This window comes from Polyodon spathula, chromosome 22 (assembly GCF_017654505.1).
Source record: "Polyodon spathula isolate WHYD16114869_AA chromosome 22, ASM1765450v1, whole genome shotgun sequence".
In the NCBI taxonomy this organism is placed as follows: domain Eukaryota; kingdom Metazoa; phylum Chordata; class Actinopteri; order Acipenseriformes; family Polyodontidae; genus Polyodon; species Polyodon spathula.
The window spans coordinates 11,029,955-11,172,651 of NC_054555.1; the positions used below are offsets into that span (position 1 = coordinate 11,029,955).

The 142,697-nt window shown below is 39.8% G+C and overlaps 4 protein-coding genes and 1 long non-coding RNA gene across 6 annotated transcripts; 1 reads left to right on the plus strand and 4 right to left on the minus strand.

Moving 5' to 3' along the window:
* Positions 1 to 14,091: 14,091 nt before the first annotated feature.
* On the minus strand, positions 14,092 to 33,253 carry LOC121297448 (amiloride-sensitive sodium channel subunit delta-like). Of its 2 annotated transcripts, none has more exons than XM_041223776.1 (8): positions 33,112 to 33,253; positions 31,783 to 31,887; positions 31,393 to 31,513; positions 30,971 to 31,043; positions 30,357 to 30,414; positions 29,633 to 29,697; positions 28,911 to 28,986; positions 14,092 to 14,358 (listed from the first exon to the last, which is right to left on the minus strand). In XM_041223776.1, exons 1-8 carry the CDS (start codon positions 33,178 to 33,180, stop codon positions 14,185 to 14,187), a joined length of 741 nt encoding a protein of 246 aa, XP_041079710.1. In that variant the 5' UTR covers positions 33,181 to 33,253; the 3' UTR covers positions 14,092 to 14,184. The 2 variants fall into 2 exon arrangements, with proteins under 2 accessions (XP_041079710.1, XP_041079709.1); XM_041223775.1 differs by lacking the exon at positions 14,092 to 14,358 and adding an exon at positions 24,592 to 25,269.
* A 7,515-nt stretch (positions 33,254 to 40,768) lies between these two features.
* LOC121297529 (sodium-dependent phosphate transport protein 2A-like) lies at positions 40,769 to 55,149 on the minus strand. The gene is made up of 13 exons (XM_041223881.1): positions 55,053 to 55,149; positions 54,434 to 54,595; positions 54,110 to 54,244; positions 53,610 to 53,753; positions 53,142 to 53,253; positions 52,501 to 52,696; positions 52,040 to 52,135; positions 51,352 to 51,472; positions 49,045 to 49,212; positions 48,276 to 48,392; positions 47,112 to 47,236; positions 46,210 to 46,352; positions 40,769 to 41,212 (listed from the first exon to the last, which is right to left on the minus strand). The coding sequence occupies exons 1-13, from the start codon at positions 55,147 to 55,149 to the stop codon at positions 40,843 to 40,845; spliced, it is 1,986 nt and encodes a 661-aa protein (XP_041079815.1). The 3' UTR covers positions 40,769 to 40,842.
* Positions 55,150 to 76,914: 21,765 nt separating this feature from the next.
* Positions 76,915 to 101,584, minus strand: LOC121297361. The gene is made up of 5 exons (XR_005947157.1): positions 101,467 to 101,584; positions 85,826 to 85,913; positions 80,939 to 81,010; positions 79,017 to 79,073; positions 76,915 to 78,826 (listed from the first exon to the last, which is right to left on the minus strand). It is a non-coding gene; the product is annotated as an uncharacterized LOC121297361 (long non-coding RNA).
* A 10,917-nt stretch (positions 101,585 to 112,501) lies between these two features.
* On the minus strand, positions 112,502 to 129,898 carry LOC121296852 (regulator of G-protein signaling 14-like). Its single transcript, XM_041222718.1, has 15 exons — positions 129,776 to 129,898; positions 125,931 to 125,952; positions 122,120 to 122,295; positions 121,268 to 121,360; positions 120,841 to 120,984; positions 120,280 to 120,462; positions 118,857 to 119,001; positions 118,187 to 118,299; positions 117,614 to 117,817; positions 117,298 to 117,371; positions 116,652 to 116,778; positions 115,823 to 115,904; positions 115,540 to 115,586; positions 114,825 to 114,948; positions 112,502 to 113,634 (listed from the first exon to the last, which is right to left on the minus strand). The coding sequence occupies exons 1-15, from the start codon at positions 129,818 to 129,820 to the stop codon at positions 113,465 to 113,467; spliced, it is 1,749 nt and encodes a 582-aa protein (XP_041078652.1). The 5' UTR covers positions 129,821 to 129,898; the 3' UTR covers positions 112,502 to 113,464.
* A 1,044-nt stretch (positions 129,899 to 130,942) lies between these two features.
* Positions 130,943 to 131,224, plus strand: LOC121297605 (histone H4 type VIII-like). Its single transcript, XM_041224042.1, has one exon. It carries the CDS (start codon positions 130,943 to 130,945, stop codon positions 131,222 to 131,224), a length of 282 nt encoding a protein of 93 aa, XP_041079976.1.
* Positions 131,225 to 142,697: the final 11,473 nt, after the last annotated feature.

A 142,697-nucleotide genomic window follows, 5' to 3' on the forward strand; every position in this document is an offset into this window, starting at 1 on the left:
ATGCTATTGGTTTAGGTTGCTTGAGTGAGTTGTTTGCATTGCATCTATGCGGCCATCCAATCGCGTTAACTGCAGTGATATGATGCGGTAAGCGTCATTTGTTTTTCTCAGTGCGTGCGCCTGTGCGTCCGGTTTTACTGGTGAATTGTCATGATGGCTGGTGTTGTTGACGAGCCTGTCACTAAAAAGGATAAAAGACAGTGCAAGTGTCGAATGCAGTGTGAAAAAAATGGGTTCAATCATATGCCCATGGTCAAGTCATCCAATTAGGATTAGGATTATAATTAAGATTTCACTGACATTTCGAGGATTTATTTAAACATTAAATGAACCAAATCATTCTGAGCACTATAACAGCCTAAAATAGTTGTACTTGCTTTCTTACTAAAACAGAGTGCTGTCATTTGTTAAAAGGCAAGCATGCAAAATCTCCCAACAGTTGCTGCTGACATTCTGTGCCTGGTGTGGATTTGCCCATATATTGAGACTGTATGTCTGCTTCAACTAAATTGTTTGAAAGTGTAAGGCAAAGCTTTGCCCAGTTATACAGTTGTGGACACCAATTAGAAACAGTCCCAAAACTCAGTAACCCAAAGGTATCTGGCATTCTGTAATAAAGTCCATATATGCAGCACGTTCATTGTCAAGTTATTTGTCCCATCTAAGAATTTATTTTATCAGTATCGAGTCAAAACAAAGAAAACGTGCCTGTTCGGGTCTAAAATTCTAACTGCATTTAAACAGTAAGCAGGTTGTTTTAACCAAGACAGCTGTGCTTTATTGAAAATGCAGTACTGACTTAACTTGGCTAAATCCGACACAGGAATACTTTTTTGTCTGTGTTGACTTTCCAGTTTGGTTTCTGAAAGCTATTGTTTGGTTTACATTCTGTTCAGCAACCTCTGTAGTAACATTTTGTTTAGTGTGTGATTCTGAAGTTCTAGAGGACAAATTACAAGATGTGAAAAACAATTACTTCCGTTCAAATGTACAGTTTCTTTGGGAAATGTCTTGACATGATCCTCAGCCAAAATACTTTGCTTGTTTTGTTGTCGATTTTTAGAATTTTACATCTAATGCTGATTTAAATCAAAACAATGCAGCACTGACTTTGTCCCACCTGCTACGTACAGTACAGCAGGTCACAGAAAAGCCAGTACAGACGCACAGATAGGCTGATTAAAACAACATTGTCATCGAACAGTAAACAAAAAAGTTAACCGCTTTGGATGGCGAAGGAATAAAAAAAGCCTATCTACAGAAGAAAGGTACGTAATTTGCATTGCTTGCATTGTGCAGTAGTGTCACAAAGACGGCTGGAGTGGGTGGCGTCAGACCAGAGCCAGGAAATGAACAACAAGAGAGATGGAGTTTGGTGGAACTGAGCGAATGGCTTCGCTCAGCATTTAATGAGTGAACAGAACAGACAGAAAATAAACGGTTGTAACATACAAAAATACAGGACACAGCACTCGTCGCCAAAACAAAAAGACAAACAAAACGGACCATACAGACAAAACACGGTGAGCAGATATTTTAACTAATGATTATTATTACAATTATTACCTCCGTCTCTAATCCCGTTCTCCACTCACCGAACACACAACCCCGAGTGGGTGAAAACATGTTGCTTTTATGCAGCTGTACCGAGACTTGACTGCTAATCAATCATTCAATTGGAGTCGCGGTACAACTGCATGTGAATTAGTAAAGTGCAATTCCCCATGCTCACATATTACATTTTACTTGCACGTGAAGTGCTGTGCAAACCTCGTGCCTAAATACAAATATACATTTTAAACACTCATGTATCATGTACCGACTTTATATTCTGTGTACCGATGACTATACACCAACAATAAAACACAACACATAACACAAACTATACACACGGGCGGGCACTTTGCCACAAGTAGTTTATGAGATTTCTTTCCTCCCCTCACCAATTGAAAGTGTCCCGATTTTTCACTCTTGCTATCTGGCCACCCTAATTCTATATTACATTTTGTCCAATGGACAAAATATTCAACAACAAGCTAATAGTGTGCCACAACTTGCGACAGGATGTGTTCTTTCCACATACTGTATGTTATAAAGCTCTTTTCAGTCTCTGGGCTTGTTGAATGTTTAATTATACTACTTTATATAAATGGGATGTTAGAAATAACATTGTGTTTGGTGTACGTTGCATAGCTCAACTATGAAATATTATCTGGACTGAGAGCTGCTTGGCTTCTGTATGTGGTGTGGTGCTGCTGGAGCTGGGGAATGCTGGATAGTGCTGGCTAAGGAGCATGTGCTTATTGAGTGATGTTTGGAGGAGAAACTTGAGAACAATGAAGTCAGGGGAGTGCAGGTCTTTTCTGGTCTTTTCAGACCTTACTAGCCAGGTGAGCTCAAAGTTGAAACCTGCAAGGCTAGACCGGTTACTTTACGACACCCATTCTAGAGCATCTGATTGTACAGAGGGTTCAGAGTACACCTGACCTTCTCCTGAGCTGTTGCGCGGAGTTGCTGCTGTGAGGGAACATAATATGACATTCTAAATTGGGGAGAAAAACAGGGGTAAAATAATTGAGATAAAAATCTACTACACCTCAAGCACAAAACTTAAAACATGCACCTATAAAATATTACTGAAGAAAAATCACTATACTATATAGAATACAACAGTATAACTTAGGCATATTGTGTAGGTTTTATTTAAAGCACAACCCATATATAACACACAGGAATTCTTATAATTTAAATTCCATATGGGAAATTCACCAGATATTCTGCCTGAGTGGAATATTGTCCTAAACCGAGCAAATGCATTCTATTGAAGGAAAATATCCTGAAAAGAAAAGTTGGATTAAACCTTTGAAAACAAAGAAGGCTAATTAATTTAGCTGCAAACCCTCCAACCCCTGCTCTCTGAACAATTGTGAAAGCTAGAAGATGATTCCCCCCTCCATTTTCCACCTTCAATAACTTGGCTGACTCTTACTTACTTAGCTTAACAGCCTTTACACTACTTGATTCCTACACAACACTGCATCTGAGGCTTTCCTTCATGTTTATTACAGCTTTATCTCAGAAACTGATTGCAGTTAAATCTTTGGTTTCTGTAATTTAATACCAACACACCTCGGCTGAGGTATCGATTTGTATGCAAATGAAATTCTCAGAAGCTCATGCCAACTTGAATTTCACATTCATCACTTCAGTTTGGGAAGCTGGCATGTGTAGGGATTCAATTGACTTTTTAAAGCTTATAAAATGAGATTCAAAATAAGAGTTACACCAGAAGAACATTAAATATGAAGACATGATTAATTTATGAATGTCGTGAAGCTAAAAACTTCTTCTCTTGATGTGACTTGAATACAACTTCAACAAGGATACCTTCTGACAGCTATGTGACATCTTCTACATAACTGCATAGATAAATAATGGGCTGATGCATATTTTATTAAATTAGAATGCTGATACAATCAGAAAGAAACTGGAAGCAGCTGCTTCTGTTATAGATAATAAACTACAGGCACTGCAAATGAGTTGAAGTCCACAAAATGAGGGAACAGCTCTGATAATGAATTTAGATAAGTAAAGTGGGAGCCACTCCTCACAGGTTTATGGGATCAAGCTAATAAAATAACCGATGAGGGAGCTATATACATAATGTGTCCCAGTGTATGTAATAAAAAAAGAAAATAAATCTTTAGAAGTTTTCAAAAATAAATTGTAAATGCTTTCAAACTAGAAACAAAGTGTTGATCCTTGATGGGTCAGACACCAATATGTTAGGCACTTCCTTCTGGTTAGTGCATCTGTAGTCATATTATTGGTTTAGAATCATCCAAAAGCAGAAGCACCAATACATCTATAGTTCTGGAGTCGCCTTGCAGATTTGTGCTGGACATCTTAAAGAGGAACTTGAATTCTGAGAGACAATTGTATCTGACAAGAATATGGCAGTAAGGCATGTTCTGACGTTCTGTTCAAGAGGTTACAGGAAGAAATACAGTCGGCTTTGAAAACGTGCGATTCAGAGGAAAAGCAACCACTGGTCAATGGGTACAAGTCTCCTGAGGAGTTCCAGTTCTTGTAAGAGGATGAAATGGCATAAATGCAAAATGTTTTTTGGTGAGATTTACGATCATACATTTTAAGTAGGATTTACTGGAACTATTTAGTGGCTCTGTGTCCTTTAATGCTTTTAAATCTATATTAGTACTAAACCTGATGAAAAGACGGATCTATAGCATATTAAGGCTGTGAGTACAAATAGCCAATCTATTGTTCAGTTGATAAGGTTTAGACAACATTGAGCCACTGATCAATAACACAATAATCACGTGTACCCTTGCTGCAAATCTAGTTCCGGCCAGTTCAGAACAAAATCCAATAGAAACAGTCAACAGCTCCACTTACTGCACAACAATTACACTACCATACTCAAGATTTTAAAACTAGACCTATTCATCAACAGTCTGTTTAAATAGGGATGGAAATATGTTTCTGTCTAATAAAAAGCTGTATTAATCTGCATAAATAACACAAAATGTTTCAATAAATAAAACATATTTTTAAAATATATAGTCCATATTAAAAACCCATAGTGGTACTCAAATTTAATAATGTTAATCTCATCTCAGGCTGAATGCTGATGTTCAATAACTGTTACTTTCCTACTGCGTGAGAGCACCGAGTCCACAATGAAACTGTTATTATTGTTCTAAGAAAAGAAAGAACCCAGTCTGTAATATTTATGGTGGAGGAGACGTGAAGAATTAACTTGTCACATTGGCCTTTCTAATAATTGTTCTTACTGAGTCAGTGTGAAATAACTCAGTTTGATTGATCTGAAACTTCTGAGTAATTACCACACTTTATCATGATGGGCAAATTGGGTTTAGTTTAGTTGGAAATGCATTTGAGTCATGGTTATGTTTTAACAGTTAATATATTTATAAAGGAGAAACAAATGGATTTAGACTTTCAGCTGGAATTTCTTCAACTGTGAATTGTCATGAGGCAGCAAAGTTTGAAATAGCTGTCCATTTGAGTGTTGGCGATTCCGGTAGAAAAGGAGTTCACCGGATCAAAACTAGGGAGCAACTTTTTAAAAGTGTGTTGCATGCAGTCCCCAGCAGGCAATATGCATTCTTAGCAATATATTACTGCAAGAGTAAGGTAAGAAATCAGATAAAACCTGCACATCCATACCTTCAAAATGGTCAAAAAGACTTCTAAGGTTTGTCAAGTAGACCAACATTTAACCTGTTAATCTGTTATGTTATGCAATTTCAAACTAATTTAAACAGCCTTAAGTTGATTAAATGTTTTTATTTTCAAAAGTCTTACTCTTTTATACTCTTTTAGTACAGGAGCTGTGATAAAACTTCTTTGACTGCCAACCTGGGAGCTCCTCATTTTGGAATGTCTTTACCAGTGAGATGCTGTTGCAATACTGACAGAGAAAATTAGGCTCTGTCTTGTAGATATATATTGTTTGCTTTTTGTTTAAAAATATCTCCAGAGAGGTGCAGCCATTTCCAGAGATAATAATACAAATATAATAATAATAAAATAACAAATTAAAGAAGTTTGTTTTTTATTCCTTCTACGTAGATAAATGCCATGGGTCACAGTGACCTGAAACATCTTATTTGTATACATGACCTGTTCTAAAAAAAATAAACACCCCAAAGTTTCTGTTTTCTGTGTATAAGTTCGTGACCCCAACTTAGGATAAGTCATAGAATATTATACAGAAAATGAAAAGAAAAATAGCATTTAAGCTAATTGGAAACTAGAGTCGGGTCAAATAGACCTGAAACCTAATAGGAGGTTAGCTCCTTTTAGTTATTAAAAGAAATCAACCAATCACTTAAGGATTTGTATAAAATCTAGCCCATCTTGTGTAAATATTTCATCCCATGCATTGAAAAAACTACAGTGTTTTTCCAGAGTACAGTGTTTGTTTTTGTGATTTATTATAATATGTTAATACATCTTGTGAAGGATAGACCCTATAGCTCTAGCCAAATGACCATGTGCATTTAACACCATGGGGCAGTGGGTTTCAGCTCTGCTGCTCAAGTACCCCCAATTGTCCAGGTATTTGTTTCAACTAGTTATTAAAAAAAATGTATTGCATTGCAGTGGTGCAATTGGCACCCTAATTTTGTATTCAATTATCATATAGACATTTTATTTTTCAAAATACTTCCGATATGGCTTGTCCAACGCGAATGTAGAGGCCTAAAGTGTGTATCCTAGCAATGCGCTAATCTACCATACTAGCACTAAAATAAGTGCACTCTCACGCACTCAATGTTTTGATGCAAACCAACAACAGGAGACTTCAAGCTGTGCTTTAGTTTGATGCATCGATTTACCAATATGTAATCGAAGCTCTGGACATTTAAGGACAGATGATCAATAATCAATGCACCCCTATTGCATTGTGGTGATGAAAAAAACAATCACTATACAGCTACACAGAGACTGTCTGTAAGTGCTGATTTTATGCAGTGAAAAACAATGTATATTTAAAATGTTTAGTTCCTGGTTAAAACAAAGACCTAGACCATTTTGCATTACAAACATAGCCATAACTAGATATGAGGACACCAAGGTCGTGTCCTCAGTTGTTTTTTTGCATCAATCCTGATGGATATGTAAAAATTCTGGTAAAGTACAAAACTGCTAATTTTCTCTGTTGGTTTGCCATGTAACATAGATTTGGAGGTTGAATAGTAAATACCAGACAGTCCTAAAAATACTGCCAGCTAGAGCTAACCTAAGTTTGACTTCAGTAGAATGTCAGCTCTGGTTACAACGCTCATTACAAATATTTGAATATAAATATGCACTAAAGACAGTTTGGAGGGTTTAAACAACAACAAAAAAAATAAATAAATAAATAAAAAACAGAATTACAAGACATGAAATACACAACATTAGTATGGAAAAACATTTAGTCTTTAGCCAATCAGGAGAGAGACTCATGAGTCATCAATCATGTGACTATGCAAGATGGTAACTTCTACAGAAGATGGCATGGTTTGGAATCCTGCTACAATCAATTGTTGTATTGATATGTACTCTGATGCATTGTAGTGCCATTTCAGGTTATTCATGGTAGTACATGCCTCAGCCTCAAAAGTGTTTGGATCCACGCAAACTAAATTGCGATAACTTAAGAGTAGCTCATTTAAAAGATTATAGCATGCCCTTCTCTCCTCATGACTTACGATCCACTCCCCTATCCATACGGCTCTGTTCCTATGTGTTCCCTCCAAAGTTTAAGTGCAATTATAACTGCAGCACCATTCAGTGCAATAAGGCTTTCCTCCACTTTTGGAGCGTGCAGCAGGAATGATCATGTGCTGTTTAAAAAAAAAATGTCCTGCAATGTTTCCTGACAATTTTTGAAGAAACATGTTTTCTTTTGTATGCAGGACTTAAGACTCGAAAAGTCATCAACATATAGAGTGCATATGTCATGATTTCTTCTCATTCTTTTGGAACAAAATCGACAACATCTATTCTATGTTTGCCCATTACAAACCTCGTGTACTACTTGACCACCTTGATGCTCCTCTAGTTGCTCCTCCTGACCTCTCCTCCTTTTACCCTCTCTGCATTGCTGATGTTTACGGCTTACTGACCTTGACCATCTCGGTGCTTCTGATCTTTCTCCCTCCATTATGCACACTGTCAACCTGTCCCTGGACTTTGGCTCGGTTCGTGCTGCCCTCAAGCTTGCCAGAGTCATGTCGGTACTCAAAAAACCCTCTCTTGACCCGGCTGACTTATCTAATATCCGTCTGTGGCAAAGTGGTTGGTAAGGGGAACAGGTGTAGCGGTGATGCGGTGCAGGAGTGATGAACAGACAACGGTAATTCAGTGAACAAGTGTTTATTTGTGCTGTTTCCAGATAATAATAATAAATAATAAATAATAATAATAAATCCCCGGCAGTACACAACAATGTGTAAAGTGCAGGGATGGTGAAGAACACAGTTCAGTCTCAAACGGAAACAAAGGCACAGTCACCAGTCCTGGGTGATATTCAAACGTGCAGGTGATCTGTGCAGTGGTGCTCCGGATAGTGCTTTACGTGGTGACAGCTCTGGAGGTGTGCTTTAACTGTCTAGTGGTGCAAAAAAGACATACAATTATAAACAAACAAACAAAAAGCAACACACAACACGTAACACACAACCTCTCCTCACGTTACCCAAACGAAGGAAAAGATCAGCGTTACCCTGGCCCCTATATGTAATCCCGCATGATATCTAGGTAAATGGTTGCAGCTGCCTTATTTGCAGCTGCCTCTCGTTTAACTTTCAAATCAATACGATCTTACAACAAAGTCTCGCTTCCTTCCAGGCTGACCCACTTTCCTGACCCGGAAACGAACTGTCAGGCCAGCCCTTCCAGATACTTCTCCTCTCGTTCTTTAGCGCCCTCACAGGTCGGGAGGAAGATTCATCACCAGAACTCATATCTCTATCACACCGTCCCACCTCCAATCTCTCTTTTCTCTCAACAACTCTCAAAAGTGCTGTAGCCAGTCAGCTGATGAAACATCTCACAGAAAACAATCTGCTACAGTCTGGTTTCCAGCGGCATCACAGACCTGAAACTGCTCTACTCTGGATTATGCATGATCCCCTGTTCAATGCTGATGCTGGTACTCCCTCTGTGTTTGTTCTTCTTGACCTAACAGCTACTTGTGACACCATAGATCATGGCATTCTTCTTGACCGCCTTCAGGAGTATGCTGGGATCTGGAACCTGTCTCTCCTGGAGGTCGGCTTACCTATCTGGACGCATGCAGTCTGTCTTTTATGCTGGATGCAGTGGTGTTGCAAACCTAGTCACCTGTGATGTCCTCCAAGGATCTGTTCTTGGGCCCCTTCTCTTCAATATCTAAATGCTTCCCCTGGGTCACCTCATCCGCCAACACAACCTCATGTTTCACTCCTAAGCTGATGACACCCTACTTAGCTCTACTTAAAACTGGACCCTGGTAGCCCCTCTGCCATGGTCCAGCTCTCTGCCTGCATTCAAGACATCAAGGCCTGGATGTCTCCACTCCATCTAGTAGGATCTAAAACTCAACTTAAGAATCTCAATATAGCTGCCCTGAACCTCTGAAACTGTCTGCTGCTGCCTTCCCCCACAGTACGAAGCCTTGGTGTACTTCTTGACAACAACCTCTCCTTTGATGCCCACATATTCTCCGTGGTCAAATCTTTCTTCTACCATCTTCAAAACATCTCCAAAGTCCATCCCTACCTTTCCCTCCCAGATGCAGAGATACTTTGTCAAGTATTTGTCTCCTCTCGACTACTGCAACTCTCTATATGGTGGTCTCCTGCCACGCACCATAAATTGACTCCACACTTGGACAATGCTCATTTAGCTTTATGGTTCCGACTCTTTGGAACTCTCTCCACGCTTTGGTGCCTGAAGCTCCCATCGTCGCTTGCTTTAAATCAACTTTCAAGACCCACCTATTCTCTTTTGCTTTCCATGCTCCTGAAGCCTGATATCTGTTATCAGCTGCTGCTATTATTTCACTTATTATCATGTATTATGCACTTTCCACTGTATTTTGTGTACTACTTCATGTATTTTGTACTTTCCACTGTAATTAATGTACTATTTCATGTATTTTGTACTTTCCACTGTATATCATGTATTATGCATTTCTCTGTATTATTGACTTTCTTGTATTTACTGGATCTTGTAAAGTGCTTTGTGATGGTGTTCCACTATGAAAGACACTAGATTGATTGATTGACTTTTTAAATACAATCGACTCCTCTTATTTGCATACTGGATAATTTAATATATCGTTTAATTGCATATAATGCAACTAGTCCCATTTTTGAATGCATTATTTTCTGTTATTGTATGATACAGTTAAATACATATCATCTAAATGCATAATTCGTTTAACTGCATGAAATCGTGTGGTCCAGAAGTTGGTTGTACAATGCATTTTGTTTCGGCTAAATGCATAATGCTGTCCATGTGTCAACATGCTGTTGATGTGCTTGTATGTATTTGCAACGGTTTGGCAGTGGGGAGAAAATAGGAAAATGGCAAAGCGAACCTGTAACACTCAGGCCAGATACTGTGCAGACTTCTATCACAGACTTTTTTCTTACTTTGTAGTCACAATATCTACAGTAAGGTACTGTACACATCTTTTTTTTTCATTTCCTGCATTGTCAGAGAATACAGTAGTGTGTGCACTGAGCTTACAGTAGCACTGTAACATACCTGTATTTCATTGGTGTGTTTTGTTTTATTTTTCTGAAGGTGTACACAGTAGGCTACTTTAAGTTATTTTAAATAAAACAATACTGTACTGTATACAAGCCTTCATAAAAGCAAATGGTTTTCAGTCTGGTGATAGTCCCCCCCCCCCCAGTATACTGTATATGGGCTAGCCAAGTCTAGTTGGCAACCAGTTAATGTCAGCTTAATCAATTGAGTTTTTCCCCTCAGTTGTAGGGGCTGTACAGTTGTTTAAATTTAATGCTTAACATGAACTTTATGCCATCTATTAGTACATTATTATTATTATTATTTACATACAGTGGCTCTCAAAAGTATTCACCCCTTTTAGACATTTTCACATTTTATTGTGTTACAACATGGAATCAAAATGGATTTAATTAGCAGTTTTTGCCACTGATCAACACAAAAAAAGTCAGCAATGTCAAAATGAAAAATAAAATCTACAAATTGTTCTAAATTAATTACAAATATAAAACAGAAAATAATTGATTGCATAAGTATTCACCCCCTTTGCTATGACACACCTAAATCAGCTCTGGTGCAATCAGTTGTCTTTAGAAGTCACATAATTAGTTGAATGGAGCCAACCTGTGTGCAATTAAGGTGTTTCACATCATTTCAGGTTAAATACACCCGTCTCTGGGAGGTCCCACAGTTGGTTAGTACATTTCCAACAAAAACTACATCATGAAAACTAGGGATTTCTGAGCAAAGCCGGAATAAGGTTCTTCAAAAGCACAAATCAGGGGTAGGATATAAGAACATTTCCAAGGCATTGAATATCCACCGGAGCACAGTAAAGTCCATTAAGAAATGGACAGAATATGGCACAATTGTGAATCTGTCTAGAACAGGCTGTCCTCAAAAACTAAGTATCCAGACAAGAAGGGCACTAGTCAGTCAGTCCACCAAGAGGCCTATGGCAATTCAATAGGCGTTATAGTCTTCCATGGCTGAGCTGGGAGACACTGCATATGGCAACAATAACCCAGGTGCTTCACAAAACTGGCCTTTATGGGAGAGTGGCAAAAAGAAAGCCATTGTTGAAAAAGAAACTCACATCAAATCTCGGCTAGAGTTTGCAAGAAGGCAGATGGGAGACTGACAAAGTGGAAGAAGATTCTATGGTCTGATGAAACCAAAATAGAGTCTTTTGGCCTCAACACTAAGTGCTATGTTTGGCGCAAGCCTAACACCGCACATCATCCTGAGAACACCATCCCTACCATGATGCATGGTGGTGGTAGCATCATGCTGTGGGGATGCTTCTCTGCATCAGGGCCTGGAAAGCTCATGAAGATAGAAGGCAAAATGGATGCAGGAAAGTATAGAGAAGTCCTGGAGAAAAACCTGCTGAAGTCTGCAAGAGACCTGAGACTTGGAAGAAGCTTCATCTTCCAGCAGGACATTGTCCCCAAACATACAGCCAAAGCCACACTGGAGTGTCTTAAAAACAAAAAGGTAAATGTCCTGGAGTGGCCCAGTCAAAGCCTGGACCTCAATCCAATTGAGAATATGTGGAAAGAGTTGAAAATTGCTGTTCCCCAAAGGTCCCCATACAACTTGACAGAGATTGAGCAATTTTGCAAAGAAGAATGGGCAAATATTGCAGTGTCCAGATGTACAAAGCTGGTAGAGACTTATCCAACTATTCTCATGGCTGTAATTGCTGCCAAAGGTGCCTCTACCAAATATTGTCTCAAGGGGGTGAATACTTATGCAATCAATTATTTTCTGTTTTGTATTTGTAACTAATTTAGAACAATTTGTAGATTTTATTTTTCACTTTGACATTAAAATGGGTATAGAGATTATCTTTAGCGAGTTATTTATAAGCCCCTGCATATATATATATATATATATATATATAATATATATCTATATATATATATATATATATATAATATATATATATATATAATATATATCCCATGCAGACTAATACATCACCTGACTGGGCCCATATAAACGACATTATATGATCCAATCACCGTGAGCTGCATCTCAGTAAGATTCACAGAATAGGAGATGAAGCTTTGAATATGAAAGGAACCCAATATAAATTTTATTGGTAAACTGTTTATTACCAAAAGTGCATCAGACTCAATATAACATTCACAATTAATGTGTTAGATTATCGCTCAATTGTCAACTATTTATGGCAGATCAACAAGTTAGTCTTAGTAAATGTTCGTTTTGATTAGAAGCATTTCTACTTAAACAAAGCTTCTTCGCTATTTAATGCTTACATTTTCTATCATTACAAGACAATATCAGCAGATCCACTTCTTTCATGGCAGGTGCGATGCGAAATCTTTACCATTTAATACAATTCATATAGACAATCTTCTGTATTGATCTAAGGTCCACATTTAAATGCATGGTGGATTACTATGTTTAAGGAAAAAACAGGATAACATGTACAGTTGCTGTTACACAAATTAGGCTAACTTAAACTGAATGTCAGTCATTTAAGAGCTCAAGTCAATAGAAATGTCTCCCAGACATATAGATTACATTAGCTATTCAGTTTTTTGTTTTAGTCAACTATGACTCCAGACGAATAGCAGAAGTCTTTGTAGATGACTGAACAATTTTATTTTGTCCTTGTTGAGTAAATTAATGTATGCTGTCTATATAGCAGCAACAACAAAAGCTTCTTGCTAAGTATATTGTCTGATTACTGATGAAATAATGGAATGTTTCTGAAGCAGATTCAGCAGGGGGTTTTTTAACACAGTGGTGTAGAGGTTTAAAGACTACACAGTAACAATGAAGGCTCCCATTTTTAAATAAAGGAACACAATTAATGTTCTGCTTTATTAAATAAAGTCACTATGCCAACCTGCAAGAAAGACAGAGGCAAGCTGTCCAGTCTGTACATTAGTACCGTTGTATTTAGGAAGCAAAGTGACTATGCTAGATACCCTTTCTGCATTACTCTAGAACTTGAACATTAAATTGAATAAATATAGAAAACAGATACTAGTAACAGATACATCTGAAATAAATACCCCCATATGGGGTCGGATGTCACCGGTCTTGCGACGCTGCATCATACACCACCATAACCATTGGATATATATATATATATATATATATATATATATATATATATACACACACACACACATACACACACACACACACACACACACACACACACACACACAACACACACACTCTAATTAAATTAACGTAATATATATAGTAACCATCAAACACCATATATATATATATATATATATATATATATATATATATATATATATATATATATATATATATATATATATTGTGATGCAGAGCCTCGCTCGAGTTCCTTTCCCTTCCAAATCAAGTCCCAACACACAGAATTTGAAAGAATAAGCGGTGACGCGCACTTTTAATTATACAAAATAGAGAAAAACAAAACAAACACCTAGCTCCTTCGGAGCACTGGTTAAACATTCATCAGGAATCTACTCTAATAAAACCGGACAGCTAAGCTGTCTACCGGCTGAAACAAAAACGGGTGTTTTTGTGTTTTTGTTTTTTAAAGTTGAACACAAAAAGGCTTTTACACAGTACCTTTTTCATAACGGTTGAAGACACCATCAACTGGGCCCTCCACTCAGCTGCAGCCCTGAAGGGACTAGCTGCTCTCTTTAAATACCTGCACCTGGCTCTAATTTACAATAGCCAGATGCAGGTTATAATTAACTAATAAAACAAATAAACAATTATGTTTTTGGCAGGGAGGATATTAACCCCCTCCCTGCCATGTTACACATCCTCCCCCTCAAGTGTGCAACACTGATTGGCCGTTCCAGGCCATCTCCCCCCAGTAAAACATAACCACCCACCGTCAGGTCAATATTTCTTCATATTGACCTAGGAAATCCTGGACTGGATCCTAAGGTACATCAAAAGACTAAGAAGATGCCCTCCTAGAAGACGGCAGGATGAAATAAAGTTTGTTGGCATAAAGTGGAAGCGGATAGCTGAGGATCGTGGTTTGTGGAAGACTCTTGGGGAGGCCTTCATCCAGCAGTGGATCAACAACAGCTAATGAAAATGAAGAATATATATATAAGAAGATCTATATACATTCTGCAAGATTACATTATTTGAAATGTAAGGGCAAGGAGAGAAAAATGGAATCAAAAATAACTACAGCGTCTGTGTTGAATAATTTTAGTAAATGATACACATCTGTATCAAAGAATAAATAAATAAATCAATGGCACAGTGATTAACAGATACTGACCAATTGAAATTAGTAAAATGCTGCACTTGGACAAGACAAGTTTAAAATCATTAATCTCAACCAATATTTTCTCAATACCTCTCTAGTTGTCTGTATTTGAGATCATTTCAGTAATTCAGTAACCTCGAACTATGAGTCACAGTCCTACATATCACAGCCCATCAGCTATCACAGACTATAATAATGGCACTCTATTTAAATTGGTCCAAACAGGCAAGTTTATATGCGCCTCAGGGTTGTTCAAAAAATACATTATAGGCAAGTTGCATATTGTCAGCCTGTGCTTTAGAAGTGCTAATTATCATAACATGATTTTACTCTACTAAGCACTGGCTTGTTGAAATGTTTTGTTTGTTGGTGCTATTGCTACTTACTGTAGCCTAGAGTGGAGCTGATAACTTGATAAGTGCTCAAATAATTGGCCTTTGAAATAGGTACATGTTTTTCGGGAGCTCTTTTCCCATTTTGCATAAGGGATAAATAAATAAATAAATAAATGTTGCTGACTTGTTGTAAAAAAAAGGCCCATTATTTTTGATAAATATAATGCAGATAAAGTGGCCTGTATCCTCCCTTAGGTTGTTGCTGAAGAAAGGGAAATGCATATAATGTTATATTGTATTGGCGTTAAGCAGGGGTTTGGGAACTAGGGGTGCTTAAGGTGCTGCAGCAGCCCCTTGCTTGGAAGTACAGGGGTGCTGTGCATCTGCCAGTGCAATAAATAATCCTGCTAGTTGTATGCATATTATGATATGTGTGTACATCTTTTTACATTGCTTTTGAACACAAACGATAATAAACCAGGGGCGGGATATTTTCTAAATCGCACGGTTGGACTCGGGAGTTGTTAGTAGTTGGAACACATTACACGTGAGTGTATATAGTAAAACAGAAACCAAAAAAAGAATATCAGATTTTTGGAAAATTGTGGAATTAAAAAAGTGGATTATAACATAATATAGGTTCCATTTCTAAACATTTTCTGGTAAGCATGTTGTAAAGTAGCAAGGACTTTGGTTAAAGCATGTTTTATTTAAAAAGATAAGCATGTGTTGATGCTGGCTTCATTTTGTTAACAATGTTTTACATAATAGCAACCGAATGCAAATATAAGGGTTAGAGTTTTGTTCAATGCCTGTCAACATCCCCCCTACAAAAACTGTATTAGCGCCACTGGCCTTAAGTTTAGAAAAAAACAAGAAATAGTCTTTAAACTAGCAAGATATTTCAGTTTTGTATTTTTCTTAAAAATATTTCCCAACATAAAACCAATGTCACCTTACAATAACTGATTTTGAGTTTAAGTGTTTTTAAAAAAAAAATATCGAACAGAACGAAATTTCAATGTACCATCTGTAATTCAGTAATATGAGAGAATTGGTCAGGGGTCTGAATACTTTTGCAAGGTACTGTGTGTATATATATATATATATATATATATATATATATATATATATATATATATATATATATATATATATATATACACACACACACACACACACACACACACACACACACACACACACACACACACACACACCAACGTTTCATAAGAAAGCTCTGTGTACTATCCATGTATTAACATTTTAGGTTGTGCTTATTTATTATATATTTTTTGATGGCCAAATGAGGCAGGCTGCACTTGCTGTTCAACACAACCTAAAATGTTTGTGAGCCTGTAAAGTAAAAAATGCAAACATATAAAACCTCATAACATCTTGCACTATGAACTCTTTCATGTTTTTAATGTTTGTATAATGGGTTAGATAAATATACTGTAAAATATAGCAAAGAATGGATTGTGATTGCTGCTATAAAAGCTCACCATAGCAGAAGCATAGCACAGTATAATAAAGCATAGTGAAAGCAGGGCTAAACACAGGTTAGCACTGTAAAGAACAATGAGGTATCATGAAGGGTAACCTGGCAAACAAGGGTACACTATGGTAAATGCATTGTATAACCGTCGGGAAAGCATGGTAAAACTGCAAAAATACAGTGGTAAACCTTTATAAGGGAAGTGCAAACAACAATGTATTTAAAACAAAGAAAATGAGGACCCTAAAAAAGGAGAGCTGGAAATTTCAATATAAACCATTTAATAAATTGCATTCAATTGCATTAGTTTACTTGCAGTTCTGCTAACGGCACACCATAGGTTACAGTTGAGATTCTAGCACTCTTCCTGCAAAATGTAAATGACAGAAATGAAATTGTTTGGCATGTCAGACAAGCACGGTAGAGTTTCGAATGACACTCATTATAATTAGTATCCATTGCCTGTTCATTTTCTTTTCAGATTTGTTAATCTACACAGCACTTATCCACTGAGATGCAAAATCGAATTTCCAAACATGTCAGGTCTCCTGTGATTGTAACTTGGTGAAGGGGAGAATGCCAGCATTAGCTAAGCCAGCAACAGGTTTAACTTGTACTTGGTTGGAAGTCTACAGTACAAGGTAACTACCCTTTCTTATCTTCACCATAGTACTAGAAAGCACCTAGGATTACTAATTCATTCAAACTAACCCATCACACACAAACACAGCTCTGCAAAGTCAGCCTATTAAACCCTGGACTAAGCAAAGAAAAGCATATTGAAAATCTCGGTCAACTACATATAAGTAGCAGACTGGTCTTATCTACAATTGTGCTGCCTACACCTTGCAAATTTAATTCTCCAAACAAAACCACAGGTGCTACCACGTTGATGCAGCTCCCTAAACTATGGGTTAAAATAAAACAAACACAAAAAATGGGATTTACTCCTATGCAATTTTCAAGACTCAGTTGGTTGGGTGCACAGTTGGCAATTGCAGGTAAAAGGTTTCCTTCAATACTGAGCTGTAATTCTACCAATAACTTATCCACTATAATGGCTCCTTTGCTGTTGCTGTCATTAGTACAGAACCATTGCATTGCGAACAGACAATATTCACTAGGGTTACCTAAAGCACAGATCCCTCATGCTCTTATCTTCAACTATGCATTCTTCTTCTTTAGATTCCAAATAACAAAAGTAATACATTAGTTTACTGATATGCCATACTCCTACCACGTTCTCCTTTAGGAACCATTATTAAAACAAAAATAAAAATTCTAAAACAGAGCCAACCAAAAGCCTTGAGCAGCTGTTTACATTACTTTTCACTGTATTCATATTATATATATATATATAATATATATATATATATATATATATATATATATATATATATATATATATATGATTGTGATGGGGTGCCAGCCCACAGTTTTTTACTGTTTTCATTTTGATTTTCATGATAATTCTTATGTGTTTTTAAGATCACAAAATCTAGGTTAATTCCTCCCTGCAAATACATGTGACGAATGTGGCTAGAGCCTTAATACACCGATCTGTTAATTATTGATTAATTGGGCTCCACCACAGACTATAAAAGTCAGAAGGAATCCTTTGTTGGTGTTAGGAAACGCGGTCCGGCCGCCGCGCCCGGCCGGCGCCGCCGGCCCCCCGGCCGGCCGGGGCCCCCGGCCCCCGGCCCCCAGCCCCCAGCCCCCAGCCCCCAGCCCCCAGCCCCCCCCCCAGCCCCCAGCCAAAGTGTGTATATAGAAATATAACTACTTGTTTAATTTGATTTGCTTTGTTCCATTGTTTTGTTTGAAACCTTTTTATTTGGCCCTCATGCCTTTTTATTTTTGTGTTTTGGTTAATTAAATTCACTGCATTACCTGTTTCTAAGTCTCCTCACTTTGGCTACCCTGTCACAATGATTTTGGACCATATTTGAACAACCTGGAATGTGTCATTGTGCTTATTGAATGCCACCTCTATCTGCCCTCCCCCTTACCAGAAGGAATTGGTTGTCAAAGGACAATGAGGTACAACAGTTTTAAAAGTTCCAAGCTACTCCATGCAGTGAATAAGAAAATAACGATTTGATGGATGCCTGCTTGACATTTATGTATTTTTTTTTATATAGTTTTTTACCATATTATTTAGTGCCAAGTAACTGTACCACCTGCTACTTTAGAAAAATACAATATTTACAAAACATCGGTATGCAAGTAGTCTGTTATGCTTATGTAGCTGTTACTATTAAGGAGAAATTCAGTGTTCTTAAATATTCAACCACTGTTTGAGACATCTTGCATTCTTTTGTATCTTTAATTAGAGTGAGTTATTCTGAACCCGACGCACAAGAGATCTGTAACTCTAAAGAGATCTAAACTTACTACAACGTGACCACACATACCATTTTATATGTAATTTTTATTCATTTAGAAAATGTGAACTTTTAAAAAAACATATATGCATTATAAATGATGGGATAGACAGGAAACATACATGGTACTGCATGCAGTGACCAATGGAGATACACAACTATTGTATTATTTTCTATCAATAACTAAACTGTTTTGAAATACAAACCTTGACAAAAACAGTAAATACTGTACATAAAACACCTCCATACAAAATCTTAATAAACACAGCTATGTTCTTGTGGCTGGAGGTTTTTTAAAGAGCAAAGGCATTAGATTCAGCAAATTCTGGGAACTGGGTTGTAGCAGGGAGAGATCTGTGCTGGCTCTGCTGGCTTGTTCACAGTACTGCAGGAAGAGAGCGGCAGTCTTCCAACAACCGCCTGTGAGTCATGGCAGTGACACGGGGAGGTGGGAAGGTAGGTGTGTGGACTTTCCCCCTCTCTGAATGGCTGAGAGGCGAGTCTTAGCAGATTGCTAGCCCTATAAAAAAATGCTCTGCTGTTTCCTCAGCTCTGCCCACTTAGACGCGCCGAGAGTGCGGAAGCTCTGATCCAGGAACGGGAATCAGCCGAAACAAAGAGAGATTCACAGCGTGACAGAGAGAGTGAGGAACCCTTGGGCAGACCCCGGCGTATTGTAAAAAGAGCAGGCTAGTTAGCTTACAGAGTAAGCCTCGGGACCTCTGCTGTGGGTCCAGCAGCAGGCGCCAGCCATGCTGGACCGGGCGGTCGAACTTGCCGAGCAGTACCAGGCAGCGGAGCTAACTCCTGTGAAACTGCCTGGAAGGAGTGCGGCTACTGGATCGTCCCCTCAACTGGCCCCGGAAAGGGCAAAGGAACTGGGGGGAAGGGGTAGTCCAGGATTTGGTCGGGGGGTGTCGGCAGGAGCTCCTGGCTCGGGAACTGGGGCAGGGTGGGGATACCCACGAGCTGCTGCAGTGTCGGACCTGGGTCTCGCGCGGACGCCTTATCGGCAAGCCCCTTTTATGGCTTTAGTGTTTCCCCCTTTTGCAAAGACTTCGGAGAGAGAAACCAGCCCACCGAGGTGTTGGACGTACAGGGAGGTGGGCCACCTCATCTGGGACTGCCCCGTGATGGAGTGTGACCTCAGCCAACCAGGTAGGCGCGTTCAATTACCTCAGTCACTTCAGCACAAGGGTTTTGTTATTCCTGTGACAGTGGATGGTACAAAAACCCAGGATCTCCTGGACTCAGGTTGTGGTCAGTCTCTAGTACAGGAGAGCCTAATCTCTCCGGGGCATAAACGAATATAGGGACGGGTGCATATTAAATGTATTCATGGGGATGTCCGCTCCTATCCCAAGATCAGTGTATGTATGACTATTGGCCAGCAGGTGACGCAGGTGCAGGTAGGATTATGTCCTCAATTGCCGGTACCAGTAGTTCTGGGACGGGACTGTGAGCAGTTTAAAGATTGGTTGGCTGCCCTGACAGCCACGTCTTCTTTATTGGCTAAGAAAGAGGAAGTAATTGGAGAGGTTTTTCCCTTTCGCGATCCAGAATGGTTTTGCCATAAATTTAAACCCCGTAAAACTAAACGGGAGCGGCGGATCGCTAAGAATGAGGGCTGGCAATGGAGGGAGTCGGAGAAGTTTCAGGTGGGGGCGGTTGGTGAAGAGTCCGGGGGGGAGGTCGCGGAGCCAGCGCAGGGGTCTGGCTCGGTTGCCTCTGGTCGGGATTGACCTGACCCCGAGTTGGAAGCCATGGGAGCTGGTTTCTTAGCTCACTCCCATGACTTCCGACTTGAGCAAGGGTGTGACAACAGGCTGGGCAGGCTCTTTGACCAAGCAGCGGTGGTTAATGGTCGGGTGGTCGAGCCCAGACGCGCTGCCACGTACCCCCACTTTGAAATTGATCAAGACCTGCTGTACCGTGTTGATAAATTACCCCAGACCGGTGAAGTGCGTCATCAGTTGTTCATTCCTCAGCCCTTTAAGGAGGATTTGTTGAAGCTGGCTCATGCTATTCCCCTGTCTGGTCATTTGGGAAGGGATAAAACTAAAGCCAGGCTTGTGTCATGGTTCTTCTGGTTGGGGCTGGATGGCGATGTCAAAAGGTTTTGTGAGCACTGTGGGGAATGTCAAAAGGCCAGCCCTAGAGCCGTTACATGAGCCCCACTGGTGCCTTTGCCCCTAGCGGAAGCTCCGTTTGAGCGTATTGGGATGGACATAGTTGGGCCATTAGAGAGGAACGCGGCAGGATACACCCACCTACTTGTCATTCTGGATTACGCTACGCGTTATCCAGAGGCAATTCCCCTCCGATCTATGTCCGCTAAGTCTGTTGCCAACGAGCTGGTAAAGGTTTTCTCCCTGGTGGGGATTCCCAAGGAGATACTAACCGATCAAGGCACCAATTTTATGTCCCGGCTAATCCGCGGAACATGTAAGCTTTTGGGAATTAAGACCATTAGGACCTCGGTGTTTCATCCTCAGACCGACGGTTTGGTGGAAAGCTTTAATAAGACCCTTAAGAACATGTTGCGCAGGTTTATTCGTAGTGATGTGCGTTACCAGCTGATTCCCCCCCTTCTCTTTGCGATCAGAGAGGTTCCCCAGGCTTCCACGGGGTTTTCACCATTCAAGCTGTTGTATGGGCAGAGACCCCGGGGTGTGCTCGACCTGGTCAGAGAGATGTGGGAGGAGCAGCAGGACAATTCGACCAATACCGTCCGGTATGTGTTGGACCTGCGCAAACGTCTTGAGTCTGTTGGGAAATGGGCGCATGACAATTTGCAGCAGGCGCAGCACAGACAGGAGATACAGTATAACCGAAGAGCCTGGTTGCGCACATTTCAGCCGGGGGATAAGGTACTTCTGTTATTACTCAGTTCTGAGTCGAAACTCTTGGCTAAGTGGCAAGGACCCTTTGAGGTTACACGCCAGGTTGGGAAGGTGGACTAAGAGATCTGCCAGCCGGAGCAACGGACAGAGAAACACATTTATCATATCAATCTCTTAAAGCCTTGGTTACAACCAGAGGCGTTGTTAGTGGCGCATGGAGATGACGTCACGGACCTGGGACCTGATCTTTCTGTGTTGGTGATCGGTACAGATTGCTAAGAATCTGACACCAAAGCAGAAATGTCAGGCTCGTGGTCTGGTGGCGGAGTTCCCTGACGTGTTCTCTTCCGTCCTGGGACAGACTCGAGTAGCCCATCATCACATTGATATTGAGCCGGGGGCGCTAGTTCGCCAGAGGCCGTACCGTATACCTGAGCGTAAAAGACAGGTAATAAAAGCGGAAATTGACGAGATGCTGAGACTGGGGGTAATAGAAGAGTCCCAAAGTGACTGGAACAGTCCAATCGTTTTAGTCGATAAGCCAGACGGGTCAACTCGATTTTGCATTGATTTCAGACGAATCAATGAGAAATCGAAATTTGACGCTTATCCGATGCCCCAAGTAGATGAGTTGCTGGAGCGTCTAGGCACGGCTCATTTTATGACGACACTGGATTTAACGAAGGGGTACTGGCAGATACCCCTGACTCCGGAATCTAGAGAGAGGACGGCGTTTTCGACTCCCTTCGGGTTATACCAATTCAAGACCATGCCCTTTGGGTTGCACGGAGCCCCCGCCACTTTCCAGCGGATGATGGATTGCATCTTGCGGCCCCATCAGCAGTACGCCGCTGCTTACATAGATGACGTGGTTATCCACAGTGAGGATTGGCCGAGTCATCTGTGTAAGGTAGCGGCGGTGCTGCAATCCTTGCGGGAGGCGGGGCTCACTGCTAACCCAAAGAAGTGTGCCATTGGGAAGAGTGAGTTGGAGTATTTGGGGTATCGAGTAGGGGGCGGCCAGATCAGACCGCTAGTTGCTAAGGTGAAAGCCTTGGCTGACTGGCCGGTTCCTACAACCAAAACCCAGGTGCGCTCTTTCTTGGGACTAGCAGGCTATTATAGAAAATTCATCCCAAGCTTCGCTACGCTCGCTGCTCCCTTGACAGACCTCACCCGGAAGGCTGCCCCAAATACGGTTCAGTGGACGGAGTTGTGCCAGAAGGCCTTTCTCGCCTTGAAGCGGAGGCTGTGTAGTAAGCCAGTGCTATGCAGCCCGGATTTTGGTAAGAGGTTCACCCTGCAGACGGATGCGTCAGAGACAGGTCTCGGGGCAGTGTTGTCGCAGGAGGTTCGGGGAAGCGAGCACCCAGTCCTGTATATCAGCAGGAAGCTCCTTCCCCGCGAGAAAAATTATAGCACCATCAAGAAGGAGTGTCTCGCAGTAAAATGGGCAGTCGAGGCACTCCGGTACTACCTCCTGGGGCAACACTTCACCCTGGTTACAGATCATGCCTCTTTAGCATGGCTTTACCGGATGAAAGATAGCAACGCCAGAATCACACGGTGGTACTTGGCCTTACAGCCCTATGCCTTCAGGGTAGTCCACCGAGCAGGAAAGCTGCATCAAAACGCAGACTTTTTCTCTCGGGAAGGCATAGGGGTGTAGGAGTTTCGAATGAACCGGTGGTGTCATTCTGAGGGGAAGGATATGTAGCAGGGAGAGATCTGTGCTGACTCTGCTGGTGTGTTCACAGTACTGCAGGAAGAGAGCGGCAGTCTTCCAACAACCGCCTGTGAGTCATGGCAGTGACACGGGGAGGTGGGAAGGTAGGTGTGTGGACTTTCCCCCTCTCTGAATGGCTGAGAGGCGAGTCTTGGCAGATTGCTAGCCCTATAAAAAAATGCTCTGCTGTTTCCTCAGCTCTGCCCACTTAGACGCGCCGAGAGTGCGGAAGCTCTGATCCAGGACCGGGAATCAGCCGAAACAAAGAGAGTTTCACAACGAGACAGAGAGAGCGGGGAACCCTTGGGCAGACCCTGGCGTATTGTAAAAGAGCAGGCTAGTTAGCCTACAGAGTAGGACGGTGATCCGGGTCGTGCGGGTAGCAGCGACCGGGATAACGCTGCTGAGTGCAGCACCTTTTATTTGTAGTTTTATTACTGTTTTATTTTCCCTTGTTCTTTTCGCCTTCTGTTTTCATTATTATTTCTTTGAGCACCTGCGAGTGCACTTGCTGTTCGAGTACCAGCTGTGGTATTTCCGTGGTGCTGTCTGTCATCGTTGATAGGCAGCCCACGGTCAACAGTGCCCTCTGCCGGAAAAAGCAAGAACTGTTCTCAAATAAAACTGGGCACCTGGGTGGTGTTTTCAATTACACCTGTCTGTCTCCTAGTCAGTGAATTACCCACACCCTTTTCACATAGGTCAATTCATGACAAGTGGAATACCAGAAAATGCTGCCAAACTGGACACTAGTAATTATGCTAGAAGCCTACATTGGATAGGATTTGGGTGGTGGAAATTAGAGACTGTATTCTGAAGCTTTGTTAGGGTTCAGATTACCTTACATTACTGTATCTTATTACTTTGCCTTGTTTTACATTCACTAGTCACTGTCAATAATAACCATAAGAAGGGTGGTAAATTGTTAAAGTAAAAGTATAAAATCTAGGATACAAGCATAGCGTATAATTGACAGGGTAGTAATAAAGCAATTGTTTTGAAAGGGCTCTCTGAGTTCAGTCCTTCTAAAATGTTCCTCAAATAAAAATTAAAATAAATGACTTAAAATGTTTACCCCTTTAATGCTTGGCGACCTCGTATGGAAATGGATACAAAAATCTCTTTTCTATTCTTGATATGTGAACATAAGGAAGATGCAAATGCATGATGACCTCATGAGGATGCAATTTTTCCCATATATAAAGCAATGGTGAAAAAAAGTTCAAAAAAAGATATTTATTGTGTGTCCAAAACTTTCAGCTATTTTCAATATTTCATGCATGAAAGAGTTACGTTTTTTAAACTTCTACAGGGACCGGATACACAATAGAACTGGTACTATGGATTCCATTATTAAGCAGTTTTGAAAATGACCACAGGTATATGATGGGATGCGCATACAGCCTGTTAGATGCTATTCCACTTAGATAATACTTTCCATACACATAATCCTGCTGCTTGCTTGATTAAAACATATTTTTTGTATTGTTCTGCCATCATGTGGTGATAATTTAATTGGGCTTAATACTTAGGCTTCACTGCATTTTTAATAGACAAATACAAACTATAATAATATTATAGTAACTATGAAAAATACTAATTGACTTACTTTAGTTACTTTTAAGTTTTACCTTTGTTATAATCTATAACCAAGTCTACTATAAGTTATAAGTAAATGATTAGCAAGAATGAACTTGAGGCAGTTTTGGGTGAAACAATTTAGCAGCAATATCTTCATACAGTTGGCTTGAAAGTTTGATGAGCAATCATGTACGGATTCAATGGAGCATTCTTGTTTTTCCGAATCAGTCTCTTCTTCACTGTGAAAATAATGACGTTTAGTAAGAGCTCCAGAAACTCAGCCACTGTGCAGATTGACACTCCGATCCACAGACCAACCAGGCCGCCGATACTGGACACGAGATCGATCGCCTGAGAGGAGTTCAAGAAACATGCAAGAGGTAATGAGTACAGAAACCAGACACCAATCACAGTTGCTGTATACTTGCATAGATGGGAAAAGTCAAGATGCTTTCTGTAAAATATTCTTTTGGAAATGTAATGCAGGGAATTAAAGAATAACGATTCAATGGTTGCCTGCTTGATATATATTTATGAGAATGAATAATGTTTCCAGCATGTATTTGCAGTGGAAACAGATGTGTGTTGTCCAGTGTTGAAGGTTTATGTAATGTGGACATTGTAGCACCTCTATTGCTTCAGCAAACATTGCCATTCCAGGAACATCTGAGAGGACATGTTGGTCAATGCAAGCCACTTCACTGAGATGAGCCAATTCCATGGGCAACAACTATCAAGCCCCTTGTGAAGTATCTGATTTCTCATGATTGTTGCTGAATAGTTGCGCAGAACTGTCATATAGTTTTTCTAGGGCAATTAGATCACAGGACACATCACATAATATTTCACGTGACCACACAACTTTGCATACATTTCAGGACACTTAACATTCTTCCATTGTTGCCAGACACTGCATAGTAAATTTACAGTACATTACATTTGTTTACTATTACTTTCTTTTGTATTTAGTGTAGTGTTCAGTAGTTCAACATGCTTTATCATTCTTCATTGCTCTTAACCATGCTTGTCCATGTTAGCTTTTACAATGCTTTACAAAACGGTGTTATGGTTTAACTTAGTAAACATTTATACGAGTGGTCAAATTATGACAAATCTTGAATTGGTTGTTAGGCCAATACCCCCAGAAGCATTTTTAGGCTTTATTTTCAGAAATCGAGGTTATGCAATTATTAGCTTGCAGTTCAAATATGTGAAACATATACACAAGCCCACTGTGAAATATAAATTACATAATACAATAACACAGTACTGTATCTGCCACTAAAAAATCTGAACACTTACCAGTACTACAACAGTAAATAAATTAATTCCAGACTGTCCAGGCATGGATGGGCTCAATCATAGAACAGAAATTAACATCCGGTCAATGCGAAATTAAACTGATTAAGGTAAACTGGTGTCCTGCAAATGAAGTTCCAACCATTGACCCTCCAGTTACCAATCAAGCTTCATTATAAGGGTGCTAAAATAACAGTTACACATATCCTGTATCGTGGTAGGGTTGTCTCTATTCCAAACTAATTAAGTGGCTTCACAATGCATTTGAATGCTTCCATATGATTTACTTGGTTAGTAATGATTGAAATGTTGCATCAGTAAAACTGCATACTCTACTTTGTAGACATTTTGTTCTATGCTCAAATTATCTCCAAAATGTTGAAAAAACAAATACATTTTGCCAGAGGGACTTGCAAGGGTGCAATAGCGAACATACAATACAAAAATAAAAAGGGTAGCCTGGATCATTTAAAATATTATAGAGAAATATGAAAAATATATTCTGACACAGGGTCCTTTAACAACTCTTCAAATATGTTTTAAAACAATAAGCAGTGATTGTCAACACTGGTTTGTGGCTAATTTGATGTGTCAGGCTGGCAGACTGTGGCAGCTGTTGCTAACAAACTGTAAGGGTATACTGTATACTATACCAGTATATTTTTAGTTTGGTTTTATGACAGCTTGAGTAAAAGCAGACACTTATCCAAATTCTGGAATGTTCAATGACTTTGCTGGTTCAACTGGCTATTTTGGAGCATGCATACCCTTACATGTCCAGCAGAGGATAATGGGTACACACATAGAATATCAGAAGTTTTGAATTTGCAGATGGCTGTGTTACACAAATTGCAACTGTTTTAATTAAAGGTGTTGGTTCTGTGGACAACGCATTTTAAATAACTTACTTTTTTTTTCTATTTTTGATAAACTGGTAAAATCGGTCCTGTGATGCTCCTCCTCATTTTGCATCCTCAACTTTTAAATTTGAAGAATTTCTTAGTTACTTTCAATATAAGGTTATTAATATTGGGAATCAAATTTCCACAGATGGCTGTCCTTTGAATATGCAGTGTAATCAGATTAGTTTTGCTATGGAATCTTTCTATCAGATTACAGTATAAAATCTCAATAAATTTGTAATGTAAATTAATTCTTCCACTCGCTTGTTGGATCCAATTCCAACCAACATTCTAAAAGCAGTTTTCAATGATCTGAGTGAAATTATCTTGACTATAATAAACAGTTCACTGACATCAGGAGTAGTTCCCTCTGCCTTAAAAATGACTGTGGTTAAAATTCTGCTTAAGAAACCAAACCTAGACCCTACTGCTTCAAACAATTAGAGACCTATTTAAAATCTGCCATTTCTAGCTAAGGTTCTAAAATAAGTGATAGCAATCCAGCTGAATTCATTTTATTGAAGGTAACAACATGCTTGAAAAGTTTCAGTCGGGTTTCTGTTCTGCGCACAGTACAGAGACTGCGCTTATCAGAGTGGTGAATGATCTACTGTTAAGTGCAGACTCTAGCTGTATCTTTATTCTTGTTCTTTTAGATTTAAGTGCTGCGTATTTCACTAACAGACAATTTGTTTCATTAGGAGACTGTATCTAGATTTTCATTTGTTGTCTGTGGCATTCTCCAAGGCTCTATACTAGGAGCCATTATTTTCTCTTTGTACATGTTACCGCTGGGTGAGACAATCTATAAACATGGTGTTAACTTTCACTGCTATGCCAATGACAGACAGCTCTAATACCTGATGATACCCTGGCTGGATCAGCCTTAGCTGAATGCTTTACTGATGTTAATAGGTGGATGTTCCAACACTTTAAAGTTAAACTGAAAAGATAGGGCTCTATTATTAGGTTCTCAGCAGCAACTAGAAGCAATAAAATCTCTAAAAATAGATCTGGGCAATTTGACCACAAACATAAAAACAGAAGTGAAAAATATAGGGGTCTTATTTGACTCTGATTTATCTTCTGAGTCGAATATCTGCAATGTCACCAATGTGTCCTTTTACCATGTGTGCAACATTGTTAAAATGAGGTCATTTTTTTCTTCTTCTGATGCTGAGAAACTAATTTATGCTTTTATGTCTTCCCGACTACTGCAATTATCGCTGGGCTTTCAGATCACATCATAAATCACCTGCAGCTGATACAGAATGCAGCTGCTGGGCTTCACTGCAGCAGATACAGAGTGCATCTGCTAGGCTTCTCAATAGAATGAAACAAAGAGACCATATAACACCTGTGCTGGCTTCACTGCACTGGCTCCAACTTTACTGACTTATAAAGCACTTAAAGGAATTTAGCAAACCAGATTATAGAAAGGAGCTTCTAGTCACATACCTCATGATTTGAGATCAGCCGATCATCATCAGTATCTGCATCAGTTGATGACTTTAAGTCAAAATTGAAAACTTACTTTTTTTAGATTAGCTTTTATAAACAGAATTTTAAAGTGTTTCTCTTTAATTTCTATACAAATGTGTTATATTTAAATGTTCTTGTTTTTTTTATATTAGCTTTTTTTAAAATAATTCTAAACTCTGTTTTTATTTAATTTCTATACACTTGAATTGTATTTATGTTTTTCTGCTGTTTTGTCCTGTACAACGCTTTCATATACTTTTTGTATGACAGGTGCTATATAAATAAAGTACTGATTTACTGATTAATTACCCGGATGGCTGGAGCTTCCTCAATCAGCTCATAGTTAAGTTGCTGGTAGTTGATAACAACTTTAACAAGATTATCTCTGAAAAACAAAAGAAAAAGATACTGTTTATCATTTCCTTATCCATTTACTGTAAATGTATTTTGGTATTATAATTAATATACTTTTTTTTTGTGCCGGGACCTAGAACATGCGTTCTTGATTCCAAATAATCCTACAGTATTGGATTTATAAATGACCAACGTCCTTACATTATGGGACTGAGGAGGATATACCCAGCTGATATGATTTTCATATTGTGGAGGTTACCTCACTCTTTCACTTTATGAACAGAGTTATAAACTGTTTTTGAGCAACATTTGGCAATGCTTAAGAAATATTAAAACCATAATAAAGAGGGAGTCTATTTAATTGCTCTTCAAACTCTTGCAGATCGAAATACCGCAATTGCTTCAGTCTTGTGATGTTTACATTTTAATAATGACAGAAACACAGTAACTCACATACACTGTTAGACATTTGATTTTCAAAACTTACACAAATGAAATAAACAGTGGTGGTATTTAGATCCTTATAAATTAATTTATTGGACCTCAACATTTCTGAAAAAATACCAAATTACCAAAACAATAAACAGGTCTAATAAATCAAGCACTTTCTCAGTTAAATGTCTGTTAATATTTGTCTAGTAACAGCAGCAAAAGGAAATCAAATCATCATGGCTTACCTGATTCTGTTTGTTACTTGTGCTAGCTTCCCACCGGAGCTCTTGAGTTGTCTTGCAAATTTATCCTGCAAGAGGGAACACACAGGGTCACTGCAAAGACTGAAGATTCACCCTGCAAGAGGGAACACACAGGGTCTCTGCAAAGACTGAAGGTCTGAATTACCCTTTCTAGAATACCAGCTGACATTACTTAGCCCCTCCAGTGCTTCAGCTTGATTAATAAGTCTCTAATAAGATTGATTAATAAGATTAATATGTCTGCCTAGTTATAATACATGGACATTTTCTTTTTCCTATTGGCTCTGAGACATTGCTTTTAAAATCAAGTGATAATGCTGCAGTTGCATGCATATACAGTCCTTTCATGAGAGAAAAAAACACTAGCATGTTAGAGACAGAAAAATAAATAGGTGATTTGTTTCAGTACACAAATTTCAAGTTACAAATTTAGGTATATATTATAAACAGTAAATACAAATATAGTATTTACAGGCTATTTTTCTGTGTGTTCTTAAGTGACAGGCCACTCTCTGTGAGACCTAACAGAAGATATATGTCACAAATTGCTTTTTACAATAACTTTCAAAATAATTTGATGTACTGGTTCTCTCAGGCCAAGTCGCTGGCAGTCAAAATATCATTTAAAACACACAGTAATACACAATGCCAAAAATAATAATGCAAGTACATGACAGTGTTTACTAAGGGTATCAGTTATTCTTACCATGTAGACAACACTGGGCCACTGGGATGAAGACAGAGTCAGTTCAAATATCTCCTCCCTGTTAAAATAACATGACTGATTTCATGGTGAATTTACAGACACTTTACCATTATTATTTATCAAACCGTTCTTATCTGTGATTCAACACTTCACCTTGCTTTCAATATGCTTTGCTGCACTTAGCAGAGTTTAGCTTTTACCATGATATTCCACGGTGCACATGTATAAAGAGATGTGATGAACATGTTCTAAAGATCCTAAAGATGTTAAATACAATAACGATTAACTTAAAAAGGAGGCAGTACACACAACATTAAATCCTAAACAGCATACAGTAAATTAGTTATCCCGAGTCACAACTAGAAGCAGAGTAAAATGAAATGGCATAGTTTACCAGGTAAAGTAATTACATCCTTAAGAACATTAAGAAACCTTTAGATAAGGAATTACATTCCATTAGAGTCAAAACAGGTGCTAGCTTCTTGTTGTTCACAACATTTTCTGATGCCATCACGTTTTAAAATAGGCAATGTATTTTATTCGGAAAACTACAGCACAAATAAAAGTGGAATTATAATTGAATTGACGAGAGCTGGAAAACGTTGTTCACTCACTCGCATTGCAGTGGGCAGCTACAGTCCAACTCATTGTGAGCAAACTTGTCTTCGAAGAGCTGCACACAGTGATCTAGAGAATAGCACAGCATTACTAGCCGTTCAATGGTTAAGGCAGAAATTCAGTGTGGTTTAAGTGTAGGCAAGGCATAGAATTAGAAGATCAGGGGCAATATTCACAAAGCTTTTACTTGTAGTCTACACCTGTTCTTTCTGAATAGAAATCAAGACATTTCAGAGCTTCAAATATATCATTTTAGAATCCCTTCATGCATGTTTGCCTTTAGCAGCTTGTTTTTTGTGTAACTGTGCTAAATGTGAATAAAAGCTCTTCAAGTCTGTTCAGCATGAAGAGGGCAGTCATACAATAAAAGGCTATTTCACTTGAACTCAAATGATGCATTCATGGATTATCTACTTACTAATATCCTTGTTAGTAATGTTGCAGAAAGGCACATTCATCCCTTTGGGAACAGGGAACTCCCACATCCCACAGCCACAGCTGTTAATGATGTGCATCTGCCCACACGTCTTCTTACAGGCCTGGGTTAAAAAAGTTTGTTTACAGCAATATCATGTATGTCAAAGGCAGGAAAATTGCTAGCTTGAAGAAAGGAAAAATGAACTACTTATCCCAGCTGGAACAATCAAATACAAAAATAAAGCAGAAATAAAAATACAGATTCCTTATCTTCACTGACAAATAATCACAAAAAAAAAACCACGTACCCACCTCCTGTTACCTCGCGGGCACACTATAGCACTTGCTAATACCGCACATTAGGTATTATTTAATACTGCTTGTTACTGACCTCCCGGGTGTACTCAACTTTGTATGCATCTCGGTAGTAGTTGTGGATCCCGTCTCCATTACTGCATTTGCTAGCATAGGGGGCCTTCAGTCGATGCACATGAACCTGTCAATAATAGGACCTACCTTATATTATTGTCTATTAACATAATTTGACAAATGCATTATTTATTTTTATTGCTGTATATAATCATTTCCTGTAAACAGAGTGTAATAGTGTTATTGTTCAGTAGGTTTGCAACAACTTGGATAACAATAGATATTAAGGCTTCAGCTGTTTAATGTCAGTTTTTTTTTAAAATTTTTATTATTAACATTGCCATCAAACCTGCGACAAGAGTTTGGGATGAACTTGAATTTAATCAAATATAGGAATACTTTCTTTGCAAAAATAATCTTATGATGTAATCATGTATTTTCAGTATATATATATATATATATATATATATATATATATATATATATATATATATATATATATATATATATATATTCTTATAGATACTAACAGTTTGTTAAGTGAGCGTGTGAATGTACACCTGGGACCTCATGGTTTTCACACCTGAAGAGCATTCCCAGCACAGAGAATTTTAATACAATTAGTCTGGCCAGCAGCAGAACTCCAATAGAATGGTGACAGGCTAATACATTAGCTGTTCTTGCAGAGTACTTTTAAACCTTTGTCTGTTTGCTCGGCCAGGCGTTTGAGAACATTACATTCTTTATCAAGTTTAACCTGTGAATTATCAATAAGTTAAATCAATAGCTATTTTGTTCCTCAGACGTCAATTTTTTTTATCCTCGACGGCACCTCTGGGTAAGGCTGGATTTCTTTTACAGTTATCACAGATTTCATGATTTCTGTAAAATGTACCTTTTGCTGTGTAATGAAAGAATAGTGTAAATATACACATTTTTATGCCACTTAAATAGGAAACGTTTGTCTTATTGACGCACTACCTGTTACACTGCATTTAGGAACCTGGCAGCCGGTTTTGTTTACTTCCAGTAAATGATTGAACACACTGCACAGAGCTCATCAACTTCTTTCAAATGACTTCAACGAAAAAGACACCAGTTGCATCAAACATCAAACATATTACTGCTAAAGATCACTCTGTCCAGTACAAAAAGTACTGTGAAAACAATAAAGCCCAGACAGTGGTATTTAAAACGTTAGTGTTTACATTTTCAAATTGACCAGCCTTACACCCTGGAGACAGGCTTCAAGCAGAAGCATATTTCACTGATTAGGGGCTTTCCATGAATCGGATTAGGAGGCAAGAAATTATGTGAATCATTTTATTAGAAACATATTTCTCTACTTTACCTTCACAATGGCGAGGTCAGACTCCTGCCCAGGAGGGATGTTCACTCCATCGTCTTCAGGGAACGGCATGTCCTTCTGGTCATGGATGATAAAACGCAGTCCTGCCGCATGACTCAGCAGCTCCAAATACTCATCCTGTTCTATGAACAGCTCCATGATTAGACCTGGTAGAACCAAAACAAAGTCCCTGCCCTTAGCTGAAGGCAATTGAATTTCCAAACACCAGCACTAGTTTTTGCTTCTTTGCAATGCAACTGACACTTAATGGTATTCGCTACATCATTTTTTCCCCCTCTTTCCAATGAAACTGACAATGGACTAATGGTTGGGAATGATTAAAAAACACTGCTATATTTGTATTAAAAATAAATAAGTATATAATAGTTATAGGACGGTGAAGTCTGTTATTTTGACATTCATATTGCTTAAATGGACCTCAGCTTTCAGCCTCAGTTCATTCACTTCTTCTTGTGCTGATGTTCCACGACACACAGACGTTTGCCGTCCAATAACCCTACTGAATGAAGCCTCTGCCTTTGCTATTAACCGGTTGCACAATTACCAGGTTTTAACACTGTTTCAATTAAGAAACCAAGTTGGCTGAAAATAAATGTTACTCAAAAAGGTGTTAAAATACAAAAACACAAAACTAAGAATCCTAACAATAGATGGTGAGTCTATGCAGGTAACACATAAACAATCAATAAGTGAAGGAAGCTGGAGAGCCTTCAACAAGGTCTGGTAGCACACAAAAGAGTAGACTAAAGATTTCTGGGCGAGGACATTTTGAAGTATATGGCATTAAAAAAAGAAAAATAAAAAACCTTACAAAGTGAAACAAGATAATGGGAGTGGTTATTTAAAAAAAAAGGGGACGAAATTGTTAACAATGACACAGCACTCACCATAACTGAATCCTGCCTTGGTGGCATTTAGAACTTCTCGTCTCATCAGCTGCCCACGGCTTCCCTTTTTCGTCAAGCTATTGAACGTGTAACAGTTTCCAAACTTGTGATGCAAGAAGGTACTGAAGAAACTGTAAGCATTTAACTAAAATTATTAGACAACACACACAGGGATTTTAAACATCTAAGCATTTCACTATTCTGAAAACATGATATATAAAGCAGGGGTGTACAAATCCAGTCCTAAAGATCCTCCAGGTTTTAAAGGTATCATTAAATAATGAATTGATGAGTACCTGGAAGGAGGTTAAGTTGGTTGTATTAAATAATTCAGGGTACAAAGACCAGGAGTGCTCTGGACCTCTAGGATTGTGTGCCTCTGGTATGAAGTCTCAATGGGTGTTGTTAGAGTTAATATCCCTACCTCTTGTCACACCTGCTTCCATGGAATTTGCAAGACAGGAGCATGTCTTCCAGCTGATGCCCAGCCTCTGTCTGCTTCTCAATGCTTAGTTTGGATAGTGCATAATCCAAGCTATAGGAATACTCATGATCGTTCTCCAAGCTCCTCGTCAAGTTAGCGCCAAAGTCATTGTCCAGAAATGGCAGCTCCTTCTTCAAGAAGCTATACTTAGAGTTCAGAAGGGACTTGCGAACCCGGTTGAGGTTGCAGAAGGTCACAGCGGGAAACTTCAGCTTGGCATTGTTGACCAAGGTGATCCTCTCTTGCGAGGGATACTGGAAGAAAGCAATAATGAGCTCACTGCATTGCCACAACATGCATGTTATAACAAAGATGACAAAGATGATCCAGCAGTTCTTCTGAAATGTGGACTTGGAACGCAAAATACTGGAGATGCCATGTGCTGTTGTGTGACCCAAGGTCTCTCTACAAATCCTTTGCAAAGACGCTTTCTGGGAATAAGACATATTGGCAAAACTTTCTTGGATACAGCTGTGGTACCACGTTACTAAACAGCTGGTCTTATTGATGGAAAATATAAGGACAATTTTTTTATTTTCTCTTAAATCACACACCTGCAAGTCCACTAGATCACAGTTTACTACAGGGAGAACAACATGTAATGCTCCCTGATTAAGTCGGTGCTAATGAGCGACGTATGCTCATTGCATTTATATACCCTGTATGGTTGTATAAATTACTATCAATTGATTTCCTGTTTTTTTTTTGTTTTGTTTTGTTTTGTTTTTTAAATCAGGAAATGAGCTACACTCATTACTTGAGTTAATTATGCCTCAAGAGAGGTTTAACATGTTATCCGACTAAGATTATGTAGTCCTAAAAGTATTGAAAAACGGATTATTTGAATAATACTTTTTTAAGTATTAAAATCCTCAACACGGAATATACTTCATTCCAGTTAGAAAATCCTTTGTCATAATGATGGCAATGGCATGCATGTTTATTCCTGACAGAACTGTTAAAAAAAAAAAAAAACAGAAACAGTTGCCCACATTCATTAAGTCTTATATTTACATAAAGTTGATTTTATTAATTGATCTAAACAAGGGGTTCTCAAACGTTTTTTGCTGGGCCCCCCCTTTGGAAATGTTTCAGGCTGCGACAACCCCCCACCATATCCCAGTGGTGCAATATCATATGACATGACTGTACATCAGTGGTCCCCAACCTTTTCTGGCCCACGTATAGTGAACAAGTAACGCACCGCTGAGAACATCATACTTTGCTCTCCCTGTCAGTGTGAAAAAACATGTATTTGTGGCAAGCATAATACAGGAGACAGCATTACTCTCCCTCAGCCCAATCTCCATTTAAACAGGCCCAATTACATGGCTTTCTTATTCATGATGCTATTTGGGACAGAGAATGCTCAATGCTGACACAACTTTGCCCCCCAGTTTTTTTGAAATTCCACCCCCGATACTTGTTATTGCACTATTATATCCAGTTGTGGTTTTTAAATGTTCAGCAAATTTTGAATGCCTCTAATTAACTCTTATTTCTTGAAAGAAGAACATTCCCCTGTAACAACTTGAGTGCTTAAAATGTCACACAACACCCTGCAAAGATGACATGAACTGCATTACGCTACCTTTGCTGTGTCCTATGTTGTTTGTATTGTAATGTTATTTTTTTTTTACATATTGCCGACTCTCTTGAAATTTGTAATCACACATCATGTCTGTAATCAATAAGACAATACATTTACTCTGTAGTGTTCACCAGAAGAAAAGGATTCTAAGGAACGAGCACTAGCAATGCAGTTAGAGAGAGCATGAACTGGATACAATGTGAGGTACATAAGAAGAAATCTCTCCAGGTGAAATATGCACAGCACAGTATATAGCAAAGATAAAGTCATGTGTTTCTTGTAAACACTGTACGGGGTTATGTAACACTTTAAAAGATATTTTAATTATACTGCATAGTTATTTAGTTTCAATTCTGTAAAACAACAGATGTTTCTCTTCTTCAATAAATAGAAGTCAAGTAGACAAAGTGTTTGTTTCAGTGTACATATACCTTAGAATTTGAAGATATAGATAATAAACATAAGTTATTGATGTCTTAATAGTGCTGAATTTAGAAACACTAAGACACACTGTTTTGTATTTCTAAATAAATATATGTAAAGACTTGAGTAAACTCTTTTAAATACCTCCCTGTCTTTTATAAAGTAGTTCAGCAGAGTCTGAATTCAACCTTGATTTTGCTTCCTTAAAAAAATAATAAATTGCATTTGCTAAAAAGAAAAAAAAAGAAACTATGAGTCTCAATAGCAAAAACACATACACTGTTGCATTACAGTGTGTATTACAAACTAAGGAATGCAAAAGTTAATGTACTTATAAATATAGATTGGGGTGTTTTGGCAGAGCAGTTTTTTGGTTTTTGTTGTTATGTAAAGAGTCATCCAAAATTATTATCCGCTGGATCTGTGATTCATAACTGATGTCAGCTCTTCAAAGAGTTTGAATGCTGCTAATAACACTTATTTGGTATAATTGTTTGAAAGAACTAATGCTCATAATTCTCCACAGGAAAACATATGAAATGATACCTCTGAAGTGTGAGTAAAAGAACATTTAAATAAATTGCTATGCACGGACACAACAACAAAAAAAAAAAAATCACACAGCTTCCTTTATACCAGTATTGCATCTGCACCAAGCCTTGCGAAAAAGCAGACATGATGGCATTTGTAGGATTGTGTCGATGTGGGGTACAACGCTTTTGCTATGTACTACCATCCCCATAGACAGTATGCTGGCCGGGTCATTTCTCTTTGAGATCTTGGTTAGGGGGGGGTACGACAATGTGCCAATGCAAAGCAAAGGAATCAGTTAATAACTCTTGGGGTTTACCGCAGAAAATAAGTTCTTGATGCAGTACAGGCAATGCAACTAATCTAGCCGTAGAAGTTTCAGCTACGCTTCAAAACTTCAGATGGCATAGACTTAACTGGTACCAACAAAGAAAAGAAAAACGCTCATCTTTAAATAGAGATTATTAAAATCAATCTAGATTTGTTTAAGGAACCTTTTAATATAATTACAAGTAAACTGTAATCATAACTTTTTTTTTGTTTGTTTTTTTTTTGCTTCAAATAAGTTTAATTTACACAAGTGAGACCTCTGCTGGACATTCTGATAACAGTATAAAATAAATTAAAAAATGAAGCTGCTGTTCTAGTTAGCCAGACATGAAATAAACTGAATTAGCATTAGTAAGTAATACAAGAGTTTACATCAATGTATAGATGATTGTTTTAAGTGATGTGTCTTAATATACTGCAGACTGACCCTTGTGGTGTAAATGAGTAATAATTCATTAAGTGCAAACATATGCTTTTCAGTTAAAAATTTAAAAATCACAATCGTGAGGGGAGTAATGAAATTGGTACTTAAGCTGTCATCCTTCGACCAGCAGGATATTGGCATTTAACTATTTGCAGAGAATATATTTGGCCTCGATTAGTATAGAATCAAAGTGGTCAGCTGACAGCTATAAACCAGATTTCATCCCTGTCCAATCTGACCATTAGCCCATCCTATTGCTTTCAGGGTCGCACTCTTTACTTCAGTGACATGCCAATTCATGACAAGCGTCTGCCTTTTGACTTCTAAAATAGGCAGAACTTGATGGGTCATATAATTACAAACTCGGCAGGAAAAAAAAAAAAAAAAACATGTATATTATACACCATACCAACGAGACTGTCAGAAACTATTTATTACAAGGTCTTTAAAAAGGTCAGGTACCAGTACAATACCACAAATGTGGAAAGTCTTGAATGAAATACTGTAATTTTCTTACCAAATGTGTGTTGTGATTGAAGAAAAGTCCTATTTCATGTTAAATCGTGACATTACTTTTACTTTGTCAAAACAAACAAACAAACAAACAAAAAAGATCTTTGCATGCCTGTTGTTACATACAGTAGAGGATACTAGAAGAGTACTGCATTTATTCATCATAGGTTTTCTCTGACAAAAAATTAATCTCTGAAGAAACCTGCACCTATACCTGGCTTGCCAAGCTATTATACGCTACATCTTAAGAACTGCTCGCCCTGAATTTCAGCTGCTATAAACAATCTGTGCAAACTCTAAGCCTGTTGCTAATTATGGATTGAGGATTAAGTTAGGAAGTGAATGAGACACTCAAGCAGTTAGTTATTAGTATGTTTAAGGCATTGGGGGAGCTTCTAATTTCCACATTTGGGAATTTAAAAAAAGAGAGTGGCTTAAAAATGTATGAACTGTGGATTAGCCATTTATTTCATAGTCCAACCTCCCACCAGACTCATTTATGACTCATAATCCTTATTGATTAGCAGGTGTAACTGAACACTGGGAACTTCTGCATCCCTACCTCATTAGCCATACAAAAGGACATGAGAATCCAGGGTCAGGATTAGACTGTTCAGGGAGGAAAATGTAGAAATGTTATGCTCATGCCAAACCACTATCTTTAATATTGATGTGTATGATCCAAAAGAGTGCACACAAAAGTAGCAAAAATGAACAGACTCTCCACAGGGGGTGCTCACAACACTGATGCCTGAACCCCATTCAGAATTTCCCCATTTTCCCCATTTCCCCATTCAGATGCATGTGGGAAGTGAGATAGCATTCACACATCATGCATTGTCATTGCAAAACGCATTTCTCAATAAATACAATCATCAATGAGCACATTATTTGCTATCACTGGTTTCTTTTAAAATGGAAAACCCCCGTTACCTGTAGGCAAGGAGGACGCTGATTTAAATAAGACACACGCACAGTGGGGCCGTATTGGTAGGTCAAGAATAAATTGTAGAATTGAGATTTTCATTTAAGAAATACAACCAGTGACTGTAAAGTCTACAGTATTTCAAGACTCATCAAAAAAAAAAAAAGAAAAAAGGAGACCAAAGTAAAATATGCAACAGTGTTTTTATTGTTGACTTTTGTCAGATACATTGAGTTTTACAACCATGTATACAATGTAATGCGATTAAGAGAACACAGTCACTGATACAAAGTACAGTCTAACCCTTATTCAATCACATGGTCAGAAAAGAACAAATCAGGTTTAGTTACGACTGACACTCATTACAGGAAGAAGCAATGATATTGCTAGCCATACTTGTACTTGATAACCAAAATCGAAAGTCGAAATGTTACTTTTCTAAAAAAAAATATTGTAGCACCGTACAAAAAATAAGAAGACGTAACAAGACTGCTCTTGACTTGTGTGGCTGCAATGCTTGACAATATTATAAATACTATGTTATTAACACCCCAAAGAAACACCCATCGTGTTGTATTTGTATTGCTAAGATGATTTATCTTTGAATATCTTAGCTCTGAAGTTGATAGAAAAATGGTTACTGTAGACAACTTCAATGTGTTCAATTCAGCCCAATGAACATTTTAAAAATGCTGTATCATTGAGAATTATCATTGATGAATTGCCATGGAGGTACTTGCTATTAGGTACAGTATATCATAAAGTCAGTCAGCACAAATCAGATCTGAACTGTATAGCTGCCTATATTGACCTTTCACTTATTCTATTGCTATGAGGGACTCATCAGTTAGCCTGTTGACTGACACACTATAGACCTTGATGGCTCATATGAATACAAAAACGCACAGCACTGATGAAGCTGTCAAAGATAATATGTAAGCATTAAACTCAATTTCGATTCCCTGGGGATCATTTGTCTAAATTATGAACTGGGAGATTTTCAAAGCATAATAGCTAATCTGTAGCAGTGTTGTTGCGTTTCTGAAAAACAAAACAAAAAAACAGTTGATGAATACTTTGTGTTAATTTATGCTGCCACCCACTTATCGATCAGCAGGACTGAAGATCAGTGGACAACTTCAGTTTTGGTAGTCAAGTAAATTGCCTTCTTTCACCAACAGATTCTAAGGCAAGGGAGTTTCTGATTGACCAATAGAGGTTGATAGAGCAAACCTGCCCTAAATAACATCTTTCCCCTTAACCTTGCAGGAGAACAAAGGCAATTGCAGCATTCTGTAGTTGCCAGCCAAGAATACTGGCAGCGTGGTACCATTTTTCAGTTCCTGCTTTTTATTTCTATTAATGTTATAGCACAATACAAGCAATAATTAAAAACAACAAAAAAAACACTTTCCTATTTAACAATTCTAAAAAAAATAAAAAAAATAAAAATCTACCTGCCATTCACAACCACAGCAGAATCAATTGGTTCTTTTTTTATACAAACAAGCCTTTGGCTGGGATTCTTTTAAAATAGTGTGCAGACAAACTAGTAAAGATTTATCAAATAACATTGAAAAACAAATCTACTCTGTAACCCATCACCTAAAGCTGTGTGCTTTTCTGCCTCTCCAGTCCGCGAAGGGTCAGCACCAGGTCAGCTGTTGGGCTCTCATCCAGATAGGCAATGGCTGGGTTCTCATAAGCTAGCTTATCTTTCCCCTGGGGAGACTTATCTTGGGTGTCGCTCTCCTTTGAGGTGCAATGGTCTGTGCAGCACAGCGTGGCATTGGTGATGAATGTGTCCATTGGCTTCAGAGAATGCATCCACTGGGGGAGGAAGTCCCAGCTCTGCAGTTTCTTTGGCAGGTGGTCTGGGCTTCTGGTCTGAAGGCAGTTGATGAAGCTGATGAAGACCAAGATCCCTGCAAAGGGAGCTCCTACTCCCACCATGACTTGCCACCCAGCCAAGGGGGGGGGGGGGGGGGGGGGGGGGGGGGGGGGGGGGGGGGGGGGGGGGGGGGGGGGGGGGGGGGGGGGGGGGGGGGGGGGGGGGGGGGGGGGGGGGGGGGGGGGGGGGGGGGGGGGGGGGGGGGGGGGGGGGGGGGGGGGGGGGGGGGGGGGGGGGGGGGGGGGGGGGGGGGGGGGGGGGGGGGGGGGGGGGGGGGGGGGGGGGGGGGGGGGGGGGGGGGGGGGGGGGGGGGGGGGGGGGGGGGGGGGGGGGGGGGGGGGGGGGGGGGGGGGGGGGGGGGGGGGGGGGGGGGGGGGGGGGGGGGGGGGGGGGGGGGGGGGGGGGGGGGGGGGGGGGGGGGGGGGGGGGGGGGGGGGGGGGGGGGGGGGGGGGGGGGGGGGGGGGGGGGGGGGGGGGGGGGGGGGGGGGGGGGGGGGGGGGGGGGGGGGGGGGGGGGGGGGGGGGGGGGGGGGGGGGGGGGGGGGGGGGGGGGGGGGGGGGGGGGGGGGGGGGGGGGGGGGGGGGGGGGGGGGGGGGGGGGGGGGGGGGGGGGGGGGGGGGGGGGGGGGGGGGGGGGGGGGGGGGGGGGGGGGGGGGGGGGGGGGGGGGGGGGGGGGGGGGGGGGGGGGGGGGGGGGGGGGGGGGGGGGGGGGGGGGGGGGGGGGGGGGGGGGGGGGGGGGGGGGGGGGGGGGGGGGGGGGGGGGGGGGGGGGGGGGGGGGGGGGGGGGGGGGGGGGGGGGGGGGGGGGGGGGGGGGGGGGGGGGGGGGGGGGGGGGGGGGGGGGGGGGGGGGGGGGGGGGGGGGGGGGGGGGGGGGGGGGGGGGGGGGGGGGGGGGGGGGGGGGGGGGGGGGGGGGGGGGGGGGGGGGGGGGGGGGGGGGGGGGGGGGGGGGGGGGGGGGGGGGGGGGGGGGGGGGGGGGGGGGGGGGGGGGGGGGGGGGGGGGGGGGGGGGGGGGGGGGGGGGGGGGGGGGGGGGGGGGGGGGGGGGGGGGGGGGGGGGGGGGGGGGGGGGGGGGGGGGGGGGGGGGGGGGGGGGGGGGGGGGGGGGGGGGGGGGGGGGGGGGGGGGGGGGGGGGGGGGGGGGGGGGGGGGGGGGGGGGGGGGGGGGGGGGGGGGGGGGGGGGGGGGGGGGGGGGGGGGGGGGGGGGGGGGGGGGGGGGGGGGGGGGGGGGGGGGGGGGGGGGGGGGGGGGGGGGGGGGGGGGGGGGGGGGGGGGGGGGGGGGGGGGGGGGGGGGGGGGGGGGGGGGGGGGGGGGGGGGGGGGGGGGGGGGGGGGGGGGGGGGGGGGGGGGGGGGGGGGGGGGGGGGGGGGGGGGGGGGGGGGGGGGGGGGGGGGGGGGGGGGGGGGGGGGGGGGGGGGGGGGGGGGGGGGGGGGGGGGGGGGGGGGGGGGGGGGGGGGGGGGGGGGGGGGGGGGGGGGGGGGGGGGGGGGGGGGGGGGGGGGGGGGGGGGGGGGGGGGGGGGGGGGGGGGGGGGGGGGGGGGGGGGGGGGGGGGGGGGGGGGGGGGGGGGGGGGGGGGGGGGGGGGGGGGGGGGGGGGGGGGGGGGGGGGGGGGGGGGGGGGGGGGGGGGGGGGGGGGGGGGGGGGGGGGGGGGGGGGGGGGGGGGGGGGGGGGGGGGGGGGGGGGGGGGGGGGGGGGGGGGGGGGGGGGGGGGGGGGGGGGGGGGGGGGGGGGGGGGGGGGGGGGGGGGGGGGGGGGGGGGGGGGGGGGGGGGGGGGGGGGGGGGGGGGGGGGGGGGGGGGGGGGGGGGGGGGGGGGGGGGGGGGGGGGGGGGGGGGGGGGGGGGGGGGGGGGGGGGGGGGGGGGGGGGGGGGGGGGGGGGGGGGGGGGGGGGGGGGGGGGGGGGGGGGGGGGGGGGGGGGGGGGGGGGGGGGGGGGGGGGGGGGGGGGGGGGGGGGGGGGGGGGGGGGGGGGGGGGGGGGGGGGGGGGGGGGGGGGGGGGGGGGGGGGGGGGGGGGGGGGGGGGGGGGGGGGGGGGGGGGGGGGGGGGGGGGGGGGGGGGGGGGGGGGGGGGGGGGGGGGGGGGGGGGGGGGGGGGGGGGGGGGGGGGGGGGGGGGGGGGGGGGGGGGGGGGGGGGGGGGGGGGGGGGGGGGGGGGGGGGGGGGGGGGGGGGGGGGGGGGGGGGGGGGGGGGGGGGGGGGGGGGGGGGGGGGGGGGGGGGGGGGGGGGGGGGGGGGGGGGGGGGGGGGGGGGGGGGGGGGGGGGGGGGGGGGGGGGGGGGGGGGGGGGGGGGGGGGGGGGGGGGGGGGGGGGGGGGGGGGGGGGGGGGGGGGGGGGGGGGGGGGGGGGGGGGGGGGGGGGGGGGGGGGGGGGGGGGGGGGGGGGGGGGGGGGGGGGGGGGGGGGGGGGGGGGGGGGGGGGGGGGGGGGGGGGGGGGGGGGGGGGGGGGGGGGGGGGGGGGGGGGGGGGGGGGGGGGGGGGGGGGGGGGGGGGGGGGGGGGGGGGGGGGGGGGGGGGGGGGGGGGGGGGGGGGGGGGGGGGGGGGGGGGGGGGGGGGGGGGGGGGGGGGGGGGGGGGGGGGGGGGGGGGGGGGGGGGGGGGGGGGGGGGGGGGGGGGGGGGGGGGGGGGGGGGGGGGGGGGGGGGGGGGGGGGGGGGGGGGGGGGGGGGGGGGGGGGGGGGGGGGGGGGGGGGGGGGGGGGGGGGGGGGGGGGGGGGGGGGGGGGGGGGGGGGGGGGGGGGGGGGGGGGGGGGGGGGGGGGGGGGGGGGGGGGGGGGGGGGGGGGGGGGGGGGGGGGGGGGGGGGGGGGGGGGGGGGGGGGGGGGGGGGGGGGGGGGGGGGGGGGGGGGGGGGGGGGGGGGGGGGGGGGGGGGGGGGGGGGGGGGGGGGGGGGGGGGGGGGGGGGGGGGGGGGGGGGGGGGGGGGGGGGGGGGGGGGGGGGGGGGGGGGGGGGGGGGGGGGGGGGGGGGGGGGGGGGGGGGGGGGGGGGGGGGGGGGGGGGGGGGGGGGGGGGGGGGGGGGGGGGGGGGGGGGGGGGGGGGGGGGGGGGGGGGGGGGGGGGGGGGGGGGGGGGGGGGGGGGGGGGGGGGGGGGGGGGGGGGGGGGGGGGGGGGGGGGGGGGGGGGGGGGGGGGGGGGGGGGGGGGGGGGGGGGGGGGGGGGGGGGGGGGGGGGGGGGGGGGGGGGGGGGGGGGGGGGGGGGGGGGGGGGGGGGGGGGGGGGGGGGGGGGGGGGGGGGGGGGGGGGGGGGGGGGGGGGGGGGGGGGGGGGGGGGGGGGGGGGGGGGGGGGGGGGGGGGGGGGGGGGGGGGGGGGGGGGGGGGGGGGGGGGGGGGGGGGGGGGGGGGGGGGGGGGGGGGGGGGGGGGGGGGGGGGGGGGGGGGGGGGGGGGGGGGGGGGGGGGGGGGGGGGGGGGGGGGGGGGGGGGGGGGGGGGGGGGGGGGGGGGGGGGGGGGGGGGGGGGGGGGGGGGGGGGGGGGGGGGGGGGGGGGGGGGGGGGGGGGGGGGGGGGGGGGGGGGGGGGGGGGGGGGGGGGGGGGGGGGGGGGGGGGGGGGGGGGGGGGGGGGGGGGGGGGGGGGGGGGGGGGGGGGGGGGGGGGGGGGGGGGGGGGGGGGGGGGGGGGGGGGGGGGGGGGGGGGGGGGGGGGGGGGGGGGGGGGGGGGGGGGGGGGGGGGGGGGGGGGGGGGGGGGGGGGGGGGGGGGGGGGGGGGGGGGGGGGGGGGGGGGGGGGGGGGGGGGGGGGGGGGGGGGGGGGGGGGGGGGGGGGGGGGGGGGGGGGGGGGGGGGGGGGGGGGGGGGGGGGGGGGGGGGGGGGGGGGGGGGGGGGGGGGGGGGGGGGGGGGGGGGGGGGGGGGGGGGGGGGGGGGGGGGGGGGGGGGGGGGGGGGGGGGGGGGGGGGGGGGGGGGGGGGGGGGGGGGGGGGGGGGGGGGGGGGGGGGGGGGGGGGGGGGGGGGGGGGGGGGGGGGGGGGGGGGGGGGGGGGGGGGGGGGGGGGGGGGGGGGGGGGGGGGGGGGGGGGGGGGGGGGGGGGGGGGGGGGGGGGGGGGGGGGGGGGGGGGGGGGGGGGGGGGGGGGGGGGGGGGGGGGGGGGGGGGGGGGGGGGGGGGGGGGGGGGGGGGGGGGGGGGGGGGGGGGGGGGGGGGGGGGGGGGGGGGGGGGGGGGGGGGGGGGGGGGGGGGGGGGGGGGGGGGGGGGGGGGGGGGGGGGGGGGGGGGGGGGGGGGGGGGGGGGGGGGGGGGGGGGGGGGGGGGGGGGGGGGGGGGGGGGGGGGGGGGGGGGGGGGGGGGGGGGGGGGGGGGGGGGGGGGGGGGGGGGGGGGGGGGGGGGGGGGGGGGGGGGGGGGGGGGGGGGGGGGGGGGGGGGGGGGGGGGGGGGGGGGGGGGGGGGGGGGGGGGGGGGGGGGGGGGGGGGGGGGGGGGGGGGGGGGGGGGGGGGGGGGGGGGGGGGGGGGGGGGGGGGGGGGGGGGGGGGGGGGGGGGGGGGGGGGGGGGGGGGGGGGGGGGGGGGGGGGGGGGGGGGGGGGGGGGGGGGGGGGGGGGGGGGGGGGGGGGGGGGGGGGGGGGGGGGGGGGGGGGGGGGGGGGGGGGGGGGGGGGGGGGGGGGGGGGGGGGGGGGGGGGGGGGGGGGGGGGGGGGGGGGGGGGGGGGGGGGGGGGGGGGGGGGGGGGGGGGGGGGGGGGGGGGGGGGGGGGGGGGGGGGGGGGGGGGGGGGGGGGGGGGGGGGGGGGGGGGGGGGGGGGGGGGGGGGGGGGGGGGGGGGGGGGGGGGGGGGGGGGGGGGGGGGGGGGGGGGGGGGGGGGGGGGGGGGGGGGGGGGGGGGGGGGGGGGGGGGGGGGGGGGGGGGGGGGGGGGGGGGGGGGGGGGGGGGGGGGGGGGGGGGGGGGGGGGGGGGGGGGGGGGGGGGGGGGGGGGGGGGGGGGGGGGGGGGGGGGGGGGGGGGGGGGGGGGGGGGGGGGGGGGGGGGGGGGGGGGGGGGGGGGGGGGGGGGGGGGGGGGGGGGGGGGGGGGGGTGGGGGGGGGGGGGGGGGGGGGGGGGGGGGGGGGGGGGGGGGGGGGGGGGGGGGGGGGGGGGGGGGGGGAATCAGGTAGAGCACTGCGAACCAGCGGTACTTGGCGGTGCGCTCCCCGAGGGTCTTGGCCATGCGGATGGGCAAGCGTGTGCAAGGGATGGGGTACCACAGGAGGATACCAAAGATGTTGAAGAAGAAATGGCAGAGAGCAATCTAAAATAGCATAAAATGAGGGGAATTTATTCAATTAGGATACACAATGACTGGAGAATCACTGCAGTAACACCCTTATTATATTATCACTTCAAATGAGACTGAGCAAAACAGGTGACAATAAGGGGGGAGGGGGGGGGGGGGGGGGGGGGGTATCAAGAGTTCACCAATACCCTGGCAAAAGAGGCATTACAAACATACTGTGAAACTCAAAATACAGTGCTAGGTATTTGCATTGATTTAAAAAATGTATTAATGAAGACTATTGTATTCTGAAAAAAATGCAGGACATGCAAACTATAGATATGATAGAAATGTAATACTTTACCTGAACCTAAATTACATATAATTTCTATCATGCTTCCCAGCGAGACATTTCAGTGAGATAATGTAGAGAGGTGACACTAGCAGATATTGAAAGGTTGTGACAACACTAAATATACACAGCGTTTGCAGTTTGCAATGTTTCTAATTCTTACTTATCACTACACTGCTTTGTGCTTTGCTAAGTTTTAACTACACTATTTTGTCTTTTTTTTAACTACACTATTTTGTCTTTTTTTTTAGGTGGCACACTTACACTTTAAGGGATCAAACCTGGCAACTGAGGTAAAAAAAAAAAAAAAAAAACTATTTTGTCTTTTTTTTTAGGTGGCACACTTACAAAAAAAAAAAAAAACTTAAAAAAAAAAAAATCAAACCTGGCAAAAAAAAAAAAAAAAAAAAAAAAAAAAGTATCACTACTCCACTAGCAGGTACCTGAAAAGCTGCTGCTAGCTTGTCCCCTGGACTGGCCAGAGCAGCCAGAATGGCAGTGGTGGTGGTGCCAATATTGGAGCCGAGTGTGAGTGGATAGGCTCGTTCGATACTAATCACACCAATACCTGAAACAACAAGAAGAAACTGGAGCTAAATCCTTTGTTTTCCTTTCTAACGTAATCTTAATGATTAACAAATCAATGATGTAGCTCAGCTGTTCTAAACCAGGTGGTTTTAACTTAAGTGGCTTGTTAATTATAGGATCAGGGAGTAAGAATGATTAAATACAGATGAGTCACCTTGTAGTGAATTATCAGCAAGTTTAAGCTATTGGGGTACTGCTAATTTCCTCCATTGGGAATTAGAAGAGAACAGTAATAAAGTTATGAAGATTAGACATTTGCTACAAATCCTTACTTGAATCCCAGTCAGCACATATTAAGCATTTCCACTTGACTTAAATTGTGATTTTGTACAGCTAATTAAATGAACATTTCAGCAGGATTTTAAATTTTTTTTATTTTTAATTCTGCAAATCTATAAATAGAGGACTTAATTCAATCTAGACATTACATATCCAAGTCATGCTAATCATCTCCACAGTGGAAATTATGACAGTATTTCTGCACAACAGAAACAGTTTAAAATAGCAGAAGTGGACAAATTTTCAACTTTAAAAAGAAGCAATACAGTAACTAATGGATTAACTATTTGTAGGTCATGAAAGCAGTTCACTGATTGCAAAACATGTCCAGTATATTGGGTAAGCAATTAGAGACACATTGGAGGACAAAATGACCTAGGAAGCACATGACAGGTAAGATTTACTCTAGCCACTTAAATCAGATATTTGTTAACCACTGGATCTGCCATCTGATTAAAGAAAACTACCCTATTAAATGAAGTGATTATTTTGAAGTAGAAATAAAAATAATGGTTCCTTCTGTTAGATAGGTAATGCTGAATTAAGATAGCATTATAAAATATAACTATCACTGCTCATCCACTTTGACTCCATTTGACTTTGTTTAATGGTATTTCAAATGTTATATACCATTTAAAAGTGATGCCAGGTTTATAGTTTAAAGGACTTTGCTTCTGAACTGGAACCAAAACAACATTTCCCTTAGACCCAAAAGGCAAAAAAACCCTGCTGTGTCTTACCAATAAGTGGGGTGATGGCAGAAGTGAACACTGAGCTGCTCTGAACGATGAACGTCATCCCTGCTCCTACAACCATGGCCAGGTATCCCGTCAGCCACCCAAATGGATATGGAAAATCTGCAGAAGACAATAACAGTTCAACAACTTTGCTCATCTTAAATTCACTTACCAAAAAAATGGATGGCAGCACGCCGCAGCAATAAAAAATGTAAGCTTTGTACCATACACCTCCAGTACTGTTACTTTACATATAAATATAGACTCTTATAATGGAGCAATACAAAATAATAATAATAATATTGAATTTGAAATAAATGACCTTAAACCAGGGGTGGCCAGCGCTGGTCCTAGAGAGTTGCAAGGTCTTCCGGTTTTTGTTCCACCTGAGTTCTCAGGTTGAACCAATTATTTTCTTAATTGGTCATCACATTAATTATTTTCAGATGTTGATCCATTGATGATTTAAAGATACCCAGAAAACCTGCAGGAATAGGCTCTCCAGGACCATGGGTGGTCCCCCTTGCCTTATATGTACAATTGCTATTGTATAAATAAGGCTAACACTTGTATTTTATGTTTTTCACAACAGGCAAAATTCTAAATGTTTATAGTCAAACATTTACTGCTAGTTTCACATACAATGATTAGCACTCATTTTGGACTGCATTAGCTAACATTTGGTAGTCCAAGATTAGTTCTAATCCGGTCTGTGAAACCACTCGTGAAGCCTTTAAATGATACACCAGTGATGGGATATGAAATGACTCACCTGTGTTGATGACTTTCTGGATCACATTAGCAACCTGCCCCTTCAGGACAGAGTTGAGCAGCTTGACCAGCAGCATCAGACAGGTGCAGAGAACCACCAGCGAGGCGGCTAACAGAATGAGCCCCACCACCAAGTCTGGCATGCTGGAATTCACAAATAGGTGATTACCTGGAAATGGACACAATGACAACAGGGTTGAAGGGCTGAGACTGTATGATTAAACCAGGTTTGGGTATTCAATTTGTGGTTATGAATAAAACGATACTTCATGTGAGTAATATTATTGCAACAGGAACTTCTTAATGAGAAATAAAGCAAAGATGGGTAACTTGACCTCTGTCTTTAAAAGTACATGGTCCTGTGACAGGGTAGATGAATTCCCTTCACTGAAAAGTTCACCTCCCACCAGCAGAGGAAACAGGAGGAATCTGTCCATCCTGCAGGTTCTGGCAACTACGGGGTTAACTTTCCGTAGGCGTAGGCTTGCTTGGAGATTGGTGGAGAGGAATGATATGCACCTGCCTCCAATCCCAGGTAATGGGTAGGGGGCAGAGCTAAGGTGTACAAAAGAGGCAAGCTCTCCTCTGTTCAGGGCAGTGTTCCTGAGCAGGCAATATATAAGCAGGGCTCTTGCTGTTCCAGAAGAATGATTTAATTTGCCTTTCTTTAGTTGTACTGTTGGACTAAGCAGGTGTTTCTACAGAAGAACTTTAGGACGTTACCCTCGGTTCTGAGGAGTCCATCACATCAGGATGTATATTCTACACAAACGGACGTCATCGCTTAACCTAAAAATTAAACAACCATGTACCATATTTAACAAAATATTGTTTTATAGAGCACTTAAAGGAAAGTGAATAAAACAAAAACACAGTGGACCTACTTTTATTGCCGGTACCTCTAACAGATCCTAACAAATAATATCCTATATATAATAATATATATATATATATATATAGATATATAGATATATATATATATAGAGATAATATATATATATATTATCAGTGGTAGTAACTTATCCAGAATCTTTTTCCCTTATGAAAAGCACGCACGTTATGGAAAAACAGTGGCTGGGGAGTCTATGTGTTTGGCGTATGGGAGTTTGATTTGTTTCAAAGAAAATAAATGGAAAACATTTGGAAATGGTTTCAGGTTTAAAAAAAAGAAAATAAAAAACGTTTAAAAATAATCACTCAGAACATTCAATGAAAAGTGTAACGGCATTAAAAGTGTATTCTCTGTTCTAGAAAGTTCAAAACAGACCCATCATTAGACTCTGAATTCGTCACAACTTTTGCAAAACACACAAGGGTACATTGTCACTGAACCCTGGAAGGCACAGCTCAGAGATCTCTAACAAAATGTTTTCAAATGACTGAAGCCAATGTGATGTCTCCTGTGTTTCAGGAATCTAGAAGGTTTTCTGGCAGCATTTCCCTGTTATATTAAATTGTCTTGATACATTAACAACAAAAGCAGATGCACAATCTTTGTTTAAAGGTCAGTTTGGTTTTACCGGCTATTCACAGCATCTATTTTGAAGAAACTAAGAGACATATGCAGTGCACATAATCTAATCATCAAGAATACATAGGCAACATAAAACAATTTATAATCTGGCAACATATTCCCAGCTGTCCAGTGCAAAACAAACAAACAAGGAACAAGTTTAAAACCACAACTGAATGTTTGAGGGCTCCTCAGTCTTGTGGTCTGTAAATTTTTTTATACAATTATTTATTTATTTATTTATTTATTTATTTTCAGTTCATAAACGTGTTTATTAGCTTTAATAATCATGTTAGTGCATTTGTATATTCCCATAGCAACATCTAGCAATTTGAAACATATTTTAAGTTTTTAGCCTACAGCTGATCAGTCTATAACACCCATTTGGAATCATCCATGGCTGAATTTGTTAGAGCATTTTACAGTCCTGGGAAATCATGTGGTTATCACAGGATTAGTCCTAAAGAGAGATGCTTAATGCAATCCAGGTGGATTCCCTGGAACTGTAAAATGTTCTTATTAAGGATTTGGTTATCCAGGGGAGATATAAAATTGATCAGTCCCAGATATTGATTAATTTCACCACTGGAGTAACTTTGCAAAAATACAACCCTACTATTAATAATCAAATAATGTCTTAAGTCTTAAGAAAATATGATATAGGGTTATACAGGTACCCAACTCTGAAAAGAAAAGAAATAAAACTTCTGTTCTACAGAATTGCCCATAGACATAGAGCTAGACAGTATTGTACACAGTTTCATTACAATATAAAGAGGGAGGTAATAGACCTACATTTATCAGAATGGTTATCCAGTGTCTGGTTAACAGTGGTCCAGGTTGTGTCTCCCTCTGTCCAGCAGAGTCCAGGTGAGGTGCAGTTCAAAGGACCATTCACTGTGACATTCAGAGAGGACTAAGTATGGACAGAAAAAAGGGAATTGGTGTTACATTTACAACAGGTAACCATTATATGTACAGTATGTTGAGGAAATAGTCTAGATTTACCAGGAAGTGAAAAAGACTAAAGCAGACTATTTAGTGAAAAGGTCTTACTTGCTTTTAGGAGAATACATGCAATTAAATGTGTGTGTGTGTGCATATATATATATATATATATATATATATATATATATATATATATATATATATATATATATATATATATATTTTTCACATAAACATAAATCTGAACATATGTTCACATACTCTAGTCTTCAAAAAGGAGAAACAACTGCTAACTGCTATAATACAATTGAATGTCACTTAAGTTTTAAATATGAGTCCATTAAAGACTATAAATATGTAAATATGTTTTGAAAATATCACCCATAGTGCCTGGGTTGGGTGTGTCCTGCCACACAGATTCAGATTGAAGGGCAGGTAGCAACCACATGTCTGTTCTATATGGGGTTAAGCAATGGTCTTCAGTGTTCTATGGAAGTAAACTGCTGGCTCTGTGTATGGCTGCAGAAACTCTTACCACAGAGACACTGGTCCTGCACCACACCTTCACCAGGCTCTTATTCCTCAGACTCTCGTCCCCAGTCGCAATGCCTGTGATCACAGATTTGTCCAGCTGTATAAAATAAATACAAAAAAATAGATTCACTACTGTATATGAATTTTTTTTTTTTTTAAATAATTTTTTACATTGAACAGGAAATTCCATAACTGACATTTTCTAATGCAACAAACATCTACTTAAATATACACTAAACCTACAGTGCCAACACTATAAATGAAAGCAAAATATTTACTAGGCTTTTACAGAAATTAATTCAGTTTCAATTTCAGGGCAACTTCAAGCACCCTGAAAGTTATTTTTAACACGTTCTAGAACATTACCAGTTTATCAACATCGGCACAATTTGCACTAGAGTAAGAGCCTTGTAAATCTTTAGTTTCTGCACACTTTGCATGCCCCAGAGTATGTGGCATTACTTGTATGATGAGTTTTGTGAAAGGCTCAGTGATGATCTTCAGCAGCTCAGGAGCATCCTCTCCACTCTGGATCTGGAAAGTCTCCACTACAATCACAGTGAGGTGATACAGGAGCCCGCTGGCAACCTCGAGGGGCAGCAGCACCAGCACAGAGAGCCAGTTGAAGCAGTCGTGGACTGTGGCACCAGCAAACGCACTGCAAGAAAAGAGACAACTCATTAAGGAATGAGAGAACTGTTAAAATATATATTTTATTAAATCTCCTTATGTCCTTAATGAGCCATGATACCAACAGTTATTGGGATATTTGTAGGATATAAGAAGCAATATTTTGGATGAAAAGCAAAGGCAAATTTTCAGAGAGAAATTAAAATAAACATATTATCACACTTACATGGAATTACTTTGAACTGTTACTTAATGCAACTAAATGTAAGTTGTTCTTTGCTAGACTTATTCCATTACAATTGCTTTTTTTTCTCTTAGACAATGTACTATTAGCCTTTGCCTCAGGTTGTTGATATGTTTACTGCTAAATGCTCCAGGATTTCCAAACTTTGAAATAGTATTTCTCTATACAATAAATGCTATTTAATTGTCAGGGTTCAGCAACCCACAAAGAACCCTGAAAAGCTGCTTACCGCTTAAATTCATTCCTATCTCCAGCCTGCATTAGAGCTACTATGGTATTTGTGACTGAGGTCCCAATGTTTGAGCCCATGATAATAGGAATGGCAGCTTCTACTGAAAATACTGCAGGACAAAAATAAAACAGTACAGGCATAAGAGGTCATTGGCAAGACATTTTAATATGCTGATACAGGGTGGTTATACTGTAAAGTAAAATACAGTTTTGGAAAGAAAGCCTAAAAACTGCATTCTGGTTTTAGTCATTTGACGACAGTATTACATCATTAACATAAGGCGAATGTGTTAAATCTGAACTGATCCTACTTATCACAGAATATTTACTATGACCTCTTTTATGATTCATCATTTGATACCTGTCAAAAAACAAAACATGCTGTACCATTAATAAAGCTCCATTCAGGAATTAGTAAATATCTTTTCCACCTTAAACCCTTTCTATGAATCATGAAAAGACTTACATCCCGAGGATACCATGCTGACAATGATAGACGTTGATGTGCTGGAGCTCTGAACCAGAACAGTTACCAGAATCCCCACCACCAGCCCAGCAACTGGGTTAGACAGAATAGCGTTGTCCTTGAAAATATCTCCAGCAACTTTGCCTGCAGGAAGAAAGTGATAGTACTTCATAAATAAAAGATGCTGATTCACAACACACTTACGCAAATCATAAAAGTTTGTTTATTGATTTTCTCAGTTGGTTGCAAAGGGACAGTTAGGCTTCCCACTCTGCCACCATATGTAAAGCAACAACAACTGAAACCAAGTTACAAGGTTTCATGAACAAATTTGAATTCAAACCATTCTGACTTGTGAGCTTCCTCTACTTGGTCAGGTGATGCGAAGCTTGTTATACTGGCTGTCCATTCTCTTATTTCATTTCAGTATCCTATGCAACACAGTTGAATAGCCCTTTGCTGTCTATGGTACTTTGTCATACGTGAACATACAAAATTACCTCCTGCCAACTGGAAGGCTGAGCTAAGGACATCCAGGGAGCACACAAACATGTAGAGAAATAAAAACAGCATTGGGACCTTCATGAAGGAGATGAACCGGGATTTTATTGTCCATGTCTCTTCTTGTCTTGGCTCTGAAAGGAAACCCAACATGTTACCAACCTAACACACAAGTGATATTCTAAAAGCCCCGAAGCAGGCATATTAAAATTTAGTTTACAAATATGCTTGTGCAGGCTTCATATGCGACACTTCAATGTTTCTTCATGGCCTTAGCCTACTATATCTTGAGCATCATATGTCCTATCAATGTGACCACTCACCTTGCACCTTGGGCAGTCTCTGGCATTCCCATGCTTTGGGCAAATGAGACTCTGGTTCGAATCGGTCCAGACAGGCAACAAGATCTCCTGCTGACCCTGGGCAGAGGTATCCATGGTCAGCACCTGGGAAGGGGTAGGGATGGGTTCCTGGAAGCCTCACACCTGAAATAGCAGCAGATGTTACAGCATAATCTTGTTAGATCTAAAGGTAAACAAGGTTGGGCCTGGTCAGTACTGCATAGAGCACCTTGAATTAAGAGCTTCAGGACGTGGTACTGGTGATGCTCTTTAATCCAAGCCTGAGTTACACCAACAAAGTTTAGGGGGACAGTGAAATGAACATGTAGGACCTCACGATTCATCCATATTTGTAAAACACACAGTGGTCAAATATGTAGCAATACTAAGGAGCTTTCTATAACAAACCACATTTCTTAAAGACATTGATAAATCTGGCCCCTTGTCTCAAAGAGGCCAGGGATTAAATAAACTTGGAGACTGAACTACTCTTGGGTCCCTCCAGGACAGAGTCGACTTGTGGGGCAATGTGTGGACGTGACAGTAGCAATGGAACTGTTTTCACTAAACCTTTAAAATGTATACATTTATTGATGGTTACCTTTGCAGTTAGCCAGTGGGCAAGGTGCTCCTTTGTGGAGGGCCGGCTGAATTCTGGACAGATGCACACTGGAGGTTTCAAGAGAATGGGAAGCCATAACCCCTTGAGTCTGGGAGACTAAACAAAAAATCAAAATGCCATCCTATTAAACATTAAAGTGATATTTCATAGCATCCACATTTTCCTGTTTGTTCTCCTATGATGTGTGTTCAATATGGATTCCGCTTGAATCATTATTTGCCATGCTGACAAAGCCACGTTGCTGGGAAGTGGGGGATGGGGGGGGGGGGCGCAAAGTGGACAAAGCTAAAATTCTTCCCTACGTCACCTCCCCACAATCAGCCTTTAAGAGAGGCAATGTATGCAGGCATAGCATGGCAAATAATTTTACTAGAATATCGAACACAGTTAACAATATATTAAACAGGTAAGAAATGAAAATATAAGTCCCTTTACAGGGGCAAAATAAGATGCATTAAGTTATATAATATGACCATTTTAAAATATCCAATCCCAATCCCAAAATATCCAATTGTTTCCATTGTCAAATGTATTATTATTCTATACTGGTATTGGATTTAAAAAAAAAAAAAAAAAAAAAAAAAAAAAAACATCATTTAACACTATTCTTAAACTGAAAAGCCTCTAATGTGTTACTTTGAAAAGCAGTTTACAGTCATTTTGCAGATACTGTAAAAACTGTTATTAATGTTGGTAACATCCATAACTACTAAACACTTAATACTGCTAAATTTAGAAATACTAAAAGAGAAACAAACATATTCTGACAGATGTTTGAACGAGAAGTCTGTCAGTGTCTTCAGTGTTACACTGTGGTGATCTACATGAACATTAGACAGCATGTCCTATTACTTCCTCTTACAAATTGTCCATGTACAGAAACATTTGATCAAATACATTTTGGCTTCAAGGTGTTGTTTTTAATGGAACTACAGTACCACAGGGCAGGGGTTCCCGGACTTTCTTGGCTCAAGCCCCCCCCCCCCCCCATTAGCAAGTAGGGCATTATAAATTCAATTCCAGGAGCTTCCCAAATAGGTGGTAAAAAATATCAAGTTTCATTACAATTCGATGTGTAGCAAAGCTAATAATATTAAAACATTGACAGAGACAGATTTGGTGGATGGATATAAATACAATCCAAGCAACTGGGTTCTTAAGATATAGTCTTCATTAGCCCAATAGATAATAAGCCAGATAATCATTAGAATTAGTAGGTGGAGTTTGGAATTGTAAAGAGTATAAAAATACTGTACTGGTCGGGATACCCAACAAATTGGAGTCGCTTCTCCTAAGCTCTAATTAAACCCAGCATTACTAAAGCTTGTCGCTATTCCTTCTTTATTACTGTCTTCCATAAAGCAATATATTCTGTATTCTTTGAGACTGCAGTCAACAATAATTTGTATAGCCGTACTGGTTAAATAAAGATAGTGAAGAGACATTATAATTCAATAGAAATAAGTAATATAAATAAATAGAAGTAAATAAATGTTCCTTACCAAGTTCAAATGAATGCTTCGGTTGTCTTTTACATTCACATGTGCTCGCCTGAATCAAACCATAGACTGAGAATAACTTTGAAAATATGTTTGTTTTTTATATATACATATACACCAGAGCCCAGTACCAAAGTCTGAGAAGAATTATGTGCTGTTCCACACTAATTAACTAGTCATTGATTACAAATTAACAAACTGGAATTTGATTAAGTGAGCTAGAGTGTCCAAGAAAATGACTCAACATTTAAAGCTAAAAATTATTTTTGGTACGTAATGGAGGTTAGTACTGTGTGTATACAAAAATCTGCTTGCATGATTTTTTTGTTCATGAACGTCTTTTGCTTTTTCCAATTCCAAAATACTTTATAAACAGAATGCTCTAAAGCATTCATAGAGTGACTTGGTTATTTGAGGACAGCCCTTCAGTGAAATAACTACAGTACTCGATCAGCGGTTTTAGGGAAAAATAATACAGCAGCATTTCTGCTCACAATAACAGCAACACCATACAAGGGATATTCTATAAATAGATTTCTTAAGAAATCTGTTCCCAAGAGTTACCATTTTGTAATTACACTATGTAACACAATTTTTGTTCCTGGGTAGTAAGTGTTATTTCCTAATTGCTTATGCCTCAAAAGAATAGAAAATGTCTATTATTCTCCACAAACTTTGCTTTTGTGACCAGGACAGGTCAATTTCAAAATATCACTATTTCCAATGAGAAAACGGGCGAATTTGTGTCTTTTCGTTCACACAAAGTCAGAAAAAAACAACATATGAATCCAAATTAACAATTTTTTGTTCCTGGGTAGTAAGTGTTATTTCCTAATTGCTTATGCCTCAAAAGTATAGAAAACGGCTATTATTCCCCACAAATGAGAAAACGGGCGAATTTGTGTCTTTTCGTTCACATAAAGTCAGAAAAAAATAACATATGAATCCAAATTAACATGTATTTATACTAAAGTAATACAAAAATGATTACAAAAGATTTAGAAGTGAGTAGTTTTTCGAGATTTACGATTATATTGTAAATTTACAGTATAATCGTAAATCTCGAAAAACTACTCACTTCTAAATCTTTTGTAGTCATTTTTGTATTACTTTAGTATAAATACATATTCATTTGGATATTATACCAATATTGTGGCTAGTTCTACAACTGTAAGTGTCCATATTGGATCCATTCTACTCCTACAGAGTAAGAGAAAAAAGAAGGAAGATGCTTGTACCTGTGGGATTGACCTCCATGACAATCTTGACTGCACAGTTGGGGGTAACGCGTTAGTAACGTAACGCGCTACTATAATAATATTACATTTCTCAATAACGAGTTAATATAATGCGTTAGTGTTTTAATTTGATTAATAATATTACAGTTACTTTCCATAAAAAATAAACAAGTGTTTTCTCGCTACATTATATGTTCTACATCTAGATTTTGTGGTGTTTAAATCGGAAGCAAGCGGCAGTAAATTCTGTGTGCGCCATATCAAAATCACTATACAAGTACACACAGCATGTAATGTCTATGCAGGGGCACCACTTGGACTATTTGATAAGTAAAAGAGCATAGCCTACCAGTATTGAGAAAACAACAGCATGCTACTGCAATTGATGCGTACACAGTAAAAATGAGGACGGATTCAAAAACTTTTTTTTTGTTCAAAGTTCATGTAGTTTAATACAGACAACAGTGACCATAAGCCTTTGTCAAGATTTCTGCATTTTTTTTTTTTTTAATTATTTTTTGTTTTCTGATATGGGCGAGTTAGAGAGAAGTGCCACTATTTTAATGTCTGTTTAATATATATATATATATATATATATATATATATATATATATATATATATATATATATATATATTATATGAAAGACTATCTGATAGAGTTATGTTATCCCTTGACAATAGGGAAAATATTTTATCCCTTTTAAATATATCCCATATATTTTAAATATATAAAAAAGGGGCCAATTTCTATATATGAAAAATATAAGGATCATACTTTTCTATCATATATTAAAATATATGTTTTTTTTTCATAAGGGTTGGCATACCTGTAAAAAACACATTGCCAGACTATGGAGATTAGTCACAATTGTTTTGCAGGGCAAAAGGAAGGAGTGTAGTGGGTAATATAATGAGTAAAATATAAAGCACTGTTTTTTAAATTAACTAATATGTAATACTAATATTATTACTTTTTTCTCAAGAAACGAATAACAACTAATACATTACTTTTTCTCAGTAACGACCCCAACACTGCTTGATTGCAAGATACAAAGCACGATAGGACAGATGGACAAACAAACAAACAGCTACATTTTAGTATTCAGCGTCTTTTACAATAAGATACATGGCTATCTGTACATAGTATCTTGTTAGTGTATACCTAAAGTAAATCCCTATATTTAGACTCATAATATGCATGTTACTGGAATCTGCCTTTAATCATTCTCTAACGGTTAACACAATGCAATCAAAGTCTAAAGAGTGTGTTTAGTGACCCTAGAGGTTTTTGTTATTTTTTATGTATGGTTCACTTGCCTTAAAACAACAAAATATTAAAAAGAGTATTCATATGCAGTTCACCCTTTGAATTGATGTGGAACTGCATAAAGGACAAGGGATCAACAAGTGACTGGCAAAACCAAAACATTTATTGTAAAATAAACCCTATGGATGGGGATCCCAAAATGGGGGCCTTGAGAGGGTTACGGGGGGGTTGGGGGTCGTAGCACACACAAATGTTCTCTCCCAGATGTCCCAGACCAGGGACATGCTGTTAGGTGTTTGGGGTTATTTTTAATGTAACATTGTTTCTAGCACTATGCAACAAAAAGGAAGTGATTGTAAGGAGAACAGATATAGGCAATCATATAATGCACTTTAGTATTATAACATCTTTTTTTATTTAATAAATAAATGCTGTATTTTTGCCAATGTGTGGTTTTTCGGTGTTAGTACTTAATATTGTTTTCTTCCCACTACTTGAATAAAATAAACCATACCACTCTTGCTTACCTTCACAGGTTTGTATTTTCAGTTAGTACAGTAATTATGGAGCGGTTTCTCAAATGTCTGAGAAACGATATTGAACATCATGAAAGCAGTAGCACTTCTACCTGTACCAACGAACACCCTCTCTCACTAAAGGTATCAAAATCTAAATTTCAGGTGGGGGTCTTCAATGACAATGCCTAATGTTACTGGGGTCTTTAGCCAAAAAGTTTGAGCACCCCTTCCCTGTGGCACAGTAGTTCCGCAATATAATATAGGCAAAATTCTCTGTCATGGTCAAAGGACTCATGATTGGACCATGGTCATTTCTTTGTATTTGCACGTTCACCGAAACATTAATAACAATGGCTTGGGCATTCTTTAAATTGAAAAGGTTTTTTTTTTATTATCTAAATGTAGTTTCTTTATTAACTTTACATTATTGACCAAAAAAAAAAAAATCCACAAGCCTGTCAATTTCAAAATATGATTGTAAGAGTACATTACATGCCTGTGCAACACTACTTTTTAATAAAACACATTTCTCATAAAGGTTCCTAAGGTTGCAGCTTATTTTGCAGGTCATCAATAAGTGTTACTGTGGTCAACTAGTGTTAAACCTTAACTCATATTCTGAGAATATGTGGTCAAGCATGACTAATCATGATTACTGACAACACCGGGAACCACTGTCAGCTATTGAAACAACCACTATGAACAATTTTCTGCCTGGTTTTGAATATGGTACCATGGCCTGCTGTTGACTATTGTCAGTGACACAATCTCTTAACGTTAGCTCAACTATGATAAAAAAAAAAAAAAAAAAAAAGTAATTGACTTATTTATGGAGGCGTTCTTTGACATTGTTCCGTAAATGTATTTATTTTATAACACATAACTGACAGCCCCAAGCTCTGTTATTTGATCTGAAACTCCCTTTAGGAATGGAAATAAGCTGAAATATTATTTTTTTCCCCAATAGTAGCACACAGATTATTTTGGAAGAATGTACTAAAACAGAAAATCAGGAAATAGTTTGGGTCAAAATATTTTATTGTGCCATAATGCAGCCTAAAAACACAAAAGAACCAATCTTCAGTCCTCCTCCAGTTAAATAAACAAGAAAAAAGTGCCTCCTTTGGGTTCCATCTTGGACCCACTCTTTCCACTGACACATGCTGTCCCAGTCATTTCTGGAGGTTAGTATTTCAGATCCCAGTACACAGCCACAATCTGTTCTGCCTTGACGTGTCAGGTAAGGAATGGAGTTAGTGCTCTTCTTTGTGCCAGTCATCACTTGAGAGTTCATCCACATACCTTGCGAGGCATTTTGTGAAGGTTAAACACACTTCACAGCACAACAAGTTTCATGTCTCCATCTGCGCTGGAGGAAAACATCTAAAAAAATCATTGTTACCATATCCCCAGCAAGAAAAGTTTTATTTTAATCTGTTGTTGGGTAACGAACATTGTACATGACAAAGAAAGCTTTTAAATTGACAGATTGCTTTTTCTTGTGAAGATTACTTTTCAGAGACATCAAGTATTCCATCTTCCCCAAATGAAATACACTTTAGCTTTGTTACACTGTAGCTTTGTTATGGCAATGAACACAATATATATTGGCAGCTCTAAAGGAGTTACAGTCTTCCATGGCTGAGCTGGGAGACACTGTGCATACAGCAACAAAAGCCCAAGTGCTTCACAAAACTGGCCTTTATAGGACAGTGGCAAAAAAAAGCCATTTTGAAAAAAACTCACATCAAATCTTGGCTAGAGTTTGCCAGAAGGCATGTGGGAGACTCTGAGACCAATTGGAAAAAGATTCTATGGTCTGATGAGACCAAAATATAGCTTTTTAGCCTCAACGATAAGCGCGATGTTTGGCGCAAGCATGAGAACACCATTCCTACTGTGAAGCATGGTGGTGGCAGCAACATGCTATGGGGATGCTTCTCTGCGTCAGGGCCTGGAAAGCTCATGAAGATAGAGGGCAAAATGGATGCAGCAAAGTACACAGAAATCCTGGAGGAAAACCTGTTGAAGTCTGCAAGAGACCTGGGACTTGGGAGAAGATTTGTCTTCCAGCAGGACAATGACCCCAAATATACAGCCAAAGCCACAATGGAGTGGCTTAAAAACAGGTCAATGTCCTGGAGTGGCCCAGTCAAAGCCTGGACCTCAATCCAATTGAGAACATGTGGAAAGAGTTGAACATTGCTGTTCACCAAAGGTCCCCATCCAACTTGATGGAGCTTGAGCAATTTTGCAAAGAGGAATGGACAAAAATTGCAGTGTCCAGATGTGCAAAGCTGGTAGAGACTTATAGTCTCATGGCTGTAATTGCTGCCAAAGGTGCCTCTACCAAATATTGACTCAAGGAGGTGAATACTTATGCAATTAATTATTTTCTGTTTTGTATTTGTAATTAATTTAGACTAATGTGTAGATTTTATTTTTCACTTTGACATTATGGACTTTTTTTGTGTTGATCAGTGGCAAAAACTCCTAATTAAATCCATTTTGATTCCATGTTGTAACACAATAAAATGTGGAAAAGTCCAAGTGGGGTGAATGCTTTTGAGAGTCACTGTGTATATATAGTTTTTTTTATTATTATTTTAATTTTTTTTAAATATATCCAGCAGGCATTTGTGCACTCCAGTGCTTACTCTCGGTGAGGTGCTGACCAATATAAGGCAACTATATATTGAAAAAAGTTTGGATGGAATTATAAACACTTGTGAATTCAGCACACTGACCTTCTAGCTGGCCAGTTGAAGTCCGTAAAGACACACTTGGCCACACTCTCGACACATCTTTTTAAACTTAAAACATGATCACTGCCATTTTGTATCAAATAATTTATTCATTGTTTTTGTTAAAACATTTTAAAAGAAAACAAACAATATGTATTATTATAGTTTAATAACATCTGCTTACCTATTGCTTTTCTCTTACTTATTATGTTCCTTTCATATACGTCATGACATAAGTAATAAGTTGGATTATTACTTTTACTTATTACTTTTAAATTGTATTATTATTATTATTACTAAGACTGTTGTATTTATTGGTTCATATCATGACTGGCCTTCACACGTTGTGTCCGTTGGTCAAGAGCACTTTGGCTAAGAGAACACTTTGCTTGCTTCCCGAGGGATGTTCTCTTAGCAGGAGACACTACGTGACAAGATTGAAACAGTGTTCTAAAAAAAAAAAAATCACTTTACAAAGAGAAACAATGAACCCTTGTGGCCGCAGAGGAGTATACTCACCACAGATTTTAAGACAACAAGGATGATTGTAGACAAGTATGAGACTACAGAGGGAACTTGTACTGTACGTGCTGTCCTCGGAAGACTAGGGGAAAGTTCAATGGAATGCCTCTAATTTGAATCAGTTCATGGGGGTTGTGTAGAAAATTCCTATTCCTTCAGCTTCATTTACAAGCAAGGACCCATGGTCATGAGACCTATTTCATGTTCCCTGAAGCACAGAATCTGGACTCCATGCCAACTGGACTTACAAAATTGCATGGGTTCCTGGCATGTTTCACTTCAATAAAAGAAAAGTGTACAATCATTCAGCTCATTGTTGTGTCTGTTTAGAGAAAATAAAATGACGTTTAAAAATGTATAAATCAAAATGATGCTGAAAAAGCAACCTCAAATTAAGTAAGGTTCAAAATAAATCCACAGGGAGATGTCTGCTCTTTGGAGTAAGTTGCAAATCTCTGGACCTTTGCAAAGGCAGCTATGGCCTATTTTGGTAAAAGTACTTTCACTCTTAGATAGCAAGAGTAATTATAGGCTTGACATGTTGTCATCATACAATCTTTTGTTTTTCTTTCTTACTAGTAAATGAAGCAAACTATTATTAAAGGGGTGCAAATCATTTTGAAAATTGATGCTAAACTGTTTTGAAATTTTATCACCAGAGAGCCTACAATCAAGTCTTTTATTGATATGTACGCTGGCTACACTCAAGTATTAATTAACCATGTGTGATCCTTTAGTTTTGCTATAAACTTGCAGACTCATTAGGGTTTGTGTTCACATACCAAAGTGGAATTTGGCGAGTTCAGGTTAATTAAAAGATACATTTTTTAACTTTAAAATTACAAAACAAAATACAGGTTTGCTTATACTGTATTTACAGGAATATCACATGTACTATGAGTGGGCAGAAATTTTGAAACAAAGAAATAGGCAACTTTCCGAACCAGACCACAGTAAAAACAAGGACTGTATTGGTACACAGCAGCAACACAATACAAGGGACCAGTTACAAAGATAGCTTTGGCAGCATAATATAGTGCAATGGGGATATTTGTTGTGTGTTTCTCCAGTCTGTATTATAACAAGCTCCTGATTGTAAAACACATGGAATGTATTTGGTAGCATTCCCGCGGTACAAGAAAGAAAGAAAAAGTATAGTAGGTAGTCAATATCTATATTGCCCACACTAACCAATTAATAAAACAAAAACATCTTAAGTAGCAAAAGGCAAATTTAAGAATGTTTCAAGTTGCAGTCACAAAAGGTTCTCCCAGAACCTAAATTTGTAAATTATTAGTTAAACACTTGATATCAGTGTCAGCATTTTCTAAAGTTACTTTCAAACGCGGTGCGTGGCATTTGTGCTGTTTTCCAGGTTACCTCGGGATTAATGGTTTACTGCAATTATACAATATATTCAAAGTAATGCAAGACCAACAAGTTACTAATAAAAATAAGTCTGTCCCCTGTCTGACTTTCATTCTAAATGGTACATACAGTACACAATTGCCAATACAATCCACATCCAGCTTCCCTTGCCTATATGAGCGAACAAAGCATTGCCATTGTGATTAGGGCAATACAGTTGACCTGGTGTCATGATAATTGATTGAATTAATTTATTTAAATTTGCTCATGGTTTCTTAACAGTTAAAAGGGTTTATAAGGTTTAAAAAAAAAGACAGAAAATAAAGAACCCCATGCATAAGTCATCAATATCCTGGCAAATTAAAACTTTGATGATGAAACACCTGTATATTATGAAAGATAAACCACAAAAATAAATCTTAGGCTTGCCATTTGACTAATATTGATCCAATTTTACAAACAGCACATTGACCTGCACCTGAGATTTATTTATTTATTCATTTATTTAATTTAATTTAATGAAATGCATTTTAACAGGTACTGTGGGTTGGCTTGCACGACCTCCTTATGGCCTCCATTTCAATGGGTTCAGTCTTCCCTGAAATACCCTGAAAATAAGAAAATGTGTCATCTCTACCAACTTAGCAGGTATGGTTGCAAATAAATTCTGTATACAAGTGCCACAAGGTTACATTGGGAGTGTCACAAAGTGTCTCATCTTGTAACTTTGAGCATAGGGGAGATGTTGCCTTGTAGCCTTAGGGCAATGTTGAAGCATTTGTTGTTTGAAAGAATGCACACTGTCAGACAGGAACATGGGATGACGTTGGAGGGAGATCTTAAAGACACAAGCAAGTTACTGTAAAGCACTTTGCAAAATGAAATCATGTGGTGAAGTTTTACTGGAGACGATGAGTCATGCAAGAGTTCATTTATGGTTTTCGTTCTCTGTACTCAAACACTTGAATCTCCCTTCACATCTTCCTATACTAATCGGAGTAATTGCTTTTTCTGGATCACATTCATTTTTCTAATAGCTTCACAATTACTTATGACGGATCACACATTTTAACATTGAAAGTTTTCTGGCTGGTTGGCTTAAAAATAAGCTGATTCCTATTTGAGTTGTATTTAAACACCAAAGTTTACTTACACTGAGGTAGAACTAAAACAGCATATTCTCAAAGAGTTACTCAACTTCTATTTTTGGAACGGCCTTCATTATAACGATGCTTCGGCTATAACAAACCTGGCCACTGGACCCCAAATAAATACAAAAAAAGGGAATATTGTAATGTTTGTGAGGTCTGACGTGCAGGAACACTTGGAATAGGAGGGGCTGTGTTTCCTATCTGTCGCACAGCCTATGGGCGACAGGCATGGACCACAAGAGCTGCAGGTAATTGGTCGTGGAGTGGGATGAGGTGGGACTAACTGGAGCCAAAGACCAGTGACAGGGGGAGTCATTGTTGCCAGGTCTGTGGTTGTCCCGCGGAATTGGGCTACTTTAAAACACAGCCGCAGGAAATATTAAGGTGTCTCAGGTTGATAATGTAATTAGATTGATGGTATAACTTTAAAAAATTGAAACTGTTTTCATGTTTTCAATATTGCTTGGGATACAGTACCAGCATTAGTATTTCAATAAAGGGATCACGCTGTAATTCGGTTGCTGGCCTGCTACGAATGTTGATTTGTCCCTTCAGAGCTTCCGTATGAATTTGTTGATAGTAACGTGTGGATGAGCTGTACTGGGGCTTGTAGTTTTTATGAAATTTATACTAGGTATCTTTTCTTACAAAAGCTTATAATAAGCTTGTGTGAACAGGATGGCTGTAGTGGTGATGTCAGACCCGGAAGAACACAGACTCCAAACAGTGACTGGTGGGTGAAACTGAGCTGTGGCGCTCAGTATTTTATTAAATGATAAAACAAACAAAAGATTTAAACAAAAACACACAACACTGAAAATAAAGGGTGCATTGGCCAAACAAACACATACAAAACAGATGTGGACAAACAGAAAACAAGTACAGTGCTGGCGCTTCCAGCACATCGTACCAATTGTTTATTTTAGTTTTTAATTCTCTCCTAACTCCACCCATTCTCCACTAACGAACACACAACCCTGAGTGAGTGCTTTGTGCATCTATATATATACAATTGTGCTGGGATTCAATTACCAATTAGTTATTCACTTGAATCCCAGCATGTGAACTAATCTGTGTACTCCCGTGCTCACATATCAATACCCACTTAAATGTACACGTGGCACGAGTTCTGCCATCCTCATGTCTAAATACAAATTACACCTTATAACACTCGTGCTCATAACCCATATTTATATCCTGTGTATTTTATACATACACACCAACATTAACACACTACATACAACATAAAACACTAATAAACACAAAGGGGTGGGACACTCCACCACATATGCCCCCTCCCCCCCCTCCTTGTAGACAGCACACCTGGCCTCAATGGCCACATCCCCCCTCATTCCCAAAGGCCCAGGAACAGCTACGGGCCAAAGATGGGGGCCACAGTGAAAGGTCCTCCTCCCACCCCAACAGCCATAGTGGCCAAGACAATCCTGGCAACCACCTGGCTGTCTGTGGGGGTGGTCTCCTGACCTTCCCCCCCTTCTCTGTAGCCAGCAGCTCCCTCTTGTGGGGCTCCGGCCACCAAATTCCCTGCAGCGAAAGTGCTGCGGAGGAAGGTGGTCTCCTGACCTGTCTCTCCTACTTCATAGCCGGCAGCTCCCCCTTGTTGGGCTCCGGCCACAGTATTTTCTGCGGAAAAGCAGGGCTGACAGTAACTCCATGCAAAACTGAGGTAGCAGTGACCCCAGGCATCCTTAGGCGGAGCAAGCCAGGCATCCTTGGGTGGTAGAGATGGAACCAGCAGGTATTCACCCTTTGCTGGTGGAGGTGACGGAGGCAGTCAGCTCCTGCTACTCTGCTCCTGGCAGTGGCAGAGGCAGAGCCAGCTCCTGCTGCTCTGCTCTTGTCGATGAAGGTGTTGGAGGTAGAGGCAACTCCTGCTGCTCCTGGAGGTGGGAGCAGTGTGTAGTCTCCCGGTGACGAAGGGGGGAGCAGCATGTAGTCTCCCCCTGTTGCAGGGGAATGGTGCAGCTCTCCCTCACTTGCAGGGCACTGGTGCAGCTCTCCCTTTAATCCTAAGAAAGTGGTGTTTGTGTCTGTGCTGTATTGTGTAGGGAAGAAAGTGCTCAGGGGGTAGTGTTGCATTCTCCCTCTGCTGGTGGTGGTGGGAATGACATGTAGTTTTTCCACAGTGGTGGAGGTGGAACCAGCAGGCATTCAAGAAGTTGGCCTAGGCACGTTCCCTACCATCAGGGACATGGTCACAGTGCTGGTGCAAGGTTCCACCTTCACCGGAGGAGACAAAGACCCCACTTGCCCGTCCAAGCCCTGTTGGACTACTGATGCTATGTTCAAGAAAGCATATGCATCAGTGACTTTATCAGTCCGGACGGCCAATGCAATGGCCATATTGATGCTGTACCAGTCACAGCTGTCGGAGAGGCTGCAGGAACAGGCAACGAGGCGGACGCAGGAGAGCTACAGGTGGCGACAAATGCAAGGACCGACCTAGTGGGGGAGTTAGGTCAGGCATCAGGCAGGTTTCTAGGAGCACTCGTAGCTGCTTGCAGACACCTCTGGCTAGCCCAGGCCAAGGTAGTGGAGAACGAGAAGGTATTAGATGCCCCAATTACACTGGGGCAGACATTTGGAGCGACCATTGATGTGAGCCTGGAGAGGTTCGAAATTCTCTCACCTCCCTGCCTACTCCCAGTGCCCTAGGTGGCCTTCATAGCCTGCAGGGGCAACGGGGCCTGAACATTGCCCTCTCCCCAGACCAAGCAAGCAGGCAGAGGAAGAGCTGGCAGTAATTGATCACTGCCAGCCAGGAGGAACTGGTTCTCCGGCTGGAGACCGAGGCTAGGGCCTAAGAAAGATGTGCCCCTTCCCAAGTCCAAGGGAGACTGTCCCTGAGGAGCCCCGACTGCCACCTTCCCCCATCACAAACGGACTGACCACTGGACACAAGCCTTGGCAACGCTGCACCCAGGACTCCTGGGTGCTATCGACAATGAGACATTGTTACGCTCTTCAATTCCTCTTAGGCCCGCCACCCTTCAAGGGTGTGCTCCTTACCACTGTCAAACCAGCGAGAACGATCCTCCTTCAACAGGAGATCACCAATCTTCAACATAAAAACGCTGTGTGCTTGTTAAACCCAAGAGATGCGCTCAGTGGCTTCTACTCTAGGTACTTACTGGTGTCCAAAAGGGACAGTGGTTTTAGACCTATTCTGGACCTCGAAGTCCTCAACATTTTCCTCAAACAGAGGAACTTCAACATGTTGACAGCACAGCATATCCTCCAGTCCATCCAGCCAGGCGACTGGTTCACATCAATCGACCTGCAAGACACCTACTTCAATGTCCCGATCCGTCCCGCGCACAGAAAGTATCTGCGCTTCACTTTTCAAGGCAATGCGTCCGTATTCTGCATGCTGCCATTTGGCCTCTTGCTGATGCCCCACACATTTTCAAAGTGCATGGATGCAGCAATGGCTCCACTCAGGCTGTGGGGTATTTGGATCCTGAACTATGATACATGTGCTGGTCCGGACGGACAACACTACAGTGGTAGCCTACATAAACCACCAAGATGGCCTGCGCTCTCCGGGCCTTCACCACACAGCCCACAGACTCCTGTCCTGGATGCACAGAAACTTGCGTTCCATCAGGGCGGTTCACCTCCCTGGTGTGGACAACAAGGCAGTAGACCTCCTGTCCAGAGGGGCTCCAGACAGCTCGGAATGGAGGCTGCACTTTCAGGTGGTGAAACAGATTTGGGAGAGGCTTCATGCTGCTCTTTGTCACAGCAGAGTCCACTCATTGCCCCCTATGGAGAGAGACGGGGGTCACCTGGGAGTAGTCCCCTGGCCACAGGGGATCTTGTATGCATTCCCTCCGCTACCCTATTGCCCCTGAAACTAGAGAGGATCAGGGTGGAAAGAGCACAAGTTTTGCTGGTTGCACCCAGATGGCTGAGGCACTCCTGGTTTCCTCTCCAACATCTTGTTGGGTCAACCGTGGCAGCGACTGCTACACAAGGACCTCCTGAGCCAAGCGGAGGGGTTATTATGTCACCTGAACCCAGCCCAGCTCCAACTCTGGGTCTGGCTGTTGAATGAAACTGTCTATCCAGACGAGGTTTGCCAGATGCAGTGGTAGAGACACTATAGTCTGCTAGGCCACCTAGAACTAGAGCCCAGTATTCATAGAAATGGAAAGTTTTCTAAGACTGGTGCATTGCTGAAGGTCACAATACTGTGATCTGCCCTATTGAGACAATACTAACCTTCTTACAACACCTGTTTGATGCAGGAAACTACGCTTCCACTCTGAAGGTATACCTGGCAGCAATATCAGTGTTCCAAGATAAAACTGACTGTGTCCCCTGGGGAACACTTCCTGGCAGTACAATTTCTTAAACGGGCCTGGAAGCTTCGTCCTCCCATGAAAAGCATGGTCCCCAAGTGGGATCTGGAACTGGTACTGCAGGTCCTTACAAGTCCCCCATTTGAACCCATGGCGTCAGCAGACCTGTGCCTTGTTTCCTTGAAAGTGGCGTTTTTAATAGCCATTACGTCTGCCAGACTAGTAAGAGAGCTTCATGCGCTGTCCATCGATGACACATGTATGACTTTCACTGGGAATGACTCATGGGTAACATTAAGAACAAATCCAGCCTTTTTGTCAAAGGTGGTCTCATCTTTCCATATTAACCAACCTGTTGTTTTGGAAAATTTCAGACCTCCCCCGCATGAGTCAGAGGAGGACTGTAGACAGCACACGCTTTGCCCAGTCCAGGCTCTGTGCTTTTACCTGGATAAGACGGTGTCATGGAGACAGTTCAACCAGCTGTTTGTCTGCTATGGGTCCCGCTCTAGAATAACTTCTAGCGCACTGAGTGGCAGATGCTATACGCTTGACGTATGAACAGACTGACTCCCCCTTGCTGGGGGACTTTGCGGCCCATTCTACCAGGGGCCAGGCAACTTCATGGGCTCTCTTTCATGGCGCCTCCTATGATAAGCTTTGCAATGCTGCTACATAGACAGGTAGTCAGACATTTGCACATTTTTACCGCCTTGATGTTGCAAACCGAGCAAGGCCCTCTCTGGGCTCTAGGGTGTTGCAGGCAGCATGCCCTTATACGTCTTGAGGGCGCTGCGAGACTGTACTTGTCGATAATCTGGAGCCACAATAGCTTTGGTACAGCTTCCCATTCAGTAATGGTTGTCATTCCATTGAAAGGGAACATTGTGTTATTACCCATAACCCTGGTTCACTGATTTCAAAAGAAAATGGTGATATGCTACTGTGAGGATGACCCTCTTCAACTGGAGGTGGGAGGGACTTCCTCCTCACAGCAGGGCCCTGATAGAGCAGCTTTTTATATATGCTCAGTGATTAACGGTCAGAGAGGGCTCTTCCCATTCAATAATGGTTCAGTCATTCTTTTCAGGGAACCAGGGTTATGGTAATAACCCAACAATATACAGTGCAGTGAAAAAGTATTTGCCCCCTGTCTGATTTTCTGCATTTTTGCATATGTCTGACATTGAATGTTATCAGATCTTCAACCAAAATCTAATATTAGATAAAAGGGACCCTGAGTGAACAAATAACAGAACAATTTGGTACTTCATTTATTTATTAAAGAAAGTTATGCAGCACCTAATGCCCCAGTGTGAAAAAGTAATCACCCCCTTAGACTTAACTGGTTATGCCACCTTTAGCAGCAATAACTGCAACCAAATGCTTCCTGTAGTTGTTGATCAGTCTCTTACAGCGCCATGGAGGAATTTTGGCCCACTCCTTCATGCAAAACTGCTTCAATTCAGTGACATAAACTGCTCGTTTCAGGCCCTGCCACAACATCTGAATGGGGTTTAGGTCTGGACTTTGACTAGGCCATTCCAAAACTTAAATTTCCTATTCTTCAACCATTCTGATGTAGACCTGCTTATTTGGTTTGGATCATTATCTTGCTACATGACCCAGCTGCACTTCAGCTTCAGCTCACGGACGGATGGCCTGACATTCTCCTGTAGAATTCTAATACAGAGCAGAATTCATGGTTCCTTCAATGAAGGCAAGTTGCCCAGGTCCTGATGCAGCAAAGCATCCCGAAATCATGACACTACCACCACCATGCTTGGTTATGCTTGAAAACTAACCTTAGCTGAGGCGAGAGAGGCCTGGAGATCCCTGGATGTTGTACTAGGGTTCTTTCTGACTTCCTGGACAATTTTACGCCTTGCTCTTGGAGAGATTTTGGCAGGACGGCCACTCCTGGCAAGATTCACTAGTGTCCCAAACGTTCTCCATTTGGGCAATATGGCTCTGACTATGGTTTTGTAGAGCCACAGACATGGCTTTGTAACCCTTTCTAGACTGATAGGCATCAACAACTTTTTTCTGGAGGTCTTCAGGAATTTCTTTTAATCGTGGCATGATGTGCCTCTAGAACCTGTGTGCTGACAACTTCATTCTGATGGTAAGGGCCAAAGTTAGTCAGATTTATATTGAGTAAGACTGGCCCAAATCAAGCCTGATTGTTAATCAAAGTATTCAAACAGCTGACCCTAATTATCCCTTTAAATTGGGTTGAGTTAACTAGTGGGGGGGCAATAACTTTTTCACACCTGAAGATTGCATGTTTGATTACCTTGCACACCAAACAAATGAAAGAAGTATCAAACTTTGGTGTCATTTTTTTTCTGTCAGACTCCCTCTATATACTACTATAACCCACAAAAAGATCTGACCAAATTCAATGTGAAAAATGTGCAAAAATGCACAAAATCAGACAGGGGGCAAATACTTTTTCACGGCACTATAACTACAAAAGAGTTGGATGCCAACAGGTATGTTATAGGCAAAAATAAAATTGCAGGTGTAATAGACCCAATTCTATTATATTAGTTGTTTGGCTATGTGTAGTTTAATATGTTTTTCTCCTTCCATAGACTGGAGTAAAAGCTTTGAAAATATGCCCCCACATCAAGTTACTGCTTTGTTTGTGCTGGTTTGTCTTGGCCAGGCATAAGGTACCATAGTTGTTCTTAGAAGTTTAGTTTCAGGATCAAGACAAACACCATGATATTTAGTAGAACATGGTTGTATTGAACAGATTTCTGAATACTATGGAAGACAAAAAAAGTGACAACAGTGTATAGATACAATATTTGGCCTCTTGACTGCTGGGCTTCTTGAGACAGTCATTGAATAGATAGTTTAGGGTGATAGGAGACCCCCACATATATAAGACTAGGAGCTATTGTAGAGATGAGAGGTGAAGAGATGTTGATGTTGGCACGGACACTGTTAGATGAATGGAATACTAGGAATGTATGCCCTGAGGGAAGTGGCGTAAAACACAGAGATAGTGACATAGTGCTAGGGCTCTCTTCTCCTGAAATCTGGTTAACAATTATCATTTGGTGGAATCTTATTATTGAATCCTCAAATTATTGCAGCACAGAAAAGACAATACCTGGCATGCCTGACCAAGTTGGACGTAAAGGATTCCCCTGGAGAATCAACACTAAACTAACATTGGGCACCAGGTTCTGGAATTTATCCAGCATTCCACTGTAGCAATGGCTGGACTGCTTTGGAATGCCAATCGAGAATTGGCAGTCAAAACAATATAGTACGAAACCAAGGTTACAGACAATTTGTTTAAGCATAAGATCTCACATTACATCATTTGAATGGAGAAGTCCAAAGCACATACTAAGGTGCGAAACAATGGGAGTTACAACAGCAGCAAAGAAGTATTCAAACAACAATTATTCTTGTTCCTGACTTGCCCATTGTTTTTTGTTTGAAACACAGAATGTAACTTGTTGTCTGGGCAGTACAGAAATTCCAGGACAGTGGCTAGTTGCCTTGTGAACACCCCAGCTTGCTTATTTACTGATACAGACACTTTGTTTTACTCTTTTGTTTTATTGATTTAATGTTCCCCAACTTATTTGGCAAAATTGAGGAGGGTGTTTCCTCCATTTGTGGTTGATGATTCTAAAACACAACATGTGATTGAGAAACTGATGCTGGTGTTCTGTGCAGAAGAGGTGTGTAACTAATGGCCTGAAGGTGGTAAAAATGGCTAATGGGATCTCCTTTTTATCCAATGCGAGAAGATGACCCATTATGTTATTTTTCCGGTCAGGCGGTCGAATAAAGCTGATTATTTATTAAGATGTGACCGAAGTGAAATATCATAATTCATGTAAAGAGCAGTGGTTTGGAAACATTATGCAACAAGCATCAAGTACCACTCACCTCATCTCACATGCCGTGGATGTAAAATAATGTACGTGACCCTGCACAATTATGCATTTCAAAACTGAGTTGTGAATGTCATTTTAAATGACATAGCAAAGGCAAGGAAACAAATATTTCAGTCACGGTAAGACAACAAAAAATGTGTGCAGCTAGAAACATGTCTTTCCAAATAAGATTGGTGCGCATGTTGGCAACTGTTAGCCACAGGGTTAGAACACACATTAAGTTGCCCATAGTCAGGGTCAGTAGTAGAACAAGGTCTTGCCATGGGATGAAGCATGTGACCCCTATAATGTACAGTGGTCAAACTGCCACTGGCAATCACATGCAGGTTTGTGTTGCCACCAATCAGAACCTTTAGAAGCATTTTAGATTCTGATTAGAATATTGACATGTAGAAAATAAAATCCATATAAAATGGAATATGTGCTGTATGCAGAATAGTAAGTGCATGTAAACGTACTGAATACACATTGCTGTCCAAACCAGTTGTGCAGCACTCAGAAGTCAGACAGCCCGGTTCACGCAATGCTGTCTCCCTTAGAACATAAGGGTTCAGCTTTTACCTTTGTACATTTAAAAAAAAAAAAAAAAAAATGTAAACTTAGAACTAACCCAAGGACCCTAGCTGAGGAACAAGTCCAGTTAACCATTACAACAAGTGGTCAACGTTTATAAAAGTTATCATGCTTTTTAATTTCTACTGTACTTTTTTATTTGTGGCTGACTTATTAAAAATATATGAGTAACTTGATATATTTGTCAGCAGCAAACATTGTTGTACAGATGTAATAACACGGATGTAATAACCACATTTAGTGCTTGCTAACTTGTATTTATTTTTGAATGTATATATGCATTTATTTTCATTTACCTTGCTATTGTATGCTGAATACAATCAATCTGAGTAGCTCTTGGTTATCTTGCTCCAATATTTAGTTTTTCATCGTGTTTGCCTTTAACTGGCAACTGACCCTCCTACTCTATAAATATATAGATATAAATACAGGTGAGGCTGGCAAAGTCGAAAGTAGATACATGTTTTTTAAAAAAGTAATAAAATGACATTTGAAGCCAACTACTTTTATATCCATTGTTGTAACGAATACTTGTCCACCCTCGGTAGAATATTGTGTTTAAAATGCAGGGCTCAAAAGCCAACATCATCATAAGCAATACATTTGTTTCAACTACCAGGGTCGACATGAATAATTATACCCTGAGAGATAATCAGAATAAGACACTGGCTTCAGAAGATGCAGCCAACCAGATGGTTAATAATAATTTACTGGTAATACAAAGTCACAAAGGTAAATCTTGAAAATAAAAAAGAAGGTCATCATCTGTGCAAATTTTTTTAGACAGCAGACCGCTGAAAGCATTGCCTGTATATTGGACATACAGACGATTTCATTTTGCTGGAAATTGAAAATTACAAAATCGAAAATGTTTGATTCTGCACCTGATCAATCTAACATCACAAGCAAACAGCTACTTCTTTCATTATAACAACAATAACACAAATCCAGTAGATGGCAGTAATGTATTGTATAAATTGTGTTATTGCAATATGTTTGTAAGGAAACAAAATAGGGGGGAGGAGGGGGGATTATTTTCTACATGTAAAAATTATAAATTATTTTCTCAAGACTTCGAGTCATAATGTGTGTCAAAGAATGTTGATAGTTTTTAAAACACCCACACACACACACACACAAAAAATGAAGATAGCCTTTCCACATAGCAAACAAAAATAATAAAGGTGCTGAATTAGCAAAAGCCAACCAACCAAACAACCTCAAAAGAATGACACTTATCTTCCGAAATCCAGGGCTTGTTTCTCTTCATGGATAGTCTCCACAGGTATGCCCTTCAATTGCAAATCCTTCCCTTAACAAGAGCTAACAAGTTTGAACAATACTTATTTTTGTTCCCTTTACAGAGCCTTCCAGAAGGCCTTTTACCAAACATTCTCTCACCAAACAACCCCCACCAGCTGACTTGAATTGCTTAATTAATCATAATTGGTTAAAAGATTAATTATCTCAGTAACAAATAAAGTGACTGGGTGCAGAAGCTTTCTGGTAATTTCAACAAAATGAGGCCAGCACTTTTCTTTTAATCCATATCTGGTACGAAAAATAAACCGAGACTGAAGTTGCCCACACATTTCTTAACAAACAATGACAGTTAAACCAGAACACACTTTATACAAACAAGACTGCAAATCATCATTTTTGTATAATACAATACAGTAGGCCTAATATATTTTGTGTTTCGGAAGAAACTTATTGTATCTCACTGTACGTCCCACTGTTGAATTTGGAAAATTTGATGTGGGAAATGGCAATAAACAGTATCCTTGTATCTTTTTCATGTATTAAAGTCATTAAATTTACTACAAAATAGTTTGGAATCGCAGCAATCCTTTTAACCCCTGCAGATTAGAACGCAATTGTCAGCAGGGCAGTTGAAGGCAGCACAATCATTTCAGTCACACTGAGTAATTGTGTATTGTCGGTATTCTGTGAAAATGGTATAAGTAATAACAACCACTTAAAAAGAAACACTATTCCAATCGCAATAAAAAGCAAAGCATGTTGCTTCATAACACGTTTAATTGATACTTTTGCAAAAATAATCCATACAGCACATAGCAACAAACCATATACACTGACATCACAGAATTAAGAGAGCTATGCTTCAGATTGATTGGCTGAACTTCAGATATTAAAATAACGCTTACTTTTCATGTGAAATCTGCCTGGAAGTAAAATTAACAAAACACCAATACTGCAACATGCCACAATTAAACCAATACTGTAAAGTGAAAACAAAAAGGTAATGTAATACATGTTTTCATTTAACAAAGCAGAAGCAAAATATATACACTTATTGCCAAACGTTTTGCATCACCCTGTAGAATTCACAAATTTTGCTTCATAAAGTCAACTGAAATCTGCTGAATAATGTTAATAATATTGAATTACACACCACTTTCCATATACTTAATGAAATATGACATTTCAAAATCTAGCATACTGTACTACTATTATAGCTTCTGGTAGACTTTTGCAATATCATTTTGTAGTTTATTTGATTACATGATAAAATATCAAAATTATGTTCATATAGTTTTTTTTTGTTTATTTTTAAATTATGTCTCTATCCTAAAATTCTAGGTAATGCAAAACTTTTGGCCATATATATATATATATATATATATATATATATATATATATATATATATATATATATATATATATATATATATATATATGAACAAGCATGTTTTAGTCATAAAATAGCCACATTTTAAACATATATTCCACATACAAGGCATGTACATTTGCTCAGTGGCAACTTCAAACTAATTCATACAGCTGGACTTTGTTCTACACTAGAGCACAAATGGTACATAAAATAGAAGTAGGCAAGGCTTTAAAAACCCATGTTCCAAACTGCCTCTACCAGTACAACTTGTCAGGTGGGCTATTTTCATGATCTATTCAATTCCAGATGTAAATAACACCACTCTTCAACTTCAACATAATCCTGCAGGTATTGTCACCAGGTGTGATTTAATTACCATATTCCTTAGAATTTAAGACACAGCCCAAATTTCCCACCCTCAATTTGAAAAATTGGAGGGCTGTCACTCAATTAATTTTTGGGCATTAGTTGATAATCGGTATATTAATCGGTAGATTGATCCCTGCACATTTTTAATAAAGATAACGATCTTATAATGGCGTATTAATACATAAAAAATCAATAGAATCTAAAATCACATAAGCCCAATGGGAATTTGGTCTTTTTAATGCGTTTTTATATAGATAAGTTTTTGTCTGGATTTTCAGCATTAAAAAAACAAAAAATAATAATAATAATAATTTAGGACCATGAAACAGGTAAACATGGGTTAAAACAACTCTCTCCTACCCGTATTCCACAACATAAACTAGTACAAATGGGTATACATAAACAAGATGAGCAGTAATGTAATATTAACAGTACTAACATCAATAAAACAAAACTTACAGTCGCAGCTCGTGACACTAGTAAAAGACATTTACTCGCCTGAAACCATGCCAGGCCAAATGAAGGAATGGGGAAAAATAAACGCTGCACTGCACAGTCAACTCCGTTGAAATGAACTTTGTACATCCAACTTAAACATAAAAACTCCCTTTTCACCAAAACAGTTTAAAAAGAATAACTAATGCAGAGCATTAGCTATGTGCTGCTTCCCATTTCCAGTAGTGATTACTCACATCTGTTTTTCTCACTTTTTTTGAACCGGTAGTGCTTGGTATGTCGAAAAATACGGAGACTGATTAGCATTTCCGACCCATGCAAATTGGCACTGTTTGTTAGAACAGATCCTAATAACAAAACGCTGAAATTGTAAAAGCTTCTCTTTGATTTCCTCAGGAAGCTAATGACGCTTCTATGAAAATGTATCATGGATGATACGAGATCAGGCAGTAACGTTTTGGTTCTTCTTTTCTCAGCAGTCAGTCATGTTGCTGTTTGTGTACTTGGATAGTCACATATTTTGTTAGTGATTTTAATACACCCACCACTATCCTTGAATTTAAGACGCAGGCCATTTTTGAGAAGATGGTTTACAAAAGTTTGTTTTAAATTCGAAGAAATACGGTATTTCGGAGCAAAATTGAGCTATGCCCATGTTTTATCTTCAAAGACTTTACAAATGACTAAAATGATAAGGGGAATAAAAAAAAAGGTAAGAACAACATATTTAAGGGTTTGAAAAATCCATTCAACAACACAGAATAAGACTTGGCTAGTAAGATGTCACCTATTCAAGCACTCATGCCAACTCACGGCAAGACTTCACATGAACAATGCCAAAGTCATTTTGATGTTAATGTACATTCAGTACAGGTGAACTGGCATTACAATGGCATTACATCAGTGTTGCATTTGTAACATAATAACAAGAATGAAAAAGGCAAAGCCCTACCACCACACCTGCAATATGGTACCCTGGTCCTGTTTGAGTGGATTAAGAGAGAAATAAGTTTGCAAAGATTTCTTGGTTTCTGGAAAAATAATGAACCCATTGAGGGAATAAGTAGCCAAGCCAATCGCTCTTTGTCAGTTCTCTCTGTTCTCTTCTGCTCCAATTAATTCCTCAGTTGAAGATGATGTCTCCAAGACTTCACTGGTCTCCTGAATTGGAAAAGAAATTAAACCAAAAAGAGTAAGCATGTGACCTCAAGCAGGAATTTACACACATTTGGCTTAGATATGCCTCTGTACAGTATGTCTCAGTTTTGCCTAACCTTAAAAACACTTTGAAGTATTACATTCCCAGTACCGTATCTCTGGAAATCCCCTGGAATTTAAGAGATTAACTGACCTTCAGTTTCTCCAGTTCCGTTTTTCCCGGCAGGGACTTTTGTGGTGTGTGGAAAGCCTGCAAACAAGTAAAGAAAATACAATAAAAAAAGAGTCTCATGGTCTTTTCAAACAGATCTAACTGGACCATTGCAACAATTAAAAACATCTAGGCAGTTTGTTCTACAACCACAAAGGCAGATATCAGATCATTAGATGGGGCAGCATATAAATATGTGTCTGTAAATATCAATAAGCAACCAAGTGGGTGATCAAATCACATAGTTAATTAACATTTGATTATGCAGAGAAATTGTGGATACATGTCAGTCACACTGCACCCTATTGCCAAAACTTTAAGACATTTTTAGGGAATGGTTAAATAAGAATAAACTTGTAAACATTTATGAAACAGTTCACGAAACTTGATTAGATAAAAAACGGTTTTAAAAAACTGTCCTTAAAGTAATTGTTAATGTTTTGTGAACAGGACCCATTGTTTCAATATGCACCTCAAGTTATTCTATATTAATTTGTACCGGTGGAGTGAATGACTGAGTGATGTTGGATTCATTGCAAGGAAGTGAAAAGAATTATTATTTATTTAATTGAACTACAGCTATGTTTAATATATATATATATATATATATATATATATATATATATATATATATATATATATATATATATATATATATGTAAAATATGGTCATTACTGAAAAAAGTTATATAACAAAGTTATAATAACCATGATTTAGTCATATTTAGACAATGAAATATAGTATGTATTTTGGGGACTGTGAACAGGTTGTAGGGTGACGTCAGGCCAGAAAGGAGTACACAGAGACAGGCAGTGCTGGCAGATGAAACTGAGACGCTGAGGCACTCAGTGCGTTTAATACAAATAAAAAGTTTAAACAAAAAAACAGCACACGGCATTTGAAGCCAAAATAAATAGACAAACAAAACGGATTAACACTAAACAAACAACAGACGAACAGATAACCAACCACGGTGAGTTCGAACAAACACACAAGTATCGTGCTGTTCCTTCCAGCATGAAATAACAATTATATGCTTTAATTTACTTTACTTTTCTTTACTTTCCTTCTCTCTCCACACCTGTTCTCCACTCACCAAACACACAACCCAGAGTGAGTAAAATGTGCATCTATATACACTGTTGTTCTGGGATTCAGTTACTGCAACCCCATGCTCACGTACTATTAAATACTTCAAATCATTTGTGCTACACAGACCCATTTATATCCCATGCACCAATATCTATACACCAACATTAACTCACCACATGCATCATATAACACAAAATACACACAGGGGGGAGCACACTGCCACAGGGACTTACTTTTTTCATGCCAAGTTGAGCCTAAGTGGAATATATTTGAACTTCACAGATAATATTTCAGCAGGGTCATTCTAGCTTAAGTGGACTGTGGACTTAATTATTTTTTGGTGAAAAGCACTTGAAGCAAGCTTAAAATTATACCAACATAGTGCTTATGTCTTCCCACGTAGATACAAAAACAGGGCAAAGCGTTTTGTATCAAAACAAATGGGAAACAAATAGTCAATTTGAGCATGAACATTCCTCATAATTTACGAGTTAAAAGGATACTTTATGTAATCTTCCTACTATCTAATGTTTTACCTGTGATATCCTGTTATGTGTTTTTTATATGATTACCTATTGTTATTTCTTCTTAGATGACTGTTTGCCAGGTTTACTAACTATCCCAGCAACATTGTTTCTGAAAAGCCTTGAAGACTAATTGTGGGGAGGCTTTATACAGACCTGTGTTAGCTACAACACAAGCTACATTATACAAATGTCACACCCTGATCTAAGGAAATGAACACACATAAACCTGCTTTAGTGAGCAGATGGAATAATGAGTTCCTGTATAACAAAGGTATCGATATTACCTTCTTAGCTTGCTGGATCTCGTCGGTGGATTTGGATCGATTCCTCACTGTTTGTTTCTGAGGGGATGATGACTGGCACTGAGAGAGAGAGGCAAAGAAGAACTTCAGACCTTTAAAAAAACATCCCCGCTTGAGTTGAACACTGCCCTCTGAATGGAAAGTACAAAATGCCAGATTAAAAAAAAAGCAATTTTGACATTTTGGGAATTTGACACAAGTTGTGATATGCATTGATAATATTCTGCAAAAAACATTTGAACTTTCAGTTTAGTTCTTCATAACTAATTTACATTTTACAACTCAACAGAAGTTTCCCATCAAATCATTTACTTCATTTCATTGCATTTTACTGTAATAAATGGGTAAATCACAGTGCAGCTCCTCACTATCAAATATGTCTTTCACAACAGTATTTTAAAGAGGCTGCCTTTTCGTAAATACAGACTGGTTATTTTTGTAAAAGGAAAACATTATTTTTTGTTTTACAACACAACAGGCCATTTGAACTACAGTGCTCCCTTGTTGTAAGCTGACCCTTTATACCTGGAAACTGATTCTAATGCAGTTTGGTTGTGGATTCCATTTGCTCAGTAATGGCATTCCACTGTCACTCTTACAGTAAGGCAGAATACAAATAGCACCCTCTCATAATGGCTCCTAACTACTGTGTTATAAAGGGGGGGGCACTTATTTAGATAGGAAAATATGACTGAGACCTGGATACAACTGGCCATATACAGTAAACTCCTCTTAGCGTGGTCACCTAGGGACAAAGTCTAGTAGTCCACATTAAGCAGCTTGTCCAGAATAAACAAACATGCAAGAAACAGACTCATGTGATGCATCACATCCAATCAGAAGAACAGCAGCAGGCACAGGGCATTTTTCTTTCTTTTCTTCCTGTTCAAGTCAAACACATTCTGCAGTCATAAACCACAAGGGTAATAAAGCTCTTGCACAGAGCTGTATAAGTACATATCATTTTTTTTAATTAAAAAGCAGCAGGAAACCCTTTTACAGGTTTTATTGATGCGCGTACAGCACCAAACAACACACAAAGGGGCATAAAAACTTGCCAGCGTGTTTCTTCAGCCAATTGTCCCCATATCGTAAAGCAGTGCATATATTTAGTCATTTTGCTTTTGTCCATAAGTGGAGTGCACTCAATTTGCATGTTCAGAAACTGCAAATACAGAAGGACAGCAACTCAAAAAGAGCAGACAAAAGAGCCATGTGTCTATTAAGTCATTTCAAATCAAGACATTTGACCCATTACTGTGATCTGGGAGAACTGGCTGTCTGGTCATTGCTGTCCTCTCGTAGAATGAACCACCAGTATATTATGCCCTTCTGGGTAAACTACCATTTCATAATGATTTGTGAACAATCCGTACCAGTGCTTAAAAACTCAGGTCTCTCTCATTTTTTTTTGATTTTGCAATCCCTAAAGTACAGCCAGAAATTGGTACACATATTACTGGTTATATTACTGGTTATCTGTAAAGTTATGTGCTGTGAGCATGACATAACCCATACACAGTCCTATAACTATTATATCATGCTTTATTATGACTATATAAGGTAAATCCAGATACATTGGGTTTCTATTCATGACAAGCCTTTATTTAGTCTATTGTCATTTTCATTGAGTAGAGGTAAAAGGCTGATGAAGAGAATATAGTTAAGTGACTGAGGTAGGTGGTCAATTAACTAAGCAATTTAATGGAATTCTGAGAGGTGTCAGAGGTACTGTATGTTTTTTTTGTTTTCATTTGTTTTCTTATAAGCAGGTGACAGACATACCGATAATGACAATAAAGCATGGTAAAAACTCAATATGGAACGGCTTATGGTTGTTATGATGATTTTAACAGGATGATGTGTGTGTGATATATGAATTTGATGTTCATTTGCAATCCTTTTGATCAGGTCTTACTTGTAAAAGAGATATTTAATCTCAAGTGATTCCCTGGTAAAATAAATCATGATAATACCAATAAGAGAAAAAGAGCTTTATATATATATATATATATATATATATATATATATATATATATATATATATAGTGCCTATATAAAGTCTACACCCTATAGGAAGTCTACACCCCCTTGAATTTTGTTGTGTCAGTGCCTCAGAGTTTCATACATTTAAATGATGACTGTTTTCCATTTATCTACACACCATACTCCACACTGTTAAGGGGAAAAAAGGTTTTATTGAGAAAAAATATAATACAAGAATACAAAACTGAAAGATCATAATTGGATAAGTCTCCACCCTCCTGAGTTAATACTTGGTGGAAGCACTTTTAGCAGCAATTACAGCTGTGAATCTGTTGGGATAGATCTCTACCAACTTTGCACGCCTAGATTTGGCAATATTTTACCATTCTTCTTTACAAAACTGTTCAAGCTCTGTCAAGTTCCTTGGGGAGCGCTGATGGACAGCAATCTTCAAGTCTTGCCACAAATGTTCGATTGGATTTAGGTCGGGGCTCTGACTGGGCCACTCAAGAATATTTACCTTAGCTTAGCTACTCCAGTGTAGCTTTGGGTGCGTGTTTGGGTCATTGTCATGCTGAAAGGTGAACTTCCGTCCCAGTTTCATCTTTCTTACAGAGGGCAGCAGGTTTTCCTCAAGGACTTCTCTGTACTTTGCTCCATTCATTTTCCCTTCTATCCTGAGTGCCCCAGTCCTTGCCAATGAGAAACATCCCCATAACATGATGCTGCCACCACCATGATTCACAGTAGGGATGGTGTTCTTTGGGTGATGCGCTGTGTTGGGTTTACGCTAAACAGTATGCTTTGCATTTAGGCCAAAAAGTTCCACTTTAGTTTTGTCAGACCACAAAACTTTTTGTCACATGGCTACAGAATCTCCTGAGTGTTTTTTTGCATACTTCAAATGGGATTCAAGGTGGGCTTTCTTGAGTAATGGCTTCCTTCTTGTCACCCTACTATACAGGCCAGATTTGTGGAGTGCTTGGAATATTGCTGTCACATGCACACTTTGAACAGTCTAGGCCATAAAAGCCTGTAGCTCTTGCAAATTTGCCATTGGCCTCTTGGCAGCCTCTCTGATCATTCTCCTTCTTGCTTGGTCATCCAGTTTGGAGGGATGGCCTGATCTAGGCAGGGTCTTGGTGGTGCCATACACCTTCCACTTCTTAATAATCGTCTTGACCATGCTCCAACGGATATTCAAGGCCTTTGATATATTTTTATACCCATCCCCTGATCTGTGCCTTTCAACAACTTTGTCCCAGAGTTCTTTTTAAAGCACCTTGGTGCGCATGGTTGAGTCTTTGCTTTGAAATGCACTACCCAGCAGAGGGAACCTACAGGAACTGCTGAATTTATCCTGAAATCATGTGACTCACTACAATTTAACACAGGTGGAGGCCACTTAACTTGGTGTGTGATTTTGAAGGCGACTAGTTACAGCTGAGCTAATTTAGGATTGCTATTACAAGGGGGGTGGACACTTATCCAACCAAGCTATTTCAGTTTTTATTTTTAATTAATTTTCTACAAATTTCTAGAATATTTTTTCACTTGGAAGTTGTGGGGTAGGATGTGTAGATAAATGAAAAAAAAAAACTATTTTAATGCATTTTAATTCCAGGCTATAAGGCAACAAAAGGTGAAAATTTTGAAAGGGGGTGTAAACTTTCTATAGGCACTATATATATATATATATATATATATATATATATATATATATATATATATATATATATATATATATATATATATATATATATGTGTGTGTGTGTGTGTGTGTGTGTGTGTGTGTGTGTGTGTGTGTGTGTGTGTGTCTGGCAGTGTGTTCAGGGGTCCACCTGGCCACATTCCACACTTTCCAATAAAACGATCAAACCGTTGAACACTTATACAATCCTCACACCAATTAAACAATTTACCTGTGCATAAGCAGCCACAAAACCCGCATTTTTTAGTGTGCAGGATCTCTGCCCTGCCCACACCCTCCCCCTACTCTGCCACAATGTATACACACATATATACCTAAACTCAACATAATTCACAATACAGTATAAGCAACACACACTGACAGGTTAATGTAACCTTAGTACCAAAGAGATTATAGGTTAAATTAGATACTGGTTGTGGGTGTAATGCTTCTGTAACATTGCTTTAAATCTAATCTTTATATATATATATATATATATATATATATATATATATATATATATATATATATATATATATATATATATAGTAGTTTCACATGACCCGATTAGCACTCATTTTGGACTACCTATGGATTTAGTACTAGTTGTGGTTTACCTAAGGGAGTTCAAAACCCGTGCACCCTCAGTGTAAATAACGTGACACCTCCTCCTTTACATCATGTGCAGGACTATTTTCTACTCCACAGGAGTGACTTACAAGAGTAAGAAGAAGCAACATGTCCATGTTACATTAATAAATAAGTGATTAGTAGTAAATAAAGAAGAGGTTCCATATAAAAGCAATGGATGCTTAGCTATACCACCCTTATAGGTGCCAACTAAAAGGATTAGGTTGATTCAATTCTGAATATTCCCCATATTCAACTGTTCTAATCCATTGTTTTTAAATTGTTGCTGTCCTCACAGTTGGAACAGATAATGAGTAATGTTATGTGTTATGTGTTATGAGTAACGTATGTTACATTAATTCCAACCCAATAATAAATGGCTCGGTAAAAATGCCATTACCTACAAAATGCAAGTGAACAAGAATAGGAGCAGTGTGTGTGTGTATCTGTTGAAACAGTGGCAGTACTGTAAAATATTTACAACATTGATTTAAAAAGTGTGATTATCAATCAACTTCAGTACTGTTGCTAGGTTTTGTGCGCATGTGATAAATTCTACTTACCTTGGGGTCCATAGCTACTTCCTTTAGAGATACAAGCTGCTATGAAATGTATTGGCTTCCTCTGCAGAGCTGACAGATTTAAAATGACCTGTGGAAGCATAAAATGTATAATTATCGTTTGTCCTGTAGAATAACTGTAATTCCTGTTTGAAGAGGTTCACTGAAATGTAAGCGTCTTAAACAGACTCGTCTATGGATTAGGTATTGTTTCCTGTTCTCAGTAATGGAATATACCCCGATTATTTTAATGTATTGCCCACATTTTGTTATTATACAGTATTAGAAAACCCTAGAACTGTAATAGAATTGATCTAGATCTCAGTCCAGTTATATGGCAAGGTTCTGGAAAGATGTAGAACTTTGTAAGGTATTAGTTGCTTATTTTGTGCCAACATGCCAGTACATGTACAAACTTTAGAAACTGCAGGGTGAATTCTACTCAGAAGTACTGTATTTACTGTACTGTTGGCGGTTTCAGAGCGTAGAGAGAACTGCAGTTCAGTAAAGGGTCAGTCTGTATGTGAAAGGGGGATTGTGGGTATCCACAGGAAGTTGATGTTGAAACGATTAGTTGGTGCCCAGGATTTATTTACAGGACCATTTGATGTTACCAACAATGGTAGATCACAGGTGCACATAGAAAAATGTACAAAAAGGGGAAGAGAAAATTAAATACTGAAAACACCTAAAAACAAAAAATGCCATGAAGATCCCGCTATAAAGGAAGGTCCTGGTGACACACTTCATTGTCCTTTGCGGGATTTAAAAATCGCTAAACTCATTTTAAAAACCTTGATCCTAGTTCCACACACGGTGGTCAGAGGTTTGGATTCTTGTTTCACCAACAGTAAACAAGAAAGAAAGGCTTATTGTCCGGGGTTAGCATGGACAGTCCTGATTGGCTCATCAGCCTCGACGTGTATCAGCATCCTCCTTATATAGTGAGATGCTCCGCTGGAATACATACACCAGCCAATCAAGGAACCACAGTTGCCCAATCATTGGCTGCAATTCTCTGTAAAAAAAACAAACACTACTGGCATCTGAGGTGGAGTGTTTGGCTTTAAATATTGAGAGAATAGTTACAAAAAAATAAAAATATATATAAAACATATTCTTATTCCCATGTGCAGGGCCAGCTCTGCCACACTGGATAATTCACATAAACCATGCAAGTGAGAATACTGATGTTGAAGTTAATAAAAAGTTATTTTGTTTTATTTGTTATATCACCTTCTGTCCATACAAGCACTAAAGTGTGAAAATAACAATATTTTTTCCAGAATGTGGAGGAATTTCAGTATGGTTACTGGAGTTGATAAAGGACACCGCCTGCTGCTATCAGTTTCTTATAAATAGGCCACACTTTGTTGTACACTGTTCTCAGCTGTGAACAATAATATTCTAACCTTAAATTTCACAAGCCCAAAATTTAACAAGCGTGTAGTTTTTTAGGTTATGTTTAACAATGATTGATTCACCCTGACATTTAGCCCCCTAAACCTTTAGGTTTGGCAAGTTAGCTCAAATTAAATTAAACGCCTCAAGAGAGAGCAAAGCACATAGCTGCACCAGCCTTATATTATTACTTTTCAAACTGTGTTTATAAAGCACCTTTGGAGGTATTCCTTGTAAAGTCTTATTCAGCTCAAATAAAGGACAAGGGCACATGAAACGAATTTTGCCTGCAAATGATGGCCAAAAATATTTATTGTGGAGTTGTTTCACCTTATTACACTATATCTACTGAAATGTCAATTTTTTTTGTCATGTGTATCGAATCTTATTAGGCTAATTTTTACTTTTTTGGAATAATTTAATTTAAAAACCATCTTGAAACAATATCATATTTTGATATTTATCACGTCATAATGATAATTACACTGAAGACTGAAGTTGCCTAAAGATGGTGTTGATATCAAGAAATTAACACATGAAAAATAGCCTTAAAATGAGCAAAATTGTACAAAATCCTGCACAGGATTCGATACCCATAGAAAAATAAAAAAAGACACGTTCATTTCTGCAAATATACCCTATGGTAGTTGTAAAGGTAAAACAACATCCATTGTAAATGTTTCATATTTAACTATCAATTTTTAGGCCGCCACATAGACGTCAGCCCTCTTTTTCTACCCAATCAGAAAATCTGCAATTCGATTGACGAGTCAGCCCACCTGTTGATCAGGAGGCCTAGATTAGCCGACTATCACTGTCAAGCCAAATCACCTCTGTTAATATGCAGCATCTAAGCAACAGCAATTACACCTGGACCAGTCAGACATCTGACCAGTAAGGGTGTCTGAATCGCGATGAGGAAACCTAGCCTGAGCAAGAGCACAAGCCTGCACTTCAGACAGCAGTGTTTCCACGATAGGAGAACCTATGGGGGTGGACAACCTTATAACTATTCAAATATAGCAATAGCACTGTACACTTTATAGTAAAATCTGTAAAGTATCACCAACATGTTAACAATGTTTGCAAAAACTATAATTGTGTTGAATTACTGTGATATATTCTTTAATATATCACATTTTTAATGCATTTTAGTACACTGCATGATGGAACTGCATTGAAAACACTAAATTAGTCTAAACCCCTCCCTACCAAGGGGTTACTAAAGCAATACAATGTAGTAGCATGCAATAGTAGGTATTATAAGGCAGGGTTTCCCAGTCCTGGTCATGCGCTTAATTAGAATGTTTTAATTGTTCTCAGCTCCTAAAAAGTTGATGATTTCAAGCTACTTATAAAATTTTATAGTTAACTTGAAATCTTCAATTGTTTAAAAGCTGAAAACAATTAAACATGACTAATTATGCCAATTAAGTTACATTAAGGGTTCATTGAAGTAATTGAGAACTCAGTTGGCATGAAAACCAACAAACACAGAGGTCCCCCAGGACCAGGATTGGGAAACCCTGCTATAAGGCATAAAACAATGCAAAATATAATGTTTGGAATCACAGTACCTATAAAGTTATTGCTTTCATTGGCACTTTCATATACAGCTTGAAGCTTTTGAAATAATGTATTTCTATCCATTCAGTGGCAGAAATTCTATCCAATAAACAGTGTATGCAATAAATTTGTGTTTGCATCTCTTAAATATCCTTACTATTAATACCTTGCTAGATTGGGACTGCTTTATCTTCCTCATCTGCACTATAGATTTCTTACCCTGTATTGCAGACTGGAATCCTTTAAAGTAAGCTCCCTGGATGTACTAGCTAATCATTAAAAAGCTTATGGGAGTGAGGACTTGTCCCCTTGCACTGGCACTGCACATTAGCAGAATATTAATATGACCTGAGACATGTTTGCAGTTATGCAGTGCTTATGCGTTTTTTATTAATTTGCTGCTATGAAATGACAATCCCATTTCATTTAATGTGTATTATATTGATTTCTGAGCTTTGTCAGCAATACTGGTAATGTGCATTATATATGAGCTTGCCAGGCATTTATTTATTTATTTATTTATTTATTTAATCCCTGTCTGGAAGCAAGTGCATAGGGGCATTTTCAGAGACAGGTTTTGACAAGAAATCAAATTTCTTCAAGACAATGAAAAAAGGCTTGTAGTAGAGACATTTCTCATTGAATTTATGATGTTTTTTTTTTAGTAATTTGATTTTTGCTTTGTATTACTTAACCTATTAAGTATCAAATACAAGCTGTATTTATGAAATTTGATGCATTCTAAATCAATATTTTTTTCACAGAGAAAAAAATGAAATCCTTTTGCTTCGGCTAAAAACGATTGTGTCAAAGTAGACGTGCCCGTAATCAGAGCAGTGAAATTACACTCGGGCTACTGAGCTCAGCACACAATTGAGCTTTATCGTCACTATGGGGAGGAAAACACCAAGAAATTGATCAATTTCAATTTTTTTTATTTTCTATTGTGATATCAACTGCATTTAGATTTAACTTTTGTGGTTAACAATGTAGATGCCAGTTAAAAATTCTCAAAAAATTTACAAAGTAGCCTTTTCTCAAATTAGGACAATGACACTTCATGGGTTAAAGTTAAAGGGATGTGTCCTTACAGTACATGTGTGTTCAGTGTTGTTTTTAAACAGTTGGTATGTTTATCCACTACTGTGTCAAAGGTGTGAGGAAGACTACAGCTCAAAAAACAAATACCCTAAATAACACGTTGATGTCTAACATATCTACTGTATGTAGTTAAACTATATCAGTTTATTGAAACCTTCGGGTAAAAATGCAAAAGAAAATAAAACGAGGGAGATGGGACGGGACCCTAACAAAAACACATACCACTAATATTAGCAATTGCCATCAGGTTTTATCACATCTGGATAAACGGTTATTTAGATAAATGTATTTAAGTGTGAAGTAGACACAGACAGCTTCTATAATCTTCTCATTCTATAGGTGAGGATACACTCAATAACTTGGGCTATGGGTTCTTAGCATGACAGCAAAACCCTAAAGTGTGACAGCCAGCCTCCACTATAACTTGTGGCACCGATATGCATTTCCAGAAAGGTTGAAATGGGATTAGTTATACCTTTTACTACATAACAATTTGAAAAAATACAGATTATCCAATACATTACTTTGTTTATACAGTACCTAATAAAAGGAGAAGGGTATTGAACAAATATTAAGCAGAAATCAATGTTAATGAACAATGGAATACTGTACTATATACAGAAGCTGTCTGGCTCACTGTGCTGGAAAAAGACAGTGTTGATTTTACATTTCAAACAACACTGCGAGATCATGGTGGCTGAGTATGAGCTGTTGCAAGGTACCATGCTCTTTATTGTGGTAGTGGGGCCCTTCTTTGTGGGACTCACTGTAAGTATTAACACCTATACATTTCAGACACATCATCTGATCCTGTGAGTGAAGTGAAACTATGTATTGCTCAACTATCACTTTTCCTGGTTAAAGCCAAAACTTCCATTTGGTCTTACATCAGCTCAACTCCTGGTCCAGGCTATCAGTCAGATTAGATTGTCAACGTCCAACTCAGATTAAACTGATTAAACTTAGTAAAGGGTAAAAGTGATTTAATTAAATTTCCAGCTGAACATGTACGCATGGGTTTAACAGTTCTTCATACTGTATAAGAAACACTGGAGTCCTTGTAAGGCAAAAACAGAAGTCTGCACTTGATGTGGAATATATTTCACTTGAGATCAACAATAGATTCACAACAGGACTAGCATAGCAGTCAAATAAAACTGAAAAGGACCAAATATTTGTATACTGTGGTGATTATTTTAACAACAACAAGAACTACCACAAAACAACAAACAACATTTAAAAAAAAAAAAAAACATTTTCTCACTGATTTATTTCCATGTACACTTAACTAGCCCTAAAGTTGCTTGAGGACAAGACAAACAATCAAGTTGAAATCCTACATCCCAATCCCCAGACTAGATATGACAGTCCTAGACCAGCTGCATGGGTGACATTTCACAGCGCAGTGAGCACAGCGTGGCGCACGAATTAGGTTGTATAAGGAAAGTAACAGTTGCATGGTGTACTTTCCAAAACAGCAATGAAGCCTTCTAGTAAACATTTGTGCAGAAATGTTTGTCAGAAAGGTGCAAGCAGACACAAAAATATATTCTGTGCTATCGATGGAGGGCATCAGATTTAAAAGTTATGTCTCTCACAGCACCTTCATGCAGAACTGCCTTAACTCGTTGACATTTATGGGTTTTCGAGCATAAATTGCTTGTTTCAGGTCCTATCACAACATCTCAACGGGGTTTAGGTCTGGACTTTGACTAGGCCATTCCAAAACTTTAAATTTCTTGTTCTTCAACCATTCTGATGTAAACTTGCTTGTTTGTTTTGGATCATTGTCTTGCCGCATGACCCAGCTATGCTTCAGCTTCAGTTCACGGACGGATGACCTGACATTCTCCTGTAGAATACTCTGACACAGAGCAGAATTCATGGTTCCTTAAATGATGGCAAGTAGTCCAGGTCCTGATGCAGCAAAGCACCCAAAATCATGACACTGCCACCACCATGCTTGACCGTTGGTATGAGGTTCTTACTGTGGAATGTAGTGTTTGATTTTTGTTTTTTGGGGCCCAGGTTGGCCAAAAAGTTCCACTTTTGACTCATCTGTCCATAGAACATTGTTCCAGAACTGTTGAGGATCATCCAGGTGTTTTTTGGCAAGCTTGAGACGAGCATTCATGTTCTTCTTAGTGAGCAGTGGTTTCTGCCTTGCTACTCTGTCATGAATCCCATTTTTGCCCAGTGTTTTTCTGATGGTGGAGTCATGAACACTGACCTTAGCCGAGGCGAGAGTAGCCTGCAGACCCCTGGATGTTGTTCTAGGGTTCTTTGTGACTTCCTTGACAATTTTACGCTTTGCTCTTGGAGAGATTTTGGCAGGATGGCCACTCCTGGAAAGATTAGGTACTGTCCCAAGCTTTCTCCATTTGGACAATATGGCTCTGACTGTGGTTTGGTGGAGCTTTAGAAATGGCTTTGTAACCCTTTCCAGACTGATAGGCATCAACAACTTTTTTCCGGAGGTCTTCAGGAATTTCTTTTGATTGTGGCATGATGTGCCTCTAGAACCTGTGTGCTGACAACTTCACTCTGATAGCAAGGGCCAAAGTTAGTCAGATTTATATTGGGCAGGGCAGGCCCAAATCAGGTCTGATTGTTAACCAAAGTATTCAAACAGCTGACCCTAATTATCCCTTTAATTGGGATGAGAACTAGGGGGGGCAATAACTTTTTCACACTTGAAGATTGCATGTATATATATACACACATTAAACAAAAATATAAGCGCAACATATAAAGTGTTCGTCCCATGTTTCATGAGCTGAAATAAAAGATCCCAGAAATTTTCCATTTGCACAAAAAACTTATTTCTCTCAAATTTTGTGCACAAATTTGTTTACATCCCTGTTTATTTCTCCTTTGCCAAGATAATCCATCCACCTGACAGGTGTGGCATATCAAGAAGCTGATTAAACAGCATGATCATTACACAGGTGCACCTTGTGCTGGGGACAATAAAAGGCCACTCTAAAATGTGCAGTTTTGTCACACAACACAATGCCACAGATGTCTCATGTTTTGAGGGAGCGTGCAATTGGCATGCTGACTGCAGGAATGTCCACCAGAGCTGTTGCCAGAGAATTGAATGTTCATTTCTCTACCATAAGCCGCCTCCAACATCTTTTTAGAGAATTTGGCAGTACGTCCAAACGGCCTCACAATCCCAGACCACGTGTAACCACGCCAGCCCAGGACCTCCACATCCGGCTTCTTCATCTGCGGGATCATCTGAGACTAGCCATTCGGACAGCTGATGAAAGTGTGGGTTTGCACAACCGAAGGATTTCTGCACAAACTGTCAGAAACCGTCTCAGGGAAGCTCATCTGAGTGCTTGTCGCCATCGACTTCGATGGCCACTGGCACGCTGGAGAAGTGTGATCTTTACGGATGAATCCCGGTTTCAACTGTACCGGGCAGTTGGCAGACAGCATGTATGGCTTCGTGTGGGCAGGTGGTTTGCTGATGTCAACGTTATGAACAGAGTGCCCCGTGGTGGGGTTATGGTATGGGCAGTCATAAGCTATGGACAACGAACACAATTGCATTTTATCGATGGCAATTTGAATGCACAGAGATAAAGTGACGAGATCATAAGGCCCATTGTCGTGCCATTCATCTGCCACCATCACCTCATGTTTCAGCATGATAATGCATGGCTCCATATCGCAGCATCTGTACACAATTCCAGGAAGCTGAAAATGTTCCAGTTTTATCATGGCCTGCATACTCACCAGACATGTCACCCATTGAACATGCTTGGGATGCTCTGGATCGACGTGTACGACAGCGTGTTCCAGTTCCCCCCAATAAACAGCAGCTTCGCACAACCATTGAAGAGGAGTGGGACAGCATTCCACAGGCCACAATCAACAGTCTGATCAACTCTATGTGAAGGAGATGTGTCGTGCTGCATGAGGCAAATGGTGGTCACACCAGATACTGACAGGTTTTCTGATCCACGCCCCTACCTTTCTTTTTTAAGGTATCTGTGACTGATGCATATCTGCATTCAGAGTCATGTGAAATCCATTGATTAGGCCTAATGAATTTATTTCAATTGACTGATTTCCTTACACGAACTGTAACTCAGTAAAATCTTTGAAATTGTTGCATGTTGCGTTTATATATATATATATATATATATATATATATATATATATATATATATATATATATATATAAAGCCAGCTGTAGACCCATGAAAATAACTAATTGAGCCTTCATAGATTGTTATGTAATAAACAGCAGGGTTTGTTTTAATTAAGCCTGCCTGGTAGAGCCCCCTCTTTGCAACTGAAAGAGGATGATGTCTCAAGAGGGGTGCGGAAGGGCCCAGCAGGGCTTGTGGGTGCCACAGTTGCAGCTGCTGTTCTGGTTACTCTTGTCTAGAACAGCTGTGCCCATCAATAATGAATACAACTCATCAGAAATACTAAGACAAATGTCAACAGGGCAGGCAGTGCTATGGTATTGAGAGACCCCATGGAGAGAAAGCCTTTCAATCTACTGTACATTACTATTCCCCTGAGAAGGTTCTATTTTATTAATTACTGCAGAAGAAGGGCCGATGTTTTACTGTGTGCCTCCTCTGAGTATGAGCTCACTTGGGATGAGCCTTGAAGTATATGACAATCATTTATATATATAGATTCCCCCTGCAATGCTAACTTAATGGATGTAAGAATAACATAACGTCAAGGTGTTAGTTCTTACTGATCACAGTTTTTGCAGCAGGACAGGTAAACTGACATGTTTAAGAGCCCTTTTGAGACAACTTTCAGGTTATAAACTTCTCACCAGGATGTAATGGCTAGAATCACTTAGTATATCATTTCAAACCAGAAGAAGAAAATATGATAGTTAACTGTTAAATTTCAGACCCATGCTCTTTAAGCACACTTGAGTGGTTTCCAGTGGCACTGGAACAATTTTTAAAGTGGGGGTGCTGAAAGCCATTTAACAAAACTGTAACCCCTGTATATGATGGAAGCCATGCAAAACCAATGGATGCTACCACACCGCCAGCACCCCTAGTTCCAGCGCCCCTGGTGGTTTCTTACTCTTTTGTAATTTCTTCTTTCATGTAAACTGCCCCAAAAGATGTAGAAAGAAATTGATACTGGTGGAATATGTCTGGGGAGCCAAGTCATGAACCAGCAGAAATGCTGCAGACTACACTGCAAATTAGGCAGAGACGTTTTGCTTTGATAATGCAGAGATTTATTAACCAAGGGGGCTAGCTCAGTTCTAATCCTTCTGATTATTTTCTTTATTTATTTACTTACTCATTCATTCTTCTGACCAATGGTTACATGGTAGAGAAAAAAAAAAATCATTAAAGTAGCTCTAGTAAATGCCAAACCCATTTACAAAAATAAAAAAATAAAAAAGTAAAACTTGAGTTCAATAAACAATTCTCCTTATCCTTAGTTCCTGACTGAAATACAATCTGCAAATGAATTTGAAGTGTATTGAAGAGGCATTTTTAACAATGTTAAAGTTTTTATTCTTTCTAAGCCATTCTTATGCACTGACTAAAGTACTGTGGTGTGAGTCCTTGATAGAGTTGGAAGTGCAATGTTACGTCAGGGTAATTCATTGCAATCATAATGGAATCCCAATATAACTGTAAACTAAAACTACCATTCCCTAATTGAATCTAAGGGAGTGACCATAAATATAGAACAAAGAGCTCTGAATAAGTATTTCAAGCAGGCAAGATGCAGATTGAATTGACAAGTCTGAAACAGACAAAGAGAAAATTCTGGGAGGTACAGTAGCAGTCCTTCAGACCTAGATCATGAAATTAATGTCATCTTCCACTCATAGTTTTTTCATCCCAATGTTCATTTCCTCAATAACTGTTTTTTTAGGAAAGCTATAAAAAAAAAAAAGGCACAGTGTTCCTGGTGCTGCCGCTGCAACCCACTGTTGAAGTTCTCTTTTATTCCTGCAGGCCATAGTCACGAAGATATGTCACCATAGCAACCATGAATATGCACTGTGTATCCAGTCTGTGGAACTTGACAGCTTGCTTTGGGTGAGTATGATTGTGGGACTCCTGTCAAACTCACACATTACAAGGTTTTTTAAACAAAGAAGGTGGAAATTAATGGAGGGTTGAACCAATCTTTAAGGATTCTTTTGGCATTTTTGTCTAAAAAAAAGTGAAGCAAATATATATTATATTAGAGTTTCTATGGTGTCATCTTCCATTCTTTTTCTTGAGGTTATAGTTTCTAGTAGAATCCCAGGTCTCTAATTTGTTGGATAGTAAAATTAAAATCTTCAGGATAAAGATTTGGTAGGTCAAGCTACAAACCTATGGTATAATGCTCACAGTACACTACACCATTACATCTAGGAACAGCGCGATTATTTTAAACAACATTGGGCATGCTTATTATCTATTGGACATTCTGTTTGAAAGTTTCTGTAGTTTCCAGGACCCCTTTTTTAAAAGAGGTCTCAGTCTCAGTGGTTAAATAAACAAATAAATTCAAAAAAATAATAATAAATACCGTGTGACAGTGCCACTTAATTGGTTGACGAAAGTCCTAGGGTTTCTTATTAACTTTATGTATTAATAAATGTTGTTTTATTTTTAAACTGGGACTGCATTGATGGATATTTTTTTAGAAGACATTAAAAAAGAAAAGGATGCCTAAAAGGATACCATTAAAAAGCAGTGTAATAAAGCATTGTGAATGTGTTGTAAAGCACAAATAAGTGGTGTCAAGCACAGGGAAGTATGGTAAATAAATATGGCACAACACAGTGAACTAAATTTAGTTGATCAGTCGTAAAGGTCTGGTAAACAGTGTTGGTGGTGTTATTTTAAAAATGTTTTGCTTTTGCTTTCCATCTGTTTTACTCTTTTAAAGTGATACGTTCTTTTTGAAAGTTCTGTGGTTAACAGCTCTGTGGTACTGTGACTTTTAAATGTTTATAAACTCTAAAGGGTTAATTGTCAAGGGTATATAGTATTTTGAACATAGTTATAAAACAGTGTTAAATGCCTGATAATGAAGACTTTCAAATCTTGCACTGAAGACATTTTGGTTATTTTTCAATCTTGTACGGAAGACATTTTTGTTATTTTTATTGAAGACGAAGCAGATTTTTGTAATACAGTGCTGTGGATCAAAACATACTGCTGCTTCCTGAGCACTCTGACTTGTAGCTCCTTCTCAGTTGAATGGTTGTGATCAAATGGAAACCAGGATAGTCCTTGGACAGCAGAAGCTAACGGTCAACGCTGATTGTCCCTTTTTCAAGGTGCTTATTGATGATGCATCAATAGTAAATCATATTTTAAAATATGAGTAAAATGAGTAAATATGAATTTAGTAGGAAATATGTTAGTTCTAACATAGCTATATTTTAATTTGACACTACAAAAAATTGCCCTAAAATACTCAAGTTTTCAGGAATGTCAAAATTGGTCATGGCTCAGTAGCTTTTATACATGACGTTGGTTTACAAGACCATATCAAGATGGCTGCCAGCAAAGTCACATTGCCCAAGGGCACTTGTACTATTTTGGCATGGCATGCTTGCACATGGTTTTACATCCTAAACCAAAGCTACAAAGTTGTCACTGTGGTCAAACTAGCCGGTAATGCAATCTGCTCCAGATAACCTTTTTTTCTCCTTGGACTACTTATTATGTATTGTACGATTTTCACTACATAGCAGTGAGCATCGCATCGCTCCCTAACCCTAACCCTAACCCATCCTGAATATTTAGCCAGATGACCCTTATAACCTTTCAATAATGGGTAACACTTTACACTAGGAGTCTAGGATTACTGTGTATTTACATACTAGTTACTTAGTAAATACATGTGCACTTGTTACTACAATGTGGTATCCATACTTACAATGTACTTAATGTGTAAATCTTTTTGCACCATATAGTGAAGTACACAATTGTATCAGGGTTCGAGTTAAAGTAATATGCAAAAAAAAGATGTGCACATTAAGTACATTACAACAATGTACAATAACAGTCTAACAACAAGTACACATGTGTTTACTAAGTAACTACTATGTAAATACACAGTAATCAGAGACACTTAATGTAAAGTGCTACCTAGCTACAGCACTGTGATAACGTTATCCCCTCAAGATTAGTATTCCTTATTTAAATATCATAGTTTGGGATTTGCTTGTATCTGGTATAGGGGTACACAGCAAAATGGCATTGTGGAAAAGGTGCTTTGAATTTACAACTGGTGCCTACAGAGCAACACTAACATTCAAAACACTTCACCTCCCTGTATTAGTATTTGTTCACAATGTTATAAAAACAGGAGATCTGCTACTAAATTAGATTAAAGAAGGTATGTTCTAGGTTATGTTTACAAACAGAAAACCACAAACAACTTGGTCATCATCAATATTGGGGGGGGGGGTGAGATTTGGCTTTGATGTAGTAAGCTATTTTTCTGATATTTAATAGAGAAACCTTTGAGCTGAAATCTTGAGTACTGCGTGGGTGGCACAGACACTCACTGGGAATGTATATTGTGTTTGCATTCTAATTTATATTCATGTGAACATTCATTTGAATCAAATTAGTTTCAAATGAATAACAATGTCATTATTCTGAATGCCTAAGGACCGGTGCCATGATTCAGTACATTAGCTGTTTGTCGAATAAATCTGTAGGTATCAGCCTTAATGAGCTGTTAGTTATTAGCAATAATGAAATGTCAATGAAGTTTGTTAATCTACAATTAACCACAAAACAAAAGAGCCCAGCTCATTTGCTCAAGCAGTTACAGAGCTTTTAACCTCATCTCCTAATGCAGTGTTTTAAATATTTTACTAAATACAGCGCTCCCTCAATATATAATGTGGGACTCGGGGGACACACAATATGAGCGTTAAAACCAAAGAGCGTTATAAACGAGGGAAGGGGAGGGGGGCGCCATGAGACACATAGCAACACACAGCTGACTAAAATGCAAAAACATTTTCACTCATGGATAATGTTAATTAGCAATTTTTAAACTATAAATAGCCTGGCTAAATGGCGTAGGAAGCGACAGACAAACAAAACAAGTATGAGAAGTAGAGCGGGTCTGGAGAGGGGAAGAGGGAATGGGCTCGCCCCAGGTTCGGCTGCCGGAGCCGGGCTGAAGCAAAGCTGAAGTGTCTCATCTCCCGGATTAACCCGCAGCTCCTCTCGCAGCAAAAAATGTACATACATTAGGAAAGATAACCATGTAATAGGCCTAATATTTATTTAGTTATAAAACGAATACTGAATAAGATGTCTGTGCTATAAAGTGCCAGCGCAGCTTTTCTTCAGTTCAGATACTGTATCAAAAGGGAGAGACAGAAAAGGAAGTTAGACAGAGAAGTTGTTTACAGTTTGAACAACATCGGCACTGTATTTACTGCAGAAATATTGCATGAATCACTAGTATATGGAATTGGGAGGCATTCTGTAGGAGTGTTATATCCAAGGCGCGTTATAATCGAGTGCCTTATAGCGAGGGAGCACTGCATTACAGAGCAAGAAACAACGTCCTGGAATACTGAATTAAAGCTTTAAAACCTCATTGTTTTATTCAGCTGCTCTAATTATTTTTCTATCAACCCCTTTGCAAGGAACACATCTTCAAACAAATCACACGTCATTGCACAGATTAACACTGAAATTAATGGTTTACAAAATGGCAGTCAGCAAAGCCTCAGTGACTGTATAAGGACCAAAAATCAATGAGATATTAAATCAACCATTTAGACACTTTTCATTCATTACACCATTTTAAAATATTTTTGAATGCTATTTCAAGACCAAAGTGCAAAATAGGGGTACATTTTCACCAATTTCATTGCAAACATTAGGGACTTCTAAGTTCCAAAGCATGGACAAATCACTGCTGGAAACCAGCAAACAATTAGAGTAATGTGGTAATTAATCAAATGGCTTCATAAATAAAGATGCACCACTATTTACACAATGACAAACATATCCATTTACCACTACTACTACATGATATACCAAATTACAGCTACATAGACTTAAGCATTCCACCAGAGCAAATTCGAAAATACACATGCAGTCCCAAATACTGCTCACACTCACACATGCATGCATACTGTACACACATGATCTCCCTCGACCAGTTGCTGATCAACAGTAGCCTCCAGTGCTTCAGCAGGAAAGGCTGATTATTTCAAACATCTCTTTCATCATACCTTCCCCGAAGGCAAATTGGACTGTACCACTATCACAAGCAATCAGTTCACAAAGGAGAGAAAACCTGTAAAAGCACACCACTGCACTACAAATACACACTGTGAACACATTGCTACACACATATAGCTATTTACATACATATTTACACACACACTTACAATACATACCTGTACATACACACACAATCCAGAAACTGGACAAATGAGGTCATGTTCAGTACATTATAAACAATAGGTTAGTCTAACTTTTATAAAAGTCTTTATTATTTCATGTATGCATTTCTTGAATGTTATCTAGCATTATTATAAATGAATCCCATATTGAATGTTCAGCTCTTATTTGATTAGTATGAGGGACAAAACTATTTGCCTTCCTATATCATCATAACCTTCTGTGGAATATATTGATGTAAAAAACACACACATGCACGACTAAAAGTACACCATCAATAATGTAGTAAATAACCCTTATGAAAAGCAATATATCAAGGTATATACATAGTTTTCATGCTAAAGTTTTACAATATTTCTCATATACATATTTTTGGCTACTTTAATACATTTTAAATATATTCTAAACACATATTGAATTGATTCTGCAGGTGTAATTTACTGTAAATCAATGTATTCATTCAAACTGTGTTTGAAGTGAGCAAAACGATTCTAACTACACTGGAACAATTAAATACCTTTAAGGTGCTTTTCAGAATACTAATTCTTCACACGAGGTGTTGCTGTCAATTAGTTTAACAATCAATCAAACCCTCTTACTGTTTGATTGTGTAGGTTTCAGTCTACTTAAATTCATATCTTACAATTCATTTAAAAAAGAACAAATTGTTACATTGCAGAACGTCAGAATTAACGTTCTTAACCCTTTAAAACCATGTATCCCATCTAGATAGTTTATACTTTATAACACAAGTCAAACATGCTAGGTACTTGTTTAAAATCAATTTAGCAAGGTTACTGTATACAACAATTCTGTGTCAAGGTTTAACTGTCAATATTTTTTTTATTATTAATATTATTAAGAAAGAACACATGAATATGTAATCCATTAAATAATTCATTTTCTATTCCATTATATTTATTAAAGACTGGAAATTAAAATGTTGTTTCAGTATGTCTTTCAGTATTCAGTATGAATTTATATACAGTCCACTGATCTCCTGCTGCGTACCACCAACCAAAAACCGTAGCCCTGGAGAAACAAGTGAATCAAAGCAACAGATTATTTGACATATACTATATTAACTGAGATGAAAACCATATGTGATAGAATGTCATCCACAATAGAATGAAGCAGCAGCAGCCACTACAGGATAAGATAGAAGACTCTTACCTTTTTCTGCTGAAAGGAGGATGTGCAGCTCACAGACTTGCAGTTTTCATTGTCATGCTAGTCTCACTTCTTTAGCACTCCTGGCAGCCTGTTCTTAATTCCTATGACATTCCAACCAGCATCGCTCCAGCTTTTCTGGCACAGCCAGGGGAGTGTCAGGTGGTCACCAGTACACCAATTAGAAGGAGGCAGGGAGAACTAGCATCTATTCCTCTGTTGGCATGAATCCAACCTTTTCATGTGTATGCTTCATGCACCTTTAAGGGATATAGCAATACATGCAATTTAAATAAGTCCCATTGAGATCATTATGGCCGCCATTTTGACTCCCCCTGCTTCTGTCTGTACCATGAAGCAAGTGTGATGCTGGTTTTCAGCTGGTTGTGCTGGTCCAGGAAAACAGTGTTTTTCACACTCTTGAATTCCTCTTTTTGCTTTAAACCTTAGGCGTCAATTGCAGTGTTACCACATTTAGTCCACTTGATGTGTCTAACTAGTGGATTAAGCAGCCTTAGTCCACTTGCTTAGACTAAAATTAGTAGACCTTCTAAATTGCAGCGTACCAGAAGTTAATCATCACAGGTAGATCTTCTAAATCAGACTAAACAACAGCATACCAAATCAGATTCATGATGATCCTGTTCAAGTTGGATTAATTTAGGCCCTGTCCACACTACACAACCAATCCTGAGACCCATACTCAAAAATGTTTTAATTAATCAAGTTAAAAGCATTCACACTAAAGTACCGCTTCGGAAGACATAGCGCTTCTTAACATGAACACTATGGCTTTGTTTCTTAAAAACACACGGTACATTTTGTCATAATGTGTGCATTTCGTTTTGACCTCTGAAGTTTTCCTTGGCCAATTTCATCACTCCAGATATCAATGTGTCTTGATTTCTGCATCTGATCACGTCGCTGCATGACCCACCATTTTATAACAAGTCTCAGAAATTGTATACGCAACACCGTTATTGATAGTTGTTCTCAACTCCTTCAGACGTCTGTTCCCAGTACTGTATTTATAATGTCCATGCGCCAAACAAATATCAGAAAGCATTTTGGGATATGGAGGATACACAAAAATGTATTACAGCGTCCATACTTCTGACAAACTGTACTACCTGCTGCGATCTAATTTAGAACCGGGCTCAAGACCACCCCCTGAAGTGGTCTCGAGTACAGTTTAAGCATCACGTAGTGTAGACACTAACCATCTTTAACACTTTTAAGCCATTTTAAAGGCAACTATAAGGCCTAATAGTGTTATATTTCAAAATGCCACATTTTTTAATTTTTCTGTTTTTCATTAAGTATATGGAAAACGACAAAGCTGTATGTTATTTAATATATGAACATAACATTTTTCAGCAAGTTTCATTCGACTTTATAAAACAAATTTAATTAATTCTATAGGGTGATGCTAAACTTTTGGCAAGAGCTGTCCTTGAAAATAGATACCGTTTGATTAGAGGATAAACAAAATCCAAGACGGGTTATTCTAGGTACAAAAAAGAAAAAAAATACTATTAGAATGCTGATGGAGGAAAAATACAATTGCACATAGCGACTCAATAATCAATGTATTAGCTGCCTGAGCTGCTTTCAATAAAATCACACAGGAGTTTTCTTTCATCCTTTTGACAGACACATTACTAAAGGTGGATTTTTGTACTCACTTCCCACTCACATTGACAAGAACATTTCAGGTTAAATTGTGGGCAATTAGCTGAAAAAAACCACAACTGTACAGTTAGTTGCCCATAAGCTTTTTAATTTGAAGCTAAAGATTAGATAACACCATATGGCATAGTTTTATAGTGTTACCATATATATATATATATATATATATATATATATATATATATATATATATATATATATATATACACACACACACACACACACACACACACACACACACACACACACACACACACACACACACACACACACACACACACACACACACTGCTGTGGAAAAGTCTTAGAGATGTTGCATTTTTCTAGTCTGATTCATTATGAGCATCAACAATTTACTCAAAGCCTCCACTAGTGTTGTCTACTATTATGACAACCTTGACTTGCATAAAGAAGGAAAAACATTGAGTGAAATAGCTCACATCACTCGATTTCAAGGTGTGGTATCAAAAGCATAATCAACAAGTACAGAGAACCATCATCTGTAATTGACAAACCCAGGACTGGAACACCCAAAAAACTTTCTAACAAGGATGAGCGATACTTGAAGATAATATCCTTAAGGATAGAACGAAGACAAGAGTTCAACTGACAACAGAACTGGCAGAAGGAACAGGTGCCGTTATCCATTAAATCAACAGTATGAAGGTCATTCTTTAAATCAGGACTTAAAGGATGTGTTGCAGTAAGAATGCCTCTGTTAAGAAAGGGGAACAAGACTAAAAGACTAAAATATGCACAATAACTCAGAAATTAGACTATGGAACAATGGTCAGAAGTGCTTTGGACTGTTGATGGATGGACAACGACACCTGTTCTCCTAATTATGGAGCTTCCTAACTTATTTTTCTTCTATCACAACTGTCTTCATTGAGGGTTTTGACTTACTGTCTCGCATGGTCTTTAACATTGTACTCTGTGTGCTTGCTTCATGTAATTCAGGCAGAAGCTGTTAATGGGTACTGCTGATGAACTACCTCAAATTAACATGTCTGTATTTGAGGGGAAAACATTTTTTTTTTATGTGAAAATTACTAATTTATGTGAATTTGTGCACGGAATTCTACACCCTTGTGTGAATTCTGCATTGATTTGTGCAATCAGAGGGACTGGTTAAAATTGTTAGCTGATTAAAAATGGAATGCAAATAGTGTAATGATGGTTGTAAAAATGCTCGCAAAATGTAATTCAAATATGTGAGTAGAAAACTTTTGCATGTACATGCTAATATTGTGATAATTAAATACTGGACACGACTTGGCATGTTTGATGGTTATAAACAAGACTTTCATTCATTAAAGTTTAGGGGAAGAGATGGGCCCACAATAAGGTCCTACTAAGGTCCTAGACCAATCTTTCTCTTCCTCTGCCACTGCATTCGGAGGCTTACAGCAATAATGAAACAGCAATCTTTAGTAATGATCCGTTTATGGATTAATACTTGTAGATGTTCCTGGAGTGATTCTCAGTGGATGAATCCATTTTCTTTGTCGGAAATGGTGTAAAGGTCTCTGTTTGATTGATTTCCAATTCTGCAATCTACAATAAAACTAGCACTCAGCATCTTGCAAGACTGAATAATTTATTCTGGCTGTTTTTAAATAGGTTTGCAATCACATACTGACAATTACATTCGGGTCCATCGTTAAGGAACCATCTTTCTTGTATATACAGTGCAAGTCTTTATCAGTGCACTGTGCTCTAGGCATGCACATGCAATAAAAGAAAGAAAGACTGGAAGAGGCCCACTCCTATTATTGCCTTACTGCTGATGCTGTTTTTAATGCATTATTTATTTTCCTTATCTATTTATGACTGGAGACAGGAAAAAAAAAAAAGTGAAGTTTAATTTGGAGTTTTAATGAAGATTGCATAAGAAAAATGAGCCCTTTTTTGACAAAATACTGTTTGATATCGTTTATTTTGCTTGTGTAAGTTACCTGCACTTTCCCAAAGTCATTGTCCTCATTCTGTGGAGTGAAAGAGTTAATAAAAGTAATGATAGTCATCAACTTACTGCTCACATAATTTATACAGTTTAGAAGTGTTTTTTAGAATTTTATTATTTCCTCCTCAGCCAAATAGACTGCCTGCAGTTTACACCAGTCAATAAGAATTAACAATTTAAGTCATGTTTATTTTGTCTTTTCTTTTGTCAGTGTGGAGTAGCATGGCTGGAGTATGCCCCTTTACTTTTTCACAAGCAGATGTGCGATTAACCTTTTACAGTTGCTCTTGGTCCCAGTCTAGCACTATAGTGTCATTATTGGTGGTCTAAGGAAGACAGAGGGTAAAACATTTGAACCGCTGTGGATTTGAGCTTACTCAAATCCACAGAATGGATCTAACTTGTGATCCTGTATGCAACTACAGTGAAAGACACCCTGTGCAATGGTTTATAAAATGTGTTAAAGACATAGCTTCAGTTGTTTTGTGATAGTGCGGTAGAGTGTGAGCTTAAACTGACAAAAGTTCAAATGACATCATTTATTTCACTGTTCCCAATTATTGTTAATGATTCTGCAATTACTCAAATATATTATACATATAAATACACACAGTATGCAGTTCCAGGTTGAGGCAATGCATAATCTGGAAAACTACCTACCTCATTTCTATAAGTTTGCCATGTTACACAGTATGGTACACACCATTTAAAGACAATAGTGACAAGTGAAAAAAGAAATACAAGCCGGAAACCACCAGAACAACTTTGCAGGCAATGGTCAATGTAACCTTTAACCTAGCAGAGCTACATTGCATTGCAGTTTGAATGTAGTGATCAGCTACTGTACCACAATTATTCTTATTTGAAGTTACAGTTCATGGTAGCCTGTGTTACTGTTATTGCTAGGTCACCTGCAAGATAAACCACATAGAGCTGAGATAACAAAAACTGTTAAATTCACAGATTTTGGCTGCATTTCCTTTGACGTTGCTGTTTTCACACATACAGAGGCAGTTATTCATCTCGGAGTTTAGCAACTCCCACTCAGATCAATGAATGGCTTCTTGAAAAGAGAAAAACTCCAGCACAAGTTTGCTGGTATAATGACCCACATGGTTTTGAAATGAGTTCCTCTATATTTTAGAAATGTTGCACTTTATTCAACCATACTAAGACTCAGATTCACGGGTGCTGATTGTAAATTACAACATATACAACAAATGCAGTATATGCAATTAGATGCAATATTACCAATAGTATATTCAGAAGTCAAATTAATAGTGTGTCATTTCCAATTGAAATGGACCACATTCTGGAGAGCTGTATCTTGTATTTGTGGCTGATGATTCATAAAACACATGTGATTGAAAAAATGGCATGGCAGAAGTTGTGCGAATGTTGTCTTTTTGCAATCATATTTCAAGGGCTTTCTAACAGAAAATATAAAATTTAAAATGGCTTGATGTAGATACTTCCATAAAAACAAAAGAAACCTGCAATTTAGTCTGTTTGGTGGCCCTTTAGATTTCAAGACATCATTATCAATGTAATTACTTTGAAATAACTGGTTAATTACCTACAACTGAAAGTAGTTGATAAAGCCATGTCTATAGCATTACACACTTCTTCCAGTAGTAGTTGCAATGTAAAAGCAGAAACCATAAGTAGTTACCTAGTTATTACATGGCTATGTATGAGCCAGAATAACAAATGCTATTTAATATATGTATTCATTTTGTGATTTGTTCTGTAAATCGTGGGCTGACTCTTCATAATTTAGCATGCCATGTTATTTGGCTCGCAGAGAAACTTGGATAAATAGCTGTTGGTTATGTCATAGAAATCTATATCCCAAAATCAAATGAAAAAAGGGCTGTGCAATTACAAATCTTTTCACCTCGGGACTGCAGTGCAATGAAGGTATCTGGCAGGGAAATCATTTTTATTGCAGTAGTCTGCTTATTGCATCTTCCCTGTATTAGAAATATGCCTCTGAATCACAAATGTTTTCCCCGGTCAGGCTAACAGTATGAGTCACTGCCCTGCTCCTGACAACACATTCATCTGGTCACAAACATCCCCCAGTGCTGAATCAGGCAGAAGACAAAACATCTTGCACTGTGGGAGATGAGGAATTATCACCAAATTGGGAATTGCTGATTGAAAGTTCTCATAACTAATAAAACAGCAGGAAAAATAAATGACTTACAGTATTTGAACCTTTTACCCCACTCAGACCTCTTGCTTATTTAAAGAGTAGATAGCTTCAAGCTCTTTTTCTGTACAATTTCCATACTTTGCATGATGCTTGCAACCATTCCCATAGGTTCTTATTACAATTTCTAGAACATTGTGGATTTGTCTTGTGTGTGTTGAGCTGCTTTGACTAAGAGTTCAGCTGCAGCTCTTTTTGACTTGCCTAAATCATGTAATACAGCTGGCTACATCAGCCAAAGTGTCATTACAGAAGTAAGCACCAGCCCCATCAAGTGAAAAGCAGTGTATTGCCAAAAATTTTAAAAAAAGCAGCAATGGCAAAACACATCTTTGCATTGTCAGTTCACGTCCTCTGTATGCCAATATGACAGTAAAAGCATCAGCGGCCCGGATGAGAGAAATATTTTGTCAATAAAAAACTTCTTAAAAAGACAATTAGAATACAAGTAACACATTTGTGAACACCTCTAATTCTTACATATGTAGAATAAGCGGTACAAAATCACAGCTTGCAATAAAGGTCACATAATGTCAACAAGTTGGTGATGCAAACTACTGTACACATCTGAAGTACAATGGGAAGAGTTTGAACTTTACCAATCTAACTGTTGAGCGCTTTCACATGAATCATTTCTATAGCCTCATTGTACTGGCTGCAATCTCCTGGGAGGCTCAAAGCCATTGATTTGCAAAGTTCAACACATTCCTTCCAGTTGATACACAAAGCAAGTGCCTTACCAATAGTCTTTTACAGTATGCTTGCCTTGACCTGTACATATCCACACCAGGACTATCCATTCTCTTAAACCATGCTCATGCTGTACCATTGGAAGCTGAAGAGTGTGCAAAAAGGCAGTCAATTTAAAAACAACAATATTTAGTTTCTAATAAATTCCACCATGGTGTCTACTCTATTCCCAACAATTCATCTTATGCCAATGTTTTATGTATTTTTGCATTTCTTCTAAATACATTTGCATCTGTTTTGAATGCATTTTGACTTACTGCTTTTCTGAATGTAAAGAACTCAACTACTTAAAGCTACATTTTTGGTGGGACAGTAAACCTATAACTTGCACATTTAATTATTAAAGATTAGCTTTAATAACCGTATGCATCAATACAACGACAAAATGATCGCAAACACAATTTGCTACTTTGCTGTACTGTTTGCACTTTTAATTTCTATTGCTATAATTTTCCAGAACAGGCATCTTCTGAAGATATTTGACAAGTGCATAAAGCCAAGAAATGAAATAAATCTTACCTTGAATTCAGCACTGTGGATTATGTTGGTCTCAGATTCACAATTATCAACAACTTTCCCAAAATCAAGTCTCCATTGAACTGCCTTTTAGTTGAGTAACAAAGGGATTACATAATCAGATAGTTGCTTTAGTTGACAGATACCATAAGATTTTAGCATCCCTGGAGACTGGGATACCAGTACTAACTTATACTTCAGCTCTGCAAAAGGCTAAATCTTACACGTCCAGTTATTATCTGTAATTTTATGTAATTACAGTCACCATTGTGTTAACGTGATTCACCCACAGTAAGCGATGGACAGTATAAACTCCCACACAATAACCTGACATTCAAAATGCCCTCCAATCACCAGTACAGTAATCAAAACAAACATGCGTGTATGCGCTTAACAATCTTTACTAAGACACTCATTACACAATTTAAAAAGGTGTATTAAAATCTATGAATGTAATAAAAAGAGCAAAAAAGTAGTGCAGGTGCAGAAATGTACAGTACAGGTAGGCTACATTACTGCAAATTGTTTCCAGCGAAGAACTCCTTGATACGCATCTGGATTATTATTTTTTTGCAAGTATGGACAGCAAACTTTCAGAGTTTTCTATGGTTTCCATAGCACGCCAGTTTTACAAGCGCAGCATGCATGCTTAGGTCATCGGTGTCTGTTTCAGGCAAAGCGTCCTGGTCGCCAAGGTAACACAGCAGAGAATTCTTCCTCTGACATACTGTCTGGTGTTGTTTTAGTTGTATTTTTGTCAGCATTCTCTTCTTCAACTACAAAACCCCAGCTTTTTTGAAGCAACATTGCATATAATTTACACACAGCCTAACATTTGTTATTACAGTCTACAGAAAACCAGATCAAAAGCCTCTATTCTGGAAAGTTTACAAAATTATTAACATTAAGGTAACGTGAAAGGATACAAAAAGGTCTAAAGTTTCCCTCTCCCAGATTTACCTAAAATTTAAAAATAATTGCAAGTGAACTTTTTAGCGGTCAGACTAATTAGAACGTTAGTTCTCTTATTACCAACTAATGAAATCTTGATAATTTATATACTAAAAGTGCAGTGAAAAAAAAAAAAACACTCTTACACAATAATACAAAACTAATTGTACTGTAAGCAATAAAATACGTTCTTCAATGTTTTCTGAAGCAGATTCCACATCTATTTTAAACTGTTTAACTTGATCTGCTACCCCCAGGTCCCAAAATAACAAATGGCCAACAAGAATAAAACTACCCCATTGAACCAGAAAGTGGCAGTGCATTATTTTATCCCCCCCACGCCCAAGAGAGAACACTTACAGGTTGCACACTGTTAAGACTTTTATTTAACGCATGCATGTCACTGGCACATTACATTCGACAGGTTTAGACTGCAAAAAAATAACTCATGTGTACATCACAGATTTTAGCATTGGGAGAGTAATTACAGAAGACCATCATAGGTTGCCTTCAAAACAGAACAATCTGCTTGTTAAACGGACCCAATGTAATGATAATCTTGATCCACCTTACTTGATGTGGAAGTACAGTCTAAGATTAGTGCTAAAATTGGGATATATAAAATATGAAACTACAAAAAGGTAGCTGTTGCCATTAACCAGGTGTCCAAATACATAGCTGTTCTCAAAAACAACTTGCTGGATAGAGTTCACCATTAAATGTATACTAATTTAACACCATTCAATGTATTACCACCACCTACAGAGACCCATATCCAGTCCATTCACATCAACCTCCTTGCAGAAAATGGTTTGACTTGTTGCATGGTTTTTGATGTTGTATTTATAAAAGCATGCTTTGTTCTATACATTCATTATATATTTTAGATTCAATCCATAAGTAAATCACCTTTCTGAATCTTGGACTGATAAGATGGCTTTAAAAACATTATGCTTTTAAGTGCCCAAATGCTTATGTTCAGAATTTTAATTTACAACAGTATCAGCAGTACAAAATGAGAAGTGTGTCTCCTTGATTTAGAAAATGGGGCAATTTCTTCCGAACTGTATCAAATTTGAGGATTCTGACTGCCTTACATTCTAGGAGTATTCTTCTCCTTCTGCCTTAGTGCAGTTCATCATCTTTGGAATTCAGGTTCTACAAACAAAAAAAAACAAAACAAAAGGACACCCCTGTAGTGGGTGAAAAGCATACATAATTTAAACCTTGTTTCACCTGTCATATCTTCCAAAGTATTCACAATAGTCTTGCCATTTTTAACACTGTAAAAATGTTATTCTAGTTGAATGACCTGACAAATGGACCATGGTTATTGTCATATTCTGTTAACAATCTAGCCCCCTGTGGTCACTGGTATGAAGTTGAGCCACCTGCTGCATTCCATCAAACTTCAAAAGGGCTCCCAAGCCACAGCATCCAACACCATTACATTCCAATGCCTCATATTGAACAGGCAGACAGTGCCATATGCTCATTGAGGTTACCTTGGCTGGGGACCTTGGTGAAGTTTCAATGCCATAAGACAGTGTTCTTCAATAATTTTCAGAGGGGGGCCACTTTCTCCGATAAGACATCAGTGTGAGGGTCGCCACACCGTCTTTTTCACATTTGTGTATTGTCAGGGGCCACACGTCAGGGGCCGCACTAAAGTCCATCAGGGGCCGCCAGTGGCCCGCGGGCCTTGCAATGAAGAAGACTACCATAAGGCATTCATTGAGTTGATATCTAGCAATTAAACACTTACCTCTTTACAGGAACTGTGCAATTACAAAAATTGCATTACATAAAGCCAACATATTTGATGCACCAGCAAGTTGCTTGTTATTTCATACAGTCAGAAAATCCCTTCCTTATGCAACAGTAAAAGTGTCCGCTATTCCCTGTAAAGGGAAGGTTTTCAAATAGAACATTGCTTCTATTTAAGCTGGTTTTGCCCCAGACTCCCTCAAAGAATATAAAGTATTCAAAGCACAATATGCATCGAGGTAGGAACATATAGTGGCTGAGAATAAACTGGGAATGCCAGAGGAAAGCAATGCATGAGTGCAGTCCCTTAATACCAAAATAAATATGCATTGGTGTCAAACTTACAGATAGGAACAACCGCATACACAACAATAGGAATGTAAATTAATAAAGAACAAAACAGAACAATACTAGAAATATGTTCCTTAGCGAGTCCACACTCACCTTACAGTATTTTCTTCTGGTGCTCTTTGGTTCATTCTTGACACCACTGTGGTCGATGCAGGAATACACCGAAACTAAATCAAATTCATGCTTTGCTAATATTTCTTGCTGGTGTGTTATTTGAGAAGTTGAAAAGGGTGCTTTATTTTAGTGAATTATACAATGTGGCATTTCCTGTTGTGGTATGCCAAAGTATATCAAATTCCAAAGTAGAAAACCAAATTCCATGTAGAAATGTAGGTATATATACCATGGCAAACTTTTGAAAATGTTCTGAAGGTGGTGCTAGAGTAGTGTACAACTATAATAGAAGTATGGCATCTGTCTAGATTCAACAGACTGCCCAACTAAAAATGCCAATTACATTTTATTTTCTTTGCACTCCCAAATCATGCAACATCAACTGTAGGTTAAATATTTTACAAAAGTGTTAAGTATACAGTATTAATGATTAATTGCATTTTGATGGATAAAACTTGCAAGGTGTACACGTTAAATTGATTTTTTTCTTTTAAATTGATTACATTTAAATCTAAATAATGCTATATTACAATGGTACAACAGAAAGAAACAATACAAGTGCTTGAACAATCTTTTAAGTTATTAAACACAATCCAAGTTTAAACTAAAAAAGGGTAACCAAAAAAGAATATATATATATATATATATATATATATATATATATATATATTAGATATATATTATTATATATATATATATGTAACATTGTCACTTGGGAATTGTGTGGAATGCAAGTTTATTGTAGATTCCACAAATGAAGAGTGACAAATAAAAAATACTCTATTGTGAATTTAACTGAATCGCATGTCTAATAGTGTCATCATAGGAGATGAGTGAATGAGTATTATGTTGCATTGTGTCCAGCACATTGAACAATAAATTAACATGGCCCAGTTAACATTTATGTATTTCTTACCACATTCTTCAATTACAGTAGTTCATCTTCCAATACATTAACAACTAAAAAGGACACCGCACTTTTTCAGGCTGGGATTTTGATCAATTTTGACCATTTGTGCTATTTCGCATCGATCAGTAAAAAGGAGTCCAAAAGTTGCTATCTGGCAATATGGACCAAGAATTCCTGGACATAGAAACTGGCCTTCATATGTATAGAAGGATTGGCAGATCTGCCTCGAATTAAAATAAAAATGTTTCGAGTCTGGTTGGTTCTGGGGGTGTCTCTTCCTACAGTGCATGATTAAATAAATAGAAAGAGTATAAATAAAAACTCAACACTGTCCTCTCACTGCTGAGGTCCTTCCCTGTGCAACACAGGATCATTCAAATTCAATTCACTGGTCAGCAGTTAAAAGGGCTGCATATCTTCCAGTCAAAGCAAAAAAGAAAGCAAAACCTGTCAACATTAAAATGAAATCTGTATTTATTAAGGTGCATCTATGTTCCACCTGTCTCTCTGATCACGGAACGGTTTCAGTACCAGATTTTGCACAGCGAGTCGGTGTTGAGGGTCCATTGCTGTTTGTCGCTTTGCTGCTTAGTTGCTTTTGCAAGAGTTGTCTGTCCGAATCATTGTCTGCTCCAGCACTGTGGTTTAGTCGCTCATTTGCGTGCAGTAACTTGGAAGGAGACTCTTTAGACCGTGGAGATTCAGAGATGGTTTCTGCGTTCACTTCAATGTGCTGCCTGCGGCCCTCACCCGTGACCATGCTGTTGCCAGGTCAGGGACTAATTGACATTTCTTCTGCTGTGGTGCCCTCATCCTCATCTGGTTCCTCTTCATTCACAGGCAGCTGCAGGAATTGGGGGATAACCAAGTTCTCCTTATTCAGAAGTCCCCGCTGGTCATCCACTCGGCAGCTCTGCATTTTTGACAGCAGATCGATCAGTCCTGTAAGGCACAAGAAGCAACACTATAGTGACTGCAAGCAACATTCACACAGGGTTTTATTTCATGTTTATTTTCCGTTTACAGAGATGTTCTGTAGTCTCATAAATGTCAGTGTGGGAAAGCATTTACATAAAAGGCAGCTTCGCTGAGAGAGCCCAAAGCATGGATGGAAGCTCATTTGCCCGACACCCAGGCCTGGGTTTCAGAACCTCCTTGTTTAGGTACATTTTTGAAAATGACCAGGTGCCAGGAATGTGCGCAACAAGGCCCCTGAGAAATCTGCTCTGAAATTAATACAACATGAATAAGTAGGTTTACTATTCAGAGTTCATGCAGCTGTAGAGTTGGAACAATTTAACAGGGGCTTGATTGCTCAGTCCCTGATTATTTAAATATATCAAGGGTGCTGTGGGGCAAAGATAACAAAAGACAAGGGTCATAAATGTCTCTGAAGCAAACTAATGTGAGTGCAGCACCTGCTTGATGTGGGCACCATTTGCAACGAGGAAAGGATTTGTTGGGATGAAATTAAAAGCACTCTTGGTTAGGACAGTAGCAGTTCACAGTGGTACGCAGACTTGATAACCACACTGTAGTATTTATTGTTGTATAAAGTTGTACCGATTTATCTGTACACCGCTTTTTTCTTCCATATTGCTTTTTCAAGGACAGCTTCCCTCTATAAATAATGATTGTTTTAAAACGTGGCCTGAATCCAGGATGTCATCGTAGAAATCAACGCTGATCCTCTTTTTCAAATTTTATTAAAAGGCTTTTTAAAAGCACATAACATGGGAGACAGTCCTAAGTACATAAAATAATTCCGCAAATGCTGTTTATTATCCCTACCTGGTGATAATAGTGAGTGTACCCACCTTTCTGTATGACCAGCTTACAGTGCTATATCTTGAAGAAAAGAAATCGCACCTCAAGTTATCATTGAACTTTACATGGAAAATACTTAAATGATCTGATTGGGCCAGATATAAAATCGAGGCTAGGCAATATCTAGGCTATAACTGCTTATACATAATAGGGTTCATCTTTGCATTGACATTTGTTACAAAAGTTGTTCAACAGTTTGTGAATTGTCCAATTTTGATTAAACTGTAGACAATAAAACTGGACAAGGGTTGTTCCATAACTTCTTGCTCCATCATGGGATCGTAAAAAAAGCCCAAAACAAATACCTTCCATTTCGTAAGTTCTCCTCTGCATAACATTTCTGGCTTTGGTGTTCCCTCTGATTTGATTTCTGGCCAACATAGACATTTCTGCCTTCTTCACATCCACAGCTGCTGCTGCTGAACTCGACTATACAAGGTTAAAAGATTTCTTAAACAAACACATGCATACTGTGCTCACACCAATACACTGCAATAAGATCCCTTTTCAATATACTAACAGGGAAACTGTAAAACAACACTGCGGTAAGATCAAATTTTATTTACAGTTCATTAATTTGTCTATGATGATAAAATGGAACTTCACTGACAGGCAGTTATATATTAAACAACAATATGGTTTTATTGCATTATCTTCCTGCAAGTTTTATGTTTATGGTAACCATATGGCTCTGTGTTCAACTCACAACCCAATGCGTTCTGGTACTTTTACCAATCTCTGGTACCATTCTTTCCTTTAAGAGAAGCAGGACTATGCTTTCCAGAATGTATTGGGTTGAACTGAAAAGGCTGAACTGTCCCAAACTGTCCAACTGAACATAGAGCCAGGTCACCATATTTACATTGAAAACATGCTGAGAATGAGCTTGTTACTGTACAACATTTTCCAAATAACTTTACAAAATTAGTACCTTTATTATATTGGTGTATAGCTTTCCTGTAAAAAATGGTGAACAAATATTATCTTCCCTATACTGTTTAGAGCGAAGGTGGTACTTACATTAACCTGGATCACTGGAGCACAGGGGAGGTTCGTGTTATTTTTACCTGTGAATTTTAAACATCAATATCAATTTTGCACTCAAGACCAGAATATGCAGGCTTGTTCTCAAAAGACCACACTCATTACAATGTGGACACACAAACAAAAAGCGCTGCTTAAACTATATGCATAGGGAGACGTAGGCTGTTGCTGTTTCATTTGTTAAATGCTGTTCCATTGTTGTTTGGTTTAAAAAACCACAAAAAAAAAAAAAAAAAAAAAAAAAAACACACACACACACCTTTTACTCTGTCCAGAACCACTTTCTTGTTGGCCAAGGACTTGACTGGCATGTTCATTTTTAAAGGATGCATTTCTCCACTCTGGATCAGAAATATGGAAATATGATCAGTAAAGCAAAAAATAAATGAAGAATCTATACACCATTTAATGATGCAATGTGCATGGTTTCACTCACTCATTTAACAGTTTATCCATCTTTCAAAAGCATTTCATTATGCCCACAGGGTGTCTGTAAGCTTGAGCAACAGCAGGTGCGCTCTTGGTGTAAGAAGCTACAGTTCGTATGTAGTGACTATTTCAATATATGAAGAAAAAAAAAACTGAAAAAAAAAACACTGCAGCGCAAGAGGGAAGGTCAAAGGCAAGTAACAATATATTTATTTATTTAAAAAAAAATGTTATTAGGATGATATCTGTTCATGGGGTTGGCTAAACATTGGATTAATTGCTAAAGAATGTCCTTAACAATTGGATAAGACTTTCTCTAGCTATACTGTATGTGAAGTGTTAGTACAGCCATTATATGCAATTCCAGTAATGTACAGAAAGAGCCAGTAGAATTAATCAGAACAGCATGTTTCATATTACATGTCTTTGACAATATAATCTAAGGCACAATAACCCACAGCCCCATTACACTATACAGACTCAGAAGTCTCTAAATGTCTCAGAACACTGAATGTAAAAGTAGCTTAGAATTCACCACACGTGAAGTCTTAAAACACAAGCCAATGACACAATCATTCTGTCATAAAACTGATTTATAATGCTGTCTTGCACTTAATTGCCTAACATAACAGCAAGGGAAACAAAAGAAATTAACTTACAATTGTAGTTTCCATGTCCTGCAACTTCAGACCATTCTTGTCCATGATGGGTTCCAGGGCTTCAAGCAATGTCTTACTGGATTTAGCGGCAATGCCAATGGTTTTATTGAGAGGCACCATTTCTAACCTGAAATTGCACATCAAAAAAAATAATAATAATAAAATCAATGCCACCAGATCTCCAGGATGCAATTATTTATAATATAACATGGGTATGATTATATTTATATATGGTGATGCAATTATTTATAAAATGGGTATGATTATTTTATATAAGGGGATGCAATTATTTATAACATGGGTATGATTATTTTATATAAGGGGATGCAATTATTTATAACATGGGTATGATTGTTGTAATTGAACATGCCACCAATTGAAAAGTGCTGCTTGAACTTGTCAGACAACCTCAATACATTGATAATTAAAATGTAGCACAGCCAGTAAACAAGGCAGCTCTTTGCTCCACATGAATCTGAGCCTGAGTGAATATATCTAGAAATAATACAGTAGGTATGTATTTAGGTAAAATTAAAAAATTATAATTTATTTTCTTTTGACCATTGAAACACACAAAACATTTTGTATGAAATCCTGTCTACTTTACCTTGCCATAGATAAATAAAAATAAAAAAAACAGACTCACGCAAATGTTATCCTGGTCTCCAACAGCACCTGCTTGTCCATCAGGACAGAGCTGTCTTGGTCAAGCGAAAGAGGCTTTTACAAAGAGGGAAAAAAAAATTAAGAAGTACAAGTAAAAATAGACTCCTGTCTTGATGGATGATGGGATTTAGAATCTAATAGATAGCAGCCATTCCATTTAATGTAAATGTCCTTTTGCATTAAATTTCTCACACACAGCATAAAACACACTTGTAGAAGTTCTACAGTACAACAAATTGTTGTTCTCAGGTGTTCTGTTACAGTGTTCTCTAATGATGTCACAGGAGATCCTGTACCTTGTCCTTGTCCTGCAGATAGATCTTGACTCCAGACAATGGGATTCCTCTCTTCTCACAGATTCCAGACAGCATGTCCCGGACGGTGAGCCCGAAGCGTGCCTGGGCCAGGGAGGCAGTGCCATCAGGGAGGTAAACACAGCAGTACTTCACAGTCCGGCCCTCCTTCTCTGCATCCTGACAGCGAGGGCTGGACCTGCCGTTCTGTTACAAAAACACAGCTCCTGGTCACACCTTGAGAGCTTCGGCACAATATTACCGCAAAACTAACAGATGACCATGAAATATTATCATAGGCACAATTGTTAATATTGGTTGTCTGCTTATTTTAGCTGTAAAGTGTTATTAAGCAAAGAGGAACAAATTCAGATAATTTTGCTGTGAAGGTAAGCATGCAAAAAAATGATGCTTCATTTGACTGATATTCTATATATAATTTAAAAAAAAACCTTCTTTGTAATATATATTTTTGAATATCTGGGTTTTATGATGTGATGACTTTTTTATTTCATCCACTTCTTAGATATATGTTTAGGTGGTCATCTCCAGCAGGGGAGCAGAAGACAGATGTACCTCAGATTTGTTGGAAAGGGACCCAAGTTGTCCTAGCTCTAGGCTGGAGGCTGAATGGATTGAGGACTGGGACTCACGGCGCCCCTCCATCATTGGACTGTGGTCAGAGAATTCTGCCACAGAAACAGGCATTAATACAGCATGTCCATATTTAGTGACTGAATGCTGTTAGCCAAATGTGTGCTCTCTAAAACACATCTAGAGTGACAAAGCTTTTCTTTATGAAAAGAATGCTTTGAGAACCTTGACCCCAAGTGCCCTGATATTTTCACAACTCACTGTGGCTGTTTACCACCTATTTAAGAGATTTTACACAACTCAGTGGGTACATCAAAACAGCAAAACATGTTAGCTAGTATATCTGTGATATCCCTTGAAATTAAAGCAGAAACATCCACTGACTTTAAATACTGAAAGTGAATTTATTTAAAAGCATAATAAGATTGTTCTTGGCTCCCTCTGTTTTGTCTTCTATCACTCATTGATTATTTGTGTTATCCACATCATCCTGTATCTTCTATGCCTATAGTGCAACTGTTAACAGAGAATACTTTTGTGGTCTGAACCATATGGTAATAAATAAATACTATCATATATAGCAGGTGTACAGTAATGCATGATCATGTTAATGTTAAAGGGGTGTTTAGAGAGTCCCGTTCTCTGTTCTTACCTCCCCAGGAGCCTCGCTTCTCTCTCCTCTTGTCCCTTTTGCTTGATTTCTCTGGACCCGGTTGACCGTCCAGCATTGCTCTCTTTCTGGATGAAAAGTCCTCTGAGTCGAATGGAAGAGATACCCCAACTTTCACCTTTTTCTTCTGCAAAATCACACAACCATTAAAAAAAAAAAAAAACATTTTTTTGGTGAAATATATACACATCCAGAATATGTGGGATAACAGCAGAAATCTTTGATGGGTTGAACAGGAATAGAAAAATACTGCCAGGTGTCAGCACTTCAGTATGCTCCAATTATCAAATTATCTAAATACAGCAGTCTCCACATATAGGAACACCTCCTAAGAGAACACTTCGCCTAAGGGAACACCCTTCTGGTGAAACAGATTTTCCCCATTGTAAATGATCAAACTAAAAGGAACAGGAACTTTGCTTAAAAGTACATCATCTTGGCACCGATAGCAATTCATTCACAATGGATACAGTACTGTTTTGTAACCTGATAACTCCATCATCAAACTTACATTAAAATGATTTATTTAGTCTTTTCAAAAGTGACTTGTCATCATGAGAGTGTCTTGAGGCACATGGATTGGTTTATTAAATCTTTCCAGAACCTCTGTCACATCGTTGACTCGTTTTGTATTCTGATTTCCACGAGTGCACCTCATCACTACAAAAAGGAATGTAACAAACGGAAAAATGTGCCATGGTTTTTCTTACTACACAAAGTTAGAAATATTTTGTCTTCTTGAAAAAAACTGAATCAGAAACAAGATGCAGAACAATTTGGTGTTCTTCTTTCTGGTGAGTTGCTTCATCATTCTGTTAAATAATGTGCATGTGTTGTATATTGCTGCTGTATTTTTTTCTGTGTGTAGGGGTGCTGTGTTAATTTAGTTTGACTGTTTATTTTGTCTGTTACTTTATTATTATAGTTAATTAACATACTATCACTATTCTTTTACTTATTCAGTTAATTTCATATGCTGATGCATGTGCGTCATGACAATTAATTCATACTTATTTATATTGTGTCTGGTGGCTCTCTGTCTTAGAGAACACTTCAGATATAAGAACACATCGCTTGCTTCCTGAGGGGTGTTCTCTTAGCCGGAGACGACTATATATAAAAACTAAAGCAATAAATCAATAGAATATTAAAACATTGAAAAATAAATGGTTCACAGTGCCCAAGTTTAATTTTCCCCGCTGCACATGCAGATTGATTTATGAATGCTGATGACTTGGATTGGAGACATTCTGAAGGCAGTGGTAAAGATGCCCACTTTTGACTAGAGATCCATTCCAGGACCAGCTAAGGTGCTGGTTGGAACAACACTGTACTCATATACTTAGAATATGAATGTGTTTATGACACGCTTTTCAGCCAGCAACCATTTACTGAAAAGACATACCTTCTTGAAGGAGTCACTCAATGCTGGACTGTGATTGGCTGGGCTTATTATAGACCCTGGGCTCCTGGAGCCAGGGCAAAGGTCAGGCAGGGATACTCCTTCCACATTGGCCAGCATGCAGCTCTGGTACAGCTGGGACTTTACAAAGCGGGTATAGCTGTCAAACTTCATGAGTTTAAAGATCTGAGGAAGGAGGATAACTGAAAATAAAAGGGTGTCTGCAGTTCAGTGCACACAGATGTGGTGACGCATGATAAGAACCACACCCAGAGAAGGGCAACAGAGTCCTGATAAAGTTTAAACAACTAACTTAATTACATTTATTTTTTTAAAAGTATCCTTAATGTTATTTGCAATTGTTCCAAGTACTTGAGTACCTTTTCATGAATACTTATTATTGTCACCCCCTCACCCCCCCACCACCACCAGAACTTCTAATTTGGCTTGCACTTCAGTGCATTTTTATATCTACCTCTTCATATCCAAGATAAACTAAACTCTTTCAAAAGAAAAGTTTTTTGCAGGAAGGCTTTGCCATGATGGAGCACTCCACTCCAGTACCTGCTGCTGTGGCTTTGCAAACATATCTGTCTTGGGGTCCCCCAGCTCACTCTCCTCCATGCGGGCCGTGTCATCAATGTTAATGGCATTGAACGCGCTGACTGACAGGTAGGTGTCGTAAATCATCCGGGCTTCCCTGGCAAGCTGCACCAAGCAAAAGAAACACAATCAGGACAATACAGACCCACAAGGAATATAGTATCAAATACATCTTACAGCCGTTAGGTTTCATTATACATTTAGAGAAATTATTGCAGTAAATTAATTATATATATAGATATAAATATCACTATCAAATGAATGTAATCCTGCTCTCATTTTAAGGAACAGTCACAAGAGTTTCCATTTTGTTGGGCTATATTTGAAAATAAAAATGCTTAAATTAGCCAACCAAAAAAAAGGAAACATTTAAAAAAGAATGCAGTACCTCATGCTTGTGATCTGCCGGGATCTGTCTGAATTTCTCACACGCCTGCCAGAATAGTATATTCTCAGCACTAACTTCTGATTTCAAGAACTCCTGCAAGCCAACAGAGTCACGTATCAGTGATGTGGACTTGCACGGGCTTGAGGTCTCATTAACAGAGCTAGAAGCAACATCCATTTAAAAGAGCACAGGGAAATTTAGTTATTTTTACAGAACTACTTCCCAGATGCTGAAGAACATGAAAGACATCAAAAATGAAATTCGTCGACATACCTTTACGTAGAATTACTTTAAATCATTAAAAAGGCAAGGTGTTCCATTGAAAATAATTCAAGAATTAAACACACACTACATATATTGATAAGTTCAAATAAAACGTCAGGTTTTTATAGAAATGTTTATAGCGATATATTAGGAGTGAATTTTTAGAAATCAATTTAAAGGCAAATAAACAACAGAGCACCTTTTAAAATAAGGGCTGTACAGGGCAGTGTCGATCCCCTCCTGTTAGAAGAAGTGGGGCCATTTCTATTGCAAGCCTAAGGCAGCAAAGACAACAAAAACTGATAGCTGATAGACAACAAAAACTTAGGTGATCTTTTTCAGCTGGGAGCTGGGTCAGAGTCTTGCCTTGAATTCTATTGCTGGCCATTCACAGTATGTACTGCATCATATTCAGATAATAGTCTTGGATGTCAGTGGTTCCTTCAAATTGTTAGGCAATTGCATCATTTCAACACACCCAAACTGAATCTGCTGCATGCCACACAACACATTATCTTATGTTACCTATTGAAAAATGCACCTTAGGAAGAATTTGCCCAGTTGAATTTGCTGCTCCGAGCTTCTTACCGTAAAGTAGCGGACCCCTGTGGGATCCTCAAGGAGCCTCTCAAAGGAGACCGCCCAGCTGGCCACTGACCCCTCAACCTCACGATGACCCCGTCTTTTCACACTGGGCTGGCTAGCTTTGCTGTTCAGGCTCTGACTGCTTCCATGCTGCCCATCCACCTCAGGGCAGTTCAAGTCTGTCACAAAACAAAACCTGCTCACAAATCTACAGTAAATCAGGTGCTATAGAGCGCTGCAAACAGCCCCCCAGTCAAGATACTACTGCCCAGTTTGTTTGACACTGATGGCCATGGGCATTGTGCCACATATTATTTTCCTATAATTTCTTCAGACAAAACAAAATACATTTCATGCAAACCTGAGGTCTGAAAGGGTTCTTGGTACAGTGGGCTTACTTTATTACACACCATTCCTAATGTAATGTTGTGTCCAACTAGACTGTTTCATGAGAAGTTAAAAAGAAGGTGATTTATCAACATATGTAAATTGAAAATGTGAGCAAAAGAAAGTTTTAGGATATCAACAGTGATCGTCAAACTGGGCTAACAGTCAACACATATTCTAAACTCTCGTACAAGTGCAAAAAGTTCTAGCAGCATTTTAGAAGATATAATAATGATGAATCACAATAAGAGATCAGAGTGATTAACACAGAGCTGAGGAAATCAACTTGCCCTTAAGAAACAGCACAGCATGAGCAATCAGACTCCTGCTAAATATGCTATTGTCAGTTTTAATGGGGGTCAGCCATTTTACGGCTTGAGTGAAACTGAAACCAAAGTTTCTTCTGCATACCTATGTTCAGTTTAGCGGGAAAAAAATAGAAAGCCCTGCATTTTGTATTTTCCCATTGCCTTATATTATCAGGGTGAATAAAAAACACAAGCCATGGCACCTGGCTTTCAAAGCTTCGATTCAATATTTTGAGCCAGGAGTTTGAGAAGTTAGCCATCTGTTAAATTGTTCTTCCCCAAGAGCTGCTAGGACAGGAAGCCTCCTAATAGTAAACCTGAAGACTTAGTTGAGACTTATTTATGATTTGAGAAGTGTGGTCACTTCAGAACAAATTTAGCAGGGGCCCGAGTGTTCAAACTTCTGGAACCTAGTTATTTAAAAAATTCCGCTCCCCCCCCCTCCCCCCAAAAAAGAGGAGCGTTCTTAAACCCATCGCTAGCTGACTTTTTAAACACAATCCTGAACAGACAGATTTAAAAAGAGAAGATGTCTACAAAAAGAATATAAAAATAATAAAAATACAAATTTTATTACAAAAGCATGCAGATCTATAAAAGACACTGCTGGTTCTTAGATGAAGAAACATAAGACAAAATCCTGGCAAACATGTTTCTAGTTTAGAGCCTATGTAGCTTGGGCCTTCGCTGGCATGATAAGGTTTACCTAACTCAGAATATCAGAACAGGTCAAGGGGATGTCAACAGCCCTGCAACACTGATCAGCTTCTCACTCACCTTGTTTCTCTGGATCCCTCTGCAACTCATAGAAACCGCTGCGCCACGGACACATGGTGTAAATCTCAGATAATATAAACATGTTCCTCAGCCAAATACACTCAGAAGCAGATGTTTCTACTGTACAGTCTAGAGACATGGGGAATGAACTTTCTATTCCATGCACTGTGCAGAGGAAGTTAAAAAACAATATGAGGGAAGGTAACGAAACACCTGAATTAATTAGATCTCATTGAAGCACCAACAGGTGAAGTACTGGAAATTGTGGTCATTGTTTTGAAAGTTAAACAAGAGCGCTTTTTATAGTGCTTAAATATTCAACAGATTTAACGCTTAGATAATGACTTTAGAGCTTGAAACTCATATTATCGCTGCACCCAATCCTGGGTTTTCAGAACTTTCTTGTTAGGTTTACTATTAAAAAGGCCAGGTACTTGGTGTTTGAACAACGAAACCCCTGGTAATGCTGCTCTGAACAGATTGCACTTGTCACAGAATGAATAATCACTTTAGTCTGACAGGAGTTGATGCAATATATTTCACAAACTCCTGGCTCCTGATCATTTACACTTATTGAAAGGTAAGACTTAAACCTAGGAATGGGTACACCACTAATGCAAAGTTAAGTTACAGATGTGTATTAATTAGGGCTTGAACCTTTTGGATTTTATTTTCCAAATCTCTACCTCCCTTTAAATGTTAATTAGTAGTTGTTAAGCTGTCTCTGCATCCCAATAAATTAACTATTCGTTAGAAACTGGGTTTAAGATTATTTTTGTCTTTGCTATGAATCAATGAGATTTTAAATGGGACTTGCTATCAGTGTACACTCCATGCTGGGTATTGTAGGATGAAAAGAATCTTCCAGGGCAACTGTTACAAGTAAAAATAACAAAAGCGCAACGATAAACTAGGCAACATCAAGAATGAAATGCAATTTGGATCAGAGATGAACAATTAACACCATTTGTCACCTCTGTTTGAAATAAATGCAGCAAAACAGAATCAGGCCAAGATATAAGGTAAAAACAAGGATATTGTTTTGTAATTAACAGCTTTTTCTGAGTTTAATTAGAAAAAAGAAATCTGCTCAAAATAAGTTTAAAAGGGACATCATAGAATCAAAAATAAAACTCTGGTAAATTCAAGCCCTAATTGAAAGGGATGCACTGTTGTGTACTGTTACCTGTTGTGTACTGTAACCCTAACTGGATCAATGCACACCAAAAATGGATAAAGCAAAACAGTTTGATTTTAAAAATATTAAAGCATCTGGCTAAAATGGCAAGAAAGAAAGCATGTCAACCTGTGATTCATCAAATCACTCGTCATAAGGCAGTAATTTGTTAAAATAAATTGTGTTACTTCAGTATTAAGGTCATCCCTATTAAATGATCCATTTAAAAAATTAAAACCCAAACTGTTTTCGCCTTAAAATGTGTCAAAAAAAAATAACCTACATGCTTAAGTAACCTACTTGTGTAACCCATGTAACTTGCATATGTGTTTTGTTAAATCAATTGACAGACCAGTTGCCACAACCTACAGAACATGGAAGATATCTTGTTGAACACCTGGCATGTTAGATGAAATTTGTCAAATGGCTCTCAACTGGCTCTGTACTGACGTTTAAACTGTATGTATGCATGTTATGTATGATGTTTTTTTTCAAATTCATGTTAGTTTCCATTCCTTCTTTTAAATGTGTATATTAACAATGCTTTAATGCATTAAGAAATGCAATTAAAATAAAGAACCAACTGTGTCAACATGCGTACATAACAATCACACATAGCATCCACATCATAGGCATGCAAAATACATACCTTATTTGCACAAAATACACAACATAAATTACTACTGATGTTTGTTTAAAAAGTATAGCCAATTTATCTGGTTAACATTTTATTGAATAGTTTAAACATTTATTTAAATAATTTATTGTTAGTCAGTTTTAGGGTTCAATATACTGCATAGTTTTTTTTCTAAAATGAAAATGAGTTTTGAGGCTTTTCAAACAGATGGCAGTTTATAGTACAGTTAACTTTTTAGGGAGGTCTGAAACTCTTCATACTAAATGCAACAGTGGTCTTAATATTGACTGTGACTTTACATCACTGTCAACAAAAGCAAAATCGGCACTCATTGTGTGGCTTCAAGTTTGGCACATGGATGAGAAACTTCAAGAATGTCGTTGAATCAAAGTTTCTGAAGCTTCCCTGTCCAGCAACAGTGCAATGTTCCAGGCTATCATGGTGTATTAGGTTCAAAGCTTGTGTATACAAACTATACCAAACAGTACTTGCTCAATATGTGTTTGAAAGAAATGTTACACCACCTACCTCCATCTGAGACTGCCAGGGACTGTAAGAAAACAAAAGAAAAAGATCAGCCAACTGTATTATACATATATATATATATATATATATATATATATATATATATATATATATATATATATATATATATATATATAAGCTGATTAAATACATATCTGTGGGGAAACAATAAAGATACAGATACTGTGAATGCAAAGGACTCAACACAGCAAAGTAGTTAGTTTCATATAAAACTCCAATATGGGGGTCAGAGATATGGATTCTGTGCTTTCACATATATCCAGAGAAGCACTTATTCTTCAGTTGTGATGCAGGTTGGTCTGGACATACTTTAGCCCATGTGTTTGGAGAGGCACCTGCCAGAATGTACAGTAAATTTACATTTTACTTTTCACATTAATGACAGAATTAATGACAGCTCTAGTTTGATTATTTTCAGTTGTGCTTTCTGTTAGACCCCTGCATATAGTGGCCAATATACATGCTGAACACACTTTTAATGCCAGTGTTAGTGTTACCAGTTTCTCATTGTTTCCTTATCTAGCCAAAAGAAGATACACCTAAAAATCAAATAAATAACTTTTCATAGGAATCCAAATCAACGCAGGGTCAAAAGTAAAATAATAACCATGCTCAGTCCAAAAAAAAACCAAATAAACAAAACACTTTAAACCCTTTAATGTACAAAGGCTCACAAATAAAACAATGCTAACTTGCTTATTTTTGCAATGCGATGCATGAAACAGGGTTTAATTTAGTGACAGGTTGGATCCAAATGATCAATTCCCTCGTGATCTTCGAGTCGCTCTCAAAAAGTATTTTAAAGAAGAAACCGTTTGAACGACTCAATTCCTTGTGTATCTTAAGGGGTTACAAAAAAAAAAGGGGGGGGGGGGGGGGGGGGGGGGGCTCCAGAAGTACACACTGCATGTTTCACATACACTATACAAATACAAATGTGGAAATACTTACAAATTCAAACCCCTCCCTAATAATACATGTTCCAGGTCATTATAGTCAGAACCTGTATCGTTATATTCAATTGATAAGAAGTGAATATGGTGGACTATAGATGTATAGGTTGCTATCTTTACTTCTGGATAATGCATGAATGAACGACCGAAACAAGCCCATTGAATACCACTAAAATAGGCTGTTAGCATACAAGGAACTATACGCAAAGAATTTGCCACTGTGCTGTTAAAACCATGAAAAAGTGGATGTTCATTTTCAAATACACTAATTCAGAGATTAAGTAAAGATATTCTACATGCAGTGGTTCTGTGCTAGTTATGTAACTTTAGCAATTAGCAAAATTTGCATGGTGCCAAATGTTCTGATCACAAAATATTGATAGGAGATGAATACAGCAAAGCAAAACATGAACAAATCACAACAGCTTGCATTTAACTTACTCATCTGATGTGACCCTAACCTTGATTACACAGACAGGATACAGGTGTGTCCATGTTCCATAGTTATACTGGGGCAAAACAGCAAGAACTTTGACAATACACGGCACGCAACAAGATTAGGTTAACTTTAAGGTACAGGCTTTAGGCATTCTAAGATAAAAAATAAGACAAACTGTTGATATTAACTGTATATCAATATAAACAGTTAATACCGTGAACTATTCACTCTGAATTTTAAAAAAATCTATATAAAGGAGAGCAGAAGCCCAATCGTGTATTTTAAAATACATTTTTGTTCTGCTTAAGATCTATTTCCTTCTATCAATTTAATTTACATTTATATAATTTTGTCAATGTGAATTCTGTGGGGTAGGAAAACAAAAACCAAATCATCATAAGGCGTTGTATAAGATGCAGGTAAATTATATAATTATACATGCAGATATTGTGGCAGACAGGTCATGTGGGAGGAGGGTCCCCATTTCATGGCACTAGAATCACAAGATGCATCAGTTTGCAATCGGTCAATTCTGAGATTGATGTTTCAGTCCTATAGAGGAGGTTGCTTTGGGCTTTAAGTCAACACTTCTCTCAAACATAATTATAATGCTTACACAATAAGGCTGACAGATTGTTCTACCCCTTCTAGAATGTTGCTAGCCAATAAGCGCAGCCCCTCAAATTTTCTAATTGTGTGCATTAGGTTTCAAAGATACTGCCAAATCCTGCTTCCCAAATATCAATACTATTCTATTACCCATTTTATTAATAATAATAATAATAATAATAATAATAATAATAATAATAACAACAACAAACAATGTATCATCTTCATACATCAGTCATTTTCTCTCAACTTACGACAGTGCTGGAAGTCAGCAAAAAATGTACCGATTAAAAAACAAAAACAAAAAACAAAAAAACTCCAACTCGTACCTGGAGGGTTCAATAGCTAGTATCCTTTTTAAGGTTAAAACAAAAAAGGGTGCATCATTGTTGAGGGATTTTCCCTTCAAATAGGCTGATCATCACCACATGAGACACCTTGAGTCTATCGCCTTACACCAAATATGGCTGGGATTGATGGCTGCTATAGTAAGCAATTCTGATTTGATAGGACCACCACAGATTTGTTTGAAACATAAACTTAAACTGGTCCAAATGTTTTCTACTGTATTACTAAACAAAACAGCAAAAGGTTCGCACTCAATGTCTTAAATTTAATTTACAACAAACTTTTTAAAAAAAAAACACAAACATGTTTCTGGCCTCTAGCGTGTATAGAGAGTTACCGGTGGTTGTTACAGTTAAAAGGTATCATAAGATCTCTTGAATTCAGTCCCGCTTTATTGTGGGAGTGAACAGTGGTATGGTTTAATTATCTACAAAAAAAAACACCACATGAAAAGAGAAAGAGTACATGAGGAAAAAGTCCATACGCACGGGAGTTTTATCATCGTCTAGTCCCAGATACGCTACAGACGTTTATGGTTTTAATTTGACATCCTACCACCTCAGAATGGAAATCACCAAGAGTGGGACAGCATGCAGTACTTCGCTTCAGTTAAGACATCCTTACAAACACACATTTGACATTTGCTAAACCACAATCCTACCCATTGCGTTTCCACTACTTGCCTTGCTGTAGAATACACAACCTTTATCAATGGACATTTCCCCTCACCATTGAGATAAAAAAGAAATTGCATTTCAGCTCAAAAGTTAAAGTTATCATTCAAACCACAGAAATAATCACTGGGAAACTAGTTTAATCTTGTGGCAGTTGTGGGATAATTGACTAGTAACTGCGATTTCACAGATAAATGCAGAACTTTAAAATGTAGAAATCATCCCAATATTGGAGGAAGGTAAAATCCAATCACATCAAAGACAAGATCCGGATGCCACCTAATTTAAAGCATAAATGTTTTTGAATTTCCCTATGTTTAAAGATGCAGCAGACAGTGTGGTTTACAGCCTCTAGGCACCACCCTTACTGTATGTGTAATACTTTGTTTCTAAACCAGTTGCCTTTTTTGTTCCATTAAAGCTGCAGTGTCCTACAATCATATTACATTGACACAAAGCAACATTGGCGTCAGTTTACCACAGTTCCCCAGACGACGTGTTCTTATTCCAGTTTGTTTACTAATACTACAGCACTGTAAATACAAAGCAGTATCTCAGCTGGCTACACTATTAATAACATTGTTATAACTAAATCGATGTGTTTTCCATTCACAGTATACCAAACAAGTTAGTGGAAATGTACAGTTTTTATTTGTACGACTTATTTTGTAGACAAGGCTTTGTAAAGTTTGTATCACCCTCCCCACTTTGTCAGATAAAAGGCAGAAATGGAATGGTCCTGAGCCCTCTCTGGAATCGTTCTAACATTCAACTCACATAAAACAAAACCTTCTCAAGACTCACCAGGTGGCCATTTGGAACGCCAAGATGTTTCATTTTTTTAGGCATATCCCAAGTTTAGGGCATCAGTTGTTTCTAAAGTCCCAAACAGTGAAGCAGGTTGTATGAAAGCACCATGCAGGTATGATGCACTTTTTATAGAGACTGTTCATCACATCCTTTTATTCTACAGTCAGTAACATTTCCTGCCACCACAGGAAGTTTTACCATAGCAACGGGCCACAAAAGGAAGTACGGTTTCTGCAAGAAAAGTTTCCTTCCTTTATTCATCCATAACTTCAAAAATACTCATAAGAAACAGTTTTACCAAATGCCATCAGCTGTGTAAAGGTACAATGTTACACCAATGAGGCAAATAGCTCAAGCCTTTGTCATTTCACGTTTCTTTAATTAAAAAAAAATTGCTTTTGAAACTGTATTTGCATTAAGTGCTCAATCACAGTAATAGAAGATAGCTAACAAAAGCTTTGTGTGTTACAATTTTATTTTTCTCAAAAAGGATAACACGTGTACTAATATTAATTTCTAGCAAGTAAACAAGTTAACTATTGATTTCCCAGCAAACTCGGAAACAGATTATTTGTGGTGGTGCTATGCTCCCCTATCCTTGGACTTCAATAAAATGGCTCCCATTGTTTAGGAATGCTTTCAACACATCTGGGAAGGGAGCTAGGTTAGCAGATAGAGGCACAATGGATTAAACACAAAAGCTCATGTAGTCAACCATTAATATTTACACAGCGGATCAAGTGGTAAACAAAAGTTAAACAAAGACACAGTTGGGTATAACTTGTTGGGGACCAATCAAATTAAACCAAAACTAAGACGGCCTAAGCACTGTTGGACACAATGGAAATTTGACGAAAGTCCCCTGGGACCAAAGTGAAAGTCAGAGGTAAAACCAATCAGCATATTGATAATCACAATTTGGATCAAATTTGCCAACCTCTACTTTATAAAGACAGCAAGCAAATGTATTTAAACTGTATGCAGTATGTGTTGTGTTGCACTGCATGCAACCTATACTACAATCATAATAATACATTTGTATAAACTAAAGCCCTAAGACTTTAAAGTTTCAAAATACCCCACTATTTAACCCTTTAACAAGTATCCTGTTTCAAATCACTGCATGCTGCATACTACTACTATTGTCATATTAGTCTGAAAATGTCTGGTCATGGCAAGGGAGGTAAAGGACTCGGAAAAGGGGGTGCTATTCGTCATTGTAAAGTTCTCTGTGATAACATCCAGGGCATCACCAAGCCCGTTATCCACCGCCTGGCTCGCCGCGGAGGAGTGAAGCGAATCTCCCGGCTGGTCTATGAAGATACCTGCGGGGTGCTGGTAGTTTTCCTGGAGAATGTGATCCGGGATGCCGTCACCTACACTGAGCATGTTAAGAGAAAGATTGTCACCACTATGGATGTAGTGTATGCTCTGAAGTGCTAGGGTCGCACTCTGTATGGATTTGGAGGTTAAAGATTTGGACACAAGAAGAACACTACTACTAGTACTACATATTAATAGAACTAGTTTTGGGCCAGTTTGACTGTGAACCAACTTGTCAACCCATTTCATTCATAAACCCAAACGTGCTTGCTCTTGGAAACGTGTGCAGTAAAGTGTTTACTGATCTTTGTAAGGTTTAAAACAAACATGCAATATTGTATTCTGTGTATAGATATGCATTTGTGAACTTGGTGTTGGGGTGTATGAGAGTTTTCTATTGCAGGGACTTAAGAGGTTCAATACTGAGAGGGTGAAATGGTCTACTATTGCAAGGGTCCATTATATGTGAAAGTGCTGTATCAGTTAATGTGAAACAAAACTAGATATTGGATTGCAGAATTCTACAAGATTTACGACTGCAGATGTTCAGAGCAAATTGAAATGCAAAACTGTATAAGCTGAGAGGAGACAATATTTCATTGAATTGCTCAGGTGAAATGAAGTAACAACTACTGACAGACCTGTTCTGAAAGTGTGTTAGTAGTTGAAGGTATTGGATAATTACTATTTTGACTGCAAGTTAGGTGACTACCATTATTATTGGGGTATCACAATGTATTGGGGTTGAGATTTGTCCATGATGCACCTCTAAAATAATCCATAAACCTTCTTAAAAATTGGAATCCAGCACACACATCTCAAATCCATACAACAGCAGGGTTGCGCATGCCTCTGCGTACGGCATCTGAACACTCACCCTCGCATCAGCCAATGGGCGGTTCACAATAAACATGTTGTAGCTCCCAAACTTCCGTCGAAAAGAAGCTCGTGGAGTAAATGAACTGAATCCTTTTGAAAACTCCTGGAAATTGATCATCCTCTGTGAAACAAAAACATCACGTTATCATACAATCATTTATACTATGCTGGAAGTACATGCAAGCAGTCCCAGCACTGAACATTCCCCATCCTGCATCATATTAGAAACCTTCGAAATGTAGAGGAATTAATCGAGATCAGAACTGGTATATTGTGTCAAATAGTGTTGCATGGCAGGGTCTGGCACCTTCGGGGCCAAATAGTGTAGCACAAATGTAAAAAATAAAATAATAAAAATTGCAATATATTGTATAACCGTAGTGATTTGATATTTTGAATCGTTTTGCTTTTTTGCTTTTTTTTTTTATTTGATCAGAGAACATTGTGCTCCTAATTAGTGCATTACTATCGTAGCGGAGCATAACACGGTCTTTGTTTACTTCAATGTGTGTAATCATGTGCTGAGGATGAAAAAACAGTTCTCAATGACACTTTAAAATATAGTTAAAAAAATACATATACTAAAGTTGATATAGGAAGGCTGAGGTACTCAGCAACATGTCCTTACAATAATTAAAATATGTACAGTATACGTTAGGTGAGAAGATTTTACTTAAACATCAGTGAACTCAACAAGTTCACTGTTCCTGTATAAATAATTTGTATCTGTCTACTGCCTGTATTCTTCAAAAGTTTGGCCTTCAGTACACACTGCTGTCCAGAGAAAACAGGTCTTTCGTTGACTGTTTCATTATTACATTTCAATACAAAACTGATGAAATGCGACACTTTTTGCCAGACAAGATTCAAGATAGCAAAAAAAAAAAAAATGAACTAGGCATTCGAAAATCTGACTACAAAGGTGACACTTCCGATCACACTATTTGGCATAACACCTCGTGTACAGGAAATTCAGAACCTGGGTTCCATTGTGGTCCAGTGGTTAAAGAAACAGGCTTGTAACTAGGTTCAAACCCCAGCTCAGCCAGTGACTCATGTGACCCTGAGCAAACCACTTAACCTCCTTTGTGATGGTGGTCCACTATGAAGGGCCCTATATAAAAATACAGATTATTATGAACTGTACTTTATTGTATTCCAATATTTGTTATTGTTCTGTATACATTAAATAAAAAAAATCTTTGTTCCATTTCATTCTAGTTATAATTTTTATATATTTTTGTATTTACTTCATAACGGTAAGTTATAATTGCGGGTTCTTCAAACAAGACGGCTAGGCAACAACAACAACAAAAGAACACAATCCTAATTTCCAAGCTGTGATTTATTTCTGTTATAGCTCAAAGTCAAAGATTTGCAAAAAATGAAGGATGAAGAGATTTAGATTTTGTTAAGAAATTGTAAATCACCATTAAATTAAGTATCCAAACTGAAATATGAAAAAAAAAAAAAAAAAAAAAAAAAAAAAAACACTGTAATTTAAATGCAGGAGAGTCTTCTTTACAAGGTGCCATTCAGGAAATAATTAATTGCTTAAGTTATAAACACTATGGTTGATTTAGATGGTTAATTTACAAACACTATGGTTAATTTATTTTCAGGGTGGTTAATTTACGTGTGAGATACTAAATTAATCATTTTCTTGGAAAAGGACACGCATCCAAGTTTAAGACTAAGTGTTTATTTATGTGTCTATATGATATGACAGTAAGAACCATTAAATGGCACTGTGTCCTTCACAGTGCCATTTAATGTCCCAGCCCCACTGTTTATAAATTAACTGTCTTGAAAATAAATTAAATTTACTGTTTGTAAATTAACCACAGTGTTTATAAATTAACAAATTCATTATTTCCTGAACAGCACCTCACAGAAATTATCAAAATGAATAAGAAATTGGCAAAAAAACTAAAAAAAAAATTCCTGCTGCCTGTAGTTGAAGTTCAGGGAAAGGGAAATGGTTAGTTTCTTTGAGTGTGTGTTTTGGGAGTTTGTTTCATCAGCTTACTTAGTGCCACTAAAACTACTTGTACCAGTATGATTTTTCTAAACAAATTAATAATTACAAAAACAAAAATAAATAAATACAAGACGCTTATGAAAAGTTATAATTTCAATAGACACAAGAACTTAGCAAAGTTAGTATGCTACTCAAGATCCAAAATCTTACCATTTTCAACTGCATGGTATGTGTAATCAACACAAAGGCGCGCAAGTGAAAAAACAAACACACGAGAAAAGGCATGCTTGGGTCCCAAAAAATGGAACCCCCTACAATATGAAAAATAAATCAAACTAGTTGTGTGTTTGTGTGTGTGTGTGTGTGTGTGTGTGTGTGTGTGTGTGTGTGTGTGTGTGTGTGTGTGTGTGCGTGGTTTAATTGCACCTTCTTATTATTAAGGATCAATAGTTTTGTCTATTAGAATTATATACACAGAATAATGGAATTGCATAAGAGGAGGTTATTTGTTAATTATGCAGGTTAACTACCAAATTTGAGTCAGAGTGGTGTTAATGAGCAGTATGCAATATGTGCTGAGTGCTGTATTAATTAATAGAGTTTCCATTATAAAAAATAAATACAATTTAAAAAGCACTGCCACAGGGTTACTTAAGCTAAATGTCATTGTTTCCCCTCCCCCACTGTGATTTGAACCTGCTACACCTGTAGATGTATCTACAGTATCCAGTCTATACCACCTGATCACTGCTTCTCCTCCTGCTCTCATCTGTGCAATAAACCTTGTCTTTATGAAGCAGCCACCTGCTCTTTCCAACCAGTAGACTTGAAAAGAGAGGTCCTATTGTAAGTGACTCTGCAACAGCAGTTGTGATGCATAGTTCACTCCAAGTCTCTGTAAGTAGCTTTGGATAAAAGCGCCTGCTAAATGATTAAATAATAATAATAATAATAATAATAATAATAATAATAATAATAATAATAATAATAATAATAATAATATAATAATATAGCTTCAAATAAATAGAATATTCAGCATAGTTGTGTCTTTCTAATTCCATATATACACAATCATACATTGAAGGTATTTCTAGCTACAGTAGATTGCAAATGCACATCTGAACAAAACACATTAATAGTGGCATGTGGTTGTTTTTTTTTGTTGTATTAATTATTAAAGCACATTTTTTTAATCAGGGTTATTACCCTTTAACCATCTCAACATGATTCATTCCCTCCAGTTCATGTTTTTTTGTCTCAGCACCACGGGCCAGAGAAGTAGAAACCTAGCAACCATGATTTATTCCTGCTCCAAACTGTTTATTTCCTGTCATTTATCTCTATGTGCCAAATGATGTCCAGGTTTTCCACAGGCTAGCTACAAACTGCAGATCCTTTCAACCAATCGGAAACAGAGCCTCTTTATCTATTTAACAGATAAACAAGAAACACTTGCAGTCAACTCCCCCTCCCATTCACATCGTATCCCGTAGCGACGGTCTTTCATCATATATCTGTATGTGTGCAGCACACAAGAGCAAAGGAGTTGGTCATGGACATGAAGGCCTGCAGCAGCTATAGCTTACATAGCAGGACTGGATAGAAACATGTACAGTATGTTGTCATATAAAAACCTCTCACACTGTAAGTCCATTACAGTTATGACTGACAAGACAGATACCTAAATTGAAGTAAAGGACTGGTTGTCAGGTGCTTCTTGCCTACACATTCCTGAATCTCGTATGGGTGACACAGAGGGTTTCTTGACAAGTCCTTGACATTCAACGTAGTCGAACCACACACGTTTCTTTTCCAGAGTTTAGTTATTTATGTTTTGTTTTTTTTTGTTGCCTACTGTGATACAGAGGGCCAATCAGATTGTTTAATATTTGCACAGTCCTGTTGCCTTGACGACCAGGACTCTCTCAGGTCAAACTCTGCTTGTTCATTAGTGCTATTGGTATCGTAGGAAAATCTTGCTAAAGGAACTCCTATTTTTACCTGGAAGGTTTGAAGTTGATGCTTTTTTTCCTAAGGAGATTAAAAAAAAAAAAAGTTAGAAAAAACATTCACATCCAAGTTAGACTAACAGGGGTGGAGAGCAAAGTATTCCTTATGTAAAAGCTGCATCTCGCTGTAGTGAGTTTCAATAATAATGGGCAAGATTGCGGTATGGGACTTGAATTCCCCCAGAGCAATTCAATTCACTGTATAGTACATAGCAGAATAAAAATAAAAACCACAATACATTTGTATAGCATGTCACACATACAACTGCCACAATCAAACCATTTAAATAACATAAGAAAGCCATTTTATAAAACTGCATTTTTAATCTTGACTTGAAAACTGTAATGGCTCCAGCTTCCTGGCAAATGAAGCGGCAGAGCATTCCAGAATTTAGGAGCTCTACAAGAACAAGCCCTGCCTCCCGTGTTGACCCTAGGAAGAACCAGCAGCCCTGCATCCTGTGATCTCAGAGTTCAATTTGGAAGATACAGGATCAGTAACTTTTGCAAATAACTAGGTGCTAATCCATTCAGGGTCTTGTAAGTTAATAGCAAAATCTTAAAATCAATTCTATACTGCACAGGGAGCCAGTGTAAAGAGGACAAAACATGGATAATATGTTCACTTTTTTATTGCAGCCGCTATAACCCATTGACAGCTTTAATGCAGGTGTGTCTATTTTTTTGGTCTATCACCTTTGCACAGGTCAGTAAAATATTTAAAAAAAATTAAATTAATTAATTACACAGTTTACACTCTCAATTTTTGGTTAAAATCAAAACTCAGTTACTTCCATTGCTAATCAAAAGCTAATAATTTGGCCTGTCAGTGCTTCTTGATTTCTCAACTTGCACATTTCTAATGCTCAGAAATCTTCTACTAATAAGTTATCCAAATCAGTAAGGTCATGCTAAGGGTATCTGAACAAAAATTTTAAAAAAACTGCTTCGAGTTTCATGGCGTGGGCTGGTGTATTATTCATCAATTATACTGTCTAATACTTTCCACAGTAGCAATCTGTTTTAGTCAAATTAATAGTTTTGGTTCCTAAGAAAAATAAGAGGTGTCAAGGGTCCAAAACTACCAGCAGAACTTTTAAGAATTTTTTAAGATTCAGTATAGTACAGCAAGTGAAATGAGTATTATTCCAGTGATCCTGTCGCACTGCTGGTGTCACAAATGATTTTGTGCCTCTTACAATTTCAAAAACAAACCCATAGTGTCTCCAATTTTTTAAGGACATTTCAAATTAAGCTTTTGACAGAGGTTGGGTTATTAGGCATACAGGTTTTCTTTCATGGGGACACTGTGGTGAGATGTGAAAATGTAACCCACCGCTCCCCCTTTATACATGTACCACCCACTGGTAAGTGTGGAACAAAGACCATCTTTCAAATATAAACTTCATTCAGGATTCCCTGCCACAGCTACAAAAGGCAGGAAAGTGAAATTCTCTACACCTCTCCGATCTATTTCCCATCATTGCTAATTTACTGCTTCCCCAAATGACTGACAAGAGTTTGACAACTGTTTACTGACAGAAAATGACCTAGGAAGTGTAAGTGTATGGCTTGCAAACTGAGCTTTCTTGAACCTATCATGCTCCCAGATAGAATTTGTTTTAAATGAAAATAAATGTTCAGTCAAAACTTCATTCAAAACTGTATGTGTGACATCTCTATAGTGAATGAGTTTATTTTAATATACACTGCAGAACCCCTATAAGAGGAGTTTTAGTTAATAAACCCATTGTGAAAAACACAATGTGTATCCTGTAAAATGTTGCTTGTGTTTAAATGTTTGCTTCCCTGAGCTACTGAAAGTACTATATGTGATTGCACAGCATGGCATTTAAGTGCTGTATATTCAGGGCACAGACTGGTTGTAAGTGGTTGGCCTGATCAAACCCTTTCCTCTTTATGCAGCTTCAATAAGCAGACATCATGCTCAGTATCTTGTGTGACAGGGTGAATCCAGTTTCACAGGACTTTTGAACACTAATAAATTCCCCAGTTTCTATACAAGTGCTGCCAGTCTGCCATCACCTTTTTGCATATCTATATAAAATAGGTTGATATACTTTATATGTTAATATGGGTTCATTTAAACTATCATCCAGAAACTCATATTGATTCAAGTATATTATCATACATTAGCAGATGCGGGTCTATTTTAATGACTTAAACAGTGACAGTATTGTATTGCATGCAGTTATGTAAATGCATCTGTGAATAGATCCCAGCAGGATTAATATAGTGTTAAAGAGAGGCAGTAGGTGTTACTCTTGACCTGTCCCCCTCTGCTATTCTCAACACATCTCCCTGTCACGCACCTGACACTTCTTTCTTAGCAACCTACTGAATCTGTCCTTTTCTTACTACTTATTCCACTCAGCTCCTGGTCTAAGCTCTTGTACTCTCCAGACTGCACTACTGTAACTCTATCCTTGCTGGTCTCAGTGCTTCAGCAGCCCGCCCCCTTCAGCTCATTTACAATTCTGTAGCTCGTCTTCTATTCTTCCAACCTCGCTGCTCTCACCTCTCTGCTTTGCACTCTCCATGACTACCTATCTCTGCTCGCATTCAATTCAAGTCCCTTGTTCTTGCCTACAGCACACTGCCCCCTCCTATCTCCAATCAGTTGTGTCTCCCTACATATTGTATTTTAGTAGTATTTACACTCACTGTAAATGACGCTACATTTAAATATTGCTTTTGTACTGTAACCTTATATTGGCCTGTTACACAAGGTGTCTGCCAAATAATAATAATAATAATAATAATAATAATAATAATAATAATAATAATAGATGAAAAATATGAGTGACTGAGAAGTAAGTTAAATATTAGTACTTAGGAGAAAAATGTTAGATTTAATATTTTTGTTCATTATTGAGACAAACTGTTCTGTATAGTTGAATTGTCAGCAAGTGGTAGTTATGTAGGCTAGCAGCTGACCTAAAATGGTACCCACAAAAACTCATGCTGCCCTTGCTATAAACCTTACTGCACTTCTAGCCAAATCTGCCCTTTAGAACATAATCTGTAACAAAAAAAAAAAATAGAAATTGACTTGGCCTATAAACAGAATCAATCAGACTTGACTCCCATCATGAAGAAAGGCCTGTAAAGTTAATAAACTGTGTTCAAGTTGTATATTCTCATTCAGTTTGGGCTCTGGTGGCACCCTACATTCAACATATTATATTATTATAAATCACAAATCAAAGTCCTTGCTCAGGAACTGCTAACGAAGATAAAAATATAGGTGCACATAAGATGCTCTGAAATGTGTACAGATCTGTAACTGTGATTGGTTGTTTCTTATATAATAACAACTCATGTCTTGGACTCACAGCAACTGAATAAGACTTACCTCACTTGTGGTTCAAAGTCTGAGCCCCACTTTGTATACTCTGTGCTGTACATACATTTCTACAATGAACAGATCAATATAGTGCACTAGTCATCGCAAATACTGGACATCTGTGACTGTCAATCGCTTGTATTCACCAACATATTAGTATGTATATTTACTGGCTATTAAGGCAGATGACTTGTCAGTTCAGATAATACATGTGTCTATCTCCAGCATACAGTGCATACAGTGTGGGCTATTCATTTGTTTCTCTACAGAAATGATCTGTGTTTTACCACCGAGACCCACTACAGAAGATACAAGCAAATGATATTCCTTCCCCATTCATCAAACCCTATGTGAACCATTTGCACAGTCTATTTCTGACTGGCACCATATTTGATTTTGAAGAGCTTTCTTTCAGGCCATAAAAGAACTAGGGGGTCTTCATTACAAGTTCCTATGATATGTGAAGAGCACTCAACATTTACCCTGCTTTCATCCACAGCCTCAAACATTAAACCATACAAACAGACAAACAGAATTATAATTAAATTACCTTTGCCTTGGGTTCACAAAGCATCGTAGATTCCAGATGATGGAGAAGCTAAAAAGAAGAGACACCACCTGGAGAGCGAGTGGAAGGCATCTGATCGTCATGTGGGGTTTACTAATGCTGGATAAACAAGGATGGTGACGTTGACACAGAGGCCTAGACCAGCACTGATCACTGACTGAAGAGTAAACACTTCAGGGTAATAAGTCTCAGTTCTCATGAAAACAGAAAAATAACTGGATTTTCACTCAGTAATATTTACAGCTGATGCACCCAGGGGCCCGGCCAGTGTGTGTCTCCTTAGTTTCATAAAGGATTACATCATGCTGATAAGTTAAGGAGTAGGTAGCTTCATTTTATTTATAAAAAAAATATTTGTTGTTGTTGTTGTTTTTTGTCTTTGACTATGAGTTCAGGAGCTGCCCTGCAATTCTATTGCCATAGACATCTGGAACGTAGGCTAGATCAGCCAAAGTGTGTTTATATCAGTAATCACTGGGACTGTACGACTGTGCATTACCAGAAAAACTAAAGGAAATTTAAGCTAAAGATCCACAGCACTACATGGCACTGGCTCATAATTTGGCTCATGTAGTAGATGTTACAGATATCTATGGCAGGCAGCTAGTAGTGTGTTGTGTTGCTACAACAGTTTCAATAATAATGTACCTGTCATTTTTCTTTTCATTGTCAACATCCTGACAACTTTTTACATGTATAACTTTAAAGTCTGTTTGTAAGGATTATTGCCCACATTTTGTCAAACAGGTAACACAGCAATAACAATACATGATGTGGTACGGAACAGAAAAACTAGAGCATTAGTTATTATGTTGGGGGTCTTTTTGTGTTTTTTTTGTGTTTTTTTTTTCACTTTTCCTGCAGTGATTTGGAGGACAGATCTCAAATCCCAGTGCACTAGAGCAGACATTTTGAAAAGAGTTCTGAAACAGACTTTGAAGTTATAAGTGTAAAAAAAAAGTTGTCAGGATACGCTGTATTTTTCAGAACCCCGCTACTTACTTTTAAGACACACACACACACACGTTAGTATATACAATCGATATCACTGAGAGTGATTGAAAATATTACAATAAATATATAAATAAATACGAGTAAATAACACATTTGAAACTACCAAATTATTTGAGGTTCTCAATATGGTTGTATCAAATTCAATACATACAGTATATCAATAGCGAAGATTGCAGTGCACATTTATATTGTTAAAATGGACTTTAAAAGAAGATAATGTGGGAGAAGTACAAAAATAAATAAAATGTGATGCTTCAGATATAAAAGTCCTTTATCAGCAAACACTCCACATAGTGCTGCCCAGAGTTTTAATCATTAAGTTCTTGTGATACTAGAAACTTCTTTAAAAAAGGTTTTCCAGTTTGAGTTCAACATGCTCTTTTTGTTTCATGACACTGTGTGTTCCATATCATTGATACATTCCACAAGCAGTAATGCTGGTAAGAGGGAGTCAGTGTAGTGCTTTATAAGTTTTCTACAAAACTGTTTTTTTTTTCTCTCCAATGTACAGAAGGTATTTTTTTTTTAGCAGCACATGCAGTGAACAGAAAAAAAAATCTTAATAATTCAGAAAAAAAAATATTACAGAAGGATTTGAGTGGATCTCAAGCATGGGAAAATTTGAACAAAACTAACAGTAAGGTCATGTGCCTAGGCCTCAGCTGTTGTAATAACACCACACCTATGACCTGCAGAAACAAACACCAAGTCCACACGTTCAGCAACATTGCATGTGTTCCTGTCCACCATCACTGGCTTCTTGTAAACCTGAAACAAAATGAGTCTTTTTAAATGTTTTAAATGTAATGCTGAGGCCTATATGAGCGTATCACATTGTTAATCAGCTATGAAATACAAAATGTGGCAAAAGCTTTATATTTAGAATGGTTTAAGACTAAAGACAATACAGCAGGTGTGTGTAACCTTTATATTATAAACGTTCTTCTTGCACAACTGTAGGCTGGTAAAGTGATTGCTAAAAGGGATGTTGCAGTAACACATACACTCCTCCAGCAGCAAATTACACATTATATTTTTAATAACGGTTTATAATATAGTACGTAAAAACACATCCACTTTCTGTTTTGTTCATTGCTTTTTTCTCTCGCCCAACATGATTATGCAGTGCTAGTTCTGCAAAACTAAGCTGTAAGTCTTATGTTCTCATACAGCTCATGTTTTAAAAAACACAGGTTGCTAAATGTTCATGGCTTGCCGTCATTTCCTTTTGTCACAAACAATAAAAAAAAAACAGATAACACTCTCTGCGCTGCCACATGCAGACTTTACCAACTTTAAACACTATAAAATTGTGCCATCCACAAGCAAACAATGAGTTAAAATCCCTTATACAAAATTTGAGATTTGCCGATCATGTGTAATGGGTGTGATTCACTGCTGTTTCAGATTCTGTCCCGTCGGTGAGCTGAGGTTAAAAGCTCTAAAACTGTACTTTTAATTTTCTTTTTTTTTCTTCTTCTTCTTCTTCTTTACTGTCACATTGTGACATTGTATAATACAGTGTAAAGACACTTTGTCTAATCAAGCCTACATTACAGAGGTCTATGGAAGGAACTTGAGCGGAAGAGCAGCTGGTGAACTCAGTCAGACAATATTTGACCAACTGAGTTCTGACCTAAAACATATTGCTCAGTTGTTTGGTTTTAGATTTTGTTTTTCCTGGAGTAAACACACTGAAAATATGCACCATAGTATTTAATGAACTCATATTTTGTAAATATGGCCCAAGTTTTTTTATCCTTTATGGAAAGTAC

What these genes read in the sequence shown, in the direction of transcription:
- LOC121297448 (XM_041223775.1), bottom strand. Translation starts at nt 33,180, where the DNA reads ATGCCGTTCCCTGAAGACGATGGAGTGAACATCCCTCCTGGGCAGGAG. An exon ending in AGCTGCCCACTGCAATGCGA is followed by an intron (nt 30,415 to 30,970) that starts GTGAGTGAACAA and finishes TTATTTTAACAG; the next exon opens with GGAGGAGATATTTGAACTGA. An exon ending in CAAGTAACAAACAGAATCAG is followed by an intron (nt 28,987 to 29,632) that starts GTAAGCCATGAT and finishes TTTGTTTTTCAG; the next exon opens with AGATAATCTTGTTAAAGTTG.
- LOC121297529 (XM_041223881.1), bottom strand. Translation starts at nt 55,149, where the DNA reads ATGGCTTCCCATTCTCTTGAAACCTCCAGTGTGCATCTGTCCAGAATT. An exon ending in TCACAAAACTCATCATACAA is followed by an intron (nt 52,136 to 52,500) that starts GTAATGCCACAT and finishes TATTTTATACAG; the next exon opens with CTGGACAAATCTGTGATCAC. An exon ending in GGATAACCATTCTGATAAAT is followed by an intron (nt 49,213 to 51,351) that starts GTAGGTCTATTA and finishes GTCCATTTCCAG; the next exon opens with GTAATCACCTATTTGTGAAT.
- LOC121296852 (XM_041222718.1), bottom strand. Translation starts at nt 129,820, where the DNA reads ATGCCTAAAAAAATGAAACATCTTGGCGTTCCAAATGGCCACCTG. An exon ending in CCCTTTCCAACAAATCTGAG is followed by an intron (nt 117,818 to 118,186) that starts GTACATCTGTCT and finishes TTTTTGTAACAG; the next exon opens with AACGGCAGGTCCAGCCCTCG. An exon ending in GAGAACTTACGAAATGGAAG is followed by an intron (nt 113,635 to 114,824) that starts GTATTTGTTTTG and finishes TGTGCCTTACAG; the next exon opens with GACTGATCGATCTGCTGTCA.
- LOC121297605 (XM_041224042.1), top strand. Translation starts at nt 130,943, where the DNA reads ATGTCTGGTCATGGCAAGGGAGGTAAAGGACTCGGAAAAGGGGGTGCT.